General features: G+C 38.8%; 2 protein-coding genes across 5 annotated transcripts; both read right to left on the reverse strand.

The window, feature by feature from the left end:
- Positions 1 to 10,557: 10,557 nt before the first annotated feature.
- On the reverse strand, positions 10,558 to 89,581 carry cdk18 (cyclin dependent kinase 18). 4 transcript variants are annotated; one of them, XM_023292033.3, is made up of 16 exons: positions 89,424 to 89,581; positions 36,349 to 36,484; positions 28,132 to 28,268; positions 25,538 to 25,669; positions 25,306 to 25,362; positions 23,705 to 23,819; positions 22,384 to 22,478; positions 22,207 to 22,269; positions 21,941 to 22,064; positions 21,429 to 21,549; positions 20,775 to 20,872; positions 19,336 to 19,441; positions 17,766 to 17,808; positions 17,580 to 17,670; positions 15,977 to 16,054; positions 10,558 to 15,443 (listed from the first exon to the last, which is right to left on the reverse strand). In XM_023292033.3, exons 2-16 carry the CDS (start codon positions 36,464 to 36,466, stop codon positions 15,409 to 15,411), a joined length of 1,413 nt encoding a protein of 470 aa, XP_023147801.2. In that variant the 5' UTR covers positions 36,467 to 36,484; positions 89,424 to 89,581; the 3' UTR covers positions 10,558 to 15,408. The 4 variants fall into 4 exon arrangements, with proteins under 4 accessions (XP_023147801.2, XP_023147803.2, XP_023147802.2 ...); XM_023292035.3 differs by lacking the exon at positions 89,424 to 89,581 and adding an exon at positions 64,438 to 64,804; XM_023292034.3 differs by lacking the exon at positions 89,424 to 89,581 and adding an exon at positions 64,434 to 64,804.
- Positions 89,582 to 92,739: 3,158 nt separating this feature from the next.
- On the reverse strand, positions 92,740 to 94,913 carry LOC111583122 (tripartite motif-containing protein 16-like). Its single transcript, XM_035958056.2, has one exon. The coding sequence runs from the start codon at positions 94,856 to 94,858 to the stop codon at positions 93,230 to 93,232; it is 1,629 nt and encodes a 542-aa protein (XP_035813949.2). The 5' UTR covers positions 94,859 to 94,913; the 3' UTR covers positions 92,740 to 93,229.
- Between the last annotated feature and the right edge of the window lie 49,266 nt (positions 94,914 to 144,179).

Below are 144,179 nucleotides of genomic sequence, written 5' to 3' on the forward strand. Positions count from 1 at the left end.
TTCAGAAGTTGCCGCACTGTTGATTTCCGATAACGTGTGTGTTCATACATAAAATGTACGTAGACTGTTGTTATATATATAACTTGTTTAGATGTTTTAAAGTTATGTGGCCAGGGTTTTAATGATTTAGCTGCGTGTAGGTGGAACTAAGTGTACACGTGTGTGTGTGTAGCATGTTTAGCTTAGCCTGTCGAGTTAAGGTGGCAGCAGAACTACGTTGTACACGTTTTTCTCCTCTTTTCCATGCTGGCTATAGAGGGAGGTAGACATAATGGTAGCTCTCTGTGAAGCAAGGAAAACAGGATCCAAACCGGGGACTTTCCAGCGTATTGTCTGAAATGTATATTTTGTGTAATAGCGGACCGGACTGTGTGAGGTGAATCAGCTTTGAAGGGAAAGCTGTGTCTGCAGCTCAGCGCTGAATTCTGCCGCCAGGAGTGACCGTGGCCGCGGACTGTAGTCGAGGGTTCGTTGTTCTGGTGCAGGAGTTGGATCGCCGACCTTATTTCTGGTGAAGGAACTGGATCGCTGACCTTCGACATCAGTGGATTTTTTTTGGTCGTGACAGGGAGTACAGCTTCTACAGGTGACATGGGAATGACCAAACTTTGTGCACAACGGGAGTAAAGGACTAAGAAAAAAAAAAGAGTGCAGCAAAAATCTGTTAATTTTGGCCAAATAATTTGTTATTGAAACAAAATTTTGGATGTGTCTTGGAGATAATTAAATAATAATATTGATATCTCAGAAAAATAAGTGATTTGAGTCAGTGTGTCATTTCTCTGCATGAAATCATTCCTGTCCTACTGCCTAAGACTCAGAAATTCTTGTAGGTAAATATATTGGTCTTTAAACCTCGAACCAGGACATCACTGATGAATTGTGGTGATCCCAGACTGTGAGATTTATTTTTGCAGATTTGTTTAGACTTGGTTTCAGAGGCACAAGAGCAGGCCTTGACCACCAGATCCATACTGGTAGGGGTCAACCATAGCAGACAGGAGTCCAGATGTAGGCTGTGGAAAGAGGCACCTGAGACACATAATAGCAAAATTCAAGATGCAAGCTGGGACAGCAAGGCACAACCCAGTGGCTGGGATGGTGTACAGAAACATCTGTGCTGAGTATGGACCAGAATTCCCCAGATTACAGTGGGGAAAACCACCAAAGTGGCGAGAACAACAGAGCTAAGATCAGAACCAACCTGATGGTGGTTGACAACGAGCAGAAGAGGTGGCAGCTGATAGTAGCATCAAGAAGAAAGAAGATGAAACCTCAAGAAGTACTAGGAACTGAAGGAACAACTGGAACAGATGTGGGCAGTGAATACCACATATACATTACCATTCAAAAGTTTGGGGTCTCCCACACAATTTCATGTTTTCCATGAAAACTAACGCTTTTATTCATGCGCTAACATAACTGCACAAGGGTTTTCTAATCATCAGTTAGTCTTTCAACACCATTAGCTAACACAATGTAGCATTAGAACACAGGAGTGATGGTTGCTGGAAATGTTCCTCTGTACCCCTATGGAGATATTCCATTAAAAATCAGCCGATTCCAGCTAGAATAGTCATTTACCACATTAACAATGTCTAGACTGGATTTCTGATTCATTTAATGTTGTCTTCATTGAAAAAAAATGCTTTTCTTTCAAAAATGAGGACATTTGTAAGTGACCCCCAAACTTTTGAACAGTACTGTATATCATGGCAGTGAGTTTTCAATGACTCCTATAACTGGAACCATTGAAACCCATGTGTCAGAAAACCAAAGACAATCATGCATTCTGGTTCTTTTAAAGATTTATTACAGGTCTTCTGGAAACATGATTAAATCTGCTGGGTCAAAAATGTACATACAGCGATGCTAATATCTGGTTAAGCTACCTTTGGAAATTTCTAACTCAATTAGGTGCTTTTGGTAGCCATCCACAAGCTTCTGCTTGTATTTTTGACCATCCTCTCGACCAATGTTCCCTCTAATTTTTCATGAGTCTGAGCAAACACACAAACTCCCTGAGCGTCCCTTGGACCACTGTGAGCAACATCAGACGTGTCCACTGTGGTCACACCAGCATCACATCCATTCAAGTTACATGGTTCATTAAAAGAATCAAATTACAGCATTTACATTTCTGTTAAAACACTTTGTCAACAGGAGCCAGTTGAAGGCTGCAGTGATTTTAGTGACACTACAATGTATAAGAGTGAAGTTATTGAATAATTGTCTCTCTTTACTGTTGCAGCAGTTTTGCAAATTGCAGACGGACCCTGTTCACTCCATAGACACCAATGTTATTCCTGTAGCTTGAAAGACAGCTACTTTTGATAAAACTGGGCTTGTAGCACATTGTCTGCCTTGCAACAATGGGAAAGAGGCACCGTTTATGTTTTGACAACCTATATCTAACGAGTTATTGATGCTGGAAGTCCGAATCTGTGAATATCTTTCCAACTTTACTGAACTTGGGGCCACTACCACCTAAGGAGTGATATATTTAATTTTGAAAAAAGCATTTAGCCATACTTAAAGCTTTAAGTGCTTTATTAACACGGAACTAAAAAATTTGTATTGTTTTATTATCACAGGTTCTGTCTGAAAAGAGGTGGCATCATTTTAAACAGTGAAATCAAACTAACAAAATGTAATGACCAACCAGTGAGCAATACTGGATTCTGCAAAAACATAAACAACTTTTTAAAAAATCTAAATCTTATCTTAACACAGTTAATGTATTAACTTATTTTTGTGTGTATGCATGTATTTATTGATTTATTTAGTACTGTTAACATATCAGAGTTCTGAGTGAGTTTTTCGTAAGATAAGCAAAGGCCATTTATTGATTACATATAGGCTATTAAATGTTTATTAAAAACTAAAAAGCATTAAAAAAAAAAAAACTGAGGCATTTATTGAGTCACTAAAATACTGTAGAGTACAGACCACATCAGCATGATTATAAGCATCCTCTGGTAAATTAACAACCAGATACTGATGTCTCTCACCATATGGACTTCAGGAGATGACTGGGGGATGATAAACTGTGACCTACTGGTTGGGTTCTCTCTGTTCTCATGTTTCTTACATGTTTGTCCCCTGACAGCTGGGTCCTAATGTTTTTTGAGCAACACACCATACTATGACATTTTTACAATGATGGTTCTACTATGGAACCAGTTTGACATGTTCAGGTGTTCTTTGTGTGAAAACTCAGAGATTTCAGGGATCAGAAGGTGGTTTTCAACTTTCTTTGTTAACTTTCTGCTTCAACTTTAAACTAAATTTCCTTCACTAACCCAGCCCTCTGGAGTTCCAGGAAGCTGTGTTCCTATTGGCTGTCCAGGTGGCTGCTTGGTGTTATCAGGAACACCTGAGCAGCTCAGTGTCTTCCTGCTTTATTTAGCTGCAGTCAAACATTTCCTCTGTTTCTCTTCACCAGTAAACTGGGTTTGGCTCCGTTGCTTTAGTTTGGTCTTTAGGTGTTGGCTTGCAGCTTCCAGCAGTAAAATAGGCTTTAATGTGTTTCTTGGTGTGTTTTAGGGCTTTGTACTGGATAGTTGTCTTGGTAAAGGTGTGTTCTTTAGCCACAGTTAGTACATGGTGCTAATATGTGCAGTGATTAGTGGATTTGGTGCAGCTGAGTTGTGTCTTTATCTTGGCTGTAGTGAGTCTTTAGAGGTTTTTGGTCAGACACATTCTGTATTCTTGTTTGAGAACCAGCGTTGGTTGTCCAGAAGGTAAGAGTTCCTGTCCTGATTCTGTTCTCAGAGGTTCTCTGGTAGGCTGCAGGAGACTTTAGTGTTTGGGTTGTGCTAGTTTGGTTTTTGTATGGTTTCATTTGGATGACTATCTTGAGGCCCCTCCATGTGGTTTAGTGAGGTTTTCTGCAACAGTTCTACAAAGCAACCTGCAGCAGAAGAGACTTTGAGAGTTTTTAGGAAGTTCTGGAGACAAGACTTTAGAGCAGCAGAAACATTTGTCAACAGTTTGAGCAGGAGAAGGTGAGCTTCAGAGTAGAAATGAGACAGAAACCTTCTTGACCCGTGTGGTGAGGTCCTGTACCAAGAGTTTGAGCAGGTTGTGAAGAGTCTGTAGTTCTTTGGTCTGAAAGCACAAGAAGAGTCGACTCATTAAAGGAGAAAACAGGAGATATTGTTGGTTCTTCTGTCGCTCTGCAGTTTCCTTACACTGAATATCAAGTTTATATTTTAAATGATTTCCCATGTGAGCCCAAGAAGACTTCAATAAACTCCCTCCATCCCCTGGACACAACATATTTTATTATGATGTTAAATCTTTTTTTTTTGTTTGTTTGTTTGTTTTTGAGTTTTAATCATAGTTTTAGCATAGGTTTTTCTCTTTGCTTGTTTAGTTTTGTAATCTGTGTGAAAGGTGCTAAACAAATAAAGTTGAATTGATAAACTGAATAATTGACTAACTCATGATTGTGACAACAGAAGTATTTTCATTCTGATTTAAGGGTTTCATTTTTAAGGTTGGAGTTAAATTCTTGACAGAAAAAAAAGATTAAAGAAATAAATGACAGTGAAAAAGCAATTAAATCAAAGGAAAAAACATTTAATATAATAAAACTTTTAAAAAGAAAATTAAACATCAAATACAATTACATTATGTTAGACAAAATATTTAATTAGATAATTAAATGGAAGATACAAAACATGTAATTATGAAATGAAACAAAAATTTTTGAACAAAAATATTACACATTCAAGATGAAATATTTTAGATAATTAAACATTTAAAAAATACAATTAAACAAGAATATTACACATTTAGAAAAATACAAAACATTTAATTAGATTATTAAACCTTTAAAAGTCAAAACATTTAATTAAGAAATGTTTAATTAGAAAATTAAATCTTAAAGACATAAAACTTTAAATAGGAATTAAACAGAAAATACAATGAAGCATTAAAAAACATTCAAAGGTGGTAAAACATTTAAAAAGAAAAACCTTAAAGATTCAATCGAAAAATTAAACATTGGGAAAGAAAAGGACATTTTTCAAACAAGCCGATAAAACATTTGAAAAAACAACAAACGTTAAAAAGACAAAACATTTCAAAATCAGATCAGACATTAGAACGGAATAAAAGGTGAGAAAAGAGCAAAACTAAACATTTAAGAAGAATCAAACTAAAGATAAAACCTTTAACAGGGCACCAATTAAACTTTAGAAGATCAAATTAAACAGAAGAAACAATGATCAAAAAGAGCAAAAACATAAAGATCTTAAAGCGTTTTCTAGTCTGAAATGAAAACATCAAGTTGATTCTTCAAACATTTCCTCTTTCTATGTTCTTGGTTTGATTGTGGACAGATTTACTAAGAACTCATTTAAGAAAACTGCTTTCCAGATAAAGTCTAATAGTAGTTGAAGGGATTGATCAAACTAATGTTACCTTCTGATCTCCACAAACTTTACTGTTCAGTGAAGAGAATCAAAGTTTGTTCAGGATTTCTAAAAAACCCACAGGTGAAAGTCTGAGAAGAACTCAGATGGATGGTCTAAATGTGAAATCAAGACTCATGGTCACAAGTTTTAAGGCTTCTGTTAACTAGAAAGTTCAAACTAACAGAGAAGTACTGAGAAACTTCTAAGATTTCAGTCCTCAGACTGTCTAAAGGTTCAAACTAACAGAGAACTACTCAAGAACTTTTAGGTTTTCAGCCCTCAGACTGTCTGAAGGTTCAAACTAACAGAGAACTACTCAGAAACTTACAAGACATCAGTCCTTGGACTGTCTGAAAGTTAAATCTAACAGAGAACTACTGTGGGACTTAGAAAATTTCACCCCTCAGACTGTCTGAAAGCTCAGGTCCTGAGGACTCGGGAGGTCTGGAGGCTTGGAAAGTCTTGGAACTGAGGGTTCCACCCTCCAGCACAAAGGCTGAAGTCCAACCTCCTGAGAAAAACGGTCGAGTTGAGACTCAAGTTAAAAAAAAACTCGAAAACGACAAAAAATAGATGATAAATGCGCAAAAAAAAGAAGAATTAGTATCTGAGCGTATAGCTCAGGGGGTAAGAAGACAGACTACCAAGTGGAAGGTAGCTGGTTCAAGACCCGCCACCGGCATTTTCTTTCTTTGTCTTTGTCAGGAATTTGATAAAATTTAAGAAGGGTCTGGTCTTGAACCAGCGACCTGCAGCTCCATAGGCAAATCCTTAACTCACTGAGCTACAGATCAGATAAAAAGAAATAAATTCGTCGTCCCTTTGGCATCGTAATTCCTGAAGTGACCATGTGGGCGGAGGCAAGGCGGAGTCTGGGTGGAGTCAGGGCGGAGAGTAGGCGGGGAGGTGGGTGGCAGCCTCCCCCCTCTACTCCCCCACCACCCACCACAGCTTCCCCCGCCCGACAAGTTCTTCGAGTCTCCACGAGTTCTTTGAGTCTCGATGAGTTCCTCGAGTCTCGACAGGTTTTCCCGAGTTTCTTGAGTTTCCACGAGGTCGGAGGCAGAACAAGTTGTCATGAAGAGGTGTTGAAGTCGGTCAGGATGGACTGACTTTTTACAGCGACTAGAAGGAAGACGACTAGAAGAGCAGGTCTTTAACCACCATCCATAAAATCCATGGCGTCGGCTCCAGAGAAATGAAAGAAGGTCAACTTTTATCAACCTCCATCCAGATGTTCAACTCGATATCTTTACTTTGAGATTTTTAGCACCACAAACCTTTAGTATCACACTTTATTATCCTTTATTAGGACTTTCATGGAATCCACCAGCAGATTTAGTTTTTGTTAACTTTATTCTTGTCGTCGTGGGACTGCAGTATTTAAAACTGTTCCTACTATTTGACCTCATGTTTATTAGTTTTAGTGGAGAAAGTTTGAATTGTCAATTAGTCTCTTAAAAACCAAATAATAAATTGGATTAGTCAAGAGGTTTAAATTTCTTACTTTGTCATATTTTAAATATGACAAAAAATATAAAAATAAAGCATCTTGAGACAATTTGACCTGTAATTGGCATTATATAAATAAAATTGAATTAAAATTGTATGTATCTTGTAATGTTGGAGTAATTCAGCCATATATGTTAGAAAACACATTTTCTTTGTCCATTAATCTGTTGTTTTCTCCAGTAATTCATTTCTTGTTTTGGTTTATAAAATGTCAAGCCCAAATATATTCAGTTTACTGTCATAAAAACCAAAAAGATTTACATTTATGATGCAGGAATCAGGCAGTTTTTCACTTTTTATCTTAGTTTAGTCAGAATGATAGTTGATAATGTGTGAATTGTTGCAGCTTGTGAGGCGTAGAAGGTTTTAATCTTTGGGGCCGAGTGTCAAAAAACATTTAGAAACCAACATCAACAAAACACTCAACAAAGATTTGAACATCATTAAAGGGAAATCCAACTTTTGCATGACAATGTCTAATTAAAGGACATTTATTTCCAACGTAAATGTGTGATGTTCATTCTCTGGAGCTTTCTCTTCACATCGTCTTCCACCTGGACTGGTTTGGTCAGGAGCATGTGCAACAAACATTTGAAAAACTGCACTTTAACATCAATGAATGACACTGAAGTTTAATCTCTACATAAATGAGACTGAGTCTGGATGTGCTGCTCTGTCATTAACTCCTAAGTTTAGGGAAAGTTAAAACAAAAGAGGACAGTTTAGATAAGACTTGAGAATGAGCTTATTTTGAACAAACATCTCAGACTTTGAGCTTCAGCACCTCCAGCAAGATATTTTAACAACAAGCAACTCAAGAGATCCAGAAGTTGGAGAGAGTTAGCTTTAGCTGAGCCAAAGAACATGTGGGACGCTAACCTAGCAAACATTTCAGACTTTTCTCTGTGAATTCTTGGAAATAATTTCCCATTTAATGACAGAGCTACACATCTTAACTCACTCTCATTAAAACAGACTCTAATTCATTGTCATCCATCCATATTAAAGTGCAGTTACCCAAAATGTTTGTTGCATGAGCTCCAACAAAACTTGTCCAGTTAGAAGGCCACTTTGACAAACAGGAAGTGGAAGATTCCAAGCAGATTTATAGAAGGGGGAACCGGACTGTACTAAGTGTGGTTGAGTATAGAGGGGTGTTTTGTGGGTTTTTAAGGCTGATAATGATTATTAGTGAGACATTTGGAGTAGATATTCATTTGCAGTAAATGAAAGTATTTAAAATCTTGAGTTAAACTTAGAAGAACACAAACTCTAACAGGAAACTTTGTTGATACGTTTTTGTTTTGTTTACAGATGTTAAGTTAAAGGAGTTTTATTCGTGATGTATAACCAATCAAATCACTCCAGAAGACAGAGCGACCACAGGTAGATAAAGGTTCAGAGCGAAAGTAGCGCCATTTTTAAATGTATTTATTACTGTAAATCAGTAAAAAAAAAATACTGATAATCAGTAAATCAGTCAGCCCACAATTACTACAATTCTACAATGTATGTCTCTTTCCTTTGACTTGTTATTTGTACAATATATGATGTATATTATGGCGTTTTTTTCATACCAAAGGCTATACTATGATGATGCCAGCTGCCTCTCAAAAGGCTCCTTCATCTGGCAGGTGGCAGCACTTCTTCTGAGGGGAAGCTGAGCTGGCCCGGCAGAACTTTGGAGATGTGTTCCAGTGGTTGGTGGATGTGTAGGGAGATAGAGAGGGACCTTTGAATTGTTCAGAAAGGAAAACAGAAAACCCATTGGTAGTTTTAGTTTAGGGTGCTACTGTGGTGTGTTTTGGGGTTTTAAGAGGTGAACAAGAAGAGTTTTTTTTCGTACTGATTATCTTTTACTTTGTTCCTGGTTGGAATGCCCATCAATGTCAACATGAAGTTCACTTTTAGTTCTGTTTATTTATTTTTATTTTACTAACACCCATTTGCTTTTAACCCCCTCACATGTTGTGTTGTTGTAAACTTCCTCTTTCAAATAAATACTTGTCTAACCCTCTGGAAACCAGCGTTTGGACTGTTTTTGTGTTGCTCCTCACCTACTGACAGCTGTGGACTAAAGGCTATACTGTGACGTTTTTAGAGCGACATGCTATACTATGATGTTTGTTGGGCGACACGCTATACTATAGGCTTTTTTAATTGACATATTACTGTGACGTTTTTTTTTGTTTTAGTTTTTTTAGTTTTTTTTTTAGCAACATATAAGAATTCGAACAGTTTTAAAAGTTACTATACTTTTACTTGTGCAATGAAATTATTATTCTATGGCATTTTTTAGACAACATATTATACTCTGATGTTTTCTTGGATTATATACTATTTTGACAATATACTGCACTATGACATTTTTTGAACCACATATCATACATGACAATTTTAGGCAACATCCTATCATTTTGTGCTTTTTGAACCACATAATAATCTATGTTTTGTTTTGTTTTCTTGCCAACATGCTGTACTATGAACTACAGGCCATACTATGTTATTCTTGAGTAAAGCATACTATACTTTGATATTTTCTGAACTACATCCTATACTATGGCGTTATACACAGAGTGCTTTGGTTACATGTTACAATGGTGGCTACATATAAGGATGCCTGACGTTGATTAGCTGCGTAAATACCATTATATACAGTCTATGGTAAATACGTATGTGAATCGCATCATTGGCTGCAGCAGCCAGTCACCCGTCACTCACTGACTCACATTGAAAAATAGCACAGAATGAATTGTTACGTGTTTATTTTATTTACAATTTAGGTTGGATTTTTTTTTTTTTTTGTGCACAGTGCAGATTTTCTGTGCGCGGAGAGCGTGTCGGCAGTGCGCAATTGCGCACGCGTGCAGTTTAGAGGGAACAGTGCTCTCGACAGAATTGGTGCAGTTCATCTAAATATGTTGATTTTCTGACACAAATTTGCTTCTTTAGCAAAGTCCACAGGCTCCTGATGGGCACTTTGGGGAGACCAGACTAAACCCTTATTTTAGCCTGATTTAATCAAATATTATCATATCTGTATGTATATTTTTGACCCAGCAGATTTTGTCTTGTTTCCAGAAGACATGAGCAAGTTTGCAACCTAAAAGAAAATAATTTTCACTTTTAATATATTCTAAAAGTTACTTTGTTATATTTGTAAGTTGACTGTTAATGGCAGCAACATGCTGTTAGCTAAACTTAATGTTTATATTAATAGGAATAAGGCTTGGAATGACAAGAAAAAACATGGTTATAAGGTGCAAGATATTTCCTAGCTAGTGCTTCTAAAGCTATTTCACCCTTGAACCAATGACAATGGGTATGACACTGAAAATGAAATTGATGTGTAACAGTGCATGTCTACTGAATTCTTTTGCTGTGGTTTAAAAGTATGTCAAAAAGGCACTGTTACGTTATAAAATCTGGCCATTTGGAAAGAAATGTGGACATTCCTTGTCTACAGTGAACAGCCTGTTCTGGCATGAAGTTGTCCAATAGCACCACCACTCTGCTCATCTAGGTTACTGCAGCTTTTCTTGGGTAGTGATGTTCCTCGACCGCATGTCAGCTCAATCATGTAATTAATCATCTAAATTAAAAAAGACAGATGACAGTCCCCCAGAATTTCAATACTTTATTTATTCATTATTTGATTAATTATTCAATCAATTTGATGATCGTTGGCAGTCACAGTACATTCAATTTCTCATCTTATAACAGTGTAGACAAATCACACAAAATATCACATCTCATACAAAATCTAAACTTATCTTTTATAAAACATTTAGACATCATCTGCAGTTCTTTTTCTTTGTTTTAACTTTAAATACAGTGCTCTATCGTTTGTTTTATGTCTTTTTAACAGCGTAAAACTCACTGAAAAAGATGAAAACATCTGTTAAAATACATATATATTATTTCTTTTTCATTACAGTATTTAAAATAGCTTCATGTACCACAACTAAACACACAGTAATACTTCTGCCACTGAGGGAGGGGTGAAGGGAAGGTTGGAAGTGTAACATCCACAGCTATACATCCCTCTGAAGTACCTGCAGGTTTGCCCTGAATTTCTTTCCTCACCTCTGAGCTCTCACTCGCTGACAGCTAAACAGAAGTCTGGATGGTCACAACATTATTCTCCACTCGCAGAGGTAGAAAAACTTTCACCGGCTATTCATTTACTGTCACTGGCATCTGTCTCTTCACACGTACACAAGCAGAAATCCCCTGATGGTGTCGTTTAGGGGTTCAGTGCTTGGCTTAAAGGCACTTGACACCCGGCTTTCTGATTACAGCTTCTCTACCTCCATCTTCAACGAACAGCCTCACTTTTATTGGATCTCATGACCAGTAAGTCTGTGGATCGAGTCATCCATTCAAGCTACGCAGAAGGCAGCTAGACTGGTTATAGATTCATTGAACCCATTTCCAGACTCGTCCAAACTTATACAGCCCTGACTGACTGACAGGAAGTCCCAACTTCAATCCAAATCTTCGTTGTGTTGTTCATTTATTGAGAGTTGCAAAGGTTCCTTGTGGATCATTGGGGCATTTACATTGACTGCTAGTTTGACAGGTTTCAAAAACAGATGATTATAATGCTATGAAACTCTGAGAAGTTGTGGTGACCAGTGGAGCAGCAGATATGAAGAGCTTTGCTCGCTAGATGACATTGCAAAAGTTAGGAAAGGTTGAAATTGAGGCCACGGTGCTTTCCGTTGATTCTCATTCAGTTAAATTAATGAATGTCTCCTGTTTTGCGCATACGATGCAAAGGTCTAATGCAGCCTAACACCATATGGCAGAGGTGTTGGGCCCATAACATGTTTCATGCAGCAAAGAGTCAATAAAGCTAACCTGAGAAGACAAAAGCTGATCTTTGTGTGGATGAATTTAACTAAGGATTGTGCCTACTAGTTCTGTGAAGCTTTAGTTGAAATATTCAGATTTGCATCTTGCATGCAGGCTAATTGTGGATGTGTAATCAATTGTATTAAGACACTGATGGATCTTATTGTAAACTGTGGTGCCAGGATCTTGTTTTAAAGGAAACCAGCAATTTATAGATTTATAGAGAGTCAAGCGGCAAATTGAATCTCCCCACACTTTTACTATGTCGGTTTTGAGGGTTCAACGTCCGCCACTTTTCCAAAGTTTTCTAAAACAAACAATCTGACAAGCACATCCACATTATCCAGTAAATTGTCCAGGTGTAAAGAGTGAGAGAGCAGGCTAGATTTGAACTCATCAGTGAAGTTTCCTGTTGATTATTTAGAAAGTGATCTGTGTTTTAGTTATGGGTACAACAGCACAAAGAGTACTAAAGAAGAAAAAGTGCCTAAAAATGACATCAACATCCCTCTTTCTTGGTTCTTCTATGATGTTAGGTTTGTCATGACACATTTGATTGTGGCCACTGGGGCAACTATAACCACTTTGGGTTTTTGATAGACAACAGTTTATAGGGAGTCGTTTTGTTTCAGTGTAACCCAGCCTTTAATGGAGTCCTAGTTCTTCTGTTTTCACTCAGATGATCTCTTGTCTTCTTGAAATGTTTTTTTTTTCCCCACCAGCACTGGACTTTAATGCTATGATGACTACAGCTGAGAAAACTCTTTGGCTAAATATTCCCTCAGCACAAATATATTAGTGACACTAGTTTATCTAAAGAACAAAACTGTCAAATTTCCCTCTATATGCTGTCATCTGCATAAATGGACAAGAAAGCCTGGACTCTGCTCTCAAATGTCTTGTGTTGCTCTGTACTCAGTATTTCCAACACAAACTAAAGGGAAAACTAAATGCTTACACTTACAGGTTTATAATATTGCTTCAAAGAATGTTGAAGGTCCTTCAGAACGTACTACCACCCAGAGAGGGACAGTTTGGAGTGTAAAACTGTTGCCGGAAATTTAGGCACAGTTCCTCTGGTGGAAAAGCTGGTAGAGAGAATGGAATGGCTGCAGATAAGTTCACCTCAGTCTTTAGCTGTAGGAAGACTGTCCTGTCTTGGCCTGAGGAGATCCTCATGTGATCTTAAAGACTCTCAATGTGTGAACTAACATACAAAGTGTTGTTTGGGAATCTCTCCATCAGTCAGACAGAACTGAGGAGGCATCTTCACAGAGCTACAGCAAGTTGAATCATCACAGATGTACCAAGGGTAACATTTTAAGTCCAGTCCACCATCTATCTTCTTAATCAATCAAAATCGAGAAACAAGTACATCGGCTGATCCTAAAGTGCAGCACAGTTGGAAGAAGACTACGACAAAAGAAAAGCCACTACAGTATTACCACTAAGACTCTTAGTGACTTTTGTATTGCACCATTAATTCGATAAACAATTTCACTCACACCTTCATTAATGTGACCTCAACCCCTGTCAAGAGTTTACTTTTCTTCTGGATTGCAGCAGCACTAGATGAGGAGGGAGAAGACAGCATCAGGGCAGATTGAGGAGTGAGGAGAGTGTCGCTTAGCCACGAGCTCCCATCACTTTTGTGTCCGCAAATCATTTTTTTAATCATCTGGTGCAGAAGCATAGCCTCTGAGTTCAAACCCAAACAGTCACATGGGACTATGAAGGAAGATTCTCACTTCTTATGTATTGACAGAAGAGTTTCTTTTCACTGCATGTAAGCTATTCCCTACAGTTGTGCAAAACGTAATGGGTAGCGGTGACTCCTACTGAGAACAAATTGCTACTAGAAAGTTCCTGTAGGAGATATGTTCCCAGTCAACTGGCAAACAATAATGAATAAATGGAGTTGTGATAAGATATTTTGGAACCACGTAAGGAAAGACACAAAGGGAAGGGAGCAGGCTTCAGAGGACACTTCTGGTTTGTGCAAATAGGAGACTAAGAAATACTTACACTTATAGTGAGTTATTTACAGACACAAAGCAAATGCCTCCTAAACACGCTGGCTACACTAGATCAAATATAGATTCTTCACAAGCAAAAGAAAATATATGTATATCATGCACTGTTTACTAAGGCAACTTCAAAAAACTGGAGTTAAAGTCAGCTGTTAACACTGTATGGAACAGAAGCCCCACACCGAGCTGAAACACATGGGCACTGCAGCAAGGCAAGTCTGCCCACAGGAATCCATTTTTATAGAGGTTTATAGTCACAATTATTGTGGTAGGTTCAGCGTCATGTGTTACATGTGAATAGAGGTACTGCAGATGAACAGTGGGATGCTACTATTGTGATGTCTGGACTGCTTTTGTACGTACAAGTTCAAGACTATCTAGTGACGCTGCACACACGTAGCTGCCATGTTGGGACTCTTCTGACCTGCGACTGATAATATCACAGAAGGTGAATTTGATTTTGCTTCAGACACTTGTGAAGTGTCTTTGTGAAGAAAAAAAAACTGTTTAAACGTGTTTATTGGGATTTTTGTCGCTAACTGGTAAATTGAAACATTTGTTAATTACTCCCATGAAGGAAAACAACAAGCGGTGAAATTAGCTCTCAGATTTGATGTTGTTTATGTGATACTGAAGCATTTTGTTGGTTTTTACTGTAATAGTCTAGTGGTTTCAACATTTTTTTTTCAATCTGGATGAACTTACAAAGAAAATACTATTCCTTGGGGATCTGACCTATATGACGGAGGCTAGAGGACATCATAATAGTCATAGGATGGTCACTGCAGCTGTGATGAGTGGTACTGTGGCTCATTCAAGACCTCCTGATTACTGCTGCAACTGTGTTTTGACTGATATTTAGTTGGCTTTCAAATGTTTGTGAAGTCTTACAATCAGAATTTTTATTTGTTCTGGCATTTATTTTACGTGTGGACCCATGATGTAGACCCAGGGGTCCAAATCTGAGAAAATTCTGTTGTCTACGGGTAATTTTAAAATAATGCTCATAGAATTAGGCTGACTGGAAATCAAAGGTGTACTCAGTTTAGTATCAATGATCATGAGTTTTCTAATTTGTATGACGGTAATCAGAGGTGTTTTTACTTTGAGGCCTGTATTTTTAATATATTCTTCATTAAGAATGCTTTAAAGTGTGTAAGAGGAAATACTGGACCTGACAACTTCAAAATAAAGCAGTTATTTAGAAGTGATACAATTTTGAATCACTGTCATTTATGCAATATTACACTGGGGTGTACTTACTTCTGCCTTATACTGGGAGTAACGGCAGCGTGTGCAGTATCGCTGATTGTGCATATGTGTGCAAGAGTGTGTGTGTTTGTGTGTGTTGAGGAAGAGTGTATTTCAGCTGCGGCATTTCAAGTACAGTACGAATTAGTCTCCAGAAACCTTGTGTGTCTCCATGGTGGTCAGCTGCCATGGAAATGAGTGGGTGCACATGATTTGTGTGTAAATGTAGGAGTGTGCATACGGATGGTGGGTGTGTTGTGTTGAGTTGTGTGGCCTCGATGACTGTGGAGCTCCTCTTTCTTTTTGTGCATCTCTTCTCCTCCTCTTTGGGGCCTCTAGAAGATGCTCTGTCTTCGGTTCTTTGCTCGACCTGAAAATCAAGTTGGCGCTTGTTGTTTACAGTCAACAATGCAAGTGAAAAGAAACAATGACTCATGCTTTTCCTTTCAATGACTTCTCTCCATTTAAGATTTTGATGCTACACAAGTAAAACAATCTTATAAAGGCCTTAAAGCTTCTTTTGAGCCTCTCCAGCTGAAAAGAAAGCCATAGTGAGACTATTTAGTAGAAAAGAGCTTGTTGGAATGCTTAATGGCTGACAGCTCTTTGGTTATTTTCATTTCACTTGCTCTGAGACTCTTCTTAGCAGTAATAAATTAGCAAAATACATCTGCAGACACTTCTGAATTTTGCACATTGTGGTCAAACACAACTGGAATTAATTCTGTTATGTGATTATTAAAGAATCAAAGTTTCCTGTGAAATTCCTTGAGATTTGATAAACAAATACAATATTAGAATATCATGGGTAATATTAAAAAACACACTGACTAAAAGATGTAATGACCCACACATTCTATTTATATTTCGAAGCTTGCAGTGAGATCAATCTTGTTGTCTTACCCAAAGGCTGGAACACTGAGCTGCGGTGGCCTGGATCCTTCTGGAGATGCACCTCTTTGAGGGAAAATACTGAAGCAGCTAAAACAAAGAAAAAATAACACAATTTTAGAGCACACAAAAGACAAAACAAAAAAAAAACATCTCAGTGTGTTGCTGTGATAAGGAAACATACACCTTATGATAAAAATCATGTTGTGCATCCCTAATTTAAGAAGACGTGTCATTCAATTCCATTGTTTTCCCTTCCAAACAACTGCAGGGACAATTGAAAATTGGCTGTTTGGAGTGAATTCTTCTTTGTTCCAATTGATCAATATGGATTATCCATCTGAGGCTCTAGGCTGACTTCCAGAGTTCTTAAACAAATTCACAAACGTGGTAATTTTCACAACTGAATACCAACCTGCAACACTACTGTTCAAAAGTTTGGGGTCACTTAGAAATGTCCTTCTTTTTGAAAGAAAAACATTTTTTTGTCAATGAAGATAGCATTAAATGAATCAGAAATCCAGTCTAGACATTGTTAATGTGGTAAATGACTATTGTAGCTGGAAACAGCTGATTTTTAATGGAATATCTCCATAGGGGTACAGAGGAACATTTCCAGCAACCATCACTCCTGTGTTCTAATGCTACATTGTGTTAGCTAACGGTGTTGAAAGGCTGATTGATGAGTAGAAAACCTTTGTACAATTATGTTAGCACATGAATAAAAATGTGAGTTTTCATGGAAAACATGAAAATGTCTTGTTGACCCCAAATTTTTGAACAGTAGTGTATGTGGACTATCTACAGTCGTGAACCAAAGTTTACACACACTTGTAAAGACCATAGTTTCCTATGATGGAATGATTGAAAAACATGCATCATTGTCACCAAAAGACTATCAAGCATTTAAGCTATTTTCATAGATTTATTACAGGTCTTCTGGAAATATGACAAAATCTCCTGGGTCAAAAATATACATACGGCAACTTCAATTATCAGTTTTGGAGATGAGATTGAATTTTAATGTCTTCTCTTTCCAGCATGTCAGTAACATAAGTGGCAACACACCCAAAGCAAAAAGAAGCATTAATAAAGTGCAGCAAAAATCAGTTGTGGCAAATCATAGTCATTTGTTAATACAGCAGGAAAGTATTTAGATTGCATGTTGAGCCATCGTCTAAAATTAAACTGCAAGGTTTTCTGCAAAGTTACACAAAAATGTGAGAGGAGGAAGGAAGGAGTGTGGAATGAATCTGATGTGATAAATAATTAAGACATTGTCAATGAGCAGTTAGTTAAATCCATTAAATCCATGTGTGAGAGTTTTAGTTTTGTCCTACACTGTAAAAAACAGAACCTCATTAATGAGCCGACGTGTACAAACTTCATCTGGCACTGTCTTTGCTGATGTCGCCATACTTCTGTTTGGTCTTTTCCATAATTACAAACTCTCCACTGTCTCTCTGTAGCCAGCTATTTGTCCTATGTATTGACTGTTGTTTGTGTTCTTTCTACTGGCTCATTCACAGTGGATGGTAATACCTGTGGACCCCAAGTACACCTGAGGGGCTCTTACAGTGTGAACGCAAGAGTGGGTGTGTGTTGTGGGTCTTACTGTCTGCCAAATTGTGGATGTTGTCCCCCATACTCAGGAAGTAGGGGTGGCGTAAAGCGGCTTCAGAGGAGATTCTACTCCTGGTGTCGTACTGCAATCAGGACACAAAAACAACTGCTTTCAATACGTCTGAAACAACAGTTCAGTTCTGTTTCATAAGCAGGTCATTTTGGTTTTATTTCATACCAGCAGCAGAGCAGATAGTAGGTCGATCCCCTCGGTGTCCAACCTGATAGAGACAAATCAAAAGTTCAGATGGTATTATGGACAGATTTATGCATGATATGATCTAAATATGAATATGGCTGTTACGGATGAGCAAACTTCAGTCCATTAAAAGAAATAATTCCATTATATAACTAATCCAAAGACCAGAGAACACCAGACACGTACTTGTACAGTTTAACAGAATAGAATTTTACTAGAGTGGGAATGTTAAGCTGACAAACATAAAACATAAAAGCAGTATTTGAACATGTAACATACACGACTAATACATGACATAATACCACCAAAGTATAAAACACATTACTGCATCACATAAAAATAAAATTCTTAAAGGTTGAAACATGATATATTTAAATAGATGGTTCAGTTTCATGAGTTTAAAATATTAATTGCAGTTAAAATGAAGGCTTCCTGAAAACTATTTTTAGTTTCCCACTGCGCTTCCCAGGCACACAACCAAGAACTACAAGAAAACGATTTCACTACATCACTGCCCTCTAGTGGCCATAGTAATGATGACAGGTGTAAAGGAGGAAGTGAGGCGATACCTTCAGAGCCACAAACTCCAGTATTTTACCTGTTACAAATTGTCAACATTACTTTTAAAATGCGTTTTCCAAAACCTTAACCACATGTTTATTTTTTTATCCGTGACAATCAGTGGCAGTCGTTCTTTTCCTGTTTCAATCCCTTTTCCAACATTATTTTTGACCAAGGTTTGTTACTATAATGATGAAGCTCCTCTATTTTAACCTAAATCCTAATCTATCCCTAAACCTAACCAACTTGTTTTGGTATCTAAACATAATAAACATTTCTGCGATATAGCATATATTTGCACTAAATGTCACAGCTATGGTTTGTATTCAAAGCATACGGATAAACTATGGTTGCTTAGGTTGGGATATTTGGGATTTGATTAATTTCTTGTTCTGACTGTACACAGGTCTTGCAGAATTTTAAGAATATTGATCTGATGGCAAATGTTCTACCCAGGTTGCTTGTAAGTCTGCAGTTCAGTTTTCCAAATCATTCCGTCAAACACACTAAATCATAGTTTTGTAAAGTGTTTGTAAGCTGGAGAGAAATTTCAGAAAATGCACGTGTTAAGGTTCTAAAAAATATAAGCAACTGCTTTAACCAATAAGTAATTTATGACAGAAAACAGTGAAAACAGTGAATTAGAACATAAATGTCCTGTTTTTAATCCATTATTTGCATGCCCATGATGACAGCACCAAACAAAATGCTGGTCAGTAAGTCCATGACCTTGGGAAGACTAAAATATTCCAGCAGCTACTAGGTTAATATACATGGTTAATACTGACTTTAGTGATCCTTGAGATTTCCTCTAGCACCAGCACGAGGTTCACATTTGTGGTTATAAGTGAAACATCTTGACAATTATTTGAGTGGGTTGTCAAAAATTTGCTTCATGCATTCACGTCCCAATCAGAATGAATACTAATAACTGTCATCTAGCGCCATCATCAGGTCAAAACTGCACACAGAAATGCGTCATGTTTACCTGGGTACATGGTTGAGGAGAGCTTGAGGTCTGTATTGAGGAAAGAGGTAGGACCTAAACTCTGTGTTGCTGCTGATACCAGGCCAGGTCTCTTCTGTTGGAGTGCCTGGGAGACAATGAAACAAAGACATGTTTGATCATCTGATGTCACACTGTCGGAATATCCTGCAATAACTTGTCATAAAATGTAATCTCATCTTCATCTATGTCACAAGACAAACACAGTGTGCTTAAACTAATATAATAAACTATGCCTTTACAGAATACACCTGTTAGACAGTCACAGGGCTGTAATAAAATATACCATGAACACCTTAAATTTATTAAAGATTTATTGACATGTCAAACCTTATTTGGCAGCAATAACTTTAAAAACTAAGTCAGATAGCTGTGGATCAGACATGTACAATGTTCAACGGGGCTTGGACCACTTTTTCTTACAGAACTCAGATTTTAACCAGTGAACAACTCTCTGCAGTCCATAACTCCATTGTCTTATCTGGTCCCTGAATGGGTCACTCCTGAAGGTGTCTTTTCTTTGTTTCAAATCATGGTGTTTTGATGTTTAGAGTCATCGTTCTGCTGAATCACCCAATTTCTACTGAGCTTCGGTATATTCAGACAGCCACTGTTACATTGTCCTGCAAGTCAAATTTTTAAATTCAATGATGACAATGTGGAGGCAGCAAAACAGCGTCAAATCATGAAGCTGCCACCATCGTGCTTCATCTGTAGAATATTTTCTTGTTCGTCCAAAGTGCCTTTTTTAAACCATACTACAGATAAAGCATGGTGGTGGCATCATCATAATTTGAGGCTGTTTTGCTACCTCCAGGTTACCATAATCAAGTTTATAAAAGTAGCCTCAAACTATGATGCTGCCACCACCATGCTTTATCTGTAGTATGGTGTGAAAAAGGCACTTTGGACCAACAAGATAAAGCACGATGGTGGCAGCATCATAATTTGAAACTGTTTTTCTCAACTCAATGATGGCAACCTGGAGGAAGCAAAACAACTTCAAATTATGATGCTGCCATCAATGTGCTTTATCTGTATTTTGGTGAGGAAAAAAAAAACTTGGACCAAAAAGAAAATATCATTCCACAGACAAAGCACGATGGTGGCAGCATCATGATTTCAGGTTGTTTCGGTTCCTGCAGGTTACCATCATAGATCTGTAGAATGATGTTTTCTTGATGGTCCAACAAGCCCTTTTCACGCCATACACGTTTCTTCCAAAAACAAGCAACTTATTTTAAATAAGCCCACAAAACATTTTCCCGGTATTGTTGTGAAGTCAGACTTCCACCATGGTTGCAGACCTTACTAACAGACTGTGAGATGCAGGTAATTCCAAAGGGCTCACTTTCTTGTTTACGCCCCAGGACAGTTTCGTCTGACCTTTACAATATCACTGTATCATGCTGTCATCTTACCTATGAGCCTAAAAATCAGATGTAGCTCCTCCTTCACGGTGGCACCAGGAAACAAGGGACGACCTGTTGCCATTTCATACAGAATACATCCGACTCCCCTGGAAGAAAGGGAAGGAGATGAAGATGCATGAAGGGGGGAAACATCAAACAGTCCTCATGCATTAGAACTCTAGGTGAGGCTGTGTTCAACGCATACGCTTCAAAGGGTGCTGATCATAAGTGCAAACAAGTATGGTATGAGTGGGCGGCCTTTTGTTCAATGCAGGATGGTATTTGTGAAGAGGCACCCTGTGCTCTGATGAGAGAATATGCAGCTAGGTGTACATAGAAGGCTGCTGGGTTGCTAGAGAGCCACATTTAATTCTCAGTGGTTTACCAGAGCTGAGGGGGTGAGCAAAAACACATTAATAAAAAGTGAATTACACTCCTTTGTGACTCATATTTGTGCTAACGACCTGGAAGGTTTTCATAGGTAGGAATGAGTGATGGAAATCCTGGATGAGCCACAAGCTGCTTGTTATCTATCTGATAACAGCATGTTAGCACGATCACAGCCCGCACTGGTGTTTGGGCAACCCTGAGGTCCATGGCAATGCATTTATCAAAGAGAACAAAAAGAATAATCCTCAAGCAAATATCTACAGTATTACTCACCACATGTCGATGGGCGTGGAGTATTCTGTAGAGCCCAGCAGCACATCAGGGGGCCGATACCAAAGAGTTACCACCTCGTTGGAATAGGTCTTGGTGGGGACGGACTTGGCCCTTGCCAAACCTGGACAGCACAGGCAGCAGAATGGATTTAGTCAGCCGAATAATACCTCATCCCCAACACCCACACACTTTGTTATCATAAAACACTTGACAGATTGAAAACATCAATAGGAAAGGTCCCTTGATCAGCTTATTGCCTGTATTTGTTGGCTTTATGTACTGACTTCCAGCACGAAACTTTAGAAACTCAGAGAGAGGGGAACTGTTGCTAGGATACAGGAAGTACGGGTGCTAAAGTAATCAGCGTAGCAGATCTCTGAGTGGCAGTAAAATAAAATTGGAAAGCCACTGTGGCAGGAAACAAGCTATCTCACTCCCAACTGTCGGTGTCTTTATGACCGCATTTACATTTTGTTTATGTCTGTGCTGCATGTTTGTGTTTTGCCTCCTACCGAAGTCGGCCAGTTTGAGCTCGCCCTTGTCATTGATGAGCAGGTTCTGAGGCTTTAGGTCTCTGTGGAGGATCTTCCTCTTGTGACAGTAGGACAGACCACGCAGCAGCTGGAACATGAAGATCTGCGAGGGAGAGGCATCAAAATAAAGAAGACCTGGATAAATGGCTATAAAGTAATATAGATTTTAAAAGTAAAACTTTGTAGCCTTGACAGAAATATGCAAATTCTGTTAGTTTAAGTATATCTGAATCATTTAATTTTACCTTGACATTGTGCATGCTCATGAGATTCCCGCAGTTGTCCAGGTACTGTTTGAGGTCACTGTCCTGGAAAACAGAAGAGTTACAGTGTTCACATCCAAATCTGTCCAGATTTCTTTCTGCTAACTGGGGTCAACCTCATCAGAAAACTTGCAAATCGTGAACAGCAGATGTACTCACGAGATACTCAAACACCAGAGTGAGGCAGCGATCAGTGTGGATGATGTCGTGCAGCGTGACAATGTTGGCGTGTTTCAGGTTCTTCAGCAGAGACACTGGTTGGACAGAGGAGGGGAACGTAAACTCAACAACCATAATTTTATTCACAAAGGCTTTAAAGTTGTGTTCTGGAACAAAATCACACCTCTTAATCTTTTGACCTTATGACTTCATGCAAAAATGGACAACCGATCACCACTACCTGCCTCTGTGCAAAAGTAATGTCAAAATATTGTGGATTTTTGTGCTGCCATTGGTGGTGATGTCATTAGTGCAATAGTAACTGTGAAGGGGAGACATGGCAATAAGAAGATACATTATTATTGTTTTGCCTTTTTACATCCTTTTGCCTGCTTATGTTTACATGAGGTAAGATTTCCAATTTAATATTCCAACTCCCAATGGAGCATTTTCACAGTGTGCTAACAGTATTTTTTAATTAAGTGCAGAATCTGAATACTCATAACAGTGGGATACATTTGACTAAGGAACTTGAAAATTTATCTAATTTGAAAGGCAGTCATTTGTGAAACGAGACACACCCTGCATGAATCGCCAATTCACTCTGTGTCCTGGGGATCTTATGAACATGAATGTCCTGTGGGATGAGTTTCACTCCACAAAAATCAGCTCGAAGGAAATTCCAAGGTGAGTCCATACAATTTAAAGTTGATACAGATGTATGTCAATCCTTCTGCAGCTAGTCTTAATGGACGCTTCAGGGTTGCCCTGTACAGCCTATCTATGAGACTGCAGTTTGAAATGATCCACGGTCCTTGTTTCCCTAATGTTCTACCAACAAATGGCAACCACAAAGTTAGTATTTATAAGTTAGTAAATAGCTGCAGAGCCATAATGGCCACATTTAACAGAAAGATGCCAAGTTTAAAGACATGAACATTTTCCTTTACGCTTGTGGAATTTAGAATAAGACAAAAGCTTCACAGCTCATACATATTTCTTTAAGTTCTTTCGGAAATTTGCTCGGATGCTATGAACACTTTGGTAAGTGTTGATCTAATGTAGGAGTGTAATGACATTTAAAAGGTGTCACATCTACCTCACTTAATCTGTGATGCAATTTGACAAAGTAAAGGTTGATTCCAAGGTGCCTTCAGAATAATTAGATGAAGTAATGCAGATCAGTGTCTTGTAGTTGCAAACTGATCAGATTTGGAGTAATGTAGGTAGGTATAGATTTCAAGGGAGATACTGACAATATGTCCACCTCAGTATTTAGTACATATGCACTGGCTCACTCCAAGTGTGAGTGTGTGTTTACCCTCTCTGATAGCGGTACAAGGTGCTCCCTCCTCATGCTCCAGCCGAATTTCCTTCAGTGCGACCAGGTTCTCTGTTAGTTTGCTTCGCCCTTTGAACACTGTGGCGTAAGTCCCCTACAAACGGAAACACATAAGCATACTGATACTCTGATGATGACATTTTAAAATGTGACTTCTAGGTGCAGTCAGGGAGAGTGTTCAGTTTGGTTTGCTCCCTTTAGGTTGTGAATGAATCTCTGCCCAAAGCGAAGGATTTCAAGTATTTCAAGGTCTTGTTCACTCGTGATGGAAAAATGAAGAGAGGGATTGACAGGTGGATTAATGTAGTGTTGGCAGTAATGTTGGTGTTGTACTGGATTGCTGTGGTAAAAAAGCCTTGAAAGAAAACCTTTCCAACTATATTCCAGACCTCATCTATAGTCATGAGCTTTGTGTGGTAAACGAAAAATTGAGATCGAGTAAACCCACCAACCATTAGAGAGATTATATATCTTATCTGGCCTGGTGTGAGCTGTAAATGTTACTACAGGAATAGAATAATGAAGTTAATTTGATTGGAATCTGTTTACTTTCACTGTCTGTTTACTTTTTCATCATCATCATCTACTGTATAGCACATAAACACAAATCTCAACAGATGATTAACTCTGACTGACTGAATGAGGTTAGAAGGTTTAACCATCATCATCCACATGGAGTATCAAAGATAATGCTACAGGCTTTGGTTTAATCCATTAATTAATAGACCTTTACTTCTTTTGGATTTGATAATTGAGGTTCGATTATCCTCCTCCTTTATTGTCTTTGCATTGCGATTCGACTGCAGGTGTTGTGATGACTGCAGATAAAGTGCTGCAGGTTACAAAAGAAAGATAGTAGATAGTTTTCTTTTAAAATACTGAGCAAATAAACTGAGTGAATGAGGCACTTTTATATTGGCCACATCTGTGATTCACTGTAAAGCACACTGTGCCATTGTGAGCAACTCATCAAGATAACTGACAGCAGCAGCAGCAGCAGCAGCAGCTCTTTTTGATGCCTCACCACCACTGTTATGTGCTGCTGAGCCTTGTGACCAGCACTGATGCCGGCAGCTTGTGTCACTAATCATCCCTCACTCCTTAAGGCAATAACTGCTCACACATTAATGGTGTCGGGTTTTAGTGCTTCGACCCATGAGCCCTCCTCTTTCCAAAACAAATCCGTGAATTACAAACCTGTGGAGTGTATGCTGAGCAATTTCTCATTAAGCCATACAAAAACACTGGGCACATGGGTATACTGTGGTTTGCCTTGTATTTTAGCAAACAAACAAAGCAATGTTGCATAATATTTGACAGGCTCTCATGTCCCCTGAGAGAACTGATTCACAGCCAGTCTGATAAGTAAAAGGGCGAGTTGCATGAGCTGTGGTCAACATTATCCACCAGAGAGGTACTTTTTCCTCACTTAATGAGGTTCACCGTAGCTTGAAGCTATTGCTCTGTGGCCACAGCAGTGGGTGTAGCTGTGGTGTACTTGTCTCTCACTGGACTCTCTCTGAGGCGTCTTCATCGACCATCTTAAATTTGTTGAAAGGTGTGAGCAGCTAGTTACTTACCTCACCTAGTTTGCCAAGTTTCACGTACGTCTCCAGCTTCCCAAAACCTATGTCAGACTTTAGACAAAAAGAAAAACAAGACGATTGATTTAATGGTCTTCAGGGTGGGTAGGAAGGATGGGTAGATAGAGGGTTAGGTAGGCAGGCATGTAGGTAGGTAGGGTAGATAAGTAGGGTAGATAGGTAGGGTAGATAGGATAGGTAGGTAGGTATCAATTGTTCAATCACATACCAAAGAAGCACGCCGAGACATGCGACTGTGAGGTTTGCAAAGCGGTGAGTTTTCACTCTCCAGCTGCAGCTTCTTCAGAAATTCTGGAGGCAGACGGATGTCCATGGGCAGAGACATGCACTTACTGACATCCTGAAAGAAGTTGGCAAACAGAAAGTACTTACACCAACAGAATATGTGACTTTTTATTCTTTTGATTAATTTAAGAAAAATAAGTGTTTCATAGAACTGTTTGTCCTTAAATATTTGTCTCTGTCCCCAGCTATTAGCTGTTCTTCTGATGTCAAAATGTCAAAAATGAGAATCTAATAAAGAAGTATTGAATAGCCTTATTGTTTTTATTATAATACATGCTTTGTGCAATGACTGCAAGAATGAGGTTGGGTAGATCAGGGTTGTAATTCATAGTGCGACCTGGTGGTGGCAGTGTTGTCTTGAGGTTCCAATGCATCACCCCAGACATATGATACAGAGATGTGTCTGTCTGGCTCATTGTCACAGTAATATGATAAATCTCTACAAGTATAGATGCATCTGAGGCTGCTGATGAGAAGGAAATCATTTTTGCATCATTTAAAGACCCCCTCCATTATGTTTTTTTCCTTGGAAACATGTCCACATGGTGTTTTTTCAAGTGAGCATGTCCACCTTGGAACTGCAGAGTACCATTAACAAAAACATGGATATGTTTCTGGTTTGAACTTGCATGGCTGAATCACCACATTATTGCAACTTGCCATTGGGCTGTGAGTAATTTTACACTGTTTAAGCAAAAACTGTAGGTAAGCTGGTGTGCTAGAAGTGCAGCAAACGGAGAGGACTGACTGGAAAACAAGGTGCGGACTTTATATATATATGCATATCAAAGAAAAAACAATGGTGTAGAGTTACATCTAAGCCATTTTAAGGCAGGAAGGAGTGGTTTTCATGGGAAACTTCTAAATATGTAGCAGAGATGAGATTGTTGAGGTTAAATCAATGACCAGGAAGGGACCTTAAAAGATGAATTGCTGTGTCAGGGCATGTCTGCTGCATAAAAGAGCAAATTATATCGGCAGTTAGACTTTTTGCGTGTGTCTTCCCTGTTGTCCCTACCAAGCAGCAGCAAGTACGGCCCAAACTGCATTCTGTTTGAAAGGCCCTTTGATTTGAAGCATGTTTTGCTTGATGTTGCTTCCCCTTTAGCATGTGTTTTAAACTTATAGGCCCTGATAATTATCACATGACATGCACTCTGAACAGCCATATGTACAGTACAGTATGTCCAATAAGCCGCCACAAGAGGAGACAGGATTGACTAGGGAAGGCCGCATAGTTATCCCACATGCAATGGCCCTGCTGCTATAAATGCACAAGTACTTTTCCAGGACGAATTCCAATTTCCAAGTTCACAAACTGTCTGATTTGAATGTATGACTTATTCCGTCTTATGTGAGTGCTGCAATTCAAGATATATCAGAGGCACAACCAATGCATTTCAGCATTAAATCTCATTTTGCACTCAGGCTAAATATATAAATAATCCTCCCACTACTAGTTAAGTGTAGCAAAGTAAATGATTTGTTAATAAACTCTAATTAGTGACATTCCTTAAGTAATTTTGTGAACGCTGTCTGTTTCAGCAGCTGCAACTTGATGTCTTGTTAGAGTGAGTAGGTCAATAAAGTCTGTCTCACTTGTTAAGTCATCCTCCCTGCAGGAGATATTTTGTTTGACAGGACCTCTGCTAAAGTGGAAGGTGAGTAGAGCTGCATGTCACAGCGTGTTCACACCAACACAGTCCAACACAGATGAGGCACGTCAGTCAAAAGTGAAATCTCCCATGTGAATGAGTGAGAAGTCATTAATTAATTAGGTACTTATCCACTACATAAATTAGACAATTGTGGAGCTTTTAAATATTAACAAGGTTCCAGGAGGTAAGTGGTTAAGCTGTCACTGTGATAAAAAGAACTAGCTAAAAAAAATATCATTACACACCAGCCAAAGAGATTTTTCACACCATGACAACCACGAAATTATCCATTTTTATTGAGGTGCAACTTGTAAAACCTTTTATTAGAAAGAGGCGTTTCTTGTGCTTGTTTAAAAAAGCTATCCAGATCTATCGAAGAGCTCCAGCCTTTTTACTTTCACACTATTATTTCTGTCTTTGCTGCACCTTTCTGAGTGCTCACTTTCCTCTTGGAATAGATTCAGCTGTCTGGGAGTCGGAGCAAGAGTCGGAGCGAATCACTGGTGAATCCACAGGGACTACTTCAGAAAAGGTGGAACTGTGAACTCTCATATTTCCAATAAAAATTCTGATGCTGCAGGGAGGGTTAAAAGCTTCTGAGGTGACTCATCTCATTGAGTTGGAGAAACAGAAAAATGACTCCTGGGAAATAGTTTAATCAGGAGGACCAACTACTTGTACTACGACGGATTTCCATCTTTTTAATGCACAGCTTCCTATTATCACTGAATCGTGTAAATTGAGTTTGGTCTCATGTGACTATAACATCTCTGGAAACCAAAATGCACACTTGGCTAGTTAATTACTCCATCTGTTCGATCAGCCATGTCAGTCTGTGTGTTGGGCTTTTGCTTCTCACCTCGATGGAGAAACGTCTGTGCTGGGCCGAGCTGTGGAAGTGGAGGTGGGATGGAGACTGAGCTCCCGGTGTGGTTGGTTCAGGGCTCACTGGGCTGGCATCATGGGATGGAGGACCCAGCCGGTCTGGAGTCAGGCCTGACGGAGAAGGAATATCCACAGTTGTGTTGGTTAAAAAAACACATGCTTTCTGAACAGCTTCAGTGTTTAGTTTAAAGCATCTGCATTACTTACACTACCGTTCAAAAGTTTGGGGTCACTTAGAAATATCCTTATTTTTGAAAGAAAAGTAATTGCAGTCTAGACATAGTTAATGTGGTAAATGACTATTCTAGCTGAAAATGGCTGATTTTTAATGGAATATCTCCATAGGGGTACAGAGGAACGTTTCCAGCAACCATCACTCCTGTGTTCTAATGCTACATTGTGTTAGTTAATGGTGTTGAAAGGCTAATTGATGATTAGAAATCCCTTGTACAATTATGTTAGTACATGAATAAAAGTGTGAGTTTTCATGGAAAACATGAAATTACCTGGGTGACCCCAAACTTTTGAACAGTAATGTAAGTTATTAGGTTGGTTTTTAACTTTGTTTTTTGTATATACAGTAATAAGCAAACAAGATAGAACATGTAAATTTGTGAGATTTAAGGTAAATGGTGAACACTTACACCACCAGTCAAACATTTGGAAACACCTTCTTATTCAATGCTTTTTATTTATTTGTATTATTTTCTACCTTGTAGATTAATACTGAAGATTAACACTTTCTTATTTACAACATAATTCCATATGTTTTCTTTTATAGTTTTGATGTCTTCAATATTAATCTACAATGTATACAATAATTAAATAAAAACACTGAATGGGAAGGTGAGTCCAAACTTTTGACTGGTAGTGTTTAAACCATTTGTCTACCTCAGAAGCACTCAAAGTGCTTTACATTGCGTTTCCCACTGCCTACAATTGGGAGCAACTCCGGGTTGCCCAAAGAAGCAAAACTTGACATGAGGAGAAGAAGGGGATAAAACTGCCAACCTTGAAATTTGTGGAGAATCTGCTCTACTTCCTGAGCCACAGCCGCTCAAAGGGGCTGGTAGGTAGCCAACTTGGTTATTGTCAAATTAGGCCAACTGCATCTTTCTGTACAGACATGAGGGTGGCGTCGAGCTTCCAGTAAGTGCTTTCCGTAACGTTGAACTCTGAGAACTTTGTACAAGAAGCATAGTAATGATTCTAGACGGAACTGTCACAGAACTGTGAAACGCTTCGACTGTATGGAGCATTTTTTCGTTTAGCCTGTCAGCTCTTACCAGCCTCACAAATCTAAATCATGCTCTAAAAATACAAAGTTCAATGGCAAACTGTAAAGTTAGCAACTTGTTGATCAACAAAGTGGAATATTCAGCAGCTAAAGAAGCAGAATTTAATCTAACTGGAATAGACACAGAGGACAGCGTTTGTGATTAAGTTTCTAAAATAGACTGCATATGAAGAATATATGTGTGTAAATAGTTTGCTGTGGTTTAATACAACTTTAAAATGTCCATCTTATATCTAAGTCACATTTTTTTAAAAAGGTAAACATGATAAACTTGTCAGTGCTTTTTGGTGAACAAACTGTATAATGGGGTCAAATATAAACAGGATTTATAGTTCTGTATTATGAGCTTTGTGTAGTGACCATAATTCCTTCCTTTAAGAGGCTAATTTGATTAGATTTAGCATCCAGTTTTCTGGATTATGCCACAGAACAGTACAAACAGGGCTAATGATACACAGTGATGAGGTTCAGTGTGCTGGAGGCAAATACTAAACTGGAGAAAGAAAAAAACAAGAGGAGGAGTTTCACAATCCCATTGAAGATCACAGAGGTTTGCACTGAAATTAACAGAGTTCTCTGTTGCAAATGTACGCCAAGATATGTAGAAATGAGCCATAAAGAGTTACAGCAGAGCCACTGTAGCTTTAATGAAGCTCTGGAAGCTCAATGTTTTTTAAGAGCATGTACCAGGAAACCAAAAAATCTAATCTTTGATTCAACCCCTTTGTATTGGATGTTGTACTCAACCTCTTTCTCCCCGTTTCCTGCCAGTTTCTACTGCTGCATTCAGATAAAACTACAAATACCAGAAAAAAAACAGTGATGCCATAGAAGCCTAATAGTTGAGATGTTTACCATCGCAGTTTGACTTCTGACTTGTTGCGTTACATTACAACCCCTCACTTCCTGTTTATCTCTATGGCAGCTATCAAATTAAGGTAAAAAAAAAAAATGCCAAAAGCGACACATGGAGGCTGATGCTGATGCTGAGAAGACAACATTGACAAAGCAGAAGACAGAATCAGTAGTCCTCTCGTTTTTTTAGTACCACACATTTACCAAAGCTATTCTGCTAAAAGTGTTGTGATAGAAAGATCATAAATAGCAATTTCCTATTAGAAAACACAGTTTCCTTCACATGACCACAAAATCGTTTGTTTTCAGAGAACATGTCCATAACTAAAGAGGAAATTCTCAGTTAAGTCTGCTGAAGCAAATTACTGTGAGCACACCAGCATAGGTAGTGCAGCAGGATCTATCCAGTGAAGAACAGACTTTGATCTTCATCACACATATGTAAGTGATGTGTTTTTGATGCCTGGTCGGCAGCCTTTGAATGCCGCCCGCTGTGAGGTTTCAGCCTCAGTTTGATCTTCAATTTCAATGGCAAGTATTGGCAACCTCCCCGGTGTGGTGTCTCCGTTTCAGTGGCAGCCGGTATGTTTGCATTACAACTCCACTCGCTCCCTGTTTCCACTGGGGATGATGGCTAACAAGGGAAGAAGACCTTTGTGTTCAGGAGGATGCGTCATCCAGTGTGTTTCATTTGAAGACTTGTTTGTATGTATGAACACTGATATTAATATTTACTGCATATTGCAAACACACATAGAGACACGTATAACAAGCTGTGGTTGTAAAATGGCAAAACAGAAGTAGAAGCCAGGGTAGTTCACAGATTAAAAGAAAAAAAGTGGATCAGTTTAACAAGACGTTTTAACAGCAGGGCCGAGACGCCTTTGACAAGCCGAGCTGTGTGTCATATTGACTGACAGTCTAAACGGGCTGGGGGGATGAAATGACAACCTGTTCGCTTGTAATTTGAATATCACAGCTACAGAGCTCCTTTGATCTGCAGATGCTAATTGGGGTCAGTAAAGACGAGACTGATATGAGCAAACACACACAAATAGAGTGGCCGATTGCTGTGAGATGTGGATGGATGCCTGCAAGACATCTTGTTTGGAAAAGGACAATCCAATATGGTGCGCCGCATGATGTTTTTGTAGCGTTTCCGTCTAAAAACTGTGTTTACAGTGAAAGGGACCAAAGGCAGGAATGAATGGTGGGGTGGGGGGGTACCCACAATGAATAATGGTGGAGTTAATATCCAGGCTGTGTTTGAGGACATTTTCAAAACTATAAATAATATGGTAAATATATCTAAAACTTTAATGCATGTCCATTATCTTGGTTAAATTATTGCTATTATGCAAGACTAAGACTCTCCAGCCAGCAGTCTTCTAAGGTTGTACATTGTGCTAAATGTGACTTTTTATTTTCTTAAATCGAACTCTTTCCATCTTGGTGCACACCATACAGCTACCAAATTATTAAAATGCAACCTTTTTGCACCATTTCCGGAATGTTTCCAAGCTTGAAATGCTCAGTAAAGAGACCACCTTGTGCACCATTATGACTATAGTAAAATCTGAATTATTGGGCTTCGTTTCTGCTGCACAGATTACACACTGGAGAATTGCAGTTAAAGTGTTAAAACTTGGTTTTGTGAAATTAAAAAATATAAATTATTGTTATTTTTTGCAGCCTGTTCATGTGGACTAAGATAACTACTGCATTCTGCCAAGTGTCTCTTATCAATAAGCCCTCCAGTGTGGCTTTATAGTTGAGAAATTGCTCCTGACAGACCAGAAATGAAGAGAAAATGGCCGACTTCACCTTTATTTAACCAGTGAAACTCACGCTTATGTTAGCTGTGGCCCTGACTGTTTCTCTCTTTAAAGTTATAAAGGGAGGAACGACCAGGATGAAGCATTGTATGAAGGGTCAAAGAGATTAAATATTGTCAATACTGAGAAAGAAAAAGTAAAAGAATCATTGAGTTTACTGTGAACATGAATCAGTCCAAGGGAAACAAGTTTTTTGTCATCATTTCAAAGCAACATCCATTGATTATAACACAGGTTCATCATCTGTCTGTTGCTTTGTTACAGGCTGCTGCTGTATTTTATGATCTGTATCAGATAAGAAGAGCAGCGGTAAGTATATATTTACTTTAAAGTCAAGACTACCAGATCACACTGAGGATACACCGGTGCATCCTTACTCATAGCTCCTCTGCTAAGCTTCCTCATGATGCATTGAAGGAGTTGAAACGTCCTTCATGATCGTGATTTTTGGTCACAGACAGGAACAAGACAGAGGAGATGAGCCTCAGATGAGATGCTTTTACCATCTTAATTCATTGTGCCAGCATTCTAACATTTGCTAGCACTGTGCACAAAATACACCTGAATCTGGTGGGGGCATCATCAGTTTCACAGGTTTGCGGCCACAAACAGAATACTGGCTAAATTTTGAGTTGATAATGTGGTTGGACACAAATGGATGCACCAAATTTCAAGGTTCTGACTTTTCATCTAGTAACACGTGTGAACAGTGTGGTCTTCAGGGGAGCACACTTTGTTTTGTTTTTTTGTGGTCAGAAAAAAATATAACCTGTATAAAACACCTGATTTAGCTTTTGTTTATCACTGTTCCTAATAGTAAGAGTATAAATAACAGCAACAAGAAACAGATCAAAGCTAGCTACTGTTACCTGCTTTCAGCACCACAGGTTTCTATTTTGTTTTACGGCGATCAGCATCAGGACAGTTTGCTTTCTTTCCTCGGCTTTGTGTTAAATTGAGGGAAATTCATAATATTGCACTGCCATACTTAAGATAAGATAAATATGTATTAAAACCGAAGGAAATTCTTGTGCCAGATATTGCTCAGAAAAAACTAAGTTACATAAGAAATGCTTTTCCTTAAAAGTAAAAAATTCAATGGTGATGGCAGCAACAACATGCATGCTGGTGTTTTATTGAAATAAAGGAGTGATTAATCATTCTTATGCATCAGCAACAGCCTTCTTTTATAACAAGGGCTCAAAAATACTGCGAAAACAATGCAAATTAAGAAGTGAAACATTTTTGACCCACCACTGTGTGTACTTCAAGGCTCTGTGACTCAAAAAATATTCTCACTATTAAGGTAAAAATTTAGCATGGTTTCATTAAATATACTAAAGTTATTGTACAATAAAAATCAGTTGATTATGAGGGGGAACCTTTTCAGATTCAGCTGATTTAATATGGTGAGACTATTAAGAATACCAACAAAATGTTTTTGTTGTCACTGTTGTGACAGATACTGTCCTTTAGCACAAGAGATATTACATAAAAACAGTAAAAAACATGGAATTTGATTTCACTGGGCTTAAAAGCTCACTAATTAACACCTCGTTGTTTCTTGTTTGTTTAATCCCAGCAGGAACATAAATGTAGAAACCAAAATCCTTCCGCCCACAGCTTTCAGCAGACGTTTGCCAAGAAATAAAGCATAAAGTTTTAAAAATCAACACAGAATAGTCAGTGAGAGAAAAGTGGAAAAAGTGAATGCTTCGAGAGGAGTGTAAGGATCAGACGGCTGCTGGATTTGGGTCAAACACTCGCCTATTTGTTTATCTCGGTGTCTTTGTCCTCGTTCTCTGTCTGGTTACCTCTTTTCTGACCTTCAGCAGCAGACAGTGATGCAGACTGATGGACTCTGGGGGTTTCAGCTACACAGCAGCTGCTTCTCTCCGCAAAGCAGCTGAATTTAACTGCCTTTCCACATAGAAGGCCGAAGCTGGAGTGATTTTGATCGCTGCACTGGCGACATATCAGGAAATCTGATTTGACTAATGATAATACATCATGCTTACAATGCCACGCTGGACTTGGCAGTGATTTGAGTTCACCTCCGCCATTTCACACCGTAACCCTCGTTCTCCTTTGATGCCTGCTGATCCTCTGCGGCTCGGTGGTGGTACCAGTCATGGCCGGAAAACCTCCTGTTAATCTGTGAGGGCCCGCTACAGACACGGAAGGAGGGACGGCTTTTGTAGTGGCTATTAAAACCCAGAGGGGGATTGCAGTTTGTGCTCTATTATTAGACTTGAGCCGTTCATTCACACATTGAACCCAGAAGACAGAAGGAAATAGAAGAACTCAGGCTGCAGGAATTTGAATGTGCTTGGTTTACCAATGCTACTTGGGCTATAAAACAGTTTGTTTAACCACTGAAAACCCTGTGATTAACCTAAATCCATGAGGAAGGAGTTAAAATTAAGATGTAAATGCAACAGTTCAGAGATTTGGGTAAATTAACAGTTATGTATCAGCAGCTAAAGTGTAAACCTGGAATAACTGAATTACATTGACTTATCTATATATTTACACATTCAACAGCTACAACGCAACATTATCTTTCATTCAGTTCAATTCAGTTTCATTTATATAGCACCTATTCACAACAGATCTCATCTCAAAGTGCTTAACATAGGAAGGTAAAGACAGAAAGCAGAGAACCCAACAATCGAAACTCGCCTTTGGATTCCCTGTGAGCGATAGTGGGAAGGAATGAAAAAACTCTGGGATAGGGAGGGGAAAAAAACTTCAGACAGAACCAGGCTCAGGGAAGGCGGCCGTCTGCCTCGACCAGCTGGGTTAGAGTGGGGATGAGGATAACAGGAGGCATTGGGGTTTCAAATCATTAAAATCACGCCGCTATCCAATTGGTGAATGTTAGGTCCAACATTCACTCTCTTATTGCTCATTTTTGGTTTCCATCAAATAGAGATGTCTCAACCTTTAGCTACTGAATGTTGAGCAGGTAGTGCATTGTCTGCTTGCGAGGGTTTGTATTGGCTGGAAATTGCTTTCCATTGCATCTAAATACAAATGAGAATATTAATGGTACGTTTAATCTGCATGTTCTAATTACTGTATGGCTCCTTATCTATTTATCCTGGATCTACTGTTGCTTAGCACTCAGGGCTTATGTTGACTTTCTCTGTTAAGCACATTGTGACTTTGTGCTGTGAACAGCTCTACATACAATTAAATAAAAAATTTAGGAGTGAACCAAAATGGTAAAGTTACAAGTCAAACAGCGGCATAATGAGCTGAAAGTATTTAGTTCTGTAAAGCCAAAGGGAGCCACTAATTCATGTTCGCTGCAGCAAAACCTTTAAATGTTACTTTCAGATTGCCATTTGATGCTTTATAAAACTGTCCTACATGCTCGGCTTTGGTCTCCACCAACTTCTGCTAAATACTCCCCTGTGTTCACTAGTTTACTTTGTCTGTCTGCTGTTTGGTGCTGGGTAGCAAACAGACTTTTTATTTCTTTTCTAAAACTGCTTCTGGTTGCAGGTGAAAAAAATATAAATTGGGAGGATTTAAAGCAAAAATATTCATTATAGTCATTTTGAAGAGACATATTCATTGTAGGACTTTGTCTGAACAGTCCAGTAGCCTAGAGATCTAAATTATGTTTAGATGATATTGCACTAATCAAACTAAAATCCAATGCCAACCATTGCAGCAGTGTACTATAGCTAGATGGAAAATAGGAATGTGGATGGTTGTGTAATAGCATGTCACACCTTCATACTGGAGACATCCATAAAAACACTAAAACTGCAAAAAATGTGGCTGTTGTTTACCTAATTTTAAGCATCGCTAATGGACTTCATGGAATGCTTTTTTGGGTCAAATAGGGGAACAAGCTGAAAACAAAACGTTGGTGTACTATCACTTTATAAAGCTAAGATGGCAAACAAAAATGTACATCCAACATCATCTGCACATCTCACACTCTATTATGAGCTCTGCTTTGGTCTCAATCTACCTCTAAGTGAAACATTGGACATGAGTTTAGCACTTTTTCTTTTCTGAAGTGTCTTGAAAAACGCTATGTAAGAATTGTGTATTACTATTATTACATATATTTACAGTTTTGAAGAAACCGTGAACACTTCTTTCCGGTCAGTAGCTTTGGTTTTAGAACTCAGTAAAATTTCAAAAACTCACAGACAACCTGGACAAACGATGCAGTGTGAATTACCCTGAGTGTGCCGGATGTTGAGCTGGTTGATCTGCTCGGTGAACTCGTTCTCCTCGATGGTCTCGGTGCGAGGAACCGACAGCGAGAAACGCCTCTTAAAGTTTTTCATCTTGTTCATGGTGCTGAGGAACCGACTCTGGGAGAAGAAAAGGCAGAAAGACAACGACTTTTACCAAACATTACCATCAATCCACGATGCGTTTCCTGGAAAAACAGCTTTTAAAGGTGCAATATTTATTCCATAACATGACACAAACTATGGAAATCAAGTTGTTTTGTATGAAAACATTTAGAAAAACCGATACTATTGAGAATACCACATTGATGTAAGAAATCAAAGAGCAAGCAGTCCACATGTTGTACAGCTGAGATGGATCTTTATGTGCGGTTTGACCAAGAACGGTCTGTGTCATCTGATAATGAGGCAGAAAGCAGCAGGAAAGCAGCTGATCAATATACCCTCTGCCTTAGTAGGTTACACAACCACAGTCAGCCCTACAAGCTAGTTATTCCTCTCCTGCTCTTTGTTTTTTACCACTTATCCTTTGCTTCTCTACTATGTTTTCTGGTGTCATGGGGGTCTTCGTGATTTCTTTACTGTCATGGATTTGTGCATGTGTGTGCGTGTTTCTGCTCATTATTGCAACAAGTTTAGAGTTGTCTGTGTGGTGGGTTCAATTACAGCCAGACTCCCTTTTCCCTCCTGTTATTTATAGGCCTCAACAGCTCATCAGCATATTATCATCTGAGAAACCATAGCATATTGCATCATTACAGTGTCTGGTACAGTACATGCAGCAGAAAGCTCTTTAAGCCCAGTCACCCACATGTAATGTACACATATGCATGAATATATGCGCTAAAATACTTCGAAAGTGAGTCAGTCTATTCCAATCTGAGTTATATTCATACATCCAGCTTATCTTAGTGTGTGATGTACAGCCACTATGAGCAGCAATCTTCCAGCCTAAGCCTCAGTTATGGAATATTGTTACTTAAACATACAACACAGTAAGTAGGGGGAAGTGCTTGTTGGTAGACGAACAGCAGGAGTTTGTTATTGTGCCTAAACTGCAGAAATCACACGTAACATGTAGAAAAGGTTCTATTTCTAATGAAGGAAACCTCCCTTTTAACTATTTGGTTTCAGAAAGACTCTGACTGAAACTACAGTAAAAGTTTACAGTAACAGCATCCGTTGCACAAAGTTGTCTAGTTTTTTTCTGTCTTATGGAGGCCATAATTAGCTATTGAAAAAGCATCAAAAAATGTACAATAATACTAAAACAGTGTCCACAAACCAGAAATTTTGAGTTGCAATTTCATTTTTTTTTTGTCATCTGTGCCATACGTGTCATTTTGTGCAATACAGATGCTCTTAGTTAGCCTGGGTTTAGAGTGGCTGTTTTTTTAGGGTTAAAATAAGTTTGTCTTTGTGGTTTTAAAAGTAATCACAAGCAAGAAATAGACTAGAAAAAGTAAGTAAGAAAAAATTAGACTACGCAAAACTTTAATTGATCTAACACTACAAAGCAGTCTATGATTTCTTCATTAAAGTGTTCAGAAGCTTATTTTAACATGAGACAGCTTAACGCTATTTACTGAATATTGCAAATGAGTTTCAGGCTCATGCTTTGTTGATCAATTTAAGATGTATTTAGAGTTTCACCTGATGGTGTTGACATTGCAGATTAATTAAATCAGATGGAAAACTATTAGCCTTATAATGGTTCAGAGAAAATAATTAGAAACAGGTGCACACTTTCTCTTTTCATGAGCTTGTCTGGCTTTTATGACTGGTCTATTATTACTTAATACATCCCGGATGCCAATATGAGTGAAGCTAATTACCACTTATCTAATAAGAGGTTTTCTCAATACATAACTTTTCAACATGCTAATGTTACTTATGTGGTGGAACTTTAATTTAACTTCATTTTCACTGGTTTCCAGGAAGTTGCTTTATTTATTAATAATAAAAACCTTCATCATGACATTATAGCATTATGGTTGCAATTACAGGAACAATTTTAGTAGATAGAAAACCTGCCTGCAAGGAAAACCAAAGACTGTAAGAAAACACACTCCCCTCATTTATTTCCATATTTAAATTCTGCAGCATCTGATTTCTTTGATCACAGAGTCAGAATTTCCAGTCTTTGTCAGCACTGTTACTAAATCCTGTTATTCACAGGTGACTTGGGTGGAAAAGTCCAGTGGTTGAGAAATCAGATGAAGGCGGCAAAACGATTCTCAATTCTGGATGTGAAAAATGTCTCAATATATAAAGCTGTGAGCTATGCACACATGGAGTTAGCAAGATAATGAAGGCATTCTCAGAACCGAAGACGCGTAGGTGGCAGCCATAAATTGAACAGCGAGCGAGGGAGAGGGAACGGCTTTAAAGTCAACAGTGGAAGCAAATAATCCCCAGATCGGTGCAGAGAAAGGAAAGAATTCCAATTTATGAAAAAAAATCAATCAAATTCAGTTAATATGACTCCTTTGTTTGGAGGGAAACCTGCTCTCAGCAACACAAAAGAGCAAAGTCACTGCCACAGCCTTGCTAAAAGCAACCGCACGAACCCTTTTTATGCTGGTAATAACACAGAGACATGTTAAACAGCAACCCAGACCTCAGCTTTACACCTTCGGAGCTGGAAAGTGCTTTTAGCTGCATTTGATTATTTTACACCATTACTTTATGACAACAGTAATGGTGCAGCTGTTCCAAGCTGAAACACACTGATATCTTAGCAGCATCATTTAAAGCAGTGTCCAGTCCTCTGGTGATGCTGTATAACAACACTGGGCTGGAATGAACATGGAAACCTGGAGATCAATAGGAATTATTTGCTTATTGTTAGAGAGAAAACACAACAGGCAGTAAATTTGGGAAGCTGGGATAATAAAAGCCATGAGATATAAAGCAGATTAAGGGGTTAAGAATGAAGGAGGAAAGAGGCTTACTGTGCACAGAGAAATCAATACCACTAGGCTGACTAAAGTCCTGATGTGTTTGAGGTTGTGGCTGATGTTTTTCCCTGTGAATATCTGTGAGGCAGGCATTGCGTAGGCAGACTTTCACTGTGTCTCTATGGGTTATTCAATTATATACTGAAAAAAGGGACATTTTAAAGTAGCACACTTCAAATAAAAATATAATATAGTGTGATTAAAACAGGTGTATGACCGGTCAAACCGACTGCGTTTTCAGTTTAGTCTCATTCATTTTGCAGGGACAAACTCAATTGATGTCACCAGAGTGAGCTAGCAGTTAATCTGCATCTGTTGTACCCTGTAAAGACAATAAATAAAAAGAAATCATTGTTGGAGACCATTTTACCACATACTGAGGGCTGATCAAACTGCTTGTAAATGTGGTATAGATGGTGATAGTCCACAGAGGATATATACTACTGACTTTGATCTACAGAATCAATGGTGGCTCAATGGTTGAGGCTTTGAGCTACTGATCAGAAGGTTGGAGGTTCAGATGCTTTCATAGATGCCGTATTATGACTGATCCTGCGCTCTGAGCCCAACTGGAATTGGCCAAAAGACAATTCCACAGTTAAAGTATTTGTGACAAATAAAGGCTTCTTCTGTTTCTGGTTTGAGTAAAATGTTTTGATAACTCTTGACTCTGTTGACCCTGAAACATTCTAAGGCATCTGAGGGAGAACATTTAGATTCACAAACCCTGATCCCCATCATGACAAATGCACATATTTTGTGGCCAAACAAACAAAATCATCGCTTCCAACCAGGTCTACTCGCCTGGTTTGTCTCCTTGGAACCTTGTCTTCTTCACCAAAATGAAATTCCAGTTGAAGAGTCACCATGTTTTTGAATAACTCTCGTGATCCATCCAATAAACAAGAGTGGTCAACTGAAACACTAAACAAAAAAGCACTGCCATCCTCAGAGCCACCTTGCTGTAAAAAAAATCATTAATAAAGTGCACTCTACTTCTGACTGTGGTGAATTAGACTTATCTTTAGTTTATTACTAGTGTAGTTTAGTTTAGTTTTAGTTTATTAGTTTATTTGGGGATGCAACATGTTTTCTATTTACAGAGTCCATTTTTGTCAGCAAGGTTCAGGAAGTGAAAGTGGCCCCAGATAAAATTATAGTTTCATTTGCAGTCGCCTTACTTTTTACCTGCATACCTACATTTGAGACAGCGGACATTGTCAGAAAACAACTTCATGGGTCACGTCATCATATGACCTGCACCTCACACCAGCTGCTTTATCGTCAAGCTAAAACCAAGAATTCATGTTTAGACTGAATGTTGTTAAATGGGTCTTTCTGGGCTTTTTGTGCTCTTGCTTTGTGCACAGCAAGTTAATCCATAGACTTTGGTTTTGTACTGCAGTATACAGTTCAGATATAGAATGAGGATGGGTTCATAAATGTTCAATTCAATTCAATTCAATTCAATTGTATTTATATAACACAAATCCACAACATATGTCATCCCACAGCCGTTAGCATAGTATGGTACAAACCTTACAAATTTTAAACAGAAAACTCAACAATCCAAAGGCAACTTTGGATTGTTGGGTTTTCTGTTTGTAATTCCCTTTGAGTGATGGTGGGAAGGAACAAACAAAACAGAACAGGGAGGGGAAAAATAAACCTCTGACAGAACCAGGTTCAGGGAAGGTGGCCATCTGCCTTGACCATTTGGGTGAGAGGGGAGGATGAGGGGGGTGAGTATAGCATTAGCTGTTGGGGTGGGGATGAACCCTCACAGGGTTAAAGAATCAGGCTAATTCCTGGGTAGGTTTTCCGTGACGCAGACAAGGAAGAATCCGGGTTGCCAATGAAATCACAAAGTGTGGGATACCTCCTCCAACAGTATTCATTTGTGAAAATTTGGTCAATGTTGTCCCAACTGAATACAATAGAGTAGCTGTAGTCACTGACTTTTTTTCTAATGTCCATTTGATACCCAGTTTTTCCCCAGCAGTTGTTGTTCTGCAAGACTAAGTGAGAGAACCAACCTCATCCCCAACCAGATACATTGAACAGGCATAACATTATGATCACGCTGCCAAAACAATCCTGACCCATTGAGGCATGGACTCCACTAGACCCCTGAAGGTGTGATGTGGTATCTGGCACCAAGATGTTAGCAGCAGATCCTTTATGTCCTGGAAGTGGTGAGGTAGGGCCTCCATGGATTGGACTTGTTTGTCCAGCACACCCTACAGATGCTCGATTGGACTGAGATCTGGGGAATTTGGAGGCCAGGTCAACACCTCAAATTCATTGTTGTGCTCCTTAAACCATTCCTGAACCATTTTCGCTTTGCGGCACAACGCATTATCCTGCTGAAAGAGGTCACAGCCACAAGGGAATACTGTTTCCATGAAAGGGTGTTCATGGTCTGCAACAATCCTTAGGTAGGTGGTACATGTCAAAGTAGCATCCACATGGATGGCAAGACAGAAAGTTTCCCAGCAGAAAATTGCCCAAAACATCACACTGCCTCCGCTGGCTAGTCTTTTTCCCACAGCGCATCCTGGTGCCATATGTTCCCCAGGTAAGCGAAGCACAGGCACCCGGCCATCCACGTAATGAGGTTTTTCAAAAAGCCTGTTGCACCATGGATTCTCTACTGTCATCCAGTGAGGCTAACCTCTACATGGATGATATGGAAAGTAGAGCACTGAGCTCTTTTAAGGGAACAAAGCCAAGCCACTAGTTCGAATATATGGGCAACATCGGGGTCAAAATCAAAGCCCAAGAAGTCGAAGCCTTCACAGAGCACATCAACTCAGTGGACAGCAACATGGAGTTCACAAGGAAAGATATAAAGAATAACAAACTGCTTTTTTTGTACTGTGCTGTGCATATTAAGAAGAATGGAAACCCCAACATTGTCAGTGTGTCGGGACTTCCATCCTCCAAGTCAGTAACTTGGTCACAACAACAACAAGCTGTTGGGTTGAGGATGCAACATGTTTGCTGTTTACAGTTTCCACACTAATCACCTAATTTCATCTTCTCCAGTATGTTGCTTTCTCCTTTACATAATGCTTGTTTTCTTATCTAACCTCACCTCGTTTGGAAGACAACCTAAAGTGTATCTTTTTCAAACAGGACACAGAAAAGTCTCTGATTGAGAGCTCTTCCCTCCACTCCCTCATTTACCCTCTTCAACAGCTTAATTGGGTCGTGAGTGAGAGGACTCCTGATTGCGATGGACAGTGTCTGTGTGGTTGTTTATCTACCAGACAACAGACTCCTCTGTTCGGAGGAAGGGGACAGTTTTATGGTCTGGATCTTTACCGATCAACACTATTTGGCTTAATTTTCAGAGCCACTTGATTAAAAATGAGGACACTGGTGTTTGTAGTTTTGATTGTGCAACAGTGTTCGACGAGACACACACTTGAGTTCACACAAGTGCATCTGCTCAAAGCAAGGCGCCAACAAATCTCAGTTTTCCTGAAGCTGTGATCCTCCCTGGACAGAAACACATTTCATGTTGCCATGGCGTCCACTATACTCTACTCTTTTTTTTAAAAATTCCTCTTTGATCTCCGTTTGTCTTTCTACGCCACCCTCTCATACATATTCATGAGTTTCTATGTATTTGCTTTTGCAAAACACCACATTACTTTAATTTCTTCACAAAAGAAAAATCGACCGACAGCAGACCATTCATAAGGCAAATTCACCAGCTCTGAATAATGAAATTGTAGACTGGTAAACTTGGTTTAACAGGGCTGCAGTCAAAACCATGCACTCTGCATCACTGGGGAAATCATGGGCTTTTAGAGACACTTTCCTCATATAAAAAATTACCATATTTGTTGTTTATTTGAAGAAATCAAGTAATCCATGTCTATATGTTAATGACAAAGAAGTGAGCTGTCATAACCAAGCCCGAAAAAAGTAAAGGTGCAAGTATTATAACATGTTTGTCAAAATACAGCTCCTTATTATTCACAATAATGTTTTTTTTAAGCTGCCATTTGTTGTAGCAAATCAGAAAATACTAATATAGGCTGTAAAGTGGATGGCATTTGACCTATTTTTTTATTGGACAGATTGTATCTCCTGAAAGTAATTTTATTCTTTGCAGTGTGAAGTACTTTTGAAGACATACTTTAAACCCCGACTGAATAAATTGTGTAGGAAAAACTTCAACTAATTCTAAATTCCAATTCTGGGCAAAGTTTTGTCATAACCTCCATTAGAATTATGTCACCCTGGTTGAGTCTCTATATTTATTTCCTTTCCTGCAACACTGAAATACAAACATTTGGCACATTGATGCCTCAGAGACACTGTAGAGAGCAAATGCTGCATATGAGACATGCAAATGTTTTTGCTGTCAACATAAGAGAAGCCTCATCACACTAGGTATGTTTACATGCACACAAGAAACCAGGTTACTGGGAGAAATAAAGTTGTGCAACTATCTGACTACCATTCCCTGAACATGAACCCTGCCACCTCCAAGTTCCCTCAAAGTCCTGCTACCAGACCTCGTGAGATACAACAGCAATTTATGAATCTTTAATACTCCAGAAGACAAGAAATTAAATAATAATGGTCTTCAAACATAATTTCATCACATAGGGCCCCTCCACAGATAATTAGCGAATAGTGCAGGGCCTCAGAATTATAAATCATCTCTTTCAATAAGTAATTACAGAAGAGGGAACAAACTATTCAGCCTTTACTTTAACTTGGACAACACTCATGGACGCCTCATTTATGAAGTCGTCGAGGAAGGGGATAAAAGATGTAGACATGCAAATGAGGAGCTTGGATAACAGTAAAAGCATTAAACTGCAGAATAATGAAAACCTTTGGGTCTAAGGATAAAGTGAGTTCGCTTTAGTTTGTTCTGCATGTTGCTGCAGACACACGCAGTGAGTAAAAGTGGATTTTCTAAACTCAGTTGGCTCCTGCAGTGTAATCCCATCAGTTGAGAGTATATGCAAGAGCCCACGATAAAAGATGAAGCAAAGTAAGGAGGTAAAAATAAGAAAATACGGGCTTCATAAATAAATGAATACGGCCCAGAGTCTTGAATGAAATTTGCTTCAATAAGCGTTTTTCTATGACTGCTAAAGAATAAATTATGTTTTAAGAAGCTTACAATAAGTTCACAGTCAGCAAACTTAAACTATATGTCACTTCAAAGCACAAAGACTCCAATAATATGAGTCATTTTAAGACAACAACACTACAGCAGTTCTTTAAGAGAACCCCAGTGTAGTCAGCTAATACAAAAGCAGCATTTGGTGGGAAAAAGACCAATATCAATACCATAATTACTAAATAAATGTTCTAATTTTGAATGTGGGTGTGAAAATGCATCTGAATTATGCTGTGCTAGTATCAGATTTCAAGATGAATGAATTATTTTGTCAGTCGTATTTTAGAAATAGTTTTTGTGAGAATCCGTTTCTCATGTCTTACTTTGAAGATGGTTTCTTGCTTACATAGTGTGTAAAGAAATTATATTATTTCAGAAAGCTTGCATGTAAATGTAAAAACTGATTAAGTTGGGTCCAAACATGAGCGGTACAGTGGTAACAAAATACTGTCCCTCTGGTTAAGTCCGCCGGAGCAGTTTGAAGGCCTCGGGGAAGGCCGAGGAGTGTGTTTGATTCACTGAAATGCCATATGTCAGCGGTCCAGTGACCCATGTCAGCGCAGGCTAAATTAATACACACAACTTCCCTGCAAGTGTGCTCATTTAGAATGGGGCCAGCTGCTGGAAAAGATGTGGGGCTTGTTTGGATGGTTTTAATGCAGGTCAGTGGGCACAGTCATCAGAAAGTATGACACACATTCAATAGTCCATCTGCATACGAGGCATTCAGGAGATACACAACTGTGACTCACTGACACTCATCCATCCTTTGTAGAAGGTGAATAAACGACTCTGTGAGGAAGAAGCTCTGGCACAGAATCAGAGCAAACCGTTACATTAATGCTGAGACCACAGCTTTATCAGACTGCTGTGTTTGTCCAGTGAAACCTGGCGAAGCAGTTTCCTGTTTCTGACAGTCAGACAAGCTGCCAACACAAGCTGTGATCTCTGAGAGGGTTGGAACAGCAAAAGTAGTAAAAGAAGAGAGAGACAGGTGACTAGGAGAGTGTATATAGTACAGTCTGCTACTTGGAGGTGAAAAAAGACAGACTTTGTGTTTAAAATCTTGGAAGGGGTTCTTAGTGTCAACACACTACTGCGAGTTATCCTCTCTGGTGGGATGGGCTGCTTTACTTTCATATATAAGGCATTACTTGGACTACTGCCCACCTACATTTGTTCCTTAATTGCACAGAGAAGGGCTGATCTTTACTTCATCTGTTCACAAGATTTGTTGCTTTCTGTTCCACATGTCTGTACTGAATTTGGCAGAAAGGCTTTTGTTTACTCTGCACCTTTTGCATGGAATATGTTGCAGGAAGACTGGAAACTAACTGAGTTAATCTCACTGAGAATTTTTCAATCCAAACTGCGAGTTCTTGAGGCCGACTCAACAACATGCACTTGTTTTTCATAAATTGCTTTTTTTTTTCTCTCTATAGTGTTTTAACTGTACCATTTTGTGTGTCTGTGTTTTGTTTTTGCTGTTGTCTACCTTGGCCAGGACTCCTTTGAAAAAGATGTTCTTAATCTCAACGGGATTTCTCCTGGTAAAATAAAGGTTGATAAATGAATAAATAATAATTATCTTCTGTGTTTGTTACTGATAATTCTCTTGTTCCTTTAGGCACTTGCAGTTCTATGCATAAGTCTCCCATATGCTAACAGTGCAGCAAATGGATAACCTTTCTTGAGATGCATTAATACGCTCTTATTTTGGATTTCATTCACTCAAAAATCAAACCAAAAAATAACTGAAACTGCTTCTGTTGATGACATCTACAGAGCATTTCTGCAAAACCTGTTCAACCTATAGTTTAACATTTTACAAAGGCACACTAAAGCCCAGTTCTTGGTTTCCACAGTCATGTAACTGCAAAGGTCCAGGTGATATAGGCTTTGACCTTCATGAGGACCCCAGATTTGTAATTGTGTAAGTGCAGTAGTGGCGTCTCCCAGGAGTGGAATAAGCAAGCATATGCTCTCTTTGGAACATTAGGGTCACAAACAACCTACAACCAACAGTAAAACACATTCATTATGACTAAATACAAGACAACCCTTACCTATCTAAAGGTGTCCAGTTCACCTCTCTTTTAAAGTTAGGCTCTGCAACTACATCTTATAACGGTAAAGAAAAAATAAATTCATTTAAGCAGAGTTATTCCTTTTTCACTGGGAAGAACCCCAACTATAGATAACTATAAATTAATTTCTATATCCCATTTCAGATATTAACAATGCATTTCAGACATGTCCCCTGATTAGCATATAAATTGTGGATCAGTGACGAAAGAGCCAACTCGGGAGGCTCATGAAGATTTATTGCACTATGAAGCACAATAATGGAGATGAGAGTACAAACTCACAACAGGAAATATCAAAATAAAACAGGAAGTAAGTAACACATGACCTAGAAGGTGGAGCTGCACGTGACAGATGATGTTATTTAAAATCGGGTGAAAGGAGAAGAAAACGGAAAAAGTAACAAAAAAACCTATTTATTTACAATTAAAGCAAAATTAAGAACAACTTAAAGCAAATTTCTCCCAACAGAGGGGACGATCTCCCAGTTTTGTCATATGCACTGTCATACAATAACAATAAAGGCTTTGATTTGATTTGATGAGTAGTTCTTGAAACACAACCTAAATCACACAGCACTGCCAAGCAGTAAAATAATAGAGGGTGACATTTTGACTTGTAAAATATGAAATGTTTATATCAAGACATAACATTGTGGCTAGTGAGCGATGAAATGCAGATAATTGCCTTTGAACAGTAAATGGTCTAAAAGCATTTACTGATATGAAATGCTGTTACTGCTGCTGACTAAATGTTTTTAAAGTGCTTGTATATCGTTTTCTTATCTGGACTCTTTCGTCCTGTTTAGCAGCTGTAAAGTACCTAAATGGAGAATATTGCAACTGATTTTCAGCCTTCACATAAGAACCAAAGAGGAGCTTCTTCTGAGATGAAACTCTTGACTGAGAATATGAACACTGCTTTAGTTAAATCTTTTAAATCCCTCAGAAAAGAATGAGCTTCTGAGCTTCTTTTTTATGCTTTCAAACAAACAGTGTGTTTGAAAGAGACACAGAGAGAGAGACTCAGAGAGAGACAGAGTGTAGCACATGTGCACATCTGTCTGTGTCATCTGTATATGATGGTTATCTGCTGTAGAACTGACCTTGTGCCTGAGGTGACATTACTGTGTGCTCCAGTGCTTCATATGGACTAAAAAAAACAACTTTGCCTGTACAACTACATCCACACACACACAGATTTTCCCTAAAGGACATGAATGGTGGTGACAGCGCTGCTTCCCAGTGGTTAGTAAAAATCTCTGTTAAACAGCTGGTGTGTGTTTTCCTTTGTAATAAGATGATATAGTTTCGGCTGCCATTATCCAGCAACTAAACACACATGTATTTAATAAAATTCACCGCTAAAAGGAAAATAACCCGGCGATTCCTCACAGTATTTTTACATTATGCAGGTAGATTAGCTGTTTAAGTCCAGATCAAACACCAGGATGGTAAAACTAGTCGGAATCAGAATGCAGCTATATTAGACTGACACTGTTTAATTTTCAATTTTCAGTTTAATGAGGAGATTGACAACACCTTATGCTTATGCAAAATAGATATGAAGACAGAGCAAGCTTTGTTTAGTTCTAGTAAAGACAAGAAGCAAGAGAAAGTAAGCTTCATTCAAATTGTAGTGCTAATAAGAAGAGAAATGTAATAAAACCAATCATCCTGGCTCACAAGGACCCAAGCATCCCTCCTATATGCTTAAAATGGTTTCATTTTCACACTGTACTTAGACTTTTTAAATATTCTTTTTATTGTAAATATCAACAATTTTGCACCATTATTGTAAATATTAACTATTTTGGCACTATATTTCTTTGACCAGCATGATTTTTCACCATCATTGGATATTGTTTAGTACACTGCTTTCCTTATCTTTCTTGAAAGTAACATGTCAGCTGCTGGAAACCTTGATTTTCCCCAAGAGGATGAATAAGGGGTCTGTCTGTCTGTCTGTCTATCCATTTGACAGACAATAATATATATCTCTGGGCGACACTTTACCACGCCAAGTGCTCAAATTGCTATTGCATGCAAATGAGACATAATTCATTCCCCCATTTTGATTCATTTGTCCCTACATTTTGGTAAATATGTGTGAAGTCTATACACAGACAGTCAGCACAACAGACCAGCCTCTCTCCCTGCAGAGTAAAGTTATTGAATGTTCACATCATTTTTCAGTGCTGCACTTTGTAGACGGTCGATTGTCTTAGAGCCAGTTGTAAATACTGCACAAACCAAAGCTATTTGCCTGGCTCAGGAGGGCTCCATCTCTTCATCTACCTCTTTGCAAGGTTAGGAAGGCATATTTCCTAAAATATTCATCTATTCTTTGAGAATGGTGTTAAATAAAGTGCCATGAGTGCTTTTAGTAATGCTTGACAGTAAGAGCTGCATCAAAAGAATCCACAAAAGCATATTTCCCCTTGTTCAATATGTAAATTAGCAGCTGTGAATAACTTGTGGGAAAACTCTGATTAGGACCACACAAGCAGGAAAATTAGCAAATAAGCTGTATTAAGGATCTTTGCATACATTTATATAATATTTGAGAGAGAAAATATATGTTGGATTGAAGCTTTGCTTTGATTTTACTGCACATATCCCCATTTTAGAATGTATTTATTGATGGTTTTATCCAGAAACACAACATTCCTAAATTATCAAACTGGTTTTTAAAGCAAGCATGTTAGCAAACTGTTCCTTAAGAGTGACATTACCTCTTATGTAGGACCTTGTAATAACTTTGGCGCCTACTTTGAGCTCTGTTTTGGTTTCCACCAACTATTAAAATATATAAATATAAGGTAAATGTTTTACTATGTGCTTTTTTCCATCTGCTGTATGGTGATGATTATTGGCAGCGTTATAAGAGTTTTTACTCTGAAATGGCCAGATGCTGCTGGAGGGAAGGATGATGAAAGACAACTTGGCATTCTGGTAAAACTGAATACACTAAAAGCTCATTTAAACTGAGGAAGAACTGCAGAGCTGGACATCAATTCAGTGCCACTTTATCATCACAAGCTACACATAGTCATTATAGCATCTGATGACATAAAAACATATATTGATTAAAAATGTCTGCTATATTTTCTTCATTAGACATTAAAGTCTGAACCATCTGTATTTAGTCCAAAATAAACAGAACTTAATGTAATCGGCTGAGATCACAGTCAGATCATATTCGCACAAACTCCAGACAAAGCTTCAAGTGAGACTTTACTCACACTCTAACTGTTGCCTTTAACAACATTCAAGATTCAAGAGACAAATCTTTAATAAAACAAAAGAAAATTACAAAATGAGTCTGAATAAACAGGAAGTAGGGATAGAAAACAGCCAGTATAAAGCGGCTTTTCATTACTTCCTACATGCTACTGTTTAGTTTCATGTTCAGCAGTGATAATCGATTCTTTCAGGACGTCTCCATAAAGCACAGTAGTAAAAAGTCAAGCCTGCAAAAAGAGCTGCCAATCACAGGCTTGTGCTTGGATGTCTGTGTTTCTAATCAGTTATGAAAAATCCAATACTTTCTTGTTTAACATCTGTATGAGACGTTACACAATACATGCAGTTAGAAAAATGATGTCACATTCTCGCCTCCGCTTTGTCTCCAGCCTGAAGCCGCAATAAAAATTACCATTTGTTTCCTCTTATTGCATCTTATTTTGCAGTCAGGCTTCACTAGACAACAATCACAGCCTTCTTCTCTGTGTTCTCTGACTACACATCAGACTCCCTCAATTGCTCTGCCTGACATAATCGTCTATTTCTTCACTTTGTTTATCTCTCATTGCACTCAACTCCTCACCCAATATATGTCTTCTCTGACTTTTGCTCTACTAACAACTACTTAAGATTAAAGCTAATAACAAATGTGTTACTACAAGCAAAGCAGACAACAGCAACAATAAATCTCTTTGTGTTTTTCTCTGTTTCTATCTACATGTCCCCCCTGCCCTGATGGCAACAGTAGATCTACTGTGCAAGTGAAAAATAACAGTCGACACCAGGCTGACCTATTGTATCTCGGACCACCATCGTTTGTGTAACGTGTCATGGTGCAAGCATGTGGAGCTAACAGTTGCTGTTTTGTTTTCTATATATGAATTCACAAACTAAACATCGATTTGAGAGCAAAACTACAGACACTGCACTCAAGACAGTTTAATTGCAAGTAAAATTAATTTGTGATTAAAATGTGAATCTGATGGCTTTACTCTTAAATATATCCATTGTTTGGAAGCCTAATCTGTTTCACTGTTTACTGGTCAAAAGTTTTAGAATATCGCAATTTTTGCAGTTATTGACTGAAATTCAAGTAGTTCAAGTCCAGCGAATAGCTTGAAATGGTAGAAAGGTAAGTGGTGAACTGCCAGATGCTAAAAGAAAAGGTAAGGTTACCCAAAACTGAAAAATAATGTACATTTCAGAATTATACAAAAAGGCCTTTTTCAGGGAACAAGAAATGGGTTAACAACTTAAAGCTGTTCTGCAGCAATGGAGGTTGATCAAGCCTTGAAAGTTGGTGCTACCAAATCCTACAGGAGTCCCAACTTTTCTTGATTACTTCCAACCGCCTCTGTCTGCATAAAAGTAGCGTTGAAACACAGTGGCACCATACCCTCCAGAGCATTATTTGAACAATATTGTACTGCAGAAAATACTATAAACTGCTCTAAAATGGTGAGGAATGGGCACTTAACAATAGAAGAGAGACTGACCGTCATAACACTTAAAAATGTAGGTCTTTCCTACAGAGAAATTGTGAAGAAATTCAAGGTGTCATTGAGTAGTTTTCTTCCCCATCAAAAGGCACTCAGAAACTGGGGGAAACTGACAGGAAGAGGTCTGGAAGACCCAAAGCCACAAGAGAATCAGAACACAACAGGACAACAGCTTCAAGCACAGCTTAATAGTGGTCATAGTAAGAAGTCTCAGTTTCAACTGTGAAGAGAAGACTTGGAGTTTCAGGTTTGACAAGTGGAGTTGCAAAAATTGGAGTGTCCTAAAACTTTTGACTGGTAGTGTATGTAGTGCCAGTTCACAGCATATATTATTTCATAGCACTTAACATAGGAATGTATAGAACTTACACATTTTGAACAGAGCAACCAACAATGAAAAGATTTGTTTGAATTCCATTTGAGGAAGCAGTTGATGATGGTGGGAAGGGACCAAAAAACAAACCAAAAAAAACACCAAACCACAAACACCTCTTTGTATGGGGAATATGTAGGTAATAATCATGCTTCTTACATGGGTCGAGGTCCCAAACAGTAGAATGGCCCTGGTAGTCCATACATGCTTCTTCCCATCCCACATCTTTTCCACTCTGGGGAATTCAAAGACGTTCTCTGACCAGATGGGCTATGCAAACCCTCCAGCATGCTCTGGGCCTGACCTCTTAGTAGTTGGATGCACCTGGATGTCATTAACATCCGGGACGCATCCTAATCAGTGACCCAGACCACCTCAACTGACACAAACGAGCAACAGTTCCAACTAGATGTAAGATTCCTGCTGACTATGGACATAGCTCTCCTTTAAGTTAGACATGGCATATGGTCAGGGTCATGGTCATAAACCATCAAAGCATGTCCAGATTGGAATTCTTCAGAGCTGGAGGGACGAAATCAAAGTGGTGTCTGTTGAGGAGAAGAATGTGGAGAACAGTGCTATAAATAAGCAGTGCTGGAGGTGTATTTCTAGAAAAGGTAGCAGTGGAGGTGAGGAGACAGAAGTGGGTCATAGTAGATTGACATGTGTGCTACGCTAGTGAAACTAACACACGACTACAAACTCATCATCAAGAGTGACATGCAGGTGGAACTGTTCTATAAAGGCTACTACGGAATGACCCTGCATCTATCCACTGTCAAATGAATGTCCATGTAGGAGACTTTTTGTGTGAATATTTGCGTGTACTCCAATGTTTGTACTAGTTATGCATTTAAAAGGCAAAACCAACAGAAAAGTGAGTGAGACCACCTGCAATCTCAAGTTTTCTGGGATTTGAGGTCACTTTAACGATGCTGATGATCTGGCAGAGCAGCTGGATGAGTCAAGGATAAAGCATATAATATGACTAACATACTCAGGCATTCACATACTACCTGGGTGTGAATGGTCTAATTCATTTTAGAAATAAAGAAAAACTAGCATATTTGAGTTTGAGATGTAGCTTAGGTTTACTCATAGTCCGTACCTGAATCCACTCTAGTAAAACTAAATGGACAGAAACACAGTTAGTTCTGGAAATATTTGCACAGTGACATGTTTTGTTTTTTGTTTTTTTTTTAATAAATATATATATATATATATATATAAAATTCTGGCTCTGTATGCCACCACAATGCATTTGAAATGAAACAACTGAGATGCACTTGAAGTACAGACGTTCAGCTTTAATTCAAGAGGTTGAACAGAAACGTTTTGGGTCATTGTTTGTCTGCAGTGTGATGTGCTAATCAATCAACTTTGATAAATTTGGCTGGATCTCTATTGTTGTTTTTGCAACCTAACAATGGCCTGTTTCACTTGCATTGACAGCTATTTGACTCCTTGTTGAAATCCACTCCTGGAATCAACTCCAGACTTTTTTACTTGCTTAACTGATGACCTAACAAACGAAAAGCCCACACCTGTCCATGAAAAGGCTTCTGGGCCAAATGTCTGGGTCCTTTTGGTCCCTTGAAAAATAGAGAGCTACATATTAAACAACTGCGATTCCTACTCCTTTCATCCAATTCATTGTGAATAACCTTAAATTAAAGCTGTGAGTCTGCACTTTAGGCTCATATAATTATATAACTGTAACTGGAATATGTTTTGGTAAACAGGTAAAATAACAAAACTCACATCAAATATATGTGGACCTGACTGTACATTTCAATAGAAACTGACTTTTTGTTTGTTTATTTTCAATTTAAACAGAACAATTGCATCTTAAATGATACATTTCTGTCACAAAATTTGAAATTGACTTTATTAGACTGGAACTGAATTTTAATAAATGTAGAACTGAATGTGATATTATGAAACTGAATTCAGTTGCTCTGAAGCTGTATTTGATCCAGACTGAAAAGTGAATCTCTATACACTTTAATAATCTCATTTATATTCAGTTCTTTCATTTTAAATTCAGTTTAGTCAAATTGTGAGGAGATGGTCATCACTCTCAGACAAACTAACCTTAATGGATGTTTGTGGTGCTATGAAAGCATGAAATTACTTATGACTCCCCTGTCGTCACTGATTAAACTTCCAAAATCAAATTATTTTTTGGAAATAATTACTACCTTAGAAATGGCATATATGTGTCCCTTCATCGTTTCGCTTGAACACACCTCTTTCCATTCACTGCAGCTCAAACAACATCATATAAACATGTCAAGGAGAAAAAAAAAAAATATTTTCACTGGAGTGTGTCTGTAACATTTAAAAACACTTTCTTTTTGTACCACAGACGAGAAAGTGGTGCAAGGTTATTGAATAACATTTTATTTCGATTCCGGTGCAATCCCATGGACACACAGTGCACTTGAAAGCAGCAGAAAATGAAATACGAAGATCTAGTTAAACTCATGAGTCATGCACAGGGTCAGGCTACAAGGTCTCAGCACTGTGGTAATCATGTGTGCTGCATGAGCTTGACAGTGTGGAGACCGAAGTATTAGTTGCAGTAAAACATGAAGTATAGCGTTGTTATTGCAAGACAGTAGTCGGTGTATTTACGCTGTGGAAATGTATTCAGTCTCCATCATTAGCTGAACAGACAGGGATGTGTGTGCCGTCAATGCAGCCTATTACATCTGGAACCCCTGAACCCTCATGATATGTGAAAAAAAACAACCAACATGCACATGATAATAAGGCATAAAAAGTGGATTTTCACAGGATGGGGACTTTATAGTGGCCAGAGGGGCACACAGTAAAATTCGACTGGGGGACTTGCTGCTGACAGAAGGAAATATTAAGTTCAGTCATGGCTTTCTGAGATGCCATTTACAACTGTACATGCTTTATTCCACAATGTTTTTACTTTCTTTCTGGCAAACAATGAATTCTACAGCTGTTTGTGGGTTTACAGTTCTAGTTCTTATTGTTTAGATAATTTGTCTACTACTATTGATGACTACTTTGCTAACTAACTGCTCATTTGATATGTATTGCAGCCCTGCTTTGGTGGCATGCATGTACAGTTTTAGTCTCAATGGATGAAGCGATCGACTCCTCAGCAGTTTTTGGCGCAAGATAACCAGACATGGTTACATTTGACCTTACAATCCATTAGTTTTCATCTTGTAAACCTAAAAATTGAGTTTAAACACTTCCAATAAAACATACGTCTTTGGTTTGTATGACTCATTTTTCAGTGCACCGTCTTCTTTGACTCAGTGGAAACAAACTTTGACAAGTAATGCAAAAATGAGAATTCTACTTTGTCAGTTTCATAACAGAAAAGACTGACTGGTTAGACTTTTTTTCTACCTATATAATTCTTTGTTCTTCTGCTGCAATTTAGCATCCTTTCAGCCCAACTTTGATATGACTTTCAACATGGTATGAATAAAAGTTCATCACTTGGCACCCAGATAGCTCAGCTGGCTGAGCAGGCGACCCATAAACACAGGGGCTATAGTCCCCAACGCAGCGGTCATGGGTTTGAATACAGCTCATGGCCATTTACTGCATGTCATTCCCCCACTCTTCTACCTATGTTTCCTGTCTCTCCCCCCACTGTCCCAAGTTTAGCACTTTTGAGAGGAAATAACTAAAAAACAAATATTTACACTGACTGCTTGCTACACCCTGATGAATATAAATAGTTTCTGCTGAAATGCTGCTCATTCTCCTGTCACTTCAGTAAATTCAACTGAGTTTAGTTTTTTCCGCAATGCTGCATGTAAATAAATCAGTTTTTAGCATTGGTACTTCTGATCAACTGGTTAGGTTTTGGATTTTGTTAGCAGTGCACGGTACCAATATTCTACTTAGGTTGCTGGTAACATCTCAGCTTCTTAAATTATAAAGAAGCCATGCATCTGGTTTTTGAGATTTAAAATGTTTTGCATCAAAAGTTTTGGGGTCACCTAGAAATGTCCTTATATTTGAAACAAAAGATATTTTTTTCAATGAAAACAACATTAAATGAATCAGAAATACAGTCTAGACATTGTTTATGTGGTAAATGACTATTCAGCTGGAAACATCTGATTTTTAATGGAATATCTCCATAGAGGTACAGAGGAACATTTCCAGCAACCATCACTCCTGTGTTCTAATGCTACGTTGTGTTAGCTAATGGTGTTGAAAGGATAATACATGATTAGAAAACCCTTGTCCAGTTATGTTAACACATGAATAAAAGTGTGAGTTTTCATGGAAAACATGAAATTGTGTGGGTGACCTCAAACTTTTGAACAGTAGTGTATCCGGGGTGAAATTTCTGAGGAATGCTGCTAACAAGTCTAGGAGGACTTGACTAATTTCACACACAACCTTCCTTTGCGCCTGCATGGTTAGTTAAAAGGTTTAGTGCAGTGAAGTCCTGAGCAAATGGCCTGTTTAGCTGCTGACATGGTGATTGTGTCGATATTATCCAGTCCCATTAGTGACCATCAGGTCTAACAAAGTTCAGAATTACTTTTAATTCAATCACCCAAGCAGACAAATCAAGCCATGAAATGACTGACACATGACTTAACAGTGCAGTTCAAATCTTTTTTCCAGCTCGTGTGCGTCACTGTTTCAGACCTTTACATCTGTCAGACTGCTTTAAATCATGTGTGTGTGATTATTATGGTGTCTCGGGACTTTTCCCTCCGGTTTTGGTGCAGCTCTGTGACTCACACTTTACCTCACACACAACACATGAGGCATTTCCCAAGGTGGCGGCCGCCTGTGTGCAAGTCAGCATCTAATGATCATCTAAAAGCACAACAGCAGCAACATGTGAGAGAAAGGCCTGCAATTACACCCAAACACACCGCTTAGCTCCATGGAGTAATTACACCGACCGTCCTCCAGCACAGAGAAACAAGCACATCCTGGACTTCTGGGCGGCGAGCCAATCATCAAACACACAGAGTCTCTCACAGCAATTGTTCTTGTCCAGCGTTTCCCAAAAAGCAACATGATTCTTTTAAAAACACTGGCTCCCTCAGACAAGTTGGATCATTTTCAATTAGCGGGACTGCTCAGCTGTGAATGTGCCACCCACCCACCTGTGTGGAGCTTTTGAAGCGTGCTGGACAGAGAAAGCGTGCCCAGCAACACATCAGGTCCTTCAGGGCTTTTTTTTTTTAGTACATCCTTGGCAGCAGCTGCATAGGATGGAGTATGTGGCTGTTGCTCATGCAAGTCAAGACAGAAAACGGACCAGTTTGTGGTGCTATGGCTGAAATGTGATCATTTTATAGTTTGACTTTGAGTGATGTGATGCTTCTTGATATCATGTCTAAGCTTTGAGCAAAGAAGCTCATTCTCCATTCCCTTAAAGACCGAAATGTCCCCACTGAAACCCATTAAAACTGCTATTTTGGATCCCCCTACATTATTAAATCATGCATTGTATGATGTGAGGCTTTCGTTTGGAGTTTGGACTTTCAAAGTGACATTTTTACTGTTTTCAACCAAATTGTGTCATTTTTTGAGCAAATACAAGTTTTATTTGTTTTTTTACCGCTTCTCCTGTTTTATAGAGCAGTGTAGGCCAACAGAATCAACGGATGGACGCAACTGGTATTATAGAACATTTTTGTGAAACATTTTTGTCCTTAAGGTCCCAAGTAGGAGTTCTTTTACAACCTTAAACCATAAAAACAAGGGATAACAATAACAACAATAATAACAACAACAACAACAATAATAATAATAATAATAATAATAATAATAATAATAATAATAATAATAATAATAATAATAATTAATAATATTTATTTATTTTTTTTTTCATTTAGCACTTACTGTATTTATTACTTACTGTAAATTTTTTTCTCATTTTTTCCCTGAAAACACCCAAAACATATTATTATTATTATTATTATTATTATTATTATTATTATTATTATTATTATTAATAATAATAATAATAATAATAATAATAATAATAATAATAATAATAATAATAATAATAATAATAATATTATTATTATTATTATTATTATTATTATTATTATTATTATTATTGTTATTGTTATCAATATTAGTAGCAGTAGTATTGTAATGATAATTATAAAACTAAAAAAAATTATTAATATTTATTTATTTTTCATTTAGCACTTACTGTATTTTATTACTTAATGTAAATTATTTTTTTCTCATTTTTTTCCCTGAAAACACCAAAAACGTATTATTATTATTATTATTATTATTATTATTATTATTATTATTATTATTATTAGTATTATTATTAGTATTATTATTAGTATTATTATTATTATTATTTCATATTATGAACTTATATTTGTTAATTATGATCAGGACTGATAATGTCTAAAAGAAATAAGTCATTAGAAGTAAAACAAAAAATAAAAAAGTAAAATTAAAAGTGACATGGAAGTTTTTGTCTTAAGGACCTCAGTATAACCTTTTAAACTGACACCTAAGTGTTAAGTAGGATCCTGTACATATACTTGAATCCTTGAACATTATTAAAACCATAAAAAGACAATAAGCACAGTAATTAAGTAATTATTGCCCTCTGAGAAAGCATTATAAATATTCAGCAGGTCTGCTAAGTAGCATTCGTAACTTTCTTTATTAAGGTCCTGAGTGTAACCTTTATTGCATACAGTGTATTATTGCTGCACTATAATCTTAAAATTCCCCAAGAAACACACACAACTTCAGCAGATTTTATGACAAATGCATTAACACAACCAAAATGATCTAAAAAATCAATAATTAAAAGGATTTTTGACCACTAGTAGTGCTATAGAGCAATATTTGTATATTTTGGAGCCTGAAACCATGTGGAAAGGCATCCATTGCGATATACATTTATGGTTCCACATTATTCTGCTAATTTAAAATTGGATACAACATATAACTTTTGTATGTTTACTAGGAAACTCGTATAGGGTAACTGAACAAGGTGTGCTGCACTAATGCTCTCTTTATTGCGTGTTTATTCCAGTATATTTAGCTGACCAATGGAAACGTGTTCACCAATGAAAACAGACCAATATTGAGCTAATATTGATATTGTGTGCACATCTAATGTTAGTGATCTTTTTGTTGTTTAGAAAGAAGGTTTCACGACTAGAATACAGCTTTTGTTGTATGCTGACACATAATAAAGGCAAATGAAATCTGAAGTTATTTACATGATGGATAAAGTTTCGAAACTGTTCTTGCTTACTGAAGCATTGAACCTTCCAATGTTCCATCACAATAGCTGTGAGAGCGACCCGGAGCTGTGTGAAACGCAAACTACCTTCCATTTGGTGTGTTTGAACAAATGTTTGCATGTGTTTGTTCGTCTCCGTGTGGTGCTCAGCGCTGGTGCCAGGGTTGTTGCTGAATATGGCAGGGTCTATCTTCACATTATCATGGCTGAGTGGGCTCGGGGCTGTGCGATGAATCAGGGACTCAATAATAAGCTGCTTATGTAAACATTACAATTGTACCTCAGCTGCAGCATGCTGGGGCAAAGGATTGCTATTATGAACTCCAGATTACAGTGAAAACCTTTGGTTCAAAATTGTTTGTTCAAAAACGTAACTATTATTATTATGTCCAGCATATATGCAAGCACTCTGCTGGTGTCATAGTGTTTTTTCGAACTGAAAGTTAACAAAGATGTAAAATTGACAAGAACTGAGGAAAAAAAGCAATTATCAAAGGTGGGCTCTGGGTTGTTACAATAAGTTCGTATTGATCCTAAAGTCTGCATCTCTGTTTTAACTCCAAACACTATGTAATGGTAAACTAGCAATCCTTTTTGTCTAATTTAATTCAATTTACCTGAGAATTTTACTTTAATACTTGCAGCCAATTCAATCTTATTGACTGAAACTAAACTTGTGATGCTTTGAATTATAGCGTTCACATTTTGAATGTGAGAACCCGGTTAGAGGGTCTTTGTTGATGACTACATGCATGACAAATGTGACAAGAATGATGCTATAGCGGCACTTCCCAGGCTAAAAGGAAGCATTCTCAGCAGCTAATGATGTGTACAAGACATGGAAACAAAGGAGCAGCAGATGCACTCGTAGAGGTGGTTACACCTAATTGCATACTATTACAGGGTTGGTAATTTCAAACAACAGGTGTCATTTTTACTGTAGAAACAGATTTGGAAATGAGGACAAGTTGGATGCATGTTTCAGGGGATGAATGGAGAAAGGATTAATAAATATAAGCCAGCTGTTTGATGGAGGAACATTAAAATCTTTTACAAAGTTACAAGATAAAATAGCCTAACGTCAAAAGATTTTTACAGATATTTACAATTAAGAAATTATTGAATGACACATAAGGAATGGAACGCGCTGAAACAGCCACCAACACCAATAGAGCAAAATTGGAGACCACACCCATATATTTTGGAACTGTCTAAAACAGAAACTGTTTTGGGAGGGGATTCAGGCAGAAATCAGATCCATTTTAAGTGTTGATTTGACACTTGCGCCATTTTTCTATATAATCAGTTCTATTCCAGAGGAAGCAATGGATAAAAAAAGGCATATCTACTAATATCCTACTATTGGTGGCAAAGAAAATGATAACTGTGTCTTGGCTCAGCCCACTACCTCCCACCCTCCACCACTGGAGAGAAAGTGTGCTTAATGGAAAAAATAACAGCAAAACTCCATTTGAAGTTGGGTTCCTTTATGAATTTTTGGGCTCCTGTTATTGCTTACTTTAATTTAATTTGATTTAACACATTTAACAGGCTAGGGGAGATGTTTTTGTTTGAATTGCCAGTGGAGATGTAACTATATGTGTGTCTGGAATGTATATTTTAACATGTTTCACAACCCTCTGCTGCTCTCTAATTCTTCCTTAAATGTAATTCTCGTCTTTGTGTGGGTTGAGATGATGCCATGAGTTTGTCGTGTTGCCGAATTATATATTTGCTTGGTGTTTATCATGTGTTCTTGTTTGTCCATTTTTGGGCTGCATATAAATATGTATAAAAACATATTTAACTATATATATATATATATATATATATATATATATATATATATATATATATATTAAAAAGTTATATACAAGTATATGTAATTTAAATAAAAACTTGGTTCAAAAAAAGAAAATGAAGACAAGACCGTAGGGGACTAGTCTTACACAGTCAGACTATTCTGCAGCGTAGAATGGTCTGACTGCGCCACATTATCATTCCGGCTTGTTCACAGTCATATTGTGCAAAGCTAAGCCCAGGTTTTTGGTGGAACACTTGCATGATGGTAACTAGTCCGCACTTGTATAGCGCCTTTTAAATCTGAGCTAGGTTCTACAAAGCGCCTTACAATGTATTCATGATTAGCAGACAACTTTCTTTTCCACCTGAGCTATGGATGAGGCTGAGCGCTGTCATTAAAAAGGCTAATTTACAGGAAAAGTAATAAATTAATTTACAAAAAATATTTCCATACATGCATGTAATTTGTTGCTTGGAGACTGTTGGTAACATGAATTAGGACGTGACAAACTGGAGTCTGAGAAACTAACGTGATCCTCAGCAAAACTTTAGCCTGACTGAGCTGCTAACATTAGACAAAACTCTAATGTACTTTTACAACCCGTCTCAAACCCAACAGATCCTGAAATCAGGTTTTGGATTAAATTTGGAGCAGTATTTTAGCTTTCCATAAAACTTCAGGTTTGGATTGAGCCTGAATAAAAAGTGGCAGGAGAAACAGTAGAACTATTGTGCTGCATTAGACTGGGAAACTAGTGATCAGCAACGGATAAAACAAAGCAAAAACGTATGAAAGTCGGACATAACCGTGTGAACTCCAAGCAGTTTCTGAATGTAGTTTTTTTACTCTTGTGTCATTGTTACTCACTGTGGGCTAATTTTTCACTACAACATAAAGTCCTGCATCTCCGTGGAAACAGAACATCCACGACTAGATGTAAATAGAGAACTAAAGCATGTCTCCTGTGTAACATAATAATTTTAATGCTATGAATCATAACAAATCATTTTTATCAAAATTGTACAAGTGTCCACACATATTACCAGTATAGGGCGGGACAAAATGGTGAGTATACATACTACAGATATTTTACGTTACTTTTCAAATTAATTTGTCAGTCCCTCCAGGGTTTGGCGGGCGTTCTTCGAGATTGTTGCAGCCTTAAATGCCTGAATTTTCTAAAAAGTTGTGATGTTTTAAGCCTATTTGTTACAATGAAATTGCGGGAGACAGTAACAATTGCTAAAAAGTTGCATCTTTTCAGCATTTAGAACATGTTTCAACAATATAATTGACAATATTTATTCCGAAACTAATTCTTTAAGACACTCCAACACATTTACACAAAAGCTGGCACACCACGGCGGGAAATTAACAGCAGCTAGATACCGATTTAACATGAAGTGGTTGGTAGATTTAAGGCACAAAATGATAGTTTACTATTGAATGAATCATATTTGGACATATCTGTCAGTGGCTTAAGTTAATTTAATATCCTGGCACACATGCATTCAGACACGCTCACAGCTTGTCATGTCATTTAACAAGAAAAGCACTCAGAGAGCACAGTACTCCACCAAGACTGTTCATTCCCTGACCTTGTGCTGAGCACAGGCGTGTGTTATGCATGTGTACATACCGAATCGCATGACTTAAATTTGTGGCGGGCGGCGGGAATTGATGGGACTCAGAAACACCCCCACAATTTAATCAATTATTCCGTGTATCATTTTCCATAAGTCCACAGTGGTGATTGGTGGAACTCATGGGGAGGCTGGCCAAAATTGCGGAAAAATTGCAGTGATTGGACAAAATTGCAAGGTCACGCAGAAATCGTGGAGATTGGTTGAATTTGCGTGAATTGGCGCAATCGCAACATCACATATTTCTGGAGGGACTGGTTTGTATAGATACAGCCTGCAGTTCCAAACACTGAATTTTTGAGTCAGGTATTGCTTCTCCATTGTGCAGAATATCTTGTGTTTTTTACAGAATCCAGTAAGACCAAATGGTTTACATTAGACCTACAGCGATGGCGTCTTTTTGTTATCACAACTTTTGTCAAGCCGTGTTTGTTTTGGAAATGTCGCTATGTTGATCTACTAACTGAAAAGGCAGACAATGCTGAATTCTATGATGAAAACGCATTACATGTTAGTCACACCAAACTATTGCTGATCAGCCTTTGTCATCTTAGTTCTATTTATTCATGGGGAGGACTCTGGAGAAAGAAAAACAAAACAGATATGCTAATCTGGTAACCACACTAAAAGAACAACCAGTAACCGCACATTCTGGAAAAGGGTGAAGAACCTCATTGACATTATTATTCTATAGCGCTTTATACCATATGCTTGAAGGGAAAACAAGTGAGTCCAAAGAAAGAACACTGAATAGTCAAACAAATTACCTCCTTTTTCAGTCACTGCATTACCACAGTAGGTGTCAAGCTACCAACCCAGCTAACATTAACGTCATAAGAGGCTGTAACGCACAATTTACCACTTTACTTCTCCATAGTGACAAAACTGAAGCTCGACAGATGTGCCTAGTTGTGGTTGCTATGCCCTGACAGGACAATTGCTGCTCAGAATAATGGTTGTTAAATGCTCAATTCAAACATTCGCCTATAAAGCTGCGATAATAAAATAATTACCAAAATGTATGGATGCCAGATCATTTCAAAATTGGGTTCCTCACAAAACTCAGAATGCAGTTTTATTCATGACTTCACACATTTCGTTCAGACCTCCTGGTGTGTGTGACACGCAGCACTTTCAAGTGTAACTTCTCGTTAGCATGTCAGTTATTTCTGTGATAGCACTTCAGCGAGACAGCAGACTGAACCCTGCATGATTCAACGACGTATGACAGTGATATGGAAAAGGGAAGCAGGTTTGTGCAGAGACACACACAACAAACACACACCAGACACCCAGTTACACCCACAGGCCCCTATAGGTAAACAGCACTGTGTGTACAGCAGCTACAGATGGATTAATGGGAATTAGAGTGTGGCTCTTCCGACATCACTACTGCCCCAGTGCCAGGTTACATGTAAATGCCTGAGGCTCGTCAGGGAGGTGGATGAGTAGGTGGGTCAGTGGGTGCAGAGAGAAGAGGGCTTTAAAATCATCCATCTTATACTGCAGAAGCAACAGTTCCTGAAACCTTGTGGAAAAAATGCTGCCTCACCTGTCATCATATCATTACCTGCTCTGTTTACTGCACATTATGTAATGACTTCTCTTATTATGGATAAACAGCGTCCAAGTATGACCTTGTGATTTCCACCAGGCACAGAACCGGCAGTACTTCCGGACAGAAACGCACATTGATTTTGAACGTGAGCACTCTTAATTTCACGGCACACTTCACATGAGTTTGGTGTTTTGCACCGTGATGTAACCTCTGAATTTCATTACACGAACGGCACTAGAAAGGACCAACAATGAGACGAAGCTGCAAAACCAAACAAGGGGGAAAGTACCAATTGATGTGGCCAATTAGCAGAGTGGAGCGCTGAGAGGCCCAGTGAGCTAATGAGGAAACCTAATTAGATAAAAATGTTGTCCTCAAAGCACAACATGTACCTCAGTGTGTTCCTTCCCCCCTGACCTCCTGACCCTTTGCCTGAAGGTTGGTATGTCTTAATGATAATTGTGAGCTGATGTGACAGCCAGGAGAGCTACTCACTTACAGAGGAGCAGAGGTCATCCACACACACAGTCCAGATGGATGGATGGATGGATGGATGGATGGATGGAGGGTGGGAGGCCAGGTGGGGGAGTCAGGGTGAGCTGTCTCTCCGCTCAGGCTTCCCTTCGTCCTCGCAGGTACCACTCAACGCAGCAGCAGAGATAAATCCACAAGATGCAGTGCAGCTCTATCAGAGGCAGCAGGGAGACGGGGGGTGGAATGGGTGACCGGTCCACGAGTCCGTCTGACACTCACCCTTCCACCCTCCCTCTGTCCTGCACTGAACGGCGCCTTCCCTGCTTCCAGATAACAGGAAAGACTAAATAAAGAGACAGAGAGCCGGTGGAGACAGCTCCGGAGAGGAGAAACTGCTGCTGAGGAGGGCTTTATAATCAACCAGCGGCTCCTCCCCCCACCGATCTCTGACATCGGCCCTCCCTCGTTGGTATGGCGACGGCCAATCACCACCAGGCAAAACACAACCCTCCTCCTCTCCATCCTCCTCCTGAACCAGCCTCTGGTGTTGACAGGTTTGTCACACACACTGGCAACATCCGTGAAAGTATGTGTGCACGTTTGTATGTGTGAGAAAAAAATGTACGCACAAGTGTGTGTCTGTGTGTGTGTGTGTGTGTGTGTGTGTGTGTGTATGTGTGTGTATGTGTGTGTATGTGTGTGTGTGCGTGTGCATTTAAAGTGTAGACGTGCCTGGATGTCTCTGTGTGCATACTGCCTGTCTTTATGTGTACATACTATATGTATGCATATATACGTGTTCATTGTGTTTTAATGAATATGTAAAAACTGCAAATGCATGTAATTGTGAGTGGATGCATGTAAATATCTTTGTGTACTTGTATTACTCATGTAGTGGGGACAGGTGGCACTAATTTCTCTTGTTTTATATGTGTTCATGTCCATAGCAATTAACGCTCCATGGTTTTATTAAAACCAAAGAAATGGGGGTAAAAAAAAAGAACTTTAAAAATTAAATCTAGGGGATGTCTTGATTATGTCATTTTGTGTTTCATTATTTTTTGTATGTCTTGTTTATGTTGTTTTGTGTCTTGTTTTTGGATCATTCTGTATCTTGTTTACGTCACTTTGTGTTTTGTTGTTGCCATTTTATGGCTTATGTTGTTTTGCGTCTTCTTTATTTTGTTTTGTGTCCTGTTTGGATCATTTTGTTTTTTGTTTATGTTGTTTTGTGTTCTTTTTTTGTCATTTTGTGACTTGTGTCTGTCCTTTTGTGTCTTGTTTATGTTGCTTTGTGTCTCATGTTGGTTATGTCTTATTTATGTCATTTTGTGTCTCGTTTATGTCATTTTGTGTTTTGTTGTTATTTTATGACTTGTTTATGTTGTTCTGTGTCTCAGTTCTGTCGTTCGGTGTCTTGTTTATGTTGTTTTATGCGTCAGTTTGATCGTTTGGTGTTTTGTTTGGATCATTGTGTATCTCATTTATGTCACTTTCTTTCGTTGTTGTCATTTTATGACTTCTTTGTGTCATTTTGTGTCTCGGTTTGGTCATTTGTGTCTTGTTTATGTCATCGTGTGTTCTTTTTTTTGTAATTTTGTGATTTGTTCATATCATTTTATGTCTCAGTTTGGTCATTTTTTTTGTCATATTTATGTTGTTTTGTGTCTCCGTTTGGTCAATTAGGTGCATTAAATCTTTCATCAGTGCCCTCTGTTATCTTACCCCAGATACCCTTATATTCACAACGGTGCTCATATTCTCTATTTGTTACAGCTGAATAAATACTTATTGTCTATGGAAAGCGAGAAGAATAAAAGGAGGAACTAAACGAAGGATGAAGAATACAGATGTGAGTATTTTTCCATCAGCAGGTCCAACAGTGTGACAACTAAAAGACAAACAAAGCAGGTGCTGATAGCATTAAACACACAGTGAGTAGTTGGAACAGACATGCAGCTATTATGTGTCCTGTTCAACATTGTGTAGCTTGTTTGAGTAGACTGTGAGTGTTTAAAGACATGTAATTTTACATGTTAGTATTCTGTTTCTGTCTTTGAATCTCTCACTCATGGTGCAGCAGTCGATCCTAACATCTGTCAGACTAGATATCATAATAGCCACCTCTGCTGGCATCCTGTCAGGAGCACAGAGAGTGAAGACAGGACTTTTAGCATTGAAGTGTGAGTAAAATTCACAAGCATTCTTTGGTCTGATAGAGTGGCTATTAGATTTTTACTTTCCTTTGATGCCGTGGTGTGACAGCTAAGACTCAAGTGTGAGGCCTTCACTAAAAAAGTGGGAACTGACAGGTTTTGTATTACCATGAACTGAGAAGTAGGAGAAACATGTTTCATAAAGTAATCTGTAAGGTAGGGGTTCCATAATTGTCAGGAAATAGCTCATCATTAAACAGTTTGGATTTCTTTGTTCTGTCATTAAACAGAATAATTAGACAAAGTATGTTAACACTTTCTAATTAGGCATCGGTTGCTAATTATATTCCCTCAGGACATTTGTTTTGCTGTTTTTGCTCTTTAGTAGATAATTCATCTCTGATCTTCTAGAAAAGAGCTGTAAGGCATTTGGATCTGAATCAATTAATTAAATATTTACTGACATTTACAACTGCAGACAACACGACATACAAGTATAGTACTACAGTAAAAATAAAGGCCCCATATTAGACACTCAGTGCAAAACTTGTGATGATAGAAATAGTATTTAATACACGTGTGATTTTTGTTTAACATAATTGCATGGACATGGTTGTAAAATAATGTGAAAACACCAGAACCTTCTTAGTTTTGGACCTTTGGGCTATATTTATCTGCATGTCTGCATCATTCCTCCACATAGACAACAATGGCCAGAAGAATTTAAAATCTTTATGTAAGGCTTCACAAAGACTGAAAAAGATAAAAGAAGATCACCTGAACTTAGAATCAGTAGAAACACAGTTGTACTAGTAGTCAGGAGATATAGAACAAGTCATACTATTAATTTTTTCTCCACAGATAACCGGGTCAACCACTCACATATTCTAAAGCACAAGACTGCAAGTTTATGCTTTGCTAATGAACATGAAAAGAAGCCTAATATATAGAAAGGGCACATTCTTTTGTCAGATAAGGCCAAGATAAATTTGTTGGGCTCAGATGGGGTTCAACATGTTTGGCATAAATCCACACAAGACCACCACAGTGAGTGCACAGTCCTGACAGCGAAGCACGGAGATAGGAATGCTGATGATATGGAGCTGCACGGGTGCAAAAGATGTTTGGGAGGTAACGTTTATAGATGGAACCACAAATGTTTGTACATGCATCAAAATACTGACTAACAAGATGACTCTCAGTCTGCTGAAGCTTGACTAAGGATGAATATTCCAGCATGATAATGATCCAAAGCACGCTGCCAAAAATCGCACAATCGTGGGAATGGATGGTGTTAAATCTACTAATTATACACACTCTAAATGGTCTTAATAACTCACCAGCATGAGATTTTTTCACTGCCTGGCAAGCTGTAACGTGTTCTCATTCGCATCAAAAGTAGACACTCTACAAAACAAAAATAAATACAAAAGAATAAAGTTTAGTTTAGACACTATTGACATGGGACTTTTCAGCCAAGCCCAGCCATAATTACTAAGACTAATTTTAATTTCTATGATTTCCTTTCACATTTATATTCTTAATAATAACAATCATATAAACAGCTGATGCCATGAAATTTGCTGTAGATATTCATGGTTCTTATACACATTTCAATCAAATGACACCGACAATCCTCTAACCTTTTATCTCCCACCAACACTGATACCTTCAGTATCTCAACAACTGTTGGATGGATTGCTGTGACAGTTGTTGTGCATATTTATGTTCTTCAGGGGAAGACCTTATCAAAATTTCCATCTGTATAGAAGAATTAGATTGAAAAATGGGATGGATTATAGGACAACTCTTGTTGGATAAAAGCACTAAATTCTACCTCCTCAGTATTTCTAAGCTGTTTGAAATTTGGCATTACTGTCGATGGAAGTGGAAGTGTGCTGTTGGTGCTTGTTCAGAAGCCAAGAAGTCTTCCATTGCCCTTCAGATGATGGATATCCGTATCAGGAATGGCTGAAAATCAATTTGGGAGATAACCTTCCCTCTGTTATCAGCAAGTGGAGATTGCTAAGACAGTTGCCTCCAGCTAGTTGCACAATCTTATCACTGGTAGGTCATTCCCTGGATTTGGACAACTGCTGGTGACTGAAATGTCAAGTTAAATATTGTTGAAATAGACCTAGTATTTCTAAAAATGAGTCAATATGGGCCAGATACCAAATAAATGGTAGATCTTTAATGACCAAGCATCGGCAAAACTAACAATTTTTCAACAGTTTTGACTGTACTGTATTTACACTCTTTGCAAATTGTTTATTACTGTGAATATTTAGCTCAAGTACAGCTCTTAACATTTAGGATAGGTGCACAGCTACTAGCACGACCTCGGACTCTTAGTCTTGTTCTTTGCTAATTAATATGTCTTAAAAATTAATCCTAGCAGGTCTGCTCTGTGTTATGAGTCATTATCTGTACCTGTAACATGTAAGAAGTATTGCCATCCTCAAATTAAACAAACAAACAAACAAAAATCCTTGTCTGACTGTTTCAGAAACTGCTGATCTGCCGGAATTTTTAACACACAACCATTTCAAGGGTTTACAGAATATGGTTCCAAAAAGAGAAAATATCCATTGAGTGACAATTCTCAGGGCAAAAATGCCTCGTTGATGCCAGAGGTCAGAGGAGATTGGCCCGACTGCTTGAAATGTTAATGGACAGTCAAAGATTGGAAAAATGTTGCCTGGCCTGTCTTGATTTCTGATGCAACATACAAATGGTCAGAAATTGGCGTAAACATCATGAAAACATGGATCCAACCTGTCTTGTATCATTGGTTCAGGCTGCTGCCAGTGGTGTCATGGTGTTTGGGGATATTTTGTTGGTACACTTTGGGCCCTTTAGTACCAACTGAGCATCATTTAAACTTCACAGCCTACCTGAGTATTATTTCTAACCATGTCCATCCCTTTATGACCACAGAGTTCCATCTTCTGATGCTACTTCCAGCAGTATAATGCACCATGTCACAAAAGTCAGGTCATCTGAAACTGGTTTCTTGAACGTGACAACGTGTTTGTGTTTTGTTGTTGTCATTTTCTTCAACGGTCATCTTAATCCAATAGAGCACCATGAGGATGTGGTGGACCGGGAGATTTGCATAATGGATGTGCAGCTGACAAATTTGCATCAACTATGTCATGTTATCATGTCATGATGGATGAAAATATCTGAGGAATGTTTCCATCACCTTGTTCAATCATGAAGAATTAAGGCAGTTCTGAAGGCAAGAGTACGTCCATCTCAGTACTAGCAAGCTGTACCTAATAAAGTGGTCGGTGAGTGTATATATTACTATATGAGAAGTTTCCGCTCTGACTGCATGGATTTAGATTCAGTTTGACACTATCAGAATGATTCAGATGTGAAGCCTTCCTCATCTACCTTACTGGTAGACAATAACAATGTGACCTCTAGCACTGCAATGCTTCTACTCTGCTCTGATTTTTCATTCTCTGCCTCAGATACACATTACAGAAACCTCTCTCCCTCCAGATTGCAAGGAAAAGTCACTCTGGTGGTGGTGACTCAACAGCTATCACAGTCCATTCGTAGACATTTCAAAGAGATTGCATTACATAAAAAAAAAAAAAAAAAACAAACAGCGGTGGCACTGTGTTGTGTGTGTTCACGAGAGCGATGATTAATAGTAGCAGCAATATGAGAATATGATCCAGCGTACAGGAGCAGTGATTCAGACCGTCTAGCAGTTTTACTCAGTGTGCACACACTGAGTTCGCCTGCCATAAGTAACATATATCAGTGTTGTGAGTTGGTTAATTTAAAGACAATTCTCTGCCACAATGAGGTTCTTTAAAGAAGCTGATGCTGTTTCTGAACCTTCTGCTGTTTATGGGTAATATAATGTCAGAGTACTCCCATAGCAGTTCCATAAATGTCCTACACTGTTCCAATATTTCAGTTGTAGTTAGAAGCAGTATGTTCTGCTCAGTATTACGTCTGAATTTGATGCATATTCCAGACAGAGGCAGAAGATACATGCAATGTCAAGTAAGTTGCAAGTATGTAGTTGCTGCTTGATTAAAACCAGTTACTTCTAACATTTTCAGTTCAGAATCCCACACAAAGACACTTTGTCTAACTGGGACCCCTTTAAACCAATCACATGGCTTCATTTCAACAGCTGTATTCGGCCCAAAGAGCTAAATTGTCCAGCATTTTTACAATAAAGGGAGGGATGGGTGCAAAATCTAGTCAAATTTGTATAACTCGGTCATTTTTTTTTTTACTTATTTTCTCTCTCACTAATCATCTCATAACCTGCCAGATTTATTTTGGCCAGTTAAAAGTAGCTGCAACTGTAAAATTTACTTACTAATTAATGCATTAGTACTAAACTCATTGTGTATTAACATCACTGTCAGGGGCCATATGTCTGCAGAAGAAGCACTTTAAGTTGGAATACTTTAGATACATTTTCCTTTTCATACATACCTTTTCATACAGCACTTTAAGCTGCAATGTATTTTTACAAGGCTGTAAAATACTTCTACTTATATAGAGAACCTAAGTGCTTTTTCCAGAACTACACTGAACTATCTTGAATGATAATTTGGATGTAAATATTTTATTGGCGCATAAGTCCCCTGTGAAAACAAGTCCATGTAGAAGATCAATCTAAATGTTGTCATCATATCTCTTTTGTCCAGTCATTTTAGATTCTCAATCTGTCTGTCAGATAAAAACAACTCTGAGTAGTTTCAAAAGAGCAAATGACTCTTAACTCTTCTGGCCTTACAAAGTCAGACTGAAGGGAAGAATAAACAATGAGACCTCAGATCTCCAGTGAGACCTCTGAATTTCTGACTGGATAAATCACTAATGAACAGACGTTTGCTGCTGTCACAACAACTAAACTACGAGACAAGCCAAAGCAACGAATGTCGTCAGATCTGTTGAATGGTTTACTGCATATTTATACCACCAAAGAATAGCACCATGTTGGACTGGTACATCTTGTGTCAAAGCCTAGTTTTAATTACTCACCTGGGGGATTTGTTGAGGATACAGATGCCTGTTTGATGTCAACTAACCAGAAGTTCCAAGACCTTCACTTTCTATTCCAAAGATACACAGGACAAAACTTTGCCCTAATGATAATCTTTATTCATCTACTACCAAAATATAAATGGTAATGAGTAATTAAATCATTAACAGCTAAAGTTAATGAATTGATCTTTGGAGATTAAAAATAACTCTTCAGTAAATGAGGTGATGCGAAGATGGATGCAGGTGCAACCGTGTTACCAGGTTATTAAATTAATCTCCATAAATCGCTCATTGAAAATCAGGGCACCACCTTCGATTGAAGGAAAATAGACTGAACCAAAAGGTCAGAATTACAAATAGACTGAATAAAATACAATAAACTATGAATTCTATAGTCTGATTGCTAAATAAATGAATGACTACAACCATCATATTACCATATCAATAGCTAGGTTGAAGGATTCTGGAGTATGAAAAGAGAAGACCAATAGGGGTTCTTGTAACAATATATCATTTACATCAGGAGACTAAACATGATTAACTATTCAAATGAAGAGAAAAAACACTTGTCATCCTAGCATATGTAACATATCACTCACACTACAGCAGAATATACAGTAGATACTCCTGAATTCACAGCAGGGATTGTTCTGTTAAGGAGCTATTCTTTAAGAAATAAACTGTTAATAACAGTCTTGGAAGGTAAAATCTGATTTGTTTTCATTTTTCTGAATAACAATGAAGAAAGATCAACAGGTCTGAGGAGGTTTGTTCATTATCAGACCAAGGCCTCAGACCAGGTGTTTACTATTATCTTCCTATGTGGTTGTTCCTGAGACACTTGCTCCCACTCAGTAATGCGTCAGAAAGTAACATTTTGAGGTTATGTCTGAAAGTTGTGTCCTTCAGTCCAAATCCTGGCCTCCTCTGTTCACAGGAAGATGTATCACATAGAGGAGGTTTTGTCTTGTGTGTCCATGATGTTAACCAATAGGAACAAGAATTATTTAACACTTGGACAGGTGGCTTAAAGCAGCCTTCTCCAACCTTTGTTGCACCACGGACTGGTTTCAAGCAAGACAATTTTCTATGGACTGATCACCACACACACACACAACAAATAATAACCATTTCAAAATGTTTTTTTTTTTTTTAAAGCGTCCTAAACAAACTGAATATGTATTTACTTTTTCCTCTGTTTTAGCATCTGTTCTCTTTCAAAGAAACGATGGAGAGAACATTTTCTCTTTATTAATTTTGACAGATGTTTAGTTAGACGGCTTCATTTATCGTCAAGTCAAGTGCAGGAAACAAGCACAGATGGAAGCGATAGGAAGACGATCTAGTCATTTTTCAAAATGAAACACCCTGCAGACTGCGCGGGAAACAAAATGAAAAACTAAACGTTTTTATTCTTTTTGTGCTGCCCGGTACCAAATGACCCGGTGGCTGGGGACCGCTGGTTTAAAGGACAGACAAACCACACTGTGTGTTTGGAACACTGCTTCAGATGCCATTGTTCATTTGCACTTCTGTTTTCTTTAGTTGTTCTATGGCACATTCCTCCCAGTGAAGCCATGCAGGCCATGATAGACAAAAATCTGGGATTCATCAGGCACCAAAGTGTAGTCTGTCACAACTCGGATCCAACTCAAGGCAAAAACACCTGATTCTATAATTGCTGTCTGAACCTCAGGAACAGGTTTACTCAATGAAGTAAGTGGGAGCAGAATACAGTGAGGACTACAGAGGGAGATTCTCCACTGACAGGGGTTAGGTGGGTGGCAGATTTTCAGTGGAGGAAGCAAACTGTACCTAAGACAGAAAAGCAGACAAGGGTCCCATGGATGTTTTATCAGATTATACTGCAGCAGCTGGTTACAGATCAAGAAGAACAGGATTTAAGGACAATTTAGAACTTTCCTGTGTTTGGGTTCCAACGAGTACAAATCAAATCACCTCCAAAGTCTTGCTACTTCAGTTACGACTCTTTTAACAATGAGTTATAAAGGCATGGATGGTGGAGTGTCTCCGTCCACGTTCTCTCCTTATAGCAACCATTTGTTTTGTGTGGATGGTCCACACGGTCACAAATTTTGGCTTCACACTAACCCCCCTACAGAAGGATCTAATCGGACCCTCCCGGACTTTGGGTTGATAACGACATTCATGTGCACCCTTGAAGTCCCTTGCTAAAAGCATGAATTGACCTTAAAAATGCGCTTGAACCGAATTATTCCAAACCATTCATGAGTTGTAAACAGGAAGTCACAAGGACTGACATGTGAGCCATTCACTGGACCGTGTTGTTGATCTGTCATTCTGAATTATCACACACACACACGCACGCACACACACACACACCCACACGTGAGGGCAAAATCAAAACCCACTTTTTAAACTGATGACTAACAAAGTCACACATGCTTCACTTCACCGAACGCATGTTTATCTTATCTAGTAATTATGACGTCACGAAACTCACAAAATAAAAGCCAGTAATGGCGACTATCAGACAAACATCTGCTCTGATTTACACTGACTAATGGAACCATATCAACACCTGATAGTTGGTAGGTTTTGGCTTCAGGTGCGATAGCAAACCAGTGCAGTGAAGTGTTTTTTAGCGTGCATACGTGCTTAGACTGTAATGAACAGACAAAGGAAAAATCACAATCATAACTGTGGTTTGAGCTCATCTGAACTTTCATGAGGACACGTGCACAAACACACACTTGCACAATGAAAAGGGTAAAGCCAGCAGCCAGCCCTGGAACATTCCTCAGTGTGATTAGATTGCCCTTGTCCTTCAGTACAGGGCGAGTTTCTCTCTCTCTCTAATTCAACCACACACACACACACACACACACACACATAGAAAGGCAGAGGTGGTGTACAAGCACATAGCATTAGAGAAAATTAAAATCTATCCTGGGGAGCTGCTGACACTAAGGAGGCTGTTTCATATTTGATGAGTATACATGGAGCGCTCCCTCTCTTTCCGTTCCCTCCATGTGAGCCTGGTTTGAATGCTCACAGTTGCAGACGTGGAGAAAATAAACATCATCATTATTGTTTTTTGTTTTGTTTTTTTTGTTTTTTTTTAATTCCATAAACAAACTAAATCTTCAAAGTGCAATACACTGACTACATCGCCTGTGGGAAGCTTTGCTGATAAAACCCACCTCCAGAGTGGCTGTCGAAGGGAAAAATCTGCAGAAACGATGTCTGCAAGATCAAAACAAAACATTGCTCTTCAGGATCATGCTCAGTGGAATCATTTACCGCTTTGCAGCAGTTCCAGCTTATTAGCATTTATTGCTAAATGAGACATATGACCCATGGATATTTTTGGGAAAAAAACAGCAGGTAACCAACATCCTATTACTGGAGGCATGCATTGCTGTGATGAAAGAAATGGCAACACTTTTTTTTTTCTTTCTGCATGTAGTAATTGGTGTGTTTGCTTTGTACAATGAAAAAAAGATCTGATAAAATCTGTCACAGGGAAAGTACAGAAGCAAGCCAACAAAGATAAGAAAAATAAATACATAATTATGGACACATGGAGTTCTTATCTGCAACCAAACATCACTCAACATCATGCAAATATAATTTATAATATATGTATATTATAGCGTGACAACCTGTATGTCAAAAGGGTCATTGGTGGTGACATTATCGCTGAATTATGTTCTGGTTTAGTTTAGTTTGTGGCCCGTTTTATTTTAAAATACTCTCTCCTTGTGTGTCATGGCTTGTTTTACTAAGCCATTGGGATTATATTGGTATATGGTCTTGTTTCATTGGTGTCACTGGTGGCAAAGTCAGGCTTTCTTTGTGCAAACTTTCGCAGTAAAACCCAAACGCTCCCATCAGAGATAACAGTTATTACAAGTGTGATCAGCAATTTTCTTCATTAACCAGATTTTCTTTACCAGTCTCCGAGTTCACTCACATAAAAGGGGACGTTGGATGCATCATTTGACTTTATTTTGCACAAAATGGCCATTATATACCAATCAGCCACGACATTATGGCCACTGACAGGTGAAGTGAATAACACTGAACATTTGGTGCTCTGTTGTGTCCTGTTGAAAAATCTTGGATTTTGCCGTCCATGTTGATGAGACATAGACACCCAAATAAACGCTGTCAAACAACAAGCAAATGCCAATCCCAAATGTCATCTGCTTACCCCCACAGGAAAATTCACCCCACCACATCGCAAAAACAGCAAACAATCAGGAACATCTTGGGGAACATGACAATGTCCCAAGATGTTGATTTGACCTCCAAACTTCCTAGACCTCATTCTGATCAACAGGATGCAGTGGAACAAGTTTGATTCCCAGACGCCCCGCTGCACAACCCAGAGAACCCAAAGGATCCACTGCCACCGTCCTGCTGCCAGACCCCATAGGACACCCTGAGAGGTCCTCTGGTCCAGGCCCAATGGTTCAGAGCATTTTTGATGACATAAACCAACACAATATTAGGCAGGTGGTCATAATGTTATGCCTGATCGGTGTATACTTCTTCAGTCAGAGTAACAGGTTGTTAAAATGGAGAGACACCGTACCTATAAAAAATATCCACCCCCCATTTGGAATTTTTCCCATATCATTGCATTTCAACACTAAATTGTGGTAAAAACTAATTAGGTTTTTCTGACAAGAACTTCTCAAGAGAAAGACTCTTTCATGTCAAAGTGAAAACAGATTTCCACCAATTAATGTCAGTTAGTAAAAAGTGTAAAAAGTAACTACAGCATTGAGCCTATGTTGATACAAATCTTCTCCCAAGTCACTGTTTGCTTGCAGACTGTCACAGGTTGTGCTCCAGGTTTTTGAGCAACCAGGGAATTAATCATTGTATATACAGTCTCTCTTATCTCAGCTGCTGAAGCTTTAACTCCTTCAGAGGAATCATGGGTGTCTTGGTCGGCTCCCTCACTAGCCTCTTCCTTGCACAGTCACTCAGTTTTAGAAGACATGCCCTATTCCTTCCATTTCTAATGACAGCTTTAGCTGTATTTCAAGGGATATTCAATGACTTGGAAGGTTTTCTTACATCCATTTCCTGACTTATGCTTTTCAGGAACCTTGTTATCATCAATAATCAGTGTTCTTTTGTCGTCATGGTGCAGTTATATCCATGGGTACTGATTCAGCAGTGACTGGACCTTCCGGATTTTAATTTTAAACACATTCAACACACTCAGATGATCTCCATTTTACTGACTGCATGACTTCGAGCGCAATTTGGTTGAATCACTTTAAAGGTGGGGAATTCTTATGTAGTAACATTTTTTTTGCATTTTTTATTTTTAATTATTCAACATCTGTTTTTGCTTTGACATGCAATCGTATTTTCTGTAAATTATTGTCAAAAAAGCCTAATTGAATTTACCATACGTGTAGAAAAGCATTAAAAGTGGAAAAAGTCCAAGGGGAGTTAATTTCTTTCTATTGACACAGTATGAGGAATATAAAAAATTCTTTAGACAAAAAAATGCTTTTACCGTAAATGATTCAAGACAAGACTATTGACAGAAAACTGTTAATCATGTAAGTTAATATATTTATCACTCAGCTACTTATTTCCAACATAACAGCTGCTCATTACAGCTGTTAAATTTCATTCACTTAAACATGACATTCAACAGGTGCATTTATGTCTGACACTGTGCCATAATGAAGGACATGTGGAAATTACTCAAGAAGTGAAATTAATGCTACTGAGCAAAAATTCTCTGTGACAAATACCAAACAACTTACAAGCTTTGTTTCTAGTCCGTGTTCCATCAGCTGCAGTACCAGCAGTTTAAGATAAACTTGGCAGCAAATCAGGACCAAGCAAAGACACCTGTGTTTTCTGCATCACACATTGAATACATATAGGTTCCCATGGAAACACAACACTTCTGTAACTTACTAACATACAGCTCACACAGGTTTACAGATATAACATATTCCATTAACGAAACGAGAGTTGTTTCTGACAGCCGATTTAAATCTTAAACGTTGAACATAACCGTCTCCTGCACAGGCTAGCTGAGCAGCATAAGCTGACATGGTGATATAGCAGATTAAATCAAAAGACTTTAGGCTCCACATACCTCATTAGACCAATCATCTCACTTTGCAGTCCAGCCTTCAGGTCAGGTTGGATGTGGAGGTTAACGCCACAGATAGGTTAGTAATGAAGGAACATTTCAGCCAGTGCAACAGTGAAACTGACAGACTTTTTAATTGTTAACACCCGAACACTAGACAGGAATAACTGGATACTTAATCAATTCAGTCTTTAGCTTTGGTCTTTACAGCAGTAAGAATATTTTCTTTGTTAGCACTAGTTTTATAATCTGAAGACTGTCATCACTGGGAACACACACAAGCACACACACGTGCTAATGCTATAGCAGAAAATAGCAGCATGTCAGATGGCCTTTCAATAATTAACAGCAAAGTACAGGGTATTCCCATGTCCTCGCTGCTGTAAAGACACAGCATGTGCTTTATGTGCATTTTGCCATTTTAATTGCAACCTCTTACACAACCACTGTCTCCATACGACTGCAGAGAGAGGACACACACACATGACATTAAACTCACAGGCTGCTAGGATCAGGAGGTCGTCTTAATCAGCCAAATGAGATTTTCCTTGCAGGGAAGCAGATGGAGGAGTTTCCCCCCTTGGATTGAACGGCGCAGTGAGAGATGCCTCTCTGCAGAGTAGCTCGGCTCTCAGCAGGAGGATAAATACACCTCCTCCTGCCTCTCGGCCCTGCTGAGACCTCTAATCTCTCAATAGCTGCACCACCTCCAAAGCACACAGCTGGGATATTTTCAGCAGCTCTGCATCTCTGCCATTTGCCACGGCTCAAGGTACAATTAAAGTGGCAAAGGTGTGCTCTTTGAAGAGGTTGTGTCTTTATTCCTGGTTCAATCTGCAAAGCTGCCAAATAAGATCAAATGACCTAACTATAGGATGGATTTTTGAGAATCCTGGGGTTTCATGTCCACTATTCTGACAGACTGCAGCCTGTATGGGGCCACTGAAGGAGAAGCATTGTTCACCTCAAGAAACGATTACGTTTTTAGAAACTATGATATCAAATGCAAGGTAAAATGTGTAGTCCTGCTGCAGTACCACATCTATGAAAACACCACACTCTGTATTTTAGAATTAGATATGAAATGTCATTGTGAAAACACTGTAAAAAGACAGACATTTATAGCTAGGTTCAGTTTATAATCTCTGTTACATTCATTACTGTGTGTTTAATGTCTGCTGTTATATCTGAGCATCTGAATTCCAAATACGTAAATGTTTCCACTGTAAAGCAAACGTGCTACAATGGATATATTCCTCCAAATCGCTTGGTACACAATTTTTGGCTCTGTATAAAACTTGTAAATTTGTATTATAAAACAATGACTGTTAGAAGTTTCTTTATTTCTACATATTCACATCCCCAAAACAAAAATTCTTGAGTGTTGTTGATGGTGTCTAGCGAGCACCAATAGCCTTTAAAGCCTGGCAGACACAGTACAGATTTTCTGAAAATAGTACGATGTGTGAACTCCCACTACATGTTTATTTGGCCTTCCTGTAGCCAAAACGTACATTTTTTCTATTACTTTGCAGTCAATCAAACATTCCATTTATTGAAATTATCCTCCCCCCCCCCCCCCCCCCCCAAACAGGATGGCTGCATCTTTTACTTTGTGCAGCTCTAAATTCTGCCTATTTAAATTTGTCATGAATGTGTTGAACTTATTGTTTGCAAAACATTTTTTTATATCTTTTTTGTTAGAAAGTATATGAATCCCTTAACTGTAAGAGACATATAAATAAATATAAATGACTGAAGTGTTACTACTCTGCTGTGCTAAAAATGCACCAAACTGAAACTCCAAAACTAAGGCACAAACTGAACTACTATGTGAATCCAGCTGTTTTCAAAGATAAAAGTCCTAAAAAAAATTACTCATCTTGCAACCTGTTTTACACCCAACAGGAGACAGACACAATTAGAGATGAGTTGGTGAACACAGTGGAGCACTTAGCAGCTAAAGAGCAAGATTTTTCCTGCAGGAATTGGTAGAGAATAATAAGAGTACATTCATCAGGTGGTCAGAAACATGCATTAAAATAAATGAAAACGCTGCTCTATGTTATTTCTGCTATTTATGTTGTTAACATGCTTTTCACCCAAAACAGGAGTTTGCAGATTTGTAGTTGTCTTGCAGGTCAAATGCAGGATCACAGTATCAAATGAATTTTAAATTTCACCCTTTTTCCTTCTCTAAAATGAAACTGTAAAGCCTTTCCTAACTAAGCTTGTGTATGTGCACATAATTCACACCAAGTTAGTAATGAATAATGTAGTTCTGGCTTTCAAGACACACGTGAAAAACAGAAAGAATGCTGAGTGTTTGGGTGCAGACAGATGGCAGCAAAAAGAGAAAGAACAAAGAGAGGTGGGTAAATATTGAGAAGAGGGGAGCCATGATTTGGATTCACTGTTACCTGGTGTTAATTTTTCCTCACTGGAAACCTCATACATGTGTTATAATGACAAATAAGACACAACACGAAGATAAAAAGCTGCTATATGTGTGGGGTGAAGAACGAAATAGAAAATCATATATGATGATTTTATTCTGACAGCAGTGGTTCGGCTCCGCGGAGGCGGGAAAAGCCGACATCTTGGTGAAAAACCAAGCGGAAAGTCTGACAGATAGACAGTGAGAAGGACAAGCTGCTGGGTCCTGGTACAGCAGTCAACCACAGAGACGGAGATGGGGAGGAGTGGGAGGCCAGGCAGGCAGCACAAGAGTTCTCTCCATGGGAACAACTTCTGTAATTAGAGTTGCGTGTCAATTAAGTTCATTACAGAACTTTCCCCTTTGTGCTTTCAGAAAGCAGATGAAGTACAGATAATTATCTCTGAAGCACACCAGGGGAACATACACACTATTCCCCTGCAGTGCTGAGTTATATTGTTGAAGGTGCTGCTAAATAGGACTTAGCAGCACCTTCAACAATAACAAAACAGACTGTGGAGTTTATTACAGCAACTATTGCAAATATTCAACAACGCATAGGGGTGGACAAGTACAAATTTATTACTGACTCGTGAATAAAATCTCACTAAATGTGGTTTCTTTGATGTGTCTTTCTGGAAAAACGTCAGCATGCACCCCAGGTTTTCTATCTATATTTTTTAGGGAAAAAATATTATCTGTGTGCAGAATTTACATGCCTTATTATGTCAAAATGCTGAATTCCTTAGCTTCAAGATACTACATATACACAGCAAAAAATGTAATTGTGTTTATAGTTGTGTAAACACAAAGGGGTGGTAAAGTGGCTTATCCAGTTACCACAAGGTTGGTGCTTTCAGCAGAATTATTACTGGCTTGGAAATAAAAATCACACTAAGGTAGTTTCTTTCATCTGTTTTTTTGTCATGGTCCCCAGTTTGGGTTGCCATCTATTTTCTGGAAACCAACTGAGCAACTATATGTGCAGAATTTTTATACTTCTGTTAAATTAATCAGGTTCTAAAAACACGACAAAAAGCGTCATTGAGTCAACTCTTCCTGAAAGACTCTCAGAAGGGGTGAAGAATATTTTTGGGAATAGTTTTTGTCATTGGACAGGGAAAGCAGGGGATATATTTTTGCAGCACATCGACACTAAGTTTGGAGATAAAGTCAATACTGAAGAGATCATCCGAGCTGCCACTAGAATTTCACAGAAACTGTAGCCTTTAGAAAAGAAATAGTGCTATATATTGCCCCTGTTGACTAAGAATCTGTAAAAATCATGTTCTTAAAAGGTTAATCACCCTAACAGTCTTACTACAGAAAATCTAGAGGCATGTAAAATGCCTGAAACACTGTCTTCATTTGCTATATGCAACTGAAAATAAGATTAATCAGTGAAAAGAACCATCCTCCAAAACTAAATGGTTGGACCACTGGAGCCGGTTAGGATACATTATTTTAGTGTTAGATCTTAGCTTTGGTGTGGATGACAATAAATCCAGCTTCCTTCATTGTTTGAGCAGATATCTCTAGTTGTACAGACCAACAATGTTACCAATAGCTTCTAGAACAAATCACAAATGATTCTGAAGATGGACAAGCTGGATGTGATTCTGTGTTTGAGGGGTGACATGGAAACATCTAAGGTCATGTGGCAGATTGTCTGAAGCCTGAAAGGATTTCCACAACAAAAAAAAATGGCAGAAATGTGGCAATTAAAATGCCTGGCTATGACAGTAACCAACATGTCAGCATTCAGAAGGCCAACAGCTGGTTCTTATCTTTCCCTTGTCATTTGTGGCATCGTGTCATTAAAATAAAGCTGCATTTTAAGTTGGTTTGATAGTCACTGGTCAAAGGAGTGCTGTCTGATCAAAGTCCTTTAAATCCACACCTGACAAGGGTTTGAATTAACTAATTAACTCAAAAACTTTAGTGCAAACTTGGTTCAATTTAACCTTTTGTAAAACTCAGAGAAGACCTTTCACATAAAGATAGATTCTTCTATTCGCTAACTGAACATGTAAGCCATCTTTGTGTTGCTCTTAGAACTATTTGACATGTTCAACTCAAAAACGATAATAATTAGCCTTTTCTTTTCTCCACAAAAGAATATTTATTAACTGCTGCTTCCCACAGATGGCTGGATGTGTTTTCGAGTGCTGGCTGATGCAGCAGTAACAGGCTGCGTGGTTTGTTCAAGGCTCTACCTCGCTGGGGAGGTTTGACAATAATTAGACTAGCTGAGCCTAATTACCACCATCCACACTCAGAGAACGAGAGCTTTCTTGATGTGGGGCACATTTGGACTCATGTCTTTCAAAGACAGGTGCCTGCTGTAGTTGTGGGTGGGAGGGAAGAAGAAGAAAAAACACAGAAGAGACGGAGGCTCAGCTGTGGTGAAACAGCTACAGGGGGATGACTGTTGTCAGGGAGGCAACCACTATCCTAGAGTATATAAAAAAAAGAATGAGAAGAACAGAAACCATACTTTTGGGGAGCTATTGACGAACCTGCCAACTCAATTCCAACTTTTCCTTAAATAACTAAAAAACTTCCAAAAAAGATCCCTTTACCATGTCCATTCCACCAGATTATTATAGAACAGACACATTTTCTCAGCTCAACTTACCACGTTATCAAGACCACATTGATCCACTCCATCAGCTAGGCTTAGACAGTAACACAGCATTATGTAATGCTGCTGTATTTTATACATCATGAAGGCATGATCTTTACTGATACAGTTACCTTCCATTTGTTCTGAAACCACTAAACCAAAATCCCATCTATGTAAGCCACATTTCCACCCATTTCTGGAGGTGTTGCATCACCACAACAATTAACCTTCTTATTTTTTTTCCCATGAACCCCCTATGGACATTGTGCAGACGTAGATGGGTATGTGCAAGACAAATTGACTATTTTACCTTTTAAATAAGATTTCCCGCTGATGACGCCATCACTATACCACTGTGTGCTTCAAGTCCTACTAAATTAAATTATGGGTTTCCAATGCTCTTTGTTTGGTGGAAACACACAGTCTAGCTCTGTTCTGCTCAAGTGGCCCCTCAAAATGCTCTGTTAATGTAATTTATTGTAGCACACAACACAAGCCCTGTGTCAATAGGTCATCACAGAATGAAACAGCCAGACAGGCAACTAAATATGGAGACATGGGACTCCCTGTTTAAGGGGTTCACATCTGAAAATAGAGGGAATCTGCTAGCATGAACACAGTGCACATCTGTTCACTGCAAGAAAGTTATAGCAAAGAGTGAGTAACATGAAATCGATATTCTCCTGGGTGGCCTCCAAATACCTCTGCAATTATGCCTCAAGTGCATCACTTACTGTGCACAGTGGAGGACACCATACAACTCTGTAGCACTTCATACTACAGTCAGACTATATGCTTGTCTTCTTGCCAAATACCCTGGTCTGAAGTAATAGCAACATAAAAATTCAATACTCCATCAATGCAATTTAAAAAAAAAAAAAAAAGTGTAATAGAATATTAATTAGTTTCAGTTAAATGCATCAAGTGCAATCTGCCATGAAAATATAAAAACTAAAAAGCAAAGTTCGATTACAAAAGACAAATGTTGAGAATGTTGTGACATGGTTTAATTTAAATGCAACATTTTTCTCTTGGCCTTTATAATATATAATATTTATAAAGTATCTACATTATTAAAGATGGTCAATACTTGTTAATAGTGACTGAAATTAAACATTTGATCTTTTTGACCTGTATTGCCAAACCGTAGGCTTTTTTTCTCCCCTTTCGTAGCTGAACAGGATAATGGATCCAAACACACCTCTGTTTGCAGGAAACAGAGGCTGTAATACAAAGATGCATCGTCACTTTCTCCCGCTGTACAAAAGTGAAGCTAAAGTGAAGTCACATGGCTGCTGTTATGGAGAGCTGGTGATGTAATTTCCAACCAGAGAGTATAAAGTAGTGAGCAGGTTTGGAGAATTCATTTAGTCCAGCTGCAGCAAACCTGACTGGACACTTGCTGTATATGAATCATTTTCTAAATAGAGAAGACTACTGTCTGCTAGTTATCTTGCTAGCAAGCCACATATCAGCTGCTTTCCCCCACAGATCGGTTTTGTGAGTCGGACAGGAGGCAGGATCTTGATATCACATCTCCAGGGACACTCAATTACTGCGACTACTGGGACTCTGACTGCAAATTAATTTACCAGCGATGAGATTGCCACTTCAGACATAGTTGTGTTTCATTTAAGGGGAGCAGACATGTATGTTACTCATAATGTACAGTCCGTGATGGAAACAGCTTGTAGACTGATTGAAAAGCTCCAGGTAACAACCTGAAAAAGCTGAGTGAGAGAACTCCAAAAGTAATCACAAAGCAAAAGGAGGAAACCTTTGAAGAATCTAAAATTTTAACCCTATTTTTTGCTTTGTGTAATTTAATAGCTGTGATGCTTTTAGTTTTATTTCAATGCAGAAAAATCTTTTTTTTTTTTTTTTTTTTAAAAAAGAAAAACACTTAAATGTGTCAGTATGGGGCTGTACAGTGGGCTTGATGGTCACCTCACAGCTAGAAGATCCTGATTCGCAGGGATCTTTCTGCATGGAGTTTACATGTTCTCCCTGAGAACAGTACAAAAACATACAGAGATTAATTGGTAACTCTAAATTGTCCGTAGGTGTGAATGTGGATGTGATTGTTAGTGTCTATGTGTAGCCCTGCAATAGACTGGTGACCTGTCCAGGTGTCCCCTGCCTTCACCCTCAGTCAGCTGGGATAGACTCCAGCCCCCCATGACCCTAATGAGGATTAAGTGGTGTATAGATAATGGATGGATGGATGTGTCAGTATGTCCAGATTTTTGACAAAATGTGGTGAAATGTTGGGAAGTTATTAAAGTATAAAGAACCCACACAAGCTGCTATGAACTAAACTGATGCGTAGCTGCAACAGCATCCCATCATGCTGCACTCTGACCTCGGTCAGTTTCTGTAGGAAGCATCTGTTCTTCAGCAAGTTCACGTCATAGATTGGAGTTTGTTTGCCAGCATGTTTAGCATTTCACAAGCATTAATCAGCATTGTTCCATTAAAGTTAACTTGGATTTGTCTGCGTTGGAATATAACAACACTGCCATTGCCATCCAACATAATGATATAAAGCTAGAGACCATACAGAAGATAGTCCGAACTATTTTCAGCCTATTTTTCCTCACCTGTGTTCTCACTTCCTGCACCTTTATTAATCCCTTGTCTTGTGCCAAATTAATCAATGCACTAGTGTATCACCAGTCTGACAGCAATATGCTGCAGTAATTGTAATCTGTAGCAGAGACAGATGCTGTATAAAATGGTAAATGGCAAGAGGAACCCGAGGGGTTTAATATGGAGAAAATGGAGACAAATGTCTTCAGCTTTCAGCAAATTAAAGGTTTGATTCTCTGAACACATTCTAATGAGCAGCTAATCCCATTCCCAATTATGTTTTGTCATATATCAGAACACACTGATTATGTGTGTCTGTATATTTTTTGCATTCGTTTAAAGGTTGCAAATCCCTCCTTTGTCAGCCGACAGAAGCTCTTAAAGGTTTTCATTTCACTCCTTTTTTCGCATCCATCTTCTGCTAACTGGAGAAACATTTTTGTATTGTAATGTGACACATGAAAAGGACATTTTTCTAAATTTGTCACACATCCACCCTATAATAGATACTGTAAGCTTCCAAGAGTAGGCCAAGAATATTTTTATAAATGTTCTCACACAGTGCAACCAAGTACTTATTTATGAGTTTATGCTCATATTTGAACACCCCAGTGGCATGCTGAGCACTCCGTATGCTTTACAGTATATTCTAGAGTGTAAATTGTCAGCATTGTCTCAGCTGTTCCAGATCCAACACACCTTTTTTTCCAGTTTTACAGTCACAGATGTGCAAATGATGCGTTTGTCCTCCGAGAGGAACAAAAGCATCCAGTGTTTCAATAGACGCATCAAAGCAACAACTTCCATGCTGATGTGACAGCACCCTCTAGAGTCTGGTCACGGTAACAGCCAGAAGGGACACATAGAAGGGCATGTTAGCTTACTACTGAATGTTATTTTCTTTTACTGCCAAATAAAGGAGGGGAAACTGTCATTGTTACACTGCAGGCTCAAAGTGGAAATGCTCAGCCTTTGCACCGACTGCTTTTTTCACTCAAATGTTGAATAACAACATATAAAAATACCATATGAACATGTCAACAACGGAAAAAAAAAACACATACACACACAAACAAACACTTGATTTTACCAGAGCAGACAGCAAACAACCACAACAGTCCCTCTGAATGTCAACAGAACCAGGACTGGTCAAAAACCCACAGACAGGAGGCTGGGGCCGACAGATGGGTCAACAAAACATGGGATTTTTAACACAGGTCATCATCAGAACCATGACAAGCTTAGCGTAGTGATTTTACACCAAACCACACTTTCCGCAGCCTTCATGCATTTCTTACTTTCACCCAAACTATGATCTTTCTCAAGTCCTTCCAAATCTTAACCATAGCATCGTAATATAATAAAAGCGTTTATTTTCTAGCAGCAGCACCTCTTGCAGCCTATTTGATGTTTAAAACAAACAAAAAAATACATAAAGGTGTTCATGTTGAAGCAGATAAGCTTGTTAAGCAATATGTGAAAGGGAATGTCACTAGCAAAACTAAAATCAATAAACAGACGTAAACAAACTTGCTCCAAAACAAGGTGGAGTAGCATTAAAATGGTTCCATATACAAATGTAGTTCCTTAATCATAATATTTTATGGATTTTAATCTCTAGCATGTAAAATGAAGAATTCAAACTATGTACTTTTAACACCTGGAGCTACAATTCGGAAAGTTAAATTAGCAGAATTTGAAGTTTTAAGAACAGTGGGTTTCTTTTGTAACTTGACCGCCAATTATTTCTGATTTTACTTACAAGACTTACAGTAAAACACTTCTCTAAATCCTTACAGAGATCAGTGTGATGCCATACAAAGTTTAAAACACTAGTGTACATGCCTGAGATGTCCAGCAGAGGACAGTGTTTACAAGAGGGTTTCATTCCAATAGCTATGAGGAATCAGAAAAAGGGAGGAAAGGCTGCAGGGATTTCCATACAAAATCACCATTTCTCTTGCAGTTTCACTTGAAAACATGTTGCAATTTCCTTGCTGTCATGTTTAATAAATCCCCCCCCCCCCCTTCACACTAGTTTTGAAATTTCATCGTGCACATCACTGAAAACCACTGCAGCAGATCACAGGAAGCTGTGACCAAAACCCCAAAATGCTGAGTGTCGGTCTAATGAGAGCAGGCATGACGGTATGTAGAGTTTGTAAAGACTTTGCAGAGGCTACTGCAGGATGCAAACCTTGTATCAGCAGCAAGAATCCAGAAGCTCAACTGTCAAAGAATACAAAGGCTTGAAAAGGCAGCTGAAGACAGAAACAGAGAACATAAAGTCAAGGCAGCTGCTTTAAACACCTGAATACGAAGTGTTTCATTCTCTCAGAAGACTTGATGTATTGCAAATGTCAGACTTTATCACTAATCTTTTGTGTTGCACATGTAAATAAAAGGAGTCAAGATTAAAACGGCTTTCTGTATAGAAAACAAAATGTATGTGCAGCATGAAAATATGTTGGAATAAAAGCTAAAAGAACTTTTGTCTTATTGTTATGTGTTGATCTCAAATTCTAATCACCAAAGTAGCTGATGAAAGACCTTACAGCTGCACTTATCACTGTTTCTATAACAATGAACTGGATGATGCCATGCAATGTTAAAAGGGCCTTTAGTAATGACAAATCCACTAACAATTCTCACCAGACAAGACAGATCTGTCAGTCTAGCATCAATTCCAAGTGACTCCAAGCCCACTGCTCTGCACAATTTCCAGATTATTGTTCTAACAAACCTGTTAGCTCATTCTCTCTGCTCTGATCTGCTTCCTGGGTTCGACAATTTCTTAGTTCTTAACAATAGAAGGAACAGTTTAAAAGACATCCTTCCAACATCCTGTTTTTGTTCCTTACAATGATGACAGAAGACACTTCTATAGTGTGTAAAAATAATTCAGAGTGGCACTGTCAGCATATTGTGGTGTGTAATTCACTCTCCAGAACTGCAATTAAAATACAGAGTCACACTTATGAGGAAAAATAGTGAATTATCTGCAAAATACAAGCCGTGTCAGATTTCAAAATACAGTATATGTGGAAATTCTAATTTTACAGACTGAAACATCAGACATCTGCAATTAATATTTGCATTTGACTTCAGTGTGGATAATTGCGTTGACCTTTTAATTCCAGCCATGTATGAAGTGGGTGATAATTCATATGCAGCACAGACGCCACCAGGCTCTAATACATACTAATGAAATACGCAAAGACGAGCAATGGTATCTCTAAGATCCTGCAAGTTATTGGAATTGCTCTGTTGCTGCTGTGCAACCGCTTTATCCGCCTGGCTATTATTGGCCACACGATGTCCCGCCATAAATTACATCTGATCAAAATGACACATGCAGAGATGCAGCTGGTGGAGCTTTGTTATTACATTTCAGGACACAAAATGTTAATAAGTGCAAACGCAGTTAATTTCAGCCAGACGTATGCAGAGAAAAGCCCCAGCAGAGGAAAATATACAAGTTACTGGTGAAAAATAAGAAGTAAGCAACAGGGGGTTTATGGGTTCCTTGAAGAAATACCATGTTTGTTTCTTACAACAATATGGCAGGAAAATGCTCAAGCAGAGTCGGTGGAATGAAAGAACATTAAGTGTAGGAGGCATCAGGGGAACACAGGGGAGACCAGAAATGTGTGTTTTTAAATTGTTAACAGTTTTTGAAGTCGTTTAGGCAAAAGTCCACACACAAAATACAAAACTGCATGAAAAATGAAACACTACAAACCATCCAAACACTCCCAAAAATTAAATATTTCTGCCAAAACACAAATTTATATGTATACACTCCTGTACAAACCAACTACACATTACGAATGTGACCTCAGCATTCATCAGGCTTCTTTTCATGTTCTTCAGCTACATGCAGTTTTGTGCCAAAGTGTCCTCTGCATTGTCTGAGCTGTCACAGAAACTCTCATTTCCACTGTTCCAAGAAACAGCTCGAGAATCCCAATTAGAAAACCCCAAACTCACTCCTATGATAAAGACACAGAGTGAAACAGACGCTTCTGTTAATAAGTAGGCAGGTTTTGTTACTTACTGATGTTGCAGAATTAATGCTGACTGAATGTTGCTACTGAGCGCTCCTCATTAAGTGGATGTCATTCCCTCTTTGCCCCCTCCAATGACAGGGCTCTTTTTCTTTTGCTAAGAGGTTTCCACGGTTCCTTTGTGAGCCTTTGAGTCAGAAATTAAATCGTCATTTTTCCAGGAGATTTACTTCCCGGTGGCAGACAGAATAGCAGAGTGAAAGCGAGGCTTAGCTTCCCGTGTGTTATCCTTTTGTGCCTCTGTTGCTTGGACTTCCTTTCTTCCCTCCTGTGTTTCCCACCTTTAATGACTGTTGCCACGCCCTCATTATCACCTGTGTCTTGTTTCCTCAATAGTTCTCGGTGTATTTATAGTCCTGAGGCTTCCTTCATCAGTTACCAGTTTATCTATTCATCTGCCTTTTGTCTGTTCAGCCCTGGTATTTACATATACTTTGGATTCTGTCTGTTGAATTAGTTTTAGTTGGAACACTAATGCTCAGGTGACTTTAGTATTTCCTGACAGCTCCTGAACACACCACCATTGAACTGGGTCGACTCCTCCCATGTTCCAGCCCCTGATTGAGGGGATTTAAAGCATCATGGTTGCCTTTAGCCTCTGTGACTCTGAGGTAGATGATTTCTTTAAAGATTGTTTATGTTTCATTTTTGTTCATTCTTACTCACATACAGATTAAGGTACATTTGTTTGACCGTCTCCTGGTTGCCTCATTATAATAGTATCTGCTTGGCTGAGGTTTTGCACTACTTTATGCTATTCTCTCCTCAGGCACCTCCAGATATCCAGCATTCAGTCCATCCATCCATCCATTATCTATACACCGCTTCATCCTCATTAGGGTCGCGAGGGGGCTGGAGTCTATCCCAGCTAACCTGGACAGATCACCAGTCTGTCGCAGGGCTACGTATAGAGACAAACAATCACACTCACATTCACACCTACGGACAATTTAGAATAATCAATTAACCTCAGCATGTTTTTGGACTGTGGGATGAAACCAGAATACCCGGAGAAAATCAGTACATGCACAGGGAGAACATGCAAACTCCATGCAGAAAGATCCCAGGAAGGCTGGGACACGAACCACAGATCTTCTAGCTGCAAGGCGACAGTGCTAACCACCAATCCACTGTGCAGTCCCAGCATTCAGTCAATTATTCAAAAATAATTTCTTCTGATTTTAACCATCTCTGTCTTGTCTCCGTTAATGTACTTGTGTGAGCTGTGTATGACTAGGGTGGTATTTCAGGTTTAATATAATGGTGTTGTCAGGTTTGCTCGGTTCTGCTCCTGCTCCATCCATTTCTCTTCTTGCCCCGCCACAAATGGTATTGTTTTCCTGGATCACCAATTAGTTTTTATTCCCCTGCCAGCCTGTGAGTCACATTTTGGAGGAAATTTAGTTAGTTTCTTTATCAATTTCACCTGCTTTCTGTCTGCTTGCCTGCCTATTTTCTAATTCCTTACTAACAGTATGGACTGGCCACTATGGACCCAACAGGCACCTCATTTGAAGATTCGTTTTTCTGTTGATTAGATTCCCTTGTTTGCCGTTGTGGGGAATAGAAATGGGGCCACTAGTGGGGAACGTTAAGATGCTGCTCTGTCAGTGGCATGCAGAGAAGTTTTCATCGATTTGTGGCTATAAAACTCCTTCACTGAGTGGCTCAAGGATTTTCTGGACGCCATCCTCCTGAGTGTGTCTGCCTTTTCTAATTTTGGTGAAGCGTTTAGGAAATCGGATCTGATCTAAATGCAGATTGTGTCTTTATTCTGCAGCCGTTGCATTGTGCCATCAACATAAACTTCATTATGATAGGTTAAAGCAAAAACCTCATCTATTGCCACTTTTAAATTAAATTTAATAACTTATTTGCACGAACATCTCTTTTTCCAGCTCAACGGGAAACTTGGTGTCCAGCAACACAGGAAGTACAGTTTTTTATGCTGTGTATAGAGCTGCTGTTTTACCTGTTTCTCAAAGAACAGCAGGTAAGCTGCTTTCTGCTGCAGGTGACAGACAGATGCACCTATTGTCACGTTGTCATTCTTGTCATTGTACGTGAGCCAACAGTCCATCACATCACCTGGAGGACAACCTTGTTAGTGGTGAGTCTGAAAACAATGGAGGTCCTTAAACCTTCAAATCTCACTTCAGCAAATGCAGCTGAAAACAGAACCAAATGCTTCACATGTAGAAACATTTCATCTGACTGAATTTGAAGTGTTTGTGATTTCATTTTCATGGATATTTCAGAATAAATTAAAGACTCGGATGCTGATGTTATACTCCGGCTTCCTCCCACAGTCCAAAAACATGCTGAAGGTAATTGGTAATTCTAAATTGTCCCTACATGTGAATGTGAGTGTGATTGTTTGTCTGTATATGTAGCCCTGCAACAGACTGGTGATCTGTCCAGGTTAGCTGCGATAGACTCCAGCCCCCTTGCGACCCTAATGAGGATGAAGCCGTGTATAGATAATGGATGGATAGATGGATGGATGTTGGCATTACTCAGTGTTTGGTCATTTTGAAATTCTGGTATTGTTTACTGTATGCATGAAGGTATTTTTGCAAATATTAACTGTCATGCCCTCTGTTTGCCTGGACAGCAGCACAGGAGCCCAGGTCCTCTGTTTCCCATCACACCTCTACTATAAAAGCAAAGCACAGACGTCCACTTACAGCCAAATGTTTGACAGCCTACTTCCAGTCACTCCACAGTTTTTCATACTTGTGAGGACACGACTAATCCCTGTTAGCTCTGACTGCATCTCCCTCAGCTACCCTGCAACTCTTACTGGAGTCTCTCATTACCAGGTCTTCCCCTTGTAGAAACTTCAGCCTCAGCTCATTTCCCCAGATCTCCAGTCTGCTCCTGCTCCTACCTCAAACTAAACCAGCTCAGCCTTCAAGCCCAATCTACAGCCCATCCTCTGACTCCTGCCTGCCCAGTCCACTCTCATATCCAAGCCACAGGTGAGCCAACCGCCTCCTAACCCATTTGTTGGTTTGCTTCCACCCTCCAGTAGATTCCAAGTTTAATCCTATTAAAATCACTGTGCAGTAAACTTCTTTTGTACCATTAGCTTGGAACTCTGTGCAGAGAAAAAATGGTGCAACGAGCTGGAAGAGACCATATCAACTGGAAAGTAAAACTTTCTAAACTCTATTTGACTGTAATGATATAAAAAAATAATTGTGTGATCAGACTTTCCCTGAATGACATTAAATCACAGAACTCCGGATACAACAATCGATGATTCGGTGCTATTTTTGTTAAATTGTCATGTACTGGATTTATTTGTGCTTTTATGTAATAAATTCATACAAAACATTAAACATTGACTCAAATACATTCAGACAAACTGGTTGTTCATCAACAATAATCTCAGTTGTCACACAGAAAATATCAAACAGAAATGATCAAACTATGGATTACAAGACTTCAATTAATGATTATTGCATGCTGATTATTTTCTCTGTGAATCATTATGAGCGTAAAATGTCAGAAAATGCTAAAACAAACAAACATTTGAAGCCCCCACAGCTCAACAATTCAACAGTGTGAATCCAAAACCCACAAAAACATTCAGTTACTTGACAGATATGAAAAATAAAACCAAGAAATGTTTCAAAAGCTAAATGCAGATTTGCAAATGACTAAAACCTTAAAGAATCAATCAGTTCTGTCATCATCTGACTAATTAATGCTGCAACTACAGAAGTAAACTCTATATCATGAACTTAAATCAGGACTGAACATGAACTGACCCTCAGACACTGGAATTACTCTATTTGAGTTTTAAGAACTTTGCAGTCTCCCTATCACCATAAACATCAAGTCCATAGTTTGAAAACCGAACTCCAGCATGTATGGGCTCAGTGAATGTGGTCTGGACTCTGTAGAGGAGAGTCATGGTTTCAGAGACGCTGTAGAAAGACAGAATACCTGCACTGTGATCCAGATAAACTCCGACTGTGGAGGACTGAGGACCAGAGATGTGAGTTGGAGTGTTGTTGTATAAAAATGAATAACCGTGGATGTAACAATACAAAGACCAAGATCTGTCATTTTGTCCAAATTCACATTCATCTGAGGTTCCAGTTTTGCAGATTTTCTTATATGCGACCGACACACCAACTTCGTCTCCGCTCCACTTCACCTCCCAGTAACAACGTCCAGTCAGGCTCTCTTTACTCAGGACCTGACAACATCTAATGAATCTGTCTGGATGATCAGGATAATATTGTCCTTCATCCATTAATGTTACTTTTCTGTCTCCATCAGATAATTCTAGCTCTCTGTGTGCTGTGTTTGGATCCAGAGTGATCTCTCTTGAATATTTTAAGAACTCATCTCTGGTCTTTGGTTCTGGCTCTGGCAGTAGAACATCCACTTCAGTGATTGTCAGTGAGATGTTTGTCCACGTGTCCCTCAGAACGTCCTGCATTTGATCTCTGAGCTCTTTCACAGCTGCCGTCCCGTCCTCAAAGTGTCTCTGAGGATGGATGTTCATGCTGGATGCGTGAGTGGACTCACTGAGTGCTGACACTGAGGAGTAGCTGTGGAGAAACTGGCTGTGATCTGGTGTATTTGAGAACTGCTTCAGCTCAGCTTCTTTCTCCTTCAGATAACTGATCTCCTGCTCCAGCTTCTCCTCAAGCTCTTTGACTCGACTCACTTCAGTCTCCTGCTGGGATCTGATCTGCTGCTTCACATCAGAGATTCTTTTCTGAATGAGATGAATCATCTGGGTGAACATCTCCTCACTGTCCTCCACTGTTTTATCAGCTGAGACTTTGATGGCCTCCAGCTTCTCCTGCTTCTTCGTCCTTTCTGCTGCTGCTGGGACTGTTTCATGGCCTTCATGTTCATCCATTGTGCAGAGATAACAGATCAACTGCTGATCAGTGCAACAGAAAACCCTCATCACCTCATCATGACGAGAGCAGATGTTCTCCTGGAGGTTCTTGGAGGGCTCCACCAGCTGATGTTCCTTCAGTTGAGCCAAATCGTAGTGAAGTTGGAGGTGATTTTCACAATAAGAAGTCAAACAGACCAGACAGGACCTGAAAGCCTTCATCTTCCTGCCAGTGCAGACATCACAGGCTACATCTTCAGCTCCAGCATAGCAGTGATCAGCAGCAGCAGCTTGGAGTCCGGTCTTCTTCATCTCCTCCACTAATTCTGCCAACGTGACGTTTTTCTCCAGGTCAGGCCTCGGCGTGAAAATCTTCCTGCACTGATGGCAGCTGTAGATTCTCTTACCATCCTCACCATCCTCTCCATCCCATTGTGTTTTAATACAGTCCATGCAGTAGCTGTGTCCACAGGAAGTAGTGACCGGATCCTTCAGTAGATCCAGACAGATGTAACAAGAGAGTTTCTCTGAATCCAGCTGATTTCGTTGCTGCGCCATTTCTCCTCTCAGTCACACAGACTGTTAAGTTTGACTTCCTCGTACCTGAAGCTAGTTTGAGCTCTGATCTACAAATCATGGGTTCCTGCAGTGAATGGGGCCTGTCAGCTCTTCTTCAGGGTGCAGATCTGAAGGGGAGGAACCAGGAAATGTGTGGACAGAGTGGAGGTGCTGTGGTTGCAGGGCAGGAAGAAGAAGTAGGTTATTAGGTTGAGGTTGATTCCAGGAAGAGCAGAGAGAAGATGAGTGTTAAACCTTTTTACAGCAGAGCTCATTTCTCATACAACCCTCAGACGGCAGTTTAAAAAACTTACTTAGATTTCCTCAGTCATATAAAATATGCTTGTCAAAAAAGCAGCAATGAAACTATTAAATGTTCACATTATTTAGACTTTGGCTGAGTTGCTTTTTTTAACCGACGTCCATCCTGATCACAACTGACAATTTTAAGCCTTTATATGCAGTTTGTTTATGTAATGACACTGTTATTTATTATGAAAACAAATATAAAAATATTTATTTTTAATATCGTCAGTGGTAAATTATAAATTCTGTCTTTTGATTATCACAATCAGGAATATATCAAAGATTACTTACATTGAATCTGATGTTTTATGAAAAAACAGGACATAAAAATTATCTTTTTATATTATTTTTCTGCTTTCATTTCCTTAATTCTTTTTTTTAAACCAAAATGAAGACAAGAGAAGATTACCCCTCAAAGGTGTGAAAGGCTTGTGAGGAACATGCCGGCCAGGATTAGAGCTCTACTGCATGCTAATGGCAGGACTATTAAATATTAGTATGATGATGTGATGGTTTATTTATTTTTTTGTTCAGTTTTGAACACATTCTCTGTTTTTTGTTGACTTTGATACCGACAATGTTGAGAACTGACATATTGAAACTGTCAAGAATTTAGTTTTGTTAGTTTTTCTTGTAAACAATAAACAAATAAAAATATCATTTGTATTTGTTTGTGTCTGTCTAATGCAGCCACACCTTTTGAAACACACAAAAAAGATTTTTCCACAAATGTTTCATGATAATATTTGAGATTGTGTAAAATCTTAAACTTTTCCACCACTGTTTTACCTGTGTCTGTGTTACTGTCATTGACTGCAAAGGATTTGCAACCTAATATTAAAAATGACAGTTTGATTTATGATTATGTTAGTTTGTCCAATTATTTTTGGCAAGAAGGTGGAGGACACATACAAAATGTGTTGTAATTCCCACACCATTAACCTGATTTAGATGTAAATATCTACAATTCTATAATTTCATTTAGGAGACACTTTTACCCAAAGCAACGTACATCTGAGACTAGATACAACACAAGCAAGGATCTAGTCAGGAGAAAGCAACCTGGATAAGAGCCATAAAGCAAGTTCAAGCGTGATAATAGGACCTTGATGCCTACAGGCAGTGTGGGAGGTTATAGGACTTTTTTTTGTCAAGTGCAAAAGTGTTCAGTGAAGAGCTGAGTTTTCTGTCTTTTCATAAAGACTGAGAGGGATTCTGCAAATGTCCTCAAACTAAAGCTGAAAATCTATACATTTAACAAGAAATCAATCAAGCAGCTGCAGCTGATCCAGAACACTGCTGCCAGAGTCCCAACTAACACCAGGAAACTGGACCATATTACATTGGTCCTTAAATCACTACACTGGCTTCCTGTTAGTCAAAGGATAGAGTTCAAAATCTGACTCCTGACTGGTCTTGGACCAAAATATATCCTGGACTTAATAGCTCCATATGAAGCATCCAGAGCCCTCAGGTCATCAGGGACAGGTTTACTGTGTGTTCCCAGAATCACAACCAAGACTGGTGAAGCAGCATTCAGCTATGATGCTCCTCACCTGTGGAACAAACTTCCTGAACACCTGAGGTCTGCTCAAACTGTCGGCTCTTTTAAATCAGGCCTGAAGAGCAGATTGTTTACTGCAGCTTTCTCTTAGATGCTCAATCTGTTTTCTTGTCTTTTAATCCATTAATGTCTTAATGTCTACTTCTATGATTTTAATGTATGTCTACTTTTAAATCATTTTTCTGAGTGTATTTCTTTGCCATTGTAAAGCACCTTGTGCAGGCATTGTGCTATACCATTAAACTTGCCTTGCCTTTGTTGTGGCATTTTAAGATTGAACAAATGATAAAATTAGACGAATAGGATGTCTGAATCAAATTTAAGAGCAAACAATTATAAGACTGGAAGACCTAATGTGTCAACTGAAGTTATGAATACACTAAATAATCCTGTGAAAAACAGCAACCCAAAGGAGGCCTATGGAGCCCATACAAAGCATAAGACAGGAAGTTCATGCCCTCTCTTCATCTGCACTTGTGAGTTGAAACCTAGGTCACATCACACTAAGCAGAAATAATATCAGCCTAGGAGAAATAAAAAAGAGGATGTGGTTTAACTTTTGATACAGTTACATCATATACATCCTAAATGGGTCTTAAGACGATGGGTTGTGGCTGTCCAGAACAGAAGAGGAGTGTTTAGAAGAAGTTTGCATAGGTATAAAAGACGATGTAACGCTTTGTGTAGTCAGTTAAAATCTCAAGATTTTGCTCGTTTGTTCTTACAGCCTGTGTATTGAATAAACATTATTCACATTAAATTAAGAAGACTGCTTGAAGACTCTTTCTTGAAAACTTTCTGAAGATTCTAAAGAATTGATTTTTGACTAAATGTTTGACAAAGCTGCCTGATGACCACTGGACCTTAGCAGGCAGACTGAGTCACAGCACCTTAAAACATATCTTGCTTGTTTCATCTCAAATCCATTGTGGCGGTGTACAAAGCCGAAATGCTGAAAATTCTGCCAACATCCAAATATTTATGGACCTGACTGTAAGTGCCAAAACTGTAAAAGTATATTCCATCAGTTTATTTAAGAGGCTACTAGTTGCTCCAAGAGAAGCAGACAGAGTTAAATTCCCATCTGACTGCTGTGTGCCTCTATGAATGACCAAATAAATCCTTTACAACCTTTCCTACATCTTGGAAATGTTAACTCCTCTTTTTTGCTAGATCTGCAGTCACTGAAAAATGGGTTTATTCATGTATAATTTAGACTTTATGAAAGATTTTGCATCCCATTCTTCCAGTGCAGGGACATGCCAGGTTCAGCACCTTGGACAGAGACCAGGGAAACTCCAGTAAATTCAACATGGATGTAGCCACTAGAAGAGCTGCTGCATTCAGTCACACTGATAGTTTTTCCCAGTGGTCACTTCTGGTGCAACAATACAAAAACATCCCATGCAGCCAAAAAAGCATTTATCCAAAGACCACCATTAGCCAACAGTCTTTCTATTACTGATTGGAATCCATGGAGGTTTCATATTTGTAAAAACCTCCCCAAACCCTGAAAAAGTGAGCATTATTTTGTTAAATATGAGCAGGAAATAAAACATGGAAGCAAAGTGGGAAGCTGGGAAATGTTTTGGACTAACGTACCGAGCAATATTAATTTAAGCGAGAGGTACTTGCAAAGTGAACCAGCTGTTTCAGCGTCATGTTTTGGTTCTTTGTGTTTTCTCTGGACCTTAGATGAAGTGTTGTTCATTGTGTTTAGTGTTTCTTTAGAGTGTGCATAATATAAAGCACTTTAAGCTTTCAAAAATGTTAAATTAACTACCTCACCAACCACCCCTCTCCCATCTCTCCACACATAATATCTCTTTTTATGTGCAATATTACTACGGCGATTTTACTTTTGTTCTCAAACCAACATATGCAATATAACATCTGTTCACCACAAAATATGTGCAATTTACTTTTTCAGGGTATCTATTTTTTTAAAGCTTTTTCATACAACGTGCTTTTTTTTAATAATGTGGATTTATTTTATTTTTATAGTGTATATTTGTATTTCTCTTATTTTATTGCTGCTGCTTTTACCTTTTTCATTTTTTTAATTTTCTTTTTCTCTTTTTTGAATGCACAAAGAATTTCAGTGTTCCAGTAGCCGTGCAAATGCCAATAAAACTCTATTCTATTCCACTCTAAGTATGCAGCATCTGTACAAAAGTCATGACTAAGAATTTCAAATGTTAGTTTCCTACATACTGTACTGTGGATATCTCCTTTGTTTTTTAAAATTAAAAGGTGCTATGGCAGACATTTTTTGTTTTAGTAAATGCTTTAGGATAAACAGGGATGTTTCTGAATAATACTGTAGTTTCTATTATAATATATTTATACTACTGTTCAAAGTTTGGGGTCACTCAGAAATGTCTTTATTTTTGAAAGAAAACATTTTTAATGAAGATAACATTAATGAAGATAACATTAAATTAATCAGAAACCCAGTCTAGACACTGTTAATGTGATAAATTCTATCTGGAAACAGCTGATTTTTAATGGAATATCTACATAGGGGTACAGAGGAACATTTCCAGCAACCATCACTCCTGTGTTCTAATGCTACATTGTGTTAGCTAATGGTGTTGAAAGGCTAATTGATGATTAGAAAACACTAGTGCAATTATGTCAGCACATGAATAAAAGTGTAAAATTGCCTGGGTGACCCCAAACTTTTGAACGGTAGTGTATATTTTTAGATAATTTTCCTTATAGATAGAAATGCCTGCTTTAGCTGTAAATAACTGGAAATTGCATTCAAGGGATGTTTATAATGTCTTTAGAGTTGCATTTATGAAGAGATGTTCAAACTTGACATACAGAAACAGTGTCCTGGCCTGTTTCTTTAACTTCCTTATGATTTGCCACCTTAACAGAACTTTAACTCGTCATAATTTATTCTCACTTTAATCAAACTAGAACACCTTTCTAAGTGTTGATGCCCAGTTTGACATGATTTCCTTAATGTTTGTTGAAATACCATTGCAACATACCCAAAAAACTAGGAGGTCCTGCAACATTGTGACTGACAATCCCCTGTGCAGTGGAAGATGGATAACATACATCACATTGTTACGCTTGAGTAACAAGCTTGAGCCACTGACAGCACCAAACACTGCAGACTGTGATGGATATATGAGCAAGATGACCGAAGCTTAAGGCGCAATGTTGGGACAAAGTGGAATGTTCCAGCTGGATGCATCCAGCATGAAACAGGACACAGGAAAAGCTGTGGTACTGACAAGAAAGAAGAAAAGGTGTGCTGTCTGGAATGCAGAAGTCAGATCCACCGATTCCTCGTATCACAGCTGATCATCATGTGAGTAATTACAATACATCCAAGGAACTAATCAATTCATGGGCAAAGAAAAGTTTTACATCATCTCAATGCATTGTGAAAATGTAATTTGCAATCAACAAAAACGTGGCTCGAACAACTGACACATCCCGTTTGAAAAGTTTTGCAGTAATATATATAAAATGAGCGTTGCAACTGTCATGGAGAGAGAAAGGATAGTTGCGGTGAAGTTTTTTGAAATAGAGAAGTACATTTTTATCCTAATTTGATGTTGTAAATTGGTGATATTACTGCTTTTGTAATCACCTTTTTGCTGCACATCCTACAAATCATCTCAAAGTTATTGGATTCTCTCTCTTTTTTTCTATCTGGCTTAAAACCAAGCTGTGCTCAGAGCAGAGCTGGGGGGTTTGGCTTTGCTACTAAATCTGTGACATTAATGTCAACAGATGCTCATTAAAATGCAAGTCAGCTGAATATTAGAAGCGCCTCGAGATAAATAGTTGGTGCCACTAAACCGCAGCAGCAGAAGGGCATGCAAATGGTGGAAATATTGACTGAAATAAGACATTTCTGTTCAGTCAAGCTGTTTTTATACAGATGAATCCAAAAACCGATCAAGCTGATGGTGGTCAACTCAAAAAAACTGGTGATTATCAGGTGTAATAATTGGAGCAGATGTGAAATAGATCAATTGTACAGTAACTGACTTTTATTACAAACAGTAGACATTGTAGAATACTGATTTAGGCTTTCTCACTGGATATTCTCATGCCTTTGCCACTCCTGATGGCATATATGTGGACAGTATTTTGGATATTTTGAACCTCAGCAATGAATATTTTGCTTTTTCAGCTGTAGATACATTTAAAACTCAATTTTACTTTTTCATTTGTAGCTCCCAGCCATATCCAATACCCAGTTTGTTTAATTTTAGCAAAAATCTGAACCTAAACAAAGCAAATGATAGTTGACAGAGTTTTGACTGCAGTGCCATTAAAACAGAACAAGGCTGTTTATCAGCGGATGCAGGCTCAGCTGGACTTCACTCCGCTGCTCCACTGGTCAGCAGGTCCTTGATGGAGGTCAACTGGTAGCCGGTGCGTCTGTTAGAAGCACAAATTACCTACTTCAAGCTTTTCTGGGGGCTGGAGTTAACGAACTAGTCTAGCTGGAAGTGAGAATAACTGCAGAGATTGATCTGTGAACACGCTGGAGCATGTGCTTTGAAAACTAAGCTTATTCTGCCGTGTTTAGTCCCAGAACGCTGAGTGGGAGTAAAGTAACGTCACATAAAAGAGACGCTTTACTCACATTATGAAGACAAAACCTCTTACAACTTATTTGCTCATCTGTCTTCACTTCAACCTCAGTTCAAAAAGATACAAAGACCGTACCGTTGACATAATCTAGTGATAAAGATGAGTATTTAGGATTCAGACTTATTGAAATTACATAATATCGCCTTTAAAATGAACAAGAATTCAACATTAATTGGCTTGATTGTGAAAGATATGTTCTATTTTAGATGGGAAAAGCAAGACATTTCCTGAAAACACTACAAATGTATTTTCTTATAAAGACAAAATGTCATGTCTGAAGGCTAAATATGAAGCTAGAGTCAGTAAACAGTAAAAAATATCCTGCCTGCCTCTGTATAAAGTTAACAATCCATCAACCAGACCATCTAACGCTGCCTACAGGGGCTTTGTGTCTTTGAATACACCACAAAGTCATTGATTCCTGCCAAGAAGTATTCCAGGAAGAAGCCTATTCCTGAAAATATCGAATTTCATCTTTAAGTTCAGTATTATCTCCTATAAAAATTAACATGCAATGTATACTTGGACTGTTGCTTTAGGTTTCCTCCTGCTTAAATAATTCATTCTTTTCATTCATTATCACCTACTCTCTGCCTTGTATAAATTCAGGCCTTTTATTTCTTTCTTCTTAATTTCACCTTGCTACCTGCTCTCGAGTAGTCATGATGATGTAGCGCTTCCCAAATTCCTCCAATTTTGCCCTCTTCAAAAGAGAAACTGGGGAAATGAGAGTTCAATTATCATTTTGGATGAATTCCATCCAAATGAGCATTTATATATACTATGCTAACCTTTCAGCTGAAATGTCCTCGAATATATGAATATAAATAAGTGTGGAAAAGACCTCTGAGTGATGTGGAAACTAAGTCCCAAATCATAGGCCAGAGTCTAAGACTTGACCGTGTTCAAATGTCCAAAAAGCTCCTTTAAAGATCTTCAAAAAAAACCACCGGAAGAAGTCAGCATTCAGATGCAGCAGGATTTATTGTCGAGAAACTCCTTTCTGTACTCACCCCTACTATTGTTTAAGACAGTCTTCATGCATTTTACACCATTCAGTGTTGTTATGTTTCTGATACACCTAAATTAAAAGTTATTTTGCCTTAAGTTTACACCATTATGCTTTGAGTAATCCATATTTAATTTTTTTAACAAAGCATGTGATTTGTCTTCACACCAAAAATACATGTTTTACTTTATGATCTTCCAGCTGTTTGTACACACACACACACACACACACACACACACACACACACACACACACACACACACACACACACACACACACACACACATGCATATATATGTATGTATATCAAAACATCAGTCATTGCTAGAATATTCATCATCATGCATTTTATACTCACTTTTAAACTCTATTCTACAGCTTAATAGCATTTGCCATAATTATATCGTCTTTTACTTTTAAGAAATCATATCCAAAGATACTACACTACATGATCTTACATTGTGACGTGAAAAAAATGTAGATAAAACAAGGAAACATGACATGCTGCTGAGGCAGAACTTTTCCTGCATTCTGTGTTGGAAAGAATCAGCAGACAAAACGGGACTGAATCACACTGAGCTAAAATATAATAAGCAAGATCAGACAATATATAGGATATATTTTTAATAATGATTACTAAATTTATAGTACCATTTCTGGATTATTGTGATTAATAATGGTACTTAACTGCAGATGTATTTTATATTTCCATTAGGTCTGCAATAGTTAGTTGATAAACCCTTCATTTATATCTGCGTCGCAACATGTACATACTTATTACTTGGTTAAAATTTGGTACAACTATGACTGTAAGTAAGGCAGAATTATTTCTGTATGCTTCCAATCTGGTGAAGGAGGCTTTAGAACAGGTTTAATAAGATCAGCGTCTCTGAGTCATTGTAAGATGATTATTTGCTCTCTGATTCAGAATTTTGTTCAGGTGAAATTCACATTTTCAATTAATTAAGCCGAACTAGATGTGGATTCTGTGTTGAATTAGGTCCACTGCTCAACAAACTCTTGGTTCTTTTCTTTTAGTATATGTGAGACTCAAGTCCCTGATACAAATGTGGTATCAGAGTTAAGCCACTGGATGGCAGCCAGGATTCACCTGTTTGAGTCCAGCTGCAGCGTTTAATTCACTGATTTCAGATGGAGCTATTTCATGGCTGCAGGCATTTCTGGAATCCCTGCAAAGGAGTTTACTTTTAACACACATGTGTGAGAAGAAAGCAGATCACAAAACCCTGTTGTTGGCAGCTCGCCGTATGTGTGGTTAGAAATTAAGGTTTTCTTGGCATTCGGTGTTTCTCTCTCCAAAGCCAGTCAGTGTTTAGTAAGCAGAGGTAAGAGCCAGAATAGGAAAAGCTTCTCCCTGGCAGCAGCAGAGGACTGTAGGTAGACCAGACAGCTTCTACAGTTGCAGGCAGGAACATGATTAATGGTGTAGACTAGATTTAAGTCCATTTGTATTAGGTGGTGGTTACACTGTAATAAGCACTAAGCACTGTGTGTTAATAGTGACGTCCACATAATTTAAACGGCACCACTGCAGGCAAATGAGAAGGTAATGATGCAAACTTTTACCAAAAGGAGCTTCACATCTTTGGCCAGCTTAAACTGCAGTTCACACATTGTGGAGTTTTCAAGCATTTCATAGGCTTTCCAACTAATGGATCCATTATCTACACTCAGTGTCAGGGATCATATTTCATTGTTTCACCAGTACCTGGATCTTCTTAAAGCCCCCAGTTAGAAACAGCAGCCAAACCAAATCCTTTTTGGTCGAGTCTGTCAATGGCAAGGTGCATATGAACAGTAAAAGAGTTGCTGTGATGGTTCCTCCTGTTCAAACTGGAACAAAAGAGATCCCATTTTAAAGTAACTTTAACATAAAAGATCAATATTCCAAAGTTTATCTGAAACTAATGTGAAGATCCAGCAGTTTGATTTAGACAAACCAAGTATGCAGTAGAATATAAGAATATAAGATTTCCTGTTTAATACTATAATACTGTACTTAACTGTGCTTTTATGGCTCATTTTTGTCATTTTGTGTCACATTTGATTGATTTGTCTCATTTTGTGTCTTGTTTGTGCCTTTCATGTTGGGTTTTTCTTGTTTTATGTCTAGTTTGTGTTGTTTTGTGTCTTGTTTTGTGTGGTCATGTGTCCTCTTTGTGTCATTTTGTGTCAATGTTTGTGTTGCTTTGTGTCATTTTGGTTCTCATTTCTCTCATTCACATTGTTTTGTGTCTCTCAGGTGTTTTGTTGTTTCTGTTGTTTTGCATCTTGTTTTTGTCATGCATCACATTTTTCTTGTATGCCTCAGTTGGGTTGTTCTGTGTTTGGTTTTTGTCATTTTGTGTGATTTTTTTTAATCATAACTCAGATTGTACAAAATCCTGCTGTTAACGATCATCCTTTTAATTTAGCTCCAAAAAAAGCATCAGATTCTATGATTTTTAATCGTATTTGGGGAAAACAGTACTTTACTGTTAGACTTTAGCTGTATTTTTATAGTAATTTGTCCCCGTCACCCACATTCTTTCTCTTTACGATGTTGTTTTTTTATGCGGAGAAGAACTGTAGACATTTTACAGGTTGAAACATCATGAGAAACCAGTAACTTTCTTACTGTGCATTTGGTGCTTGTGAAGTTTGTTTTTAAAAGATGCAAAATTGCTCTTTAATGTTCTAAGCAGTCCCAGTTGCCATAACTGGGCTGGAACATCTGATGAAATGTCAGAAGAAGCATTTTGTTACTCAAGTAAAAGTACTAACACCCCCAAAAATGCCGCATTTAAATGGTATGTAAGTTTAATCAGGCAAATGTAAATGCTAGTCTGCACTTATACTAGTGTTTCAACCTCTGTGGTTCTCAAAGCAGTTTACAGTATTTCCTATTGAGCCATTGGAGTTGCCATGCAAGGTGCTTATCTGCTATTTGGAGCAACTTTGGCTTCCATGTTTTGCCCAGGGGCGTTTTGGCACGAGCTGTGGCTGGCCACTAAATTTAGTGGACAACTCATGCTACCATCTGAGCCACAATCGCCCATGTTGTTATTATTAGATTATTATTAAGGCGTCTACATGCTTTCCATGTCCGCATGTTCATCGGGTTCTACAGGGGCAAGTATGACTTAAATTTCATCATCTGTTCAAGCCTGTGTTCAGCCCAAAATTTGTCACCACACAAACTGTCATCATGGCAACTGTGCCAACTGTACATGCACCAGGAACACAAAGCTCAAAATAAACACTTGTTATGAGGAGGGACGTGTTCTCCATTCACACCTGTTTAATTTAGGAGCATTGAGGAAGCATTACAAACTCTACTGGACTGTTCTGACATTGGTCTCTATTTGGTTTCTATGGGAGCAGATGACCGACTGAGGAGCTCTTATCGATGCTCTTTCCAATCCTGCATCTTCATTCAGTTCAACACGTCCAGTCCAAGTGTTTTTCCAAAGGATTTTCTGCAGAGTAAAGCAGCCGGAGAGCAGCTATAACATATTCCGCGAACACTATCAAACACTGACTCCTTTCTACAGAATACACACAGAATTCTTTCTTCAAACTCCCTCATCTCCTTAACTTGATGTAGGACATACAAGAAAGACATACACTATACCCACTTCCTACTTCTGCTTTCTCTATCATACACATAACTTTCCAAAAAACTAAAGAACATCCTCTGTGGTCAAGATTTCTATACTTTTTTTAAAAAGTTATTTTATTTGGCCTTTTTGTTGGCTTTATTAGATAGATGTAGTGGAGAGGCAGACGGGGGAATATGGAGAAGAAAGGGGGGGAATACATGCAGTAAAGGGCTGTGAACCCAGGCCACTGCATCAGAGATTATAGCCCCTGTTCATGGCCACCCGCTCAACCAGTCGAGATATCTGGGTGCCCCAAGATTTCTAGGCTTTAACATAGACTCAAGTCTGCTCATGAATTTCTGGTGGCGACTGGTAATTTGAGTTTGATCATAATTAGCTAAAAACAAAACAAATATTAAATAAATAACATTGCTTTGTAAGAAAAAACACTATTCTTGACAAAATGGAGAAAATCACACACATTTGTTGAACAAATGAATGTTTCAGAGCTGGGTTTGAAGTAATTTGCTCATAACATTAAATTAAGATTTTCTGGAAGCAGAACATTCCGGCTCATTGGCTCTCTATATTAATAAATTAGTCTTTAATGAACTTGAAAGACAGACTAGTTGGTTATCAATCAGTACTACAATCGATAGAACAAGGATGATACCTTAATTATTATAATGAATATGAGCTTGATCATGAATATCAGTGTATTTTTTAGCACATTATTATGGAAAATGTCGTTACATTTTGTATGTTGCCAGAATGTGCATTTAACTGTGAGCCTGTATTTGTTTACAGCTTGGAAAATGAAGCTTGCCTAATCTACTATTACCAATTTATTTTTGCTGTGTACAACAATGGATGTACTGACAGATATCTGGAATTACAATATTAGCCCAGTTAGTCTTTCAAGAACTTTACTGATTAATTCATTAAAATAGTTATAATTACCAGATAAGATCTCAAAAAACTTCTTTCTTTATTCTTGTGTGCCTCCATAGAGGTCTAATTAAGCTGAATAACAAAAGCGTTGAGGCTTTGTGAGAGTATACAGTACATCATCAGGAACAATGCATGTTTTTCTTGTGTTTATTGCAGCTCTCAAGGTTGCAGGTATTAAAAGTGTCTGCGACTCAACAAACTTTTATTGTTTAAAACAGAAAATGTGACAACTTTGTGGTCATCGATTCAATACCGCGTTACGATAGGGAAACAGAACGTGTGCACTTGTTCAGAAACACATCGTTACTTTCACTTCTCCTCACAGCTCTGAGGTCTTGGGAAGTTAAAACTCTGATTTTATAACCCGCCCCCTCACCTCACAGTGTCTGACAGACAGACTCGCACACTAACTTCCACATCCAGAGCCCAGAGGGTGAAAACGAGATGCTGGAGAAACACTGCATTTGCAACTGGAGCAGACACAGTCCGCCCGGCAGGATTTTCCATCAAATCCTTCAGTTGAATTTGTCCCTCCCGCGAGGCGAAGAAGCTGCTCCCTTTCAAGTCCAATATCCCCGAGCAAACACTTGCGTCAGTTTTTTGTGTTTGCCAATGTATTGACTATGATTAATTTAAAGGCAAAAAAAAATGGTGTTCTGTAGCACTTTGAGAAGAAACCATCCGGCGTTCTGAATTAATTCAAAAGCTTTTCATTTAGCATCACATTATTATACAGTTTGTTGTGTCAGTTGTTGTGTGAGCTGAGTTATTGATCCAGTTTTTATTCTGTCCGCTTTCTTCTACTTCAAAATGTGGCGAAACATAAAAACTGATGTGAAAAATTAAACTAAAATAGTTTACTGAAGGGATAAAACTGTAGCTTATTATAGGCTAATGCAACAACATTTATGAAGAATCTCCCAGAAGCCTCATTAAAAATTTGCCTTAAAGCGAGCTTCGGTTTGATGAGATTTTAGAGTCAAAGGGCTCCTATTCTCTGGGTAAAAATAAAAATTCACAGCAAGACTGAAATCTCCATTTAGAGGTTTCCTCATGACCAGTGTGTTGAGATGAAACTGTCACTGCAGAGAGGTTCACTTATGGGCCAGCAGCTGCCACTAGTGGAAGTGATAGTGTGTATAATAGTCTCATTTGAATTGCCTCAGCGCTGTTCAGCAGAATGAAGCATACTGTTATCGGTAATGTTCATTTCGTGTGCCCTTTCGTTGTACTTGATGTCTATCAGCAGCACTATTGACGAGCTGAACATCACAGCTGTTCGAAATGGCGCGAGCTATAAACATGCCTCCATTTCATTCAGCCATGTTTATCTGAGCTGATATAAAATGAGCGAATGCAATTGATTTCAGGGATCTGCTTTTCAATGAAAGGGAAGTCTGTGGAAAGAGGAAGAGACAGCAGCACCTTGGAGCAGCGAAGAGGAGGAGAAAGAAATGTGTGTGAGGGCGATAGAGACAGACAGATGGTGTTGCAGCACAGGAGCCTGCCCTAATGTAGTTTCCTTCAGCCCTTATCACCGCTGGCAACATTTTGGCACAATTTAAACAGATACAGGGAATAGTACACACAGCCAGGCACTAAAAGATTTCTAACACATTTCACAACAACATGGACATTACCACAAAAAAAATGTGCCAAACTATAATATGGCAAATTAATACGGGTATGACTGCAGTGTAACATTAAATTTAAAAATGAAGCTTTTAGCAACACTGCTGCTGTAGGTCTAGAGATCTTAGTGTGTGAAGACATCAGCAAAGATCTAAAAAAGCATATGAGTGATTTGAACGAGTCAAGAAATCCATTTCAAAGCAGCTACAGATCCCAAAATCATCAGTGCAACTAGCTGTTTGCATCTATAAAGTGAAAGGCGGAGTTTTGTCACTGAAACTATCACCTGCTGCTGAGAGACGGCTGGTCATGGTGGTCAGATACAACCAAGAATCACCAAAAAACAGATCTGCAAAGAATTAGAAGCTGCTGGAACACAGTGTCCAAAGTTGAGCTGTACGTGAAGGAAGCCATTCCTCTGAAAACGGCACCTTAAAGCTCAGCTGAAGTTTGCTGCTGATAACACGGACAAAGAGAAGAACTTCAGGAGGACAGGTCTGTTGTCAGATGAAACAAAAATCTAACACAATGATCAGATATATGTGGTGAGGCCTTTAACGACAAGAACACCAAACCTACCATCAAGTATGGTGGAGGAAGTATTATGCTCTAGGTCTGTTTTGCTGCCAGTGAAACTAAATGGAAGTAAATGGAATAATGGAGGAAGATCACCTCCACGTTCTTTGTGAAGATCTAAAATCATCAGCCAGAAGGTTAAGTCTTGGATGCAGCTGGGTGTTCCAACAAGACAATGAAACCAAACACAAAGCATCAAAAGTGGCAAAGAAATATCTAAATCAGGCTAGAATTAAGGTTTTATACTGGTCTCCCCAAAGTCCTGACTGAAACCCCATCAAGAACCTGTAGACAGTGATAAAGAAAGAAGTCTGTGTCAGAAAGCCAACAAATGTAGTTTGACTTGCCAATTCTGTCAAGAGAAGTGGGGATAAAACAGCCCTTGTGCTCCTTGTAAATTTAAGTTGCAGTTGTTGGTGTGGCAGGGATGCAGTATGGTGTCCAAAAATGTACATGTTTACAAAAGAAGGAGAAGGGAACAAATCAGGAATGCCTGTTAAATTAGCACATCTAATTTATTTAGCACCTCATAATGCCTAATCAAGGCTAGGTAGTAGAAAATAATTATTTATTTTTAAAAAAAAACTGAGAAATTATAGTATATTAGTGAATCATTAGGTGAAGATTAGTTCCATTATCTGTTAATTATATGACAAATGAGTTCCTGATTAACTTTGTTTGAGTAGTAAAAGTAGAGAGGAACCACTCATTCATTACTGATTACTCCTGTTTTTGTGCAGGATTGTGAATGCATCATACCAAGGAGTTACTTGGTAGTTTCTCGTTACTTATTTAAAAAAAAAAAAAAACTTGACTAGGCTGCTAAGGGAATGCCAGTATATTGCTGATATATTGTTAGTCTAGGTACATCTATTTTATTGTTATATTAAATTGTTATATTAAATTTGTATTAGATGTTGACTTGGTTTGTGAATTTTTAAATTCTCTATACTTTTTTTAAAAAAATAAAGTATTCTTGCCTTTCCACACAGGCCCAGGGTCAAATCTTTAAATTTACTTAAACTTGTAGAAACTTTGTATTACTTTTAAACATGTCTACATCTCCATTGTGACAGAAAATTTGAAAATTGACGTATATGTGGTCAGAATGTTACAATTAAAATTGTGCAATAACTGTGTTCAATGTTTGGATCAGAGGTAATTAGGAATGAGTCATGAAGAATGTGGGCAGTGTGATTGATTTGCAGAAAACAAAACAAATCATTATCTTATGATTCTCAAATTTAGTATTTAGCTGTTTGTCTAGCAACTATCATCTGTTATGTGATCCTGGATCAGGAAGTACTTATAAATAAGACAAACTATGCAGTTGTTCCTGGATATGAACTATATTCTTTGTGTTTTTAGTACCTTCACAGAGTTATCTGAAGGGTGTTTTGCCCATTTGGTAATTACAGATTAAATTCTGTAAAGATTTCAATAATTTACAGCCAAAAGAGAAAGACAAAAGATGCTGTGTGAAGTAATTTGAGTCATAACCCACATTATAATCATTCACAGTGGCTGACACTTCCATTGAAAACAAACACTCAGAATTTATAGACAAAAGATGCTTCAGAACTTGCGTAAGAATGAGCACATTTTTTAATTGTGTTCAGCAACAAATAGTCTGACTCATTGGCCACTGACCGTCCATTTCTGGTCAAAGATACTGAACTAACTTGTGCAGTAAGGCAGAAATTCTAGTTTTGTTTTTTTGTTGTTTGGTTTGTTTTCCCAGTGAATTCACATTCACTATTTTCAGTGAATACGAAAGTCACATCCTTTGCTTAGCCCCAGACCATCATGTACTACAGAATAGAAAAGTGACAGTAGTAGGGGACCAAGTAATCCTGTTGTAGTTGTATGTACATCCAGTGCTACACATGAGGTCTGCATACCTGGTGCCAGTTTTCTAAAATGTGTGCAAAGATTCCAAATATATCCCTTAGATATTAAAAAGATTAAGAATTGCATTATCTCTGAAAAATTTTTTTATAAAACCATATTGAAAATATAGATCCTAAAGTAGAAACTCAATGCAACAAAAGTGAATATACCTGAGATTACTGTCGCACAAGTTAGAACAGCTGATATCACTGAAACTAGCTGAACTGATCTGCTGACGTCTGACGTTACGGTGAGCGTATTGCGTCACTTCCTGTTGTAGCGCTGTGTTGTGTTCTGTGACTGTTGTAGCTTATCCACTCCATCTAATTTGATATTCATTAAATCTGTGTGTAGCGGTAATATTTGAATCGTAACATACACTCGTTTTCTTCACGCACCCTCTCAGTACTTAATTCTAAGTTAATCTGTTATCTCTGTCCGCTAGCCTAGCACTTAGCAGTTAGCATGGCTTCTCCCTCTTCTTCTCCTTCTCTTTCCTGCTCAGTGTGTCACATGTTTAGTTACTCCTCTGCCTCCTTTAGTGATAACGATACCTGTAATAAATGCAGTCTGTTTGTAGCTTTGGAGGCGAGGCTCTCTGAATTGGAAGCGCGGCTCCGCACCATGGAAAACACCCCGCTAGCTGTTAGCCAGGCTCCCTTAGCCGGTGCGGACCGCAATAATATAGCTGCTAGTGTAGCTTCTGCTAGCTGTCCCCTAGCAGCTCCCGAGCAGCCGGGAAGTCAGGGTAGCTGGGTGACAGTTCGTAGGAAACGTAGTCCTAAGTTCAAGCCCGCTGTCCCGGCACACCACAAACCGCTTCACGTTTCTAATCGTTTTTCCCCACTCAATGACACACCCGCTGAGAAACCAACTCTGATCATTGGCAGCTCCGTAGTCAGAAACGTGAAGCTAGCGACACCAGCGACCGTAGTAAAATGCCTCCCAGGAGCCAGAGCGGGCGACATAGAAGCAAATTTGAAACTGCTGGCTAAAGATAATCGTAAATACAGTAAGATTGTTATTCATGTCGGCGGTAATGACACCCGGTTACGCCAATCGGAGGTCACCAAAGTTAGTGTGGCATCGGTGTGTAACTTTGCCAAAACCATGTCGGACTCCGTAGTTTTCTCTGGACCCCTGCCTGATCTGACAAGCGATGACATGTTTAGCCGTATGGCATCGTTTCGCCGCTGGTCGTCTACGTGGTGTACTGCAAACGACGTTGGCTTTATAGACAATTGGAGCTCTTTCTGGGGAAAACCTGGTCTGATTAGGAGAGACGGCATCCATCCCACTTTGGCTGGTGCAGCTCTCATTTCTAGAAATATGGCTGATTTTATTAGAACTCCTAAAGCATGACAACCCAGAGTTCAGACCAGGATGCAGAGTTGTAGTCTTCCACACCTCTCTGCAGTTTCCTCTCAGCTGTCACCCTCCAGTAATTCAGTTAGCTTTATTGAGACTGTGTCTGTCCCCCGACCACCAAAATTCAATAAATTAAGCAAATCAAAAATAAACAAAAGACATAGTAACCATAAAAATCTAATTAAAATTAATACCACTATTTCAACTGAGCGAAGAAACAGGACAATTAAATGTGGTCTGTTAAATATTAGATCTCTCTCGTCTAAATCTCTGTTAGTAAATGATTTGATAACTGATAACCAGATTGATTTGTTCTGTTTGACTGAAACCTGGTTGCAGCAGGAAGAATATGTTAGTCTAAATGAATCAACTCCTACTAGTCATACTAACTGTCACGTTCCTCGAATCACAGGCAGAGGAGGAGGAGTGGCAGCAATTTACCTCTCTAGCTTAAAAATGAACCAGAGACCTAAACCTAGTTACAGTTCATTTGAAAATCTTACTCTCAGTCTCTCTCATCCAGATTTAAAAGCTCAGAAACCAGTTTTATTTGTTGTTGTATATCGTCCTCCTGCTCCTTACTCTGAGTTTTTATCTCAATTCTCAGACTTTTTATCTGATTTAGTGCTCAGCTCAGATAAAGTCATTATTGTGGGTGACTTCAACATTCATGTTGACGTGGACAGTGACAGCCTTACGACTGCTTTTAATTCAATATTAGACTCAATTGGGTTTTCTCAACATGTAAATAAACCAACTCATAGTTTTAATCATACCCTTGACCTCGTTCTGACTTATGGCATAGAAATCAAACAGTTAACAGTATTTCCCCGGAACCCTCTTCTTTCTGACCATTTTATGATAACATTTCAATTTACAACAATAGATTGTATAGGAGTTAAGAATAAATATCATTACAGTAGATGTCTGTCTCACAATTCGGTGACTAAATTTAAGGAAATAATACCCTCTCTATTTAGTCCAGCACCACTTACTGATATAATGGAAGGGAAATATTATAATTTTACCCCCACAGAAGTGGATTATATTGTTAATAATGCTGCAGCCTCACTGCGTACAGCACTTGATAGTGTTGCACCTGTAAAAAAGAAAGTTCTATCTCAGAGAGGACCTGCTCCTTGGTATAATTCCCAGCTGCGGACTTTAAAGCAGGCCTCCCGAAAGCTGGAAAGGAAGTGGTATTCCACTAATTTAGAGGAAGTTTATGTAGCTTGGAAAAATAGTCTAGTAATTTATAAAAAAGCTCTTCGTAATGCCAGGACAACATATTATTCATCTCTAATAGAGGAAAACAAGAACAACCCCAGGTTTCTTTTCAGCACTGTAGCCAGGCTGACAAAGAGTCAGAGCTCTGTTGAACCTTGTATTCCTTTAGCTTTGAGCAGTAACAACTTCATGAGCTTCTTTACAAATAAAATTATTACGATTAGAGAAAAAATTACTCTGGCCCTTCCTGCAAATGTCACAGATGTATCATCGAGTACAGATACTTTAGAATTGGCTGTAAGACCAGATGGATATTCAGAATTTTTCACCCCCATACATCTCTCTGAACTCATTTCAATAGTTTCTACATCCAAACCATCAACATGTCTTTTAGATCCTATCCCAACTAGACTGTTCAAGGAGGCTTTACCTTTAATTAATTCCTCAATGTTAGATCTGATTAATCTCTCTCTAGTAACAGGTTATGTACCACAGGCTTTTAAGGTTGCTGTAATCAAACCTTTACTTAAAAAGCCCACTCTAGATCCAGATGTTTTAGCCAACTATAGACCAATTTCCAACCTCCCATTTCTCTCCAAAATTCTGGAAAGAACAGTTGCAAATCAATTATGTGAACATTTACAAAGGAATAGCTTGTTTGAAGAGTTTCAGTCAGGCTTCAGAGTGCATCATAGCACAGAAACAGCTCTGGTGAAAGTTACTAATGACCTTCTCATAGCGTCAGATAATGGACTGGTCTCTATACTTATTTTATTGGACCTTAGTGCAGCATTCGATACAATCGACCACAAACTTTTATTACAGCGACTAGAACATTCTATTGGCATTAAAGGGACAGCACTGGACTGGTTTAAATCCTACTTATCAGACAGGTTCCAGTTTGTGCATGTCAACAATGACTCTTCTGAGCATACTAGGGTTAATCATGGAGTTCCTCAGGGTTCTGTCTTAGGACCAATACTGTTCACATTATACATGCTTCCCTTAGGCAACATTATTAGGAAGCACTGTATTAATTTCCATTGTTATGCTGACGACACTCAATTGTATTTATCTATGAAGCCAAATGAAACTAATCAGCTAGCTAGACTGCAAGATTGTCTTAAGGACATAAAGACCTGGATGACCTATAATTTCTTACTACTAAATTCAGACAAGACTGAAGTCATTGTATTTGGCCCCAAACATCTTAGAGAATTGCTTTCAAAGCATATAGTTACTCTGGATGGCATTACATTGGCCTCCAGTACTACTGTGAGGAACCTCGGTGTTATCTTTGACCAGGACATGTCCTTTAACTCGCACATAAAACAAATCTGTAGGACTTCCTTTTTCCACCTGAGAAATATTGTGAAAATCAGGAACATCCTGTCTCAGAGTGATGCAGAAAAACTAGTCCATGCATTTGTTACTTCTAGGCTTGACTACTGTAATTCCTTATTATCAGGTTGTCCCAATAGCTCTCTGAAACATCTACAGCTGATCCAAAATGCTGCAGCCAGAGTACTGACGGGAGTTAGCAAGAGAGATCATATTTCTCCTATATTGGTTTCTCTTCATTGGCTTCCTGTTAAATCTAGAATAGAATTCAAAATCCTTCTTCTGACATATAAAGCTCTTAACAACCAATCTCCATCATATCTTAAAGACCTGATAGTACCATATTATCCTAGCAGAACTCTTCGCTCTCAAACTGCAGGCTTACTTGTTGTTCCTAGAATCTCTAAAAGTAGAATGGGAGGCAGAGCCTTCAGTTATCAGGCACCTCTCCTGTGGAATCAGCTCCCAGTTTGGGTTCGGGAGGCGGACACCCTCTCTATTTTTAAGACCAGGCTTAAAACCTTCCTTTTCGACAAAGCTTATAGTTAGGGCTGACTGGGGGACCCTGACGGGGTATGCTGGTGTTTTCATTTGCACAACTGACTTCCCCTCTTGACGTCCCTTTAGTTTGCCCCTAGTTATGCTGCTATAGGCCTAGGCTGCTGGGGAACCTCTCTTGATGCACTGAGCCCTTCTCTAACTACCTATGTATTTACTACATATACCATTATTGCATTACATTCACTCTGTTTCTTTCTGTGTCCTTTCTCCGAGTGTCCCTGGTCCCAGAGCTGGATGCTGGATGCTTCAGATGTGTGGCTGTGTTTTATGGTCCTTGTGTCCCACCCCCCCACCTCTCTATCTCTACCCCTCTATCTGTATCCCTCTATCTCTACCTCTACCCCTCTACTTCTATCCCTCTATCTCTACCTTTCTACCTCTTCTGTCCCTCTCAACCCGCCCGGCCAGCAGGCAGATGGGTCCCCCCACATTAGAGCCGGGTTCTGCTCGAGGTTTTTTTCCCTGTTAAAAGGGTGTTTTCCTTGCCACTGTCGCCTTTTGGCTTGCTCTGGGGGTCAGGCATATGGGTTCTGTAAAGCGTCTCGAGACAATTTGACTGTAATTGGCGCTATATAAATAAAATTGAATTGAATTGAATTGAACTAAACCAAGTACACCTGTGATTTCTAGTCACCATGAGAATTGTTACTGAACATCAAAACTCTCTCAGTTTTGGACCTATGGGCTGGGTTAAACTGAAAGTCTGCGTCATGGCTCCACAGGGAAAAGAATTGAAGAACTCAAAAGTCGTGACATTTTACAAATACAGAAAAAGACACGAAGACCAGTGACCAGTTAAAAATCATTGGAATTACAGTTTCAGCAGTAATCTGGAGGTAAAGAACAAACCATAGCACCACCTATCAGAGTTGCAGTGGTCATCCTCCTAAAATGACATCATGGACAGTGCACTAGTGCTTCTGATTTTAGAAACTGTAGTTTCTGTGACAGCTTAGACAATGTGAAGGATCGATATGGGTGTCATCCAATGGGGAAAAAAGCCTTGCTTGCACAAAACTGCAAGAAAAATTGCAAAGAAACCTGATTAATAATGTGAGAACATCGCTTGGTCAGATGGGACCAAGGTTAATTTGTCTGGCTCAGATGAGGTTCAGCATATTTGTCTGGACTTGACCAGGACAACTCCAATGAATGGATAGTCCTCACAGCGAGGGACGGACGTTGGAGTGTAATGACATGAAGCTGCATGAAAGAAAAATGTATTGGGGAGATGCACTATGAATACCTGTGATATGACAAAATACTGATTGACAAGGTGGCTGGCAGAAGCAAAATATCCCCACATGCTAACAATCCAAAGAGCAAGGCCAAAATCCCAGTTTCTACAGACCAATGAAAAGAAAACTGTGACCTTCTGGTAAACTTGAATGTGACAGAACACGTCTTAGGCATTTTCAAGAAAAAGGCTGAGCAATGCGACCCCTCCAGCAAAGAGCAGCTGAAAGTAGTAGTCCCTGAAGAATCGCAGAACATCTCACCAGAAACGTGAGCAACACCGGTACCCTCCATACTGAGGAGGATGAGTCTGTCATCAAAAACAAAGGCAGAATAAAGCCATGTGGTGTACTGAGTTCTGTCACATGAAGTTCACACTGTGGGGCCTGTATATTTAATGTGATCAATCTAAACTTCGAATTTTTCCTTTAACATAAAAACAAACACTCTACTATTTCACTATGAAGTATTGCAATTGTTGCAATGTTTGAATCATTTGACATTTAAATGATGTTGCATGTGCTGCACATTATAGCAGCCAGTTTGATGGACTTTTACAGCACCTACATCTCCTGCTGTTTTTTTCTTTTTTGACAAACAGGCCTATACATTATGAAACAAAAAAATGCAAAGTGTAAAAGTACTGCTACTAATAATAAACTGCTCCTAGTACGACTCAGAACTGCTGAGAAAGACTTGTGATAAAGATCCTGGATGTCCCCGTTACACAGTTAACCTTTGCTGGCTGTGTATGTCTCCTCAGTCTGATTTATACATACTCAATATGTCAATTCTGCCCACGATACAAAATGTCAAAACATATTGAACAAAACTCTGATGAAGCAAGGTCATCTTTTATCACCCACATTAAAAGAGATCCTTTCCTGCAGGGAAAAAAATGAGCTCTTCTGTATCGCCTGTACAGATTGCTCTTGTATGTTCCTCGAGGCATAGTTTGCCATCAACAGCAGATATTTATAGCTGTCCACCAACTCAATTTCCTTGCCTTCGATTATAGTGGGTGGCAATCCCCTAAAACTTATTGCTTTGTCCTTAGTTTTTTTACATGTTCAAGTCAAAGAAGAATTCATCACAGGGTGGCGCAAAGTCATCAGTAACATGGCTGCATCCATCTATCCGCCATAAGAAGGATCCCTGCAGTCCACGAAATGACTTCCACAAATTTGCAGTTAATCTTTTCTTTACACTAAATAGCTCTCGAGTCGTAAGACATTCACAGGAAACTGCTGTTGTTCTCCTCAACGGCAACATATTTTTCTAATCGTTATATTTCATGGGGCTTTTTTTGTCTGTAAATTGCTCCATGTACTAATGTTACCATACATGGCTTTACCAATAATATCATCCAATTCAATTTCCAACACAGCATATGAAGTCAGTCTAACTGCAGCACTAATTATCTGAGCCAGGCTTCATGCTTTAATGCACTCTTTATCATTTAATTTCTGTTTCCCCCGTTACATAAGCTACTCTAGAAATGTTTCACTCAATGGTAAAAGCTATTTATATTAAGTTGTGTATGCATAAAGAAAAAGAAACACAAGAACATCCACTTAAAAGAAACCACCGGATATTTGTATTGCACAATAGTGTAAATACTAGGTTTTAAAAAAAGCCAAATGAGTTCTGCAATATACAACAATATAAAAACACAGATATATAAAATAAAGTCTCAGTTATTAAACTTGTGTGTTTCCATCCACCAGTTTTTTGCTTGTTTGTCTGTTTGTTTGTTGATTGTTGCCTGTTTTAGTTTTTTGTTTTGGGTTTTTTGTATTTCCTCATAAGAATGTCTGGTAAATCAATTAAAGCAAAATGTGCAGTGTGGAATTATCACTAGATTAGGTCAGGGGAGAAGGATGACATCAACATAATAAAGTCCTGACCGAATGCTTTGATCTATGGGGATAGTGGAGTTTTTGCAGTGAGTTTTTATGTCTTGACATGTATTTAATGTACTTGGTAAATTGACTTTCATGAGCATTGTTCATGAAAAGCAATTTAAAGGAAATTAGTCAGTCCTTTAGGTAATATTATTGGGAAGCACTCAATAAATATCCATTGTTATGCAGATGACACCAAGTTCTATTTATTTAATAAGCCAAAAGATACCAATCAGTTATTCAAATTTTCAAGCATGTCTAAAGAACCTGAAGGCCTGGATGACCTGTATTTTTTCTCCTAAATTCAGACAAAACTGAAGTTAATGTATTTGGCCCTGAACACTTCAGGTTGCACAATTTACCCAGATAGAAACTCTGGTTGGAATTGCCTTACCCTGCAGTGCTACTGTGAGGAACCTTGGTGTTTTGTTTTTTTTTTAACAAGAATATGTTGTTTAACTCACACATAAAGCAAGTCTCTAGGATCTTCCTTTCAGCTATGTAATATTGTCAAAATCAGGAGTATCCTGTCTCAGAGTGATGCTGAAAAACTAGTCCATGCATTTGTAACCTATAGGCTGGAATGAAAATAAGATAAATAAGTAAAAGCCAAAACGATAAGCTGACAGCTGATAAAATGCTCCATACGACTGGATGGAACTTGATATTGAGTGACCATTTTCACATTACATTAACTCACTGCCACTGCAACCTTGAATTCTCTGAGTTTTGTAACTGAAGAGATGTACAAATATGAGGATACAATCTTTGTAAAGTCAACTGGATTACAGACATCAGATTTTGGTGAAAGATTTATTTCTCTTGCCATTGGATAGTGCGAGAGAAAAGTTGGGAATTGCACCTTTAATACTAATATTTACCAGATATGTCAGTTTAGGTGTATGATCAGATACCATTAACAAATCGCAACAGCATTTTACAGCTGAGATAACTCCTCAACTCCTGCTGTCTCTCTGAATGGAAGGACAGTGACACATTATCATTTCTCATGGCACTTGGTAATTAGATGTATTTATTATATTATACATAGTCTTCTGCTGGATGGTTTACCTCTGGTCATGCAGTGCACTTAATGTAAAAATATTTGTGACACCTGAACTAATGGAGTGTTTATTAGATTTACATGGTATGAGTAAGAGGAGTTGATTTGTGTCACAGAGACTCTATTGCAGGTTTAATTTCTGATGACTACTCTATTAGAGCACATCAAGAGCTGAACTAGCACAAGCTTTAAACTTCTGAGACCAGAACTGTAATTCCAATTGTTTATTAACTATGACAGTAACAAAGAAATTACTTGACAGTTGCCTCTTGTCAATTAGAAGCAAAGAAAGAAATAACTAACTAGTAGGATACAATTGTACCCAAGATGATGAAAGAAAACATCAAGTTGCAGTGTTATATGAGATTATGTGAAAGATTAATTCTTGACTGGGAGCAATAACTTGCTAAAGTCTCTGGACGTCGTCTGGCCTCCTCATGGGGATGACAAAGAAGTCTGTAAAACTGCTGACAGAACACCTCTAAGTGCAAGAAAGGTGGTTTTTACTTCCTCTGTTATGAAATTTTAATCAATTGAGGTTTCATATTTATGAAACTTTCCCATGGCCTATAAAGTGAGTTGTTTCACTGTAAGTCTATAGGTTGAGTGTTTTTTGTCTGCTTTGACACAGACTTACATCTTCGTCAGTGTTAAGATTTCTCAAAGGCTCAGTTGCAGGAAAGAGATTGAGATAAGCAGATGCAGCATCAATAGTTTATTTACAACCAGAATTATGTACAGGAACTACAAGGGCAACACGGAAGTACTAACCCCGAAGCAGAATCCGAATACTAGGGGATAAGGTAATAACTCTACAGAGCTTCTAGTGGCTGGTGGACTAAAACAAAGAGAACTAACAAGAACAAGAAAACTGACCCACTGCAGGTACAACCTGGGATGGAGAGCGGAAATTATGAATCCAAAGTAAATACTGCGAGTGCTATAACTAAACTGAACATCACCTGACCAGCAATATACAAACGAGAGAGCGACTACACTCAAAAACTATTCAGAACTCCAAACACTAGAACTAGGATACAAACCAGAGCTACAATAATTTTACTAATGACGGAAGAGTGACTGCACTCACAACAATTCAGAATTCCAAACACAAAGACAAGGATACAAACCTGAGCTAAACATGAAACTGAGAACCAGACTGAACTATGGTTTTACTACCACACTGGTGGACAACAATACAAACTTACAAATGCAAAAACAAGATTTAACCTAACCTGGAAATACCCAGACTGAGACTCAGCTGATAGCTGGGATTACTAGGGCACAAGGGAGCTGAGAACACGACAGAGGTGGCGAACAGCTTGGCATGTGTCTGATGGTCGTCGGCAGCGACGGCAGGAGAAGGCAGGAGGAAGGTTCGTTTGGTGATGGTGGAGGGTTAGCAGTAGGTGAACCAGGTGACTGTCCAGTGGAAGGACGGAGTGAACGCAGATGGACAGGAGTGTCGGAAAATCTAAGAAGCCAGGAACGGAAGGTTGCATGAGCGTGTGGCGGTCCAGACTAGGGAAAAGCAAAAAAACAGTTACTAAGATCCTTCAGAGAACTGAGGCTAGAGTGAATGATTGACTAGAGACATTCACGATCCAGCGTCGAATGGTGAGTAGAGTCAGGTTATATTGTGGAGAGGTTGTGGTCTGATTGGCTCCGATGCACCTGCTCATGCTTCTGCTGATTACTGATTAGGATTGCCTTAACCTGCCGCCACTGCCCAGAGACAAGCACACCTAAAAAGGAAAACAGACAGACAGGGGAAGGAGGGGCCCTACCCAGAGCCTGCAGTGGCAGGCCTGACACACAGTCCACAGGTTATTGATGGTGTTTAAGTCGTTTCTTTGAGAAGTCCAGTCTAAAACCTTAATTCTAGCCTGATTTAATCATTTCTTTACAACTTTTGATGTGTGTTTGGTCATTGTCTTGTTGGAGCACCCAAGAACCAACCTTCTGGTCATGGAGGGAATCCTCCTTTTTTTCTTATTACATTTACTTTATATAAAACGCCAATTGTACTTGTAGCAAAACAGTCCCATAGCATGATACTGCCACTGCCATGCTTGATGGTAGGTTTGGGGTTCTTGGGGTTAAAGGCCTCACCTTCTCTGCTCAATCATATGTCTAGTCATTGCTGCCAAATAGCTAAATTTTTCTTTAATCTGACCACAGATCTTTCATCCATTAGGCCTTTTATTTGTCAGTGTGATCAGCAGCAAACGTCAAACTTAAGGTGTCGCTTCTATAGGACAGGCTTCCTTCTTGCATGGCAGCCTTTCAGCCCATGGTAATGTAAAACACTGTCCTCCAGCAGCTTCTAATTCATTGCAGATCTGCTTTTTGGGGATTCTTGGTTGACTCTTGACCATCTTGACCAATTGTCTCTCAGCAGCAGGTGATGCTTGTTTTCTTTCTGATTGTCGCAGTGATGCAACTGTATCATCATCTATATGCTTACAGTTGTTTGCACAAATTATTTTGGGATCTGTAGCTACTTTAAAAGGGCTCAAAGTGATTTTTCTGACTTGTTCATATCAATAATGTTGCTTTTGCGGATCTTTGCTGAGCTTCTCAAACTTTCTCACTGCAGTGTTTGTGGCTGAGTGTGGATAAAATGGGCCCGATGTAAATTGGTTTCAAAGAGTCACCAGCGGTAGTCAATTGTAATTACTCACAAGAAGTTAAAAGGCCATGCCAGTTAGACAATTTGATTAACACAGCTTTCTAGATCACCAAAATGGAAAATTCAAGTTGCCGTATGTATATTTTTGAGCAGAGTTTGTCATATTTCCAGAAGACCCACAATAAATAATGATAAATACAGTATATAAACCCTCTTCCTCTTGTCATTGCATGGAAGGCAGTCATGGAGTTTCTAATGCAGTCAAAAGAATTCCATTGCTTACACATTTCAACCTATTCAAAAGCAGTTTTGTGTTCATGGTCATTAAATAAGACGCCACTCTTGTACTTCTCTTTGAAAGAGCCACCGACTAGATTCTGTCTTTCTCCCTGTTGTGATAAACTACCGTTACCACCAACTAGCTAAGTGTTTATTGTGTTTTGAAGGTCATAAGAGTCATGGCAATTTTACACTGAGTGAAACTAGACCCACTGATGAGGCATTGCTTGTTATGAGGCTGATGTCATTTTGCGCTGACTTTTATCCCAAAGGAAAGTACAGACACAAGTAAAATGAGTGTGTGGAGAGTACTACATATTTACCTCATAACAATGTAGAAATGGATGCACATCAGCCACCATTAGATGTTATTTTCCCATCATTTGTATCCTCACTCATCATTTCTAACCAGAATCTCATCCGTTGGGTGAAGTAATTGGAGTTGACTCATAAGGTGGATGAGTTGGCTGAATGCACTGGTCTACAGCAGAATCCATCATGACACCTCTAGCTCATAAAGCAGTGGGCTAAAGATGATGCATGTTGTAATACCAGACAGACAGGGTTGGTTAAATGGCTGGGAACAAAACCACATTTTTGTACGTTAGATTAGCTGGAAGTAATTAACACAGGGGTGACTCATACAAATGGGTGTCATTCAGACCTTATCATTTTAGACGAGAAAACAAGTTCCTGATTTAATTTCTGATGGCTGAGTCTGATAGAGGATTTGTTTGCTGTGGGGAGTAAACACACTTCAAACACGCAAGACACACTCTCCCACCTGCGGTAAAACTGCTGTCGTTATCAGGCCCTGCTCGCTGACAAGGACATGGTTGGAGTTCAACCCTGTCACAGACGACACGGATATGCATATGCATGTAATTATGCAAGTAAGCAGAGGTAATTGCAGTTCTGTCAAACTCTTCATGCTGCACGTCTCTCTCGGTCATGACTTTCAGGTAGAAAATTAATCTGAAAACCTAAACCATTTGTCTTCGTGACCATGTCAAGATTTAAATTAGATGGGAGTTAGCCTCCAAATAAGGTTTTAATGACAGAGCCATGGCAGGAATTAGTATTTTATGGCATTTCTCCCGCTGAAAAAATGAACATCAGCTATGGGTTTTATGTAAATAACAAACCAGTGATGTTGATTTTAGGTATGAAATTGCTGCCATTACTTTGCTAAATCAGCATTCCCACAGTATAATATAGTCCCATATTACAGAATGATTGAGGTGGCTGCATGTAGATCCATTTACACACAGTGAAATTAAAGTAATTTCCCAAGGAAAATGTATTCAGCTGCCTACAAGAGTTGTCACAGACATTTTAAATATGTGACACTACACACCTATATACAGTCATGGAAATTATGGCATTTTTGACAAATTTGAACAAGCAAAAATTTGATCCTCTCTGAAATTATGTCAACAGGTAAGGATGACAAGTCAAACAAAAGACACAAAAAGATTAAACTACACTAAAAGACCAATAAAATGATAATTTGACCACAGCTTTTTCTGCCACACATGGCTATAGACTACACTGTAACCTTCTCCTTTATACATCTGGAAGTGCTTTGATAAATTAAGTTTAATTCATGACTAAACTACACTGGGTTGCAACACACTTTGAGATGAGCTTTTACTACGTATTTACTACATATTTACTGTGAGCGGGACTCGAACCCAGGTCGCTGCATCGGGGACCAGCCCTTGTACACGGGTCGTCCATTGAGCTATCTGGGCACCTCAGTTTTTCATAAAATTTAAATAACAATATAACAACATAGCTCAAATTATCAAATGTTAAGACAATAAAATTTCATGAAATGGTTAATTAACCTAAGTTTAGTTAGTATAATCTTTAACTCAATAAAGTATTCGAATTTTCATCTCACTTTAATTTCCTCAAAAACCGTGTTATCTTTCAGAGGCCGAGTCTCTTTCTGTAGAAACACAAGTGCTTTCTTTTCCAGTTTGTTCATCTAATTTAAAGGATCCACTTTTGTGTATTTTTCACAAATGGAAGTGGCGAGGAATGTGTGCATTTGCGGTTGTGTCGATGAATATTTATAACAGGCTTTACCATTATAACTATTTTCATTAACTTCAAATAACAGTTTAATTTAGTACTAACTGGCTAAAAGGATACTTTAAATAGCCAAACAGAAGAGATATTGCAGTGTATGCGAGGAGAAAATTCACTCATGAAGTCCCATATTACAATACTGCTGACATCTTTTTATTAGCTTATTTATTATTTCCTAAATCTTGAAAATTGATGTGTAATGGTAATTTACCACACAGCAAATTATTGTACAATAAAATGTGCTTTCATTGGTATTTCGCTACTTGTTGCCATATTTGTCTTTATAGATACTTTCTTGATTGGAGAAGTCACCATCTACTGTATATGTAGATTTGGGAATGCATTAATATAAACACACAATACTGTCGTTGCTGCAGATGTATGTGAAACTACAGAGTAAAACGAATGAGAAATCAAAGGGTTTAGTGTGCGTACCTCCATCAACTACAGACACAAACTGTGTCTTTTCAAGTCTCTGGAATGTTTATGGACCAATACTGGAGCTGAAATGTGAAAAAAAGGCAGATGTTCAGACATTTTCCTGTGTGCAGAGAACGTCTGTTCAAACAATATTTTTTCATTAAGAATTGGCTTTGAGCCTTCCTCCTCTTTGGTATGAGATTTATTTGGGCAATGTGAAAGTGTCAGACAGCCTGAAAGCAAGAGACTTTGCCCTGTGGACGCTTTGCCTTCATGTAGTACGTTAGAATACTGTCATGTGTACGCATTCATTTCTTTGGTCTTCATTACCAAATACAGTCAAACCCACAGATAACACTGTCCAACATTCATTCTTGAACGACTGTTTATTTTCAGTGGCAGTGCTAAAAGGAATTTGTAATATTTCTTAAGTTCACTGAGTTGGAAAGAAGCATAGCAGCAAACACAACAAATTAAAAAGCCCAGCAGAGAAGCTGTTGACTCAACAACTACCTCCTCAGCAGATTTGTTATAATATGTTGCATCCGTTCAGCAAAACGCTTCAGTCCTTCTGGCTTCTCGCAAAATCACTCTCCATTGACTTTTCTTCCTGGCAGATGATAATTCTCTCTTTTCAGGAGCACACTGAAGAACAACAGGGCCTTTGATTAAACATTGTAACACAACAGACAAGCTGAAATGTCTCACAGAGAACAATAGAGAGATAAACAAAATGAATTTAAACAGCTGATTTGCATGGAAATATGTTGCAATCACTGGAAGATGTAGAAGTAAGGATAAGCAGGCCTATGATTTGCAGAAATTGATGAAGATGGAATGAAAGGGAGGAGGTGTGATTGTTTGTTTGAGTGTGGGTGCAAGTGTTTGAAGGTTGGGTTGTGACGTACTGGCTGGAAAAGAGTTGGGCCTCCTGGCAGCAGCCTGCAAACATGCCTCTGTGGTGTAAAACTGGAATAAAACTAAAAGGCCCAGACGAAATGATAAACAGTCTGACTAGTCAACATTCTGCACTTCAGCAGTGAAACCAAACATTCAGAATTAACATACTGTTTGTTACTTTTCTGTGGGTGGTCGTATTTGTTTTAGGACACCAGAAAGATATTCCTGATGGATACTGTGTGATTCCTGCTGGCCAAAATTTGCACTGGATGGGAAAAACATTTCAACAAAAACTAAACATACTAATGTCAATGAAGATAGGATTCATTGCAGCAGTCTCATTTTACAGTAGTTTTACTTAGTTATGTTTCACATGGACATGGGCTGCCATGCAAGAAAGAAGTTCTGTCTCTAGAAGCAGCACCTTAAGACTCAACTGAAGTTTGCTGCTGATCACATGGACAAAGAAAAGTTCTTCTGGAGGAAAGTACTGTGGTATGATGAAACAAAAAATAAGCTACTTGACCACAATAAGCAGAAATATGTTTGGAGAAAAGAAGGTGAGACCTTTAACCCTAGGAACACCAAACCTATTGTCAAGCATGGTGGTGGCTTTATTATACTCATGGGCTGTTTTGTTGCCAGAGGAACTAGTGTTTTACAGATCGGAAATGAAATTTAAAAAAGAAGGACTACCTCTCTGTTTCATCAAGTACACATAACCCTATAATAACCCTATGATAAATCTTGGAAATCTTGGAAAGAACCAAAATGTATGATTGTATTTTTGGGGCCAAAGACGCATGAGTTTCAGTGATTACATCACAGAAAGCTCAGACTTATATAGGAGTCATTGGAAACTTACGACTGCTATTATATACACGATCTTTACAAGTATATGTAAATGTTTGCTTATCACTATACATACACCCAGTAAAGTGGCAAGTGGATGTAGATTTATAGTTTTAACTATGTGGTTAGAAAGACTAGTTGTCATTCCCAGTATAGCCAAATGGAAATGTCTAATTATGTCTCTGTCTTCCTTAAAAACCAAGAAATGGGACTAATTTTTAGTTCTTGAGGATGTTTCCATTCTCATCCAGCGTTTAGTTCTGGCTGTCAGGTGGGAAGTTCTAAATATGTATTTATTCTGGTGGTAAAACTGTCTATGGAGGGATCCTAGGACTGTATTATAAGTGATTGACAGGAGCTATTGTAAGCCACTTCCCCTGTTTAGAAATGGCTGTTGCAGTTTAACATATAATAGCTGGCTTCCTTAACTCTTCTCTCAAACCACGTCTCCTCTATCTGGAATGTGGACACTGTTGTCCTCCAAGGAGAGTTCCTTACCATTTAGATGTAGGTGCACTGATGAGTCTCGTCCTAAAGAGCTGGTGCTACTGTCTTGTGTCATGTACTTGTGGAGTGGTTGTGTCGCCTCTCCTATATTTTGATCATGTCAGTCTCAGGTCATTATTAAGCCATGATTAATGTGAGTTCTGGGAGATTAACGACCCACAGGTGGCCTTTAATAAGTACCTGGAACACCAGTCAGTTAGAACGGAGGAAGCCTTTTGGAGGAGTGAAATATCTTTGCAAACTAAAAACAACTCCAGTTGTCTTCTACTAAAGCACTTTGTTTATTTAATTTTCTTTAACTAATTTGTGGTTTTGAGTAAAATGTCTTAAATGTTTATAAATGGCTTAATGGCTTGCATTCTCCTCCCAATACATGCACATAGATGTGAGTCAAAGCCTTTTATGCTTCAGTTCTCTGCTTTTAACTTCAGTGCATTGGGCTCTCAGTGCTGCCAAAACGCTGGATGACCTATAGCTCAGTATTGTTCCTATGTGTACAGCTCCCTGTTAGTCATGTTTTTTAACTGTGGCTTGTTATATTTGATTACTTTACAAAGCTTTGCTGATTTGCAAATACTTGAAATCATTCTCTTGAGGAAATTATAAACTGTACACTAATGCCTGGAGGTGGACAACATGAAAACTAGAAAAAAGAAAAAAACAAATTAGGAAATATTAGAGCTATATTACATTGAAGCTAGTCATGGTATTGGTTTTAGCCTGCTTCTTGCACTGCTATTTAGCTGATCAGAATGTTGGTCCATCACTTTGGTTCAACCTAAAATACCTTGGCAAGCACTGACTGGGTTGTCATGAAATCTCGGGCATTCATGGTTTCCAGACCATAACTTTTGTGATTCAGTGGCATTTAATCAAATACCATCAGTAGTTTTACATTGTTTAAATGAAATATCTTTGCACATATTAGTTGGGATGTCACCGCTATGCTGTAAAATACCTCCATGACAATTTTCATTTATACCAAATTTGGCAGGCACATTCATTGTACCCAGATGAAAATTTCCCAGTAGTTTGTCAAAATGTGGACTTTTTTTTTAAAATCTAGTACCACTACCAGCCTTACATCTTCAGAGAAAAATCGTGTTAATACATATTAGATGGATGGTTGTTGTGTATTGGACTTTTGTGGTGAGGAGGGAGGTGAGCCTGAATGCAAAGCTTTCAATTTACCAGCTGACTTACATTCCAACCCTCACATATGATCTTTGGGTAGTGATCGATGGAATGAGATCATGAATACAGACAGCCAAAAGGAATTTCATTTGCAGGGTGGCTGGAGTCCCTTGGAAAGACGATAAGGAACTCACACTAGAACCAATGAATCTTTGTGTCAAAAGAGGCCAGTTGTGGTGTTTCAGGCATGTGGCCAGGATGCCCCCTAGGTATGTTTTACTGGAAGTTTTTAGAGCACATCCGGAGAATTGATCAAGACACCCTAAGAGGAACTAGAAAAGCTGCTGGAGATGATTAGATGTAGATTATTTTGTTTATCCTGCTACCAGAGTGACTCCACTTTGGATGCACAGTAGAAAATGGTTGGGTAGATCTCAGTTTGTGCAGTAATTTGGTTTATGACCAAATACCTGCAAAATAAGTGATGACAAACTCATAGCCTAAACACTTTGTGCTAGTAGTAACATTCTAAACTAAAAAAGAAACGGTCACAAATATTATACTTGCTAACTGCTGTTATTGTATTTAGCATTTTCACATTTACCTCAACGTCCTATTATGCCTAATACAGTCTCAAATTCTGTTAATTTGCATAATATTCTTGTTTATATCAAAATAAATATCCAGTCCACCTTCTTTAGCTTATCTGCAGTCAGATCACAGAGGCAGAAGATATAATTCTTTCAGAGACACCCACCGCTCAAGACCATAGGGTTGGAATGTAGAATGACTGGTACAAACACAGCTCTCACTTTGGTTGTACAAGGATCTGATAGCCCCAGTACTCTGGCTTAACATAGTACCCCCATTGAGTTTTCCAGAAGGCACAGGTGTAGGCATTCTCCAAGTCCACAAAACACATGTTGACTGGCTGGTCCAACCATCTGCTGCTTCATTGTGCCAGGGTTAGAATGCAGTTAATAATCATTAGGAGTACCTTGGAGAAAAGGCTGAGCATTGTTTTATCTCAATAACTGGAACACACCTTCAGTCCCCTTTTTTGAAAATGGAAATGTCCATTTCAGTCAGTCTGCCACTCCACAGGACCACTGCCCTAAACCTTATGCAGAGAATTTTGTCAGCCGAGAAAGCCGAACAGTGGCCAGAGTCTCCAACGTGGCAGTGCAAATCTCATCCATACCTGCTGCTTTGCCACTAAGGAGCTTTTTAACTACACCATGAGACCTCTGCCAACAATATGGGCAAGACTTTCCCGTGTCCTCAGACTCTGCCTCCTAAACAGAGGGTGCATTGGTTTGATTTAGGAGCTTCTCAAGGTGCTTTTTCCATCATTCAAAAATATCCTCAGGTCTAGGCCAAGCCCTGTCCTCCTTTCCAGCATACCACTCAGAAACTACAAGACAGCCAGGTAAACTGCTGTTCAGTGCACACACAACAGTTCCCTTCAGTGACGCTTCAGTGGGGAGAGCTTCAACACAGCAGTCTTCAGCCAGGGACCTGTGAACATCCCCAAACCTGCCTGGTGCCTCTACCCTGGGAAACTCCTGAGAAGGTCAATATCCAGGAATTTGGTTCCAGAATCTTTAATATGTGTAGATGAGTCAAACTGTATCTAGCTGGTACTCATCCACCTCCCGCACCAGTTTTGTTTTTTTCCCCATCTGAAAGCTAGCAGTCAGAAAGCATAGGTGCCCATTCTTGCCTGCTTGGGGTGCACGCAATCCCAATGTCACTTCCTACATGTGGTGACCTCAGTCCAATGTAGCTTCCTCAGGCAAGCCTTATGGATCAATCCAAGGCCACCAGACTCTCATTGGTGAGTTTGCCTCCTGGGCCTGGCCCCAAAACAAGGCGCTGGTCTTCCTATTCCAAGTAAGGTAGTGTCTCTTCTTGATTCCAGATTTGACATTTGATTAAGTCTTTGAATCACTAATAATTTTTTACTCTTGGACCAGATTGCCTTTGAAGACCCCACCAGGGGTTGTTACCCCCAACATCAATAGCTCCCAGGATCACAGAGATTCACAAACTCCCACCACCACAATAAGGCAGGGAATTATTTTTTTTTTTTTTTGGAGGGGTTAAGCATCAGTAGCATTAAAGCTGCTATACTGTAATTACAGTAGTTTACAGTCTAATGAAGCTAAAGCTGTGAGATGCAATAATACCACATTTGTTTTTTAGCAAAAGAGTTCTCAAAACACTGTGATGAATATTTCACTTATAAATCCTATTTTGGGATAAAATAATCTTTTATTCCAGATAGGGCTGGAACTTTAACATGTTAATTTTGATTAATTAATTACAGAAGAAATAACACGTTATATAAATTAGCGCATTTAATTGCACCTTTCTCAGTTCCTTAATTTGTGGCACACCAGAAACACTGATGAACCTAAAGTCTGTCTGCAGCATACAGTCTATGGTCTGCAGCCCTGAAGAAGACACATAGGAGGGACGTCAGCCCATAAGGAGGTTTGCTGAACAGTGAAGGCAGATGAGAACACATTGAGCTTGTTGGGAGGAAAGTTTTCTTTTAAAAATCTTCCCAATGGATAAAAGCGTGGTTGTGTGCAAATTGTGCAACAAAGAGTTTTCTGATCACCTCAATGCAAAACATGTTGCTGTTAGTACCGGAGCTAACGTTAGCTATGACAGTCCTGCTAACAGCTAATGGTGTAGCCATCCCATAACTGACCACTTTAGAAGACACTGAAAGCCCTTTAGTTTACAAAAAGTCTTAAAATGTTGAATATAATCGCTATAATTACATTTTGAGCTTGCAGTAATCTGTGAATGTAGCAGACAGATGACAAATGCAGATGAATAGAAATGAAACAAACATTTTTGTGGTTTAAGTTATTATTCTGCCAAAGAAGCGGAGCCTCGGCAGAGTAATAAGTTAAACCACAAAAATGTCTGTCTTTTAATAACTTAGTAACTTAACTTAATAACTTAATAACATATATAAAATATTTTTGTTTATAAATAAAAAATTATATCCCTAAAAAAAGAACCATCAAAATTACACAATTTATCGGACCCAGAAACTATGAAATCAGAATGAATCTGTGGATTTTCAACTTTTTGGAGGCCCTTGAACTACTTATGCTGATGTTATAGCCATACAGTGGACAAAAACTAACTAAATTCAGGCTTTAAATCATCCAAATCCCTTTTTTTCTGTATTTCCCATTTTAAAATTGTATTAATTTTATATATTTTAAATTATACACACGTATATGTCTATTCATTGATTCAACTGTCAGCCAAAATTTATTTGAATTGAAAATAATTGTGTCAAATATTGCTGTTTGACGAAAATGCAATTAATTGTGATTAACTACAAAGCCTGTAAATAATTAGATTAATTTTTTTAATCGCGTCCCACCACTAATTCCAGAACAGAAACACTCTACATGTGTTGACTTGTGGGAGCTAACACTGTGTTAAAGTTTTTTGTGTGAATTTCAATTTAGAGTTTCTGCTCTTTTGATTTGGACAAAAGAATTTTGTTGGAATTCATGAGCTTCACTGAATACGTTTGTGTGAACATGCGCTTCTCCAGATATTGCAGTACAACCATTAACAAGAGTGCTTCATGTGTGATTAAAAGATGCAGAATTTTTAACTTAGCGTGCACATGTCTGTGGGTTGATGGTTGATGATTAGCATCGAGATAAAAGTAGTAATCACCCTGCCAGGAAACTGGAGGCACAGTGGTTGCTGTTTTTAAAAGTGGTATGTTCTTGTATGTGTGGGTTCGTAAACAGATGACATTTGTGTGTATCTCTCATCAACACCCCCTCGCCCAACTGTCTATCCATCAAGATGTTCTGTGCTACAAGTTTGAGTATGTGTGTGTGTGTGTGTGGCCTTTGTACCGCCGCATGTCGCATTCTACTACAGCAGAGTGAGTGCGTGCAAGGATTGCGTTCACGAGCTACCAAGCATGTGTGGCATCTTAAATTAGACAACGTCCTGGCTGCAAAACCACTCAACCCTGCCAAACACAGTGCGGACAACACCATTCATGTGTGGCAGACTATGATGACAACACACACACACACACACACACACACACACACACACACACAAGCAGACATGGTGACTCATACATCTTAATTAGAAGCTGAGCGGCAGAGTGTTAGCATTAGCAAAGAGTGGCGAGCCTGTCACTGCAGGCGAGGTGCACGAATACAAGCACAGACACACACATTTATGCATATCAAGGAAATGAGTGGCCCAAAGTCCAATTAGTTCACTACCTAAGGAATTTGCAGATGCGTGTGTGTCCGTGAGCGTGTACATGTGTGTGTGTGCGTGTGTGTGTGTGTGTGTGTGTGTGTGTGTGTGTGTGTGTGTGTGTGAGTGTGTGGGTGTGAGTGTATTGCTATGACCTAGTAAAGCCTGCACTCCTGACATGATCAGAAAACTCTATTAAGTCTCATTGTTTGGTTAAATGGTGTCACTAGTCAGAGGCATTTGCAGAAGTTCAGGAAACGCACAAATTTGTGTGCCCATGTCCACACACACACACACACACACACACACACACACACACACACACTCACTGATGGTGGCATTTGGTTGGAGTCGCGTGGGGGTTTTGAGGAGGATTGGTGGTAGCGGAAGTTTACTGACATTCCTGTTGCTATAGGGACAAAGTGACCTTAAACAGCCTGTGGTGAGGGAGGTACAGGGCAGTTTCCGGTGACTGATCAGCTCACTTTAACATCAAATACCCCACATTCAGACACATTCATGTACCTAGTTCCTGATCGAGGTATACTGACCCTGAGATACTATTACACATCAGTTCCTTCTCCAGTTATTCACCACTGCACCTTCTAATCTTCCTCCATCCTGAGATCTCTTTCCTTCATTTTTGTTTCAGCTTTCTTTGTTCCGGCAGCCCAGATTGTGTATTTTCTTGATTCTATCCTCTTCTATCTTTCTTTTGTTGTTTTTCTCTTTCACAACTTTCCTTCACCCATCACGCAACCTTTCTCCAGAGCTCCCTTTTCCTGTTGTCTATGTGTTTGATATGCCAAGTGACTTGGCATGCTACCCGAACACACTTTATGCATTTGGCATTTCATTGCACTTTATAATGTTTTATTTACATGTGCGAACAGACCATTTCAATGAAGAGAGACCTAAATGGTGAGATACAATATGATACAGCTTTTGGTAATCAACTTTATCACTCCATACTCTATGAAACAGTTTAAAAAAAAAAAAAAAAAAAGTAAATCAGACTGAATTGGACAGATATTTTGAAGGCTTCTGAAAGTTAGTCTGGTTGATGAGAATATGATGGTATACATGAGCAAAGATTGAGATTACAATCTTGAAGTTGGCTTTAGTAAAAACTCCAGGGAATTACAATCTATGAACCTAAAATACTTAAAGAGTGTAATTTCCACAGCTTTCTATAAGCAGGGCCATTACTTCATTTTTTTTTTAACCAAACTCATGTAAGTTCTGATGGTTAACCACTGTCCTTCAAGTTGATTGTAAGATATTGCAAAGATATTGGAGAGACCAGCACCATCTATAGTGCAACTAGACAAAATCAGTTTCCAGGGTTTTTCCAATTTTGCAAGAAACCTGTTCTAATAAGTCTCCAGTCACTGCAACATCCTTAGGTGCAGAAAAAGCCAGTTTTTGCAGTGTGGTGAGGTACAATGTCCTGCTTGGGGAGGCCACTGCTGTCAGCGAGTGCTGTTTCCATGGATCGAGGGAGGATTGGCCTTGCTTGTTCTGCAGTAATGTTTAGATGTGTGATATGCATCAAAGTACCATCCCCATGGATGCCAGGACCCAGTGTTTCCCAGCAGAGCATTGCTTTTGTATAACAGCTCTCCTGCCTAGGTTCTACCTTCCATGGGTTAGCCCTCTTGCCCCTGTTTAATGGTGTAATCCTTTGCTGCCCAAATAGTGGGTTCTGTTCATGTTTTATCTGCAAACTTTTAGTGAAGGTAGTGATGTACAGGGTGATAAGAGTCTCCCATCTTTTCTTTATTCGTCTTCTATCTCTTTTCTTTCCCTCACTCGTTCATTCTTCCCATTGTTTAATATTTACTCAGTTCCCATGTGCTGAGGCTGCTCACCTCTCTACATCCCACCTCTCTTCCATTTCTCTCCTCCACCCTCCCGTTTTTCTCTCCACTGATGAGCTGAGATGCAGCTCCACTCATCAGATTGCCTGTCTCTCTCCTCCCTGCTTTCTTTAACACTTGTAGAAATGACCTGACACATCCAATCCCAGGTTATTACACAGATGTGCCAACTCTCTCTCCTTCTCTATCTATCTCTATCTATCTACCTCTCTCTTCCTCACATACACACAAACATTCAGACCAAGAAAAAGCACGCTCCTGATAGCATCTATACAGACACACACACACACACAAACACATTGGCCCTATTACAGGAGCCCAAATGAAAATGAATTATGCATTCTGTGCTGCCACTCGTAACAAGTATATGATACATCCCCTGTTTCCACACAATTGGGCACACAGAAACACATGCAAAATGAGAAAAGTGGTTGTGCGGGGACACATTCACACACACACATACACACACACACACACACACACACACACACACACACACACACATATCTACACAAAAAGTGTTGACAACCAAAGCATGGATTTTATCACCGATGCTAATCTCAAACAAGCCCAGGCTCATCATTCACAAACATGTTGCTTCGTAGTGGGATGATGAAACTCTTCACAACTGAGTATTACCGCGATTTCTCACTAAACTCAGCGCACGCACACACGCCACACAAGGCCGTCATTGTTTTCTGAGCACATGTTTACTTGCAATTTTGAATGATGTGCCACCCACAACCAGCGCCTCCTCCTCCTCCTCCTCCCTCCAAGTCCATACCAAGGTCGTTGGCCTCCCTCCTGGCTTTAGCATTCCCCTCGTATCCCCCATAATCCTCACTGTTTAAGCCTGAGGTACAAATACATTCTATTCAACCCGCACCAAGGGGTCTACTAATACCCAGCAGAGTGTGTGTTTGCGTGTACGTGCTCATGTGTTGCTGAGTAATGTGTGCTTATATACACCTCTACGTGTGTGTGTGTGTGTGTGTGTGTGTGTGTGTGTGTGTGTGTGTGTGTGTGTGTGTGTGTGCGCACCCCAGCGTCTGTGCAGGGCTTTGTGTTAAACACCCATCGGTGCTTAGTATTCTCTCCGCCACGCGTCCTTGCATCCCCATGCTTATTCTTTCCCTCTCTGTTCTCCTCCTTCAGATGAGAATACCAACGGCTGATGGAAGAGAGGGAAAAAAAAAGGTCGGGGAAAGAAAAAAAACAAAGAGGGGGGAGGCAGATGGAGACGGAGGAGCAAGCAACAGAATGCAGGTGGATAAAGTTTATACGGCATGTCTTGTAACCTTGATGCTATCATGTGCATTTTTTAATAGACAATTAAAGCGGGTGCAGCTGTTGGGAGTGCTGAATAGGACATTATATTATCCACCAAGTGTCGATACAGGAAAGGTTTTGTCAATCCTAATATGTGAAGAACAAAGGGATGCAGTGGAAGATAAACTCAGCTTGACTATACACAACATAAACTGAATATACCCTGTCTAATACTTAAGACTGACATATATTGCATCACATCTTTAGCCTGCAGTATGCTAAGTAGCCATAGGTGATCAGCTTCATTCAGGCGGTGAGAAAATGGAAGCTCACAGCAGTACAAACTGCAGTTTACGCCAAACAAAATCTAATTTGGAGTGTTCTCTGCCTGCTGCCGAGAAGTGTCCGCTACAGATGGCGAGGCCTGCAAGTCGTGCTTTACAATGCCCTCAAAGCAAAAAGTACAGCGTAGCAGTAAAATAAAGTAAATACGTCAAGGAACACAAAACATCATGAAATTTTCAATGCCATCACAAATACAGCAAGAGAAAAAAAACACTTTCAGGAAACACTTCCATTCATTTAATTTATCAAAATCTGCAAGTTTTCTTGAGTTCTTCACAATTGCACCTCAGTTCAACTCACAATGATCCCACAACTCAATCAAAAGAAGAAAGTTACCTGAAGGAAAGTTCACTCATTCAAGAAAATAATAACATCCACACACCGCAGAACCTTGGTGAATGAAAAGAAAAGAGGAGAAAGGAAACAAATCGCTCACTGACGATTAGCCAAGAGTTTTACTGAAACTAGTAAATCAAAAATATGCAAGTGAAAATCAATCATGTAGCACTGTTGACAGTCGCAGGTGAAGGAGTTCTGGTGGATAGTGAAGAGTTCTGTCTGGACACAATTCAGTGGAAGTTTTCAACAGTAGTAACTGAAATTTATAATATAGTGGAGCATGTCTATTAGCTTTTTTTTTTTACTGCAGAAAAACTATAAGAGCTTGGAAACATGTTTGTCGGACAGTTTGCAGCACATAGTGGTTCAACAAGTATTAAGTAGTAAGGAATCAATGTTGCTGTGGCATCTTAAGATGGTTTAAACTGTTTGAATTGTGAGAATTTCAACAGTGTGTAGATTGTCAAATGTGATTCAGAGTCCATCCATCCATCCCTCAATCCATCCATCCATCCATCCATCCATCCATCCATTTCCTTCCACTTCTCTGCACTCAGGTTGCAGAGGTAGCAGAAGTAGCAGGTCATTTCCTCTCTCATCCCAACTGGTTGAGGTAGATGGTCACCTTCCTTGAGCCTGGTTCTGTTGAAGGTTTTTTTTTTTTTCCCTGTTTAAAGTTTTTTTGTTGTTGTTGGTTCCTTCCCACCGTGGTTGACTGCTTGCTCATAGGGAATCCAAAAGCAACTTTGAATTTGTTGGGGTGTCTGTTTAAAACTCATCAAGTCTGTACCTGACTATGTGAAGTGCTATGAGATGAAATATGTTGTGGCACTATATAAAAACAAAATTATTGAATTGAATCCTTCCAGACATTCCTCTACCCGGCATAAATTTCCAGTTCTTCCTGAGGCATTCTTTGGCCAGATGAGATATACAATCCTAAAGTGAGCTCTGAGTCTACCCCATGGTCTCCTCCCAAGTGGACATGCTCAGAAAATTTCCAAAAGGAAGTCTCCTAGGTGGCATCCAAATCACCTGAACTGGCTTCTTTTGACGCGAAGGAGCAGCGACTCTACACTGAGCTCACTCCAGCTGATTCAGAATAACTTATGCAATTCAAATTAAGTGTCAATTAAGCCTGGTAAAGACACGAGACAGAACAGAATGTCTAAAGGTGTTGGGGATGAAGACAGAACCTCTCATCGAATTGTTTCTCTCTTCATGATGGGACAACCGTTTGCTCCAATTCAAGCAGATTTTTCCACTGCACTACACAGCAAAATAAAGTTGTTTATTTGTTAAAAGTGTGCTGTTTATGATATTGTACTATATACACTACTGTTCAAAAGTTAGGGGTCACCCAGACAATTTCATGTTTCCCATGAAAACTCACACTTTCATTCATGTGCTAACATAATTGCACAAGGGTTTTCTAATCATCAATTAGTCTTTCAACACCATTAGCTAACACAATGTAGCATTAGAACACAGGAGTGATGGTTGCTGGAAATGTTCCTCTGTACCCCTATGGAGATATTCCATTAAAAATCAGCTGTTTCCAGCTAGAATAGTCATTTACCACATTAACAATGTCTAGACTGGATTTGTGATTAATTTAATCTTATCTTCGTTGAAAAAAATTGCTTTTCTTTTAAAAATAAGGACATTACTAAGTTACCCCAAGCTTTTGAATGGTAGCATTTGTCTGATTCAATATTTCTGTGTGAACTTTTGTGCCACATTACATTTCATTAGCCAGACTACAGCCTGGACCAAGAGGGCATGCGCCTAGGTGGATGCAATCACAGAGGGCACTTGACCTTAAGAACTATTTAAGTGGATAGAAACATGAATAAAACATGGGAACAAATACGCTGTCACATATAAAGAATCTAATCTAATTATAGGGTTGCACCGGTGTTTCGTAATTGCATCGCTTGCTGAGACGGAATGAAGCACAACTAATTTCAAGTGTCAGCCGCAATTTCGATATGGAAAAACATACTAATAGTGGGTCGGAACCTGTGAAAGAAAAAGAAGGTAAAGAACTGCGTTGACATATAGAACTGAACTGTGCTGTATCTGACAGAGGGAGGACTCCATCCTCTCCTATAGCTCTGATCTACACATGGATCTAGTGTGGATTAACAGATGTCCTCGCTGTAGGATTAACTGACATTCACTTCTTTGATCAGACCATGATTCTGCTGCATGTCCTGATGTCAGACTGTGGGTGTTTGTCAGCAGCAACGTGGGAGAACGTTACATCATGTCAAGGATTACATAGTCTTGTTTAGCCAGTTCATTCAGTAGAATACATTAGTCTGGCTGCACCTCAGTATCATTCTGCTATCGGGGGAAAACGCTTTGGCTTGTTTGTATTTCACAATCACAGCCATCGTGAAATATGCACCTTTAGTGTTCCCTAAAACTAGTGGCAGGTGGAATTTTTGCATACAGCGAGATTAAAATGTGATTAAAATAATGCACCAAAAAAAGGGGCTGTATCTGTTATCATCTACTCATTCCTTACTCCCTATCTAGTAACTACTATATGGTAAACTATGTAAGGAGATCCTTGGCAAAACAACACATTTGGACACTGAAAAGAAATTCAACAGGGAGCTTCTGGTATCCTGCAATACGAAGGTGCTCATGGGAAACGGCAATAGTAATAGTCCACAAAAGAGAAGGTCCAGGCACTCATCGTTTGCAAATATGAAGATTTTTAATAGAAGGCCAGGAACATTAAAAAGCACACCAACGCGTGTCGGCTTACGCCTTCATCAGGAAACAAGAGTAGGTATGTATGTAGGTATTGTGATAACTTGATAAAAACTAATACTTTTATAGACATTGGTAAGAGCAGAACTTATTTCATTAACTCTTTTGTCAACTGTCAAACAACCCATGTAGTGTACCGCCTCCAATGCCCATGTGGATGTTTTTATGTGGGGCTTACTAAAAGAAGGTTGAGGGATAGGGTGGCTGAACACTGTTATGCCATTCGCTCAAAAAACCAAAACTACCCCATGGCAAGACACTATATGGATATACATGACTGTAATGAATCTACTCTAAAAGTGTTGGCACTTGAAGTTATCACTATGGATGCAAGGGGCGGTGACAAAGTCCTCCGCCTTAGGCAGAGGGAAGCTTACTGGATACATGAACTCAGTGCCACAGTGTACCCTGGCCTCAATGAAGATTTTGACCTTTCTTGTTTTTTGTAAAATCTTGAGTTTTTCTGTTAAATTTGTATTCTCTTGTAAACTCCTGCTCTCTGTGCCCATTGTCTACATCTAGAGCTTGACAAAGGTATTACATCAGACCTGTCAGTCATGTGACTGCACACCTGGAGACATTGACTATAATTAGGTGCTCTCTTTGTCTGTGAGTATTCACATCCTGATGAAGGCGTAAGCCGACACGCGTTGGTGTGCTTTTTAATGTTCCTGGCCTTCTATTAAAAATCTTCATATTTGCAAACGATGAGTGCCTGGACCTTCTCTTTTGTGGACTATTACTATTGCCGTTTCCCATGAGCACCTTCGTATTGCAGGATACCAGAAGCTCCCTGTTGAATTTCTTTTCAGTTTTGAGGACAGTGCGGGTGTCCAATACAGGTGAAGCTCCATCCTGAACATTTGAATGTTTTGGATCCTTTGACAAGATGGCATCAAACAAACCTTTTTCCTACACTGAAGATGAGGGCCGGAACATTATTGTTGAAGAAACACTTCTGGGAGATCATGAAGAATCTACTCAAACACCTGATTCACGTAAGCTGCTCTTTGATCTCCAAAAACTGTCAGAAAAAGAATTAAAGTTACAGCTACATATTGTCACCTTGTCGGATTACTGGAGAAAGTGCATGATCCCAAGAGGACTTAGGCTAAATAAATTCCCGACATTTGGACATGACAATGAAGAGTTTAAGACTAAATGGGAGGCAATTCTCAACAAATGCTCCCTGGACTTGATTCTTTTGTTGATTGAAGAAGCAAGAAAAGAAAAGACCATCATACAGACACAGATCGATGAAAAAAGAGCTGAATTAATTCAAGCTGAAACAGAAGAAAACAGATCTACAATTGAGAAAAAACTACAAGATGATGTGGACAAGTTATCTTCAAAATTAAAACAAGTCAAGATTTCGAAATTTAAGCGTGATCTGGAGGACTATAGCAATGGCACAGTCTATACCTGGGGAAAGAAAACTAAAAGAAGGAGAACTGTGTCTTTCAACATTCCAAGCACCGATGAAGAGGAGGACGATGAAAGATCTACAGGTGGTATTCAAGACCGTCACCCTGTTGGGATGTCTCAGAAGGTTTTTTTAGACATACACAAGTCATACAGAAAAAGAAGAGGAAAACCCGAAGGAGCAGGAGGGGGAGAGGGAAGATCCTTTCAACGCCCAGCCACCAGGAGCCAGTCACAGAATCGCCTGTGATCAACATCTCTGATGTCCCTCTCTCAAGTGACTGCATATCTGTTCTAAGTAAGGGCCTCACATTTTCTCCCAATTACTCTGGTAGAGAATTTGACACTAAAGTTGATCTCTTTCGATTTTATAGGAGTCTACATTTAAAACTGTGGTATTATCAGAATCCCCAGAATACAGTGTCTTACTCCACAAACAATGAAAATGGTTCTGTTAGAGACTACTCGCCCTTTCGACCCAAATCAACCTTTATACCTTGTGTAAATAACCCAACATTATCCACTTTCACAAAAAAAGTATCCTATGAGGTTGAGAAAATATTTCAGGGTCCCAGGGAAATAAAACGATACAACTTGACAAAAAATGAACATGATGCACTTGATTGGATATCAAAAAGAACTGATGTAATCATAAAAAGTGCAGACAAGGGTGGTGCCGTTTGTGTATGGAGCAAAGATAAATATGTGACAGAAGCGTTACGTCAGCTAAATGATGAAGAGTGTTATTCAAGACTATCTGTAAATCCTATAGACAATGTGAAGAAAGAACTTTTAGAATTGCTTGATGTGGCCAAAAGTCAAAATTGGATCTCAAATAAAGAGTATGATTTTTTGATTCGTGACAAACCACGGTTTCCCTGTTTTTACATGTTACCAAAGGTTCATAAAAACTTGATGAATCCACCAGGGCGCCCAATAATAAGTGGGAATGATTCTGTCACAGAGCCTGCTTCCAAGTTTGTTGACTATTTTATAAAACCTTATGTTCTCAAATTACCATCTTATCTTCAAGATAGTACTCAAGTACTCCAAAAGATATCACAAATGGGAAATATTGGCTCTTGTTTAATGGCTACTATGGATTTTGAATCTCTATTTAGTAATATAGTTCACAAAGAAGGATTAGCTGCCCTCAGACACTATCTGGGCAATAGAGACTCTGACCAAATGCCCCCCCACAGACTTCCTAATACAACTAACGGAGTGGACTCTAAGGAACAATATATTTTTGTTTGAAGATAAACTATACAAACAAGAAAAAGGTACGGCCATGGGTGCTTGTTTTGCGCCGAACTATGCAAATCTATTTTTAGGCCTTTGGGAAGAAATGTATATCTTCTCTGATCACAATCCATTTAAGGATAATATTATTTTCTGGGGCAGATATATTGATGATGTCATCCTTTTCTTTTCAGGTTCAGAAAAAGAACTGAAGGACTTCCACTTCTATGTGAATGGTCTCAATGTTAACCTGAAACTAGATCTCAAGTATGATCTGAACTGTATACATTTTCTTGATTTGAATATTACAAAAGATGACCAAGGCAGCATTCATACGTCTATTTTCCGGAAACCAACAGATCGCAATACAGTGCTACATGCGGAGAGTTTCCATCCTCCTTGGTTAATTGACAATATTCCTAAAGGACAAATACAACGACTCAGACGTATATGTGACTCTGACCAGGATTTTATCAAGCAATCAAGGGACATGCAGGCACGCTTTGTTCAGAGAAGGTATCCACAGAAGCTGCTGTCTCAAGCTCACACTAGAGCGTTGTCTCTGAAGAGGACTGAACTGCTCACTCCCCAAACCTAAAAATGTCCAAGCACAAAAGCCGTTTTTTGTTACACGTTACAGTAAGGAGGCTATCTTGGTCAAAAAGGTTATACAAAAAAATTGGGATATTATTGTGAGTGATCCTCTTTTAAGACAGGTGTTCCCTGAGCCCCCAGGAGTAAGTTTTCCGAAGAGCTCCTACAATCAAGGACAGATTAGTTAGGAGCTATCTTCCCTTCATCTAAACCCACTACATGGCTTTCCCCGTCCAAAAGGGAACTTTCCTTGTGGCCACTGTAGGTATTGTGATAACTTGATAAAAACTAATACTTTTATAGACATTGGTAAGAGCAGAACTTATTTCATTAACTCTTTTGTCAACTGTCAAACAACCCATGTAGTGTACCGCCTCCAATGCCCATGTGGATGTTTTTATGTGGGGGCTTACTAAAAGAAGGTTGAGGGATAGGGTGGCTGAACACTGTTTATGCCATTCGCTCAAAAAACCAAAACTACCCCATGGCAAGACACTATATGGATATACATGACTGTAATGAATCTACTCTAAAAGTGTTGGCACTTGAAGTTATCACTATGGATGCAAGGGGCGGTGACAAAGTCCTCCGCCTTAGGCAGAGGGAAGCTTACTGGATACATGAACTCAGTGCCACAGTGTACCCTGGCCTCAATGAAGATTTTGACCTTTCTTGTTTTTTGTAAAATCTTGAGTTTTTCTGTTAAATTTGTATTCTCTTGTAAACTCCTGCTCTCTGTGCCCATTGTCTACATCTAGAGCTTGACAAAGGTATTACATCAGACCTGTCAGTCATGTGACTGCACACCTGGAGACATTGACTATAATTAGGTGCTCTCTTTGTCTGTGAGTATTCACATCCTGATGAAGGCGTAAGCCGACACGCGTTGGTGTGCTTTTTAATGTTCCTGGCCTTCTATTAAAAATCTTCATATTTGCAAACGATGAGTGCCTGGACCTTCTCTTTTGTGGACTATTACTATTGCCGTTTCCCATGAGCACCTTCGTATTGCAGGATACCAGAAGCTCCCTGTTGAATTTCTTTTCAGTTTTGAGGACAGTGCGGGTGTCCAATACAGGTGAAGCTCCATCCTGAACATTTGAATGTTTTGGATCCTTTGACAAGATGGCATCAAACAAACCTTTTTCCTACACTGAAGATGAGGGCCGGAACATTATTGTTGAAGAAACACTTCTGGGAGATCATGAAGAATCTACTCAAACACCTGATTCACGTAAGCTGCTCTTTGATCTCCAAAAAACTGTCAGAAAAAGAATTAAAGTTACAGCTACATATTGTCACCTTGTCGGATTACTGGAGAAAGTGCATGATCCCAAGAGGACTTAGGCTAAATAAATTCCCGACATTTGGACATGACAATGAAGAGTTTAAGACTAAATGGGAGGCAATTCTCAACAAATGCTCCCTGGACTTGATTCTTTTGTTGATTGAAGAAGCAAGAAAAGAAAAGACCATCATACAGACACAGATCGATGAAAA

Source organism: Amphiprion ocellaris, chromosome 5 (genome assembly GCF_022539595.1).
Source record: "Amphiprion ocellaris isolate individual 3 ecotype Okinawa chromosome 5, ASM2253959v1, whole genome shotgun sequence".
Lineage (NCBI taxonomy): Eukaryota > Metazoa > Chordata > Actinopteri > Pomacentridae > Amphiprion > Amphiprion ocellaris.

Coding starts and splice junctions, on each gene's coding strand:
- cdk18 (XM_023292033.3), bottom strand. CDS start 36,466: ATGAACAAGATGAAAAACTTTAAGAGGCGTTTCTCGCTGTCGGTTCCT. Junction 22,065..22,206: donor TGAGCATGCACAATGTCAAG/GTAAAATTAAAT, acceptor TCTCCCTCGCAG/ATCTTCATGTTCCAGCTGCT. Junction 20,873..21,428: donor TCCACGCCCATCGACATGTG/GTGAGTAATACT, acceptor CCTTTCTTCCAG/GGGAGTCGGATGTATTCTGT.
- LOC111583122 (XM_035958056.2), bottom strand. CDS start 94,858: ATGGCGCAGCAACGAAATCAGCTGGATTCAGAGAAACTCTCTTGTTAC.